The sequence below is a fragment of the Pocillopora damicornis genome, chromosome 1 (genome assembly GCF_964200805.1).
Source record: "Pocillopora damicornis chromosome 1, jaPocDami1.2, whole genome shotgun sequence".
Classification (NCBI taxonomy): Eukaryota; Metazoa; Cnidaria; class Anthozoa; order Scleractinia; family Pocilloporidae; genus Pocillopora; species Pocillopora damicornis.
In genome coordinates, this window is record NC_142670.1 from 19,850,303 (window position 1) to 19,954,603 (window position 104,301).

A 104,301-nucleotide genomic window follows, 5' to 3' on the forward strand; every position below is an offset into this window, starting at 1 on the left:
CTAATCATTAATATGAACTTTTCATGGTACTCCTGCTTCATGGTCATAAACTAAATTAAAACAGGTTTAAAGAGAAAAGTGAATATCATGTTAATGTTAATTGGTTACTCCACCTAAGTTTGTTTTAAAATGTGTCCAAATACTTTTCGTCTCCTTTCTCTATGGATTGTACAAAAATTAATCTTCACCTTTCGATTCCATGTTGCAAAATTCATGAACAGGAGTTTCTGGGATACCGGACTTCAGCCAGTACACTCCGATGATCGCTTGTCTTCCTTCATTCGCTTTGATCTCTTCGTAGGATTTTCTGGGTAGTTCAAAAAGAAAACCGAGAGGAACTGAAAGGAAGAAGAGGACATTGATCTTACAATTATTTCAAATTACGGAAAGAAAATAAAAAATATGTTTAATTTAAGGGTAAAAATGATGAAAAGGGGAAATTGAGCGAGTCTATAGAGAAAAATGATATATGCATTCTATAATCAATTGAAGCATTTCTTCTTTTTCACTCTTTGCCGTTAATTACTTTCTTTGCAAAAAAGAGTTCGATGTTAGCCTTGAAGGCCAGAAATTTGTTTTAAAAGTACGCTAAGACTTCCAACGGGAGAGGAAGGGAAGTTGATTTGTTCAAGTTTCTCTAAACCGGAAAAAAAGAACTTGGTGTCAGACAGTGAAATATTTCGCAAATCTTCAAATTTTGCGAGAATGCGGGCCTTGGCAGACACTTCTTTAGGAATACAGACACCTTTTCAGTTTGAAAGATTTCATAAAAGTAGCGAGATTAAAACATGAGGTTTCGGCGACGACATGTCTTCATCATCAAATGTAAAAATTATTATAAGTTTGGTGACGCTCTATAAAGAAAGGAAAGTGTGAAACTAAATTAGAATAAAATGAGATGGAGTAACACAAAAGAATGCACATGATTGAATATGTATTTTCCGCTGGTATGACGTTGATGCAGTTCGTTAGCACTTTATGTTTTTTCGTTTTTGTTGGAACACGCCGTTAGGGCGTGTCTCCAGGGGTTTTTGTGATTGGTTGATGTGTAGTATTTTAGGCTTCAAAGAGTTGACAGATTCCTCTCGCTCACGCTCTCCATCCTGGCTTTTACTTCTTTTCCCACCCACCCACCCCCCCGCTCTGTAGCGGAGTGGATTTTTTTCGCACAAAACTTGGAGGGCGAAAATTGCCTGGTTGTTCCCCCTGTGAGCCTTATTGCTAGAGCTATTCATTACCTGCACGTTTCCAGGGCTGTTGCCACTTTAGTTGTGCCCTTTTGGCCGTCTTCATATTTCTGGCCTATTATTTCTAGAAAATTGTCTAGATTTGTTGTGGATTATAAGTGTTTTGAGGCTGCTGCTTTAGGGCAAGGGCGGAATATAAATTCGTTTTTGGGTAGTGACAGGTTCACTGGTTTCATCCTAGCCGTTCGTATGAAGTTTTCTTAAGTTTCTATGGCTTTATTTACATGGGATCTTTAACCATTAAAATTTCAGTGGATAAAAGGGCAGGCCTGGGCCGATATTATTACCATGTTTTGTAGTTAAGAGGCACTGGCCTTGGTTGATATTGTTCCAATATCTTTGTAGATAAGAGGCACTGGCCTGGGTCGATATTATTACCATGTTTTGTAGTTAAGAGGCACTGGCCCGAGTTGGTATTATTACAATGTTCTTGTGGATAACAGGCACTGGCCTGGGGTTGGTATTGTTACTATGTTTTTGCGGAGGCGCTTGTCGTTATTCTCTGTTGTTGTGGAAGTGTCTTTGCAGCATGCGACTGTTTTGGCGGTTTCATAATTTGCATTATTTCTTTTGTTTTCTCGTTACAGATGTTTGCTTCAGACGATGTTTGGAGTTGCATCCCGGTTGGTGTAAAGCCTAACCTAGAGAGTTTATCTCGACATTATTGAAGTCTAAAGCGGATTCTACATCGAGGAGATATAAGAAAGAGATTTCTTTATTGAATTTTGTAATTCCTCCAACGTTCAGCCAGTGCCTCCTTTTCCTGCTACGTTTAAAGTCGTTTATCTATTTAAGGTTTATCAGAGTTCTAACTCTTATGCTTCTCTAGTTATGGCTCACGCAGCTCTTAAGTGGTTTCACTCGTTCGGTTTAAGTAACGGCGCTAATCCATTGGATAGTTCGATCTTTCATAATTTACTGGAGGCTGCTAGGCGTAATAAGCTAGTTACTGTTAAAAAGGCCCCTATCTCCGCTGAAATTAGTAAGGATATTATTGATAAGTTCGCTGGATCTTCTGCTAATCTTAAGGACATACGAGTTGCTTGTATCTGCTCTTTAGGCTTTGCGGGTTTTTTTTCGTTATGATGAGCTTAGTAACATTGCGCCCATGCATCTTGAATTTTTTCCTGATCATCTTAGAGTGTTTGTTCCCAGGGCTAAAAATGACATTTATCGTGAAGGTAATTATGTCTATATTAAGAGGTTAGCTAACAAGTATTGCCCTGTTGCACTTTTAGAAAGGTACATTTCCATGTGTAACATTGAACTTTCAAGTTCAGTTGCTCTCTTCCGTCCAGTAAGGTTATTTAAGTCTACCAACACTTACAAGTTATACGGAGTTAAATTATCATATACCAGATGTAGGGAAATCTTTAAAGAATGCCTTAAAGAAATAGGGGTGGATCATAAGTTGTACGGGCTTCATAGTTTAAGGACTGGTGGAGCTGCCTCTGCTGTTAGTTATAACCCTAGTCTTTCGGAGAGGGTACTTAAACTGCATGGTCGGTGGAAGTCCGATACTGCGAAGGATATGTACATTCAAGAAGATATTTCTAAGCGTTTACATCTAACTTCTCAGCTTGGTTTGTAAATTTACATTTATTTAGCGATATTCAGTTTAGTTACACTGCTATGACTGCTTGTGTGAAGCTTGAATAAACGTCAGTTGTTGGACTGCCTGAGCATCCAACCATCAATTTGTTGTATTTGTTCATCTATTTATTTAAGAGGAAAATAATTTCCGTTCGTTTGAGCGTAGCGAATTAGAACAGTTTCGCTGGAATTGATTGTTCAGAGTCGGTCTCTTTTTCCTTATTAAAAGCATCTTGAGAATAAAGCACTCAAACTTTCGGCGGAATTTCTCTAGGATGGCAAATCCCTCGCCAAGATTTTTCGGTCTTTGATTTTTTCGTCCTTGAGATGTTTACCGATGACGGAATATTTGTGTTCCTCAATGTCAAGGTGAAGGCAATGGTTCGTGTAGCCTATATAACTCGCACCACGCAAACTACTTTTAAATCCATACTCAACGCGTTGTAAGTTTACCAAGAAGGGTTTGTTTCCGTGACTTTTAAATCTTCCGACATTTTCCTGCTTGTGAAAACTGGTTGTTGTACACTGTCGATTTTCTTTCGAACGTCGCTTAGGTGTCGGCGTATTTCTGGTCTTTGAAAGGCAACGTGATTCGTACAGGGTTGTCGACTAGCTCAATTAGGTTGTGGAAACGTGGAAACTCTGGAAAATAGAATCAATGAGTTTTTTTTTAGGATATTTCAGTTTCAGAAATATTGTTCTCAGATCCTGAAACTCTTTTCAAAAAAGATCCGGTGAGGATGACAAACGGTTGGCGTGATCAAGGATAGTTTTTATCAGGTATCGTTTATATCTATTGTCAATATGGCTCTGATAATGGAGTAGAAGCCCTTTGTTGGTCTTTTTTCTGTAGACACAGGTGTTGAGGCGGTTACCGGTCTTGCTTATTGTCATGTCCACGAAGAGTTAATTGTTGTTGGCTACTGTTTCCATTGTAAATTGGATTGCTGAGTGTGCATCATTTAGAACTGAAAGGAAATCGGTAGCAGCGGCAAGGTCGGGTACTAGAGCAAAGATACCATCGATTTATCCTTTGTAGAAATCGGGAAGCTTGTTTTCATGTGCAAGTTCCTCCTCAATGGAGCACATAAAGGTGTTAGCCAATAGTGGTCCTAATGGTGAGCACTTGGCAACGCCGTCTATTTTCTTGTTCAAATCACCGTTAAACTGGAAGAGTTTGTCTTTAGTTGCCATCATAAGCATCTCGACTAGGTCGCCTTCACAGATGTTAAGTTTGTGTGTGTTGTTAAACCAGTTTCACTCAAATGCTTTTTCTGCTAAAATCTGAGTAGTTTCTTCCTAAAGGTACGTGAGTAAAAAGGGCTGTGACGTCATACGTCATGGTCAATAATGGTTTTAACTTCTTGTCTAGCCACTTCACTACGGCCCATCTTGTCTGCAATAAATAAGTACAACTACGCTGTGGCAAAGTGGCTAGACGAGAGGTTAAAACCATTATCGCGCAATGAGTACACGATATCCGACAACTTTCAATTTCTATAAATCGGTGAGAATGATTCCCTGTCGTAGGTGTAAAGCCAGTTTGGATCAAGGGTGAAAAGCAGGAAAAAAAAGGAACTAGTTGATAATAGTTAATCAAGTTGTTTTTTAGTTTATATTTTTGAAGGACGCAAGAGATGGAGCGTTTTTTATTTCGAAACTAAGGATATTGAAAACTTAGTACCTCAAAAGGAGATGGAAAACTGCTCCTTGCAACCATCATCAAATTTAATAAAGTATTCCCAATTAAAAAGGCACCCAAACCACTCCTTCCTGTCCATAAAGAAAAATAGTACAATAAAGGGTGCAATCCTGCCAAAGCCCTTGTGTCTTTCATGCATTTCCGGTATGTCATGACGTCCAAATACATTTTATTACGTTTATCTGCTCATATATTTTATTGTTGTAGCTTATACTTCTTTTCTATTTTTGTCTCTTCTGAAATAGAATCTGTCAGTGTCTGGGGCGAAAGTTTCAGATCTCGCCTCTTTTGTCCGATTATTCAACTCACACATGTTGCGCGAAGTAACGTAATTGATGCTTTGACATCTGACGTCGGTATTGCAAGCCAGGCCTGAATACACTCTAATAAAGATAAAGTCTTCACATTTTTGAAGACATGTCCCTTGAGCATCATTCCATATATGGAGTGTTCGCGTTCACACTGACGAGAAGAAAGTTTTCCAAAAACCCAGCACACGACAAATACGATGATACCACGATGATGAAAAAAAAAAAAACAGCAACAACAAAAAACATGTGCGATGATTTGCCTCATATCATCTCATTTATCTCTTTCCGATTAAGGAATTTGACCCTAGCTAGTTGTTAAATTTGGATGTAAGAAAAGTATTTAAAAATATCACGAACGTTTTCAGTAATTCGCCTTGACAGACAAAAATCGCGGAAATACAGGGAGAGGATCATACCTCGAACGTAAGGGATGAAACGTGTCGGAAACCTCAAACGTGTTGGATGAAGAATCTTGATAATTCTCGATTTCAAATTCCACGTCACAATTTTGGGAAACACTGTGATTTGCTTTCTACTCATTCCTTCACATCTTGACAGAACTTGATCTCGCGCAATGAATGATTTCCATGTAACCCGTGAATATGGAGACCGTGTTGTTTGGCATTCGAGTTTTTCTTAACGCGGTCTATAACTTGCATTGCACGCGGTTGGATTCATGAAATGATTATGAGCAATCTTTTGTAAATTTAATTCTCTTTTTCTCGTTCTCTACGGAGGTCAGTGCACACAATCAGGCTGTGCCCATTGGAAAGCGTCCTAAACTGACTTGTTTGCTTTGCAACCTTATTTGAAAACCAGCATGCGTTTTTTCATATTAAAATAGAGAAGATTGGTGTTCATTAGTTTGTAAAACAATAAGTAATAAGTTTTTAACGTAAAGTAATAGCAAGCAGGAAATAATGCCCTACAGCACACCAAAAACCCCAAAAAGTACAGAAAACTGAACTTGAAAGCAGAAAGTTCAACTGGTGTACGCAGCAAAATTCACCCATGAAAATTATGTTAACAACAGGCATGAAGCAAATAAACGGATTAGCACCAGTAAATTCTTGAAAATCTTTGTTGTCAATATTTACATGCACTTGTATTCTAAATTTCATTCTGAATCATTTGACTATCGTAAGAATCTGGTTGTATTTAACCTGTGATTGCTCGAGAAAGATAAATAACTCTAGCCATGACGAATATGAGAAGTTGGCTGACCTTTGGAGCATTTTCCGAATAGAAGGATGGATTATGCGTTACGACTGCTTTTCAGGCTTGTTACGACAAATCCGCTAGTTTTCGCTGTAAACAAAAACATATCGCGACTACATGTTAGTACAACTAACTGGAGAGGAAAGTCCTGAAAGAAATTAAAACCACAAAAAGGAAATTTATCAGAGGGCTATGAACTTCTTTGTAACCTCGCAAATACTAAAGCCATTATTTTAAAAATATTGATAATTATAAATTTAGAAAAAAAATAAAAGCGTATCTTTAAACTGTCCCACGACCATCCTGCAAGTCTCTTTTCCACACGTGAGAAACAAATTTGTGTCGTACTCTTAGATAATCGTCAAACTTTGTAATAAAATAAGAATGGATAATCGAAAGAAACACATTTCAAAGCGACGGCAGGTGTGCTTTGTCATAAACTGTCCCACGACCATCCTGCAAATTTCTTTTCCACACGTGACAAACAAATTTGTGTCGTACTCTTAGATAACCGTCAAACTTTGTAATAAAATAAGAATGGATAATCGAAAGAAACACATTTCAAAGCGACAGCAGGTGTGCTTTGTCAGAATGCACGTGAGCGCCATTGTCAGCAAAGGGTTTTTAAAAGATTGATTCTTTTCTAAGCAGCCCTAAGCGTATTTGAGTTTTGGGAAATTCATCGTAATAGACTAGAAGCAGTATCAGTTCGTGGGAAGAGAAAAAATTAAAATAATAAAGATGAAAAAAGAATTGAACCATTACGCATATTTACAGTGGGCAAGACCACCAGCTTTTCTGCTCTTCCCTAATTTATGCATGGTTATTCACCAGAGCTCTTTCTCCCTGCCTGATTTTTATGTGTAAGTTCCGTGTCGTACTAGAGTTCTTTTTGTTTGTTTAAATGGAAATTCTGTCAACATGTAGCGTAAAATAAGTGCGACCACAATTTAAAAAAACTTGCCAAATTTTTGCAAATCGCCAAAATTTCGCCGATCTTCAAAGAACCTGTCCTGTCTCGGAGGCTTCCAAATTTTGGCGAGACAAACATTTATGTTTTTTCAAGCATTTAGCTGTCATGCTATCCAAGATATGTCTGGATAAAATTCAATCGAAAAAAGAATACAAGTCCGTTAGTCTAGTAGTTTGGCGTCCGATGGCAGGATCCGACTCTTTCTCTATCGAGGGAGACTAATTTGAGCGCCGATTGTATTCGGATATCTGTTTCTCGTATCCTAGACAATGTTATACTGGCGGCAATTTGGCGGAAATATGGCTTCAACGAGAAATTCTCCTTCCGTTGCAAGTATTGAAGGCAGTACAGGTAGCGCAAGTGTCAACCAAAACGCAAAAGATCGGCCGGAAAAAAGGATCAGTTCGTCCGCAATTCGCGCGAGATTTTTTACATCTCTTCTTAAAGCAAGATGGATTTGTCACTGACGTATGAATCAATCAGTGAGGATTTGGTCAAGAGATATTAGTTTGATGAGACCGCTGCCAACCATTTGGAAAGGGCGGGAAAAATTTTGCCATTTTTTGGTTTTAGAAAAACTGGATAATATTGGAATTCGCTTTAATGCGACCCGTTCCTGAGTTATGATTCACGCAGATTTAAAAGAAAAGAGATTAAATTTCACAGTGGGAAATCAATAATTCTGAGTTAAAAATCTATTTCCAGCTGTAACAAATGGAGCAAAAGACGCCTGTGATTTTGTGTGAAGGAGCTTTGTCGAACTGAAGTAATCTGATTAAAGATGGTAAGCTTTGGCAGTGGGTGATTTATTGAATTACGCCTGTGTTTTTCTTATTAGTATCATGGAAATAACACAAATAAAAATCATTTCCTCTACTGCGCGCAAAACACATAATCAGGCGAATAAGCGCGCACGCATCCCAAAAATACAGTATTGTTTTTCAATTGATGCACCAGCTAAAGAGGAACGGCTGTCTTTAGCTCTTTAATGAGCACGGTAAGCTAAATTTTTTGCATAATTTTAGTGAACAATTTATCCCATTTAAATTGAAGAAATTGAAAAAAAGATTCTCTGAAGGAAATAAAAGATAAAGCTGAGAGCGTGCAAAAAGCCCGTCACTCCAGGATGCAAAATATGAGGGGAACGACTCGAGGAACATTTCGAGTCGATTTCGTTTAAATTTGCGTGATTTTCGCACAAATTATATATCAAATTGTCCCATAAACTCGAGAATTGCTGCCTATCAAGCTTTTTTTGAAATGTTACTTTAAAACCTCTTGCTTCCAGCCGCAGCAAAATGTACCGCGAAACGATGAAATGACTCGCGTGATTCGTGCCATGGGATAAGTTTGCCCCATTATATGTCCCATTCTATCTCCCAGACAAGCGCGGTGACCTATCTTCTTTTATTGTATTTTTCGAAACAGAGATTGGTAAGGAACATTCGAGGAAAGATTTGAAAAAATTGTTCGATAACTTTTTTTTTCTGGAATCACCTTAAGATTTTAACTCACCGAACAATCAGTTTCTGGTATTTTTTAACTCTCTATAAACTGATATTCTCTTTGTTAAATTATCCCTAGCCAAAGGGAAATTGGAACTTAAATTGCAAGTTTAGCTTGAGAACCTTTAACGCGCACGCCAATTCTCAATTCTCCTTCCGACAGAATATATAGTATTTTAGGCCATTTTAACCGCTTGGATAAATTTCAACTCATCGTTAACACATTTTCTTTTCCTTTGAAAGTTGGCAAACAGAGTAAAACTGCCGAAGCATCGATTCTAGGCAAAGCTCTTATGGGCTACACGTTTAAACTTGGGTTGTCCGGGTACCGTTTGAGAACTCACTCATTTGTCAGGGCTACCACTTTTCCTTACCGAGAAAAATATGTGAATTAAGCAACAGAACTAAGGAAGCAAGACCACGAAATTTTGTCACAAATGAAAATCAATTTTACGGCGGGGAGCTGGCCTAATAGAGGTAACTAAGGAAATATTGATTTCTTAGTAGACAACACATGAGATGAAAGCATAATGAAGTCGAAATTTTTTGAACATTGTAATTTTATGGTGTGACATCCTCGGAAAAATTGCCTTATGTTATTGCTCTCATCACATTCACATTAGGTTTTCTACGGGAATTTAGTATTTCAGACTCTCAGTTTCGAGAACATAGTTTCTTGCAATCTCTCTTTCTGATATTTCTTTAAGCACAGATCTGTAGAACATGGGAAGACGTTTTGGAATCGCCTGTTACTTTTCAGAGGTTTAAAGGAAGTTTTTTCAACCGCGGAACATATGGCCGCATCGTATTTTTGTTCGCTTGTTATTTCCAATTTGGTTTGTTCCCTTTTTCCTTTGTCGTATTTGCGCCTTTCGCTAGCAACTTTATTACAAATAGGAGCATCCTCAAACGAACTAAAGCCAAGATTTCATGGACTGAACGAGTGCACAACTATATCTTATTTAAAGACGCTGTTATGGTGATGAACTAACAATGGAACTTATTGAGATAGTTTTCATTTTGCGATAGTTTTACAGTTCCTCTGGGCGCCATTCCTGAATTATCAGCCAGGTCCTATTTGAAGATCTTCTTCAGCAAAGAAGAAATGGCTGCCAGCGGTATATACTGGCTCAATGTCAGAGGGCTGGGAATATTACAGGTAATCGCTCACTTTTCCTGCAAAGGTATCGCATTGACTGACTATTATTTGCCTGAATTACCTTTATTGTACTTGTCTGTTGAGGCAAAAAAGTAAGATGATCAAGCTGCTGTTGGTACTGCAGTTTCCTCTTTTGCCGTTATGTGTCTTAGTTACAAAAAACTCCTTATGCTGATAACTCCGCATGCTGAGAAAACTTGGTTTTGGTTTCCTGACGAGTGCGCATCTGTCCGTCCGTCCGTCCGTCCGTTCGTAAGTTCGCCGGTACGCATTCACTTCAATGACTGCATCGCAAAGGTAAGCCCATCCAGCAAACAAAGTATTGACTTTATTCTGAAATAAGAAGCCTACTCCGAATGCTGCTTTCATAAGTCACGCTTGCAGATTTTACCCGCTTTACAACGCAAGAAAATATCGTAGAGTTTACACATATTCAAAATTAACGATTTTGAGTTATGTCTACTGTTTGTACTAACTTGAAAGACATTAAAAGGTGTGAGTGGAGCATGAAAACAGTTTTATTGCTTTAGTCAAAAGCTCGATAATAGTGTCAATGGTAAAGTAAACATTATTAATCTAGCAGTCATAATCGGCACTGCTTTTATTTACAATACGGTATTTTGAGACACCTTTAAATGCTTCCAATTCTCTTCCAATGTTGATTTAAAAAGTTCGATTTTTTCTGCCGTTTAAATTACGTCATTACCATTGTCATTATCATTATCATTTCGTCAGGTATATTGTGGTTTTACAGATGGCAGGCATTAGTGGAATTTTGTTGCTCGGTTCTCAAACACTGATACCAAGCACTGGATGGATGAGTCTACTCGTTGGTGGTATGATAGAAAAGAGGCTTTCGGAGAAACCGCTGGTCCGTCTGACAAGACTGACATGATATCACCCTTATATTGGTTGCTGGACGGAGGTGACTTCAATATTACCCTTGGCGATGACTCTATGCATACTCCACTATTGAAGACGATAGATATCTTTCTAGGAGGTCAGAAATTCCGTTTCAAAATCAAAAATTACTTTGATTTCTCAAATGGCAAAAGTTTGACCACGGGATTGGAGTTACAGCGGTAAAGGAAGCTTCATTTAAAAAAAGAACGTAGACGACCTAAGCGCGATTTTGGAAATAGTGCATGGGGCTCACACAGGAAGAGTTACTCATTAAACTTGTGGATAAGATAAAAAAAATGAAATAATAAATTGGCTGTAATCCAAACAAAAACATTAGAACATACTAGGTACATATCCTATCATGGGTGTTCTAAAAAATCGACCTTGTCCCTTCCCTTTCCTGCTTCAATCGAAATGTGTCAGTAATAAATGACTTCTAAGATGGGTAAGATTGCTCTCATAAAAATTTTTTTGGAAAATCTCCTTTCTAGGGGACATTACCAAACGATCATGTGACTCGCCCAAGTTCCCGGCGATGCAACAAACAAGCTATTTATAAGATCAACTTTTGCTGTTACTGGGGCTGGTAATGCTTTGAGAGCGAGCAGACTGCTCTCTAGCTCACCACGGAATAGGAATTACAGTCGCAAAGTAAGGTTTGCTTAAAAAAGAGCATGGATGAACTAATTATTTTTAAAGTTTTGAATGCATTAAAAAACTCCGATTAAACGGAATCGTCTATTTTAGCTATTTTATTCCCATACGTGTCCATATTTTTGCAGCGAATGTGTTCTGTCTGACACGCATTACTGTCGGGCATAATGGTGTTGGGAGTTATCAAATGTAAGAAAAGGCACGGCAACAACATAAATAGCCTTACACAAAACAGAAATTCTTGCAACATGCCTTGTCACAGAATTCTCCGAGAGGCTTAATGGCCCTGTCGACAAAGGATAATCCGTTACTTCAGTTATTCTTCGGTTTTGGCTTTCGATAAAGTAAAAAAGCACTGTTTCCGGTTCCAGACTACTCCATTATGTTTGAATGAACGAGCAGAGAGCTAACGGCAAATTGTAAAAAATATCACGCCACCATCGCACGATCGGCATCACCAACGTTCTGTTCACATGCAAAGACTTGAAAACGATACTTTTGTAGCTAATCCAGCTATCATGCAGGGCTTATCATCATTAAGAAGTGGGAATCTACACCAAAATACAAATGAGTTGGTGAGGAAGAATGGTGGTAGGGATTAAGGAGTGGAAATTCCCCTCCTCTTACCTACTTTCTCCTGTTCGAATTGGAATTTGGAATGTTGGTCTTTGTGGAGGGAAGAAAACCGGAGGACCAGGGAAAAGACCCTCGGAGCAAGGACTAATAACAAACCAATAACAAACCCGAGCTATGTGAAATATCAGCCGTTGGAGCCTGTTTCTTTAAGGCCCGGTAACTTAAGAGACCCCAAAAGCTGTTTTGTTTTCTATCCAGATGGGTTTTCAAAAGGTTTGAATATTATGCAACGAAGTTGTCAGGTAAAGAAGAAAACATGAGACTGCTTAGGGTGCCAGAACCTGCTTATCATTTTAATGAAGTCTACTTAATTCAGTGGAACCCTCGAGAAACGAGTCTCGGGTCACAACGGTGGGAGGCGAGTGCTCTCACCACAGTGCCATCCTACTCCAGAAATCAATCTTAAACAGTCTTAGATCTTATTCAAATTTAGTTGATATGTGTGCAATAGGAAAACTGCGGAAGGAGCGTTTGTGATTTTAAACCATTACACCCATTCGGTTGTTTTTTAGTTTTTCAGTTCAGAATCAACCATTGTGGCTGTCGGTTTGGCACATTGAAGCTATCGTCGCATGGTTTGGATAAAAATGTATTGGGGTTTCTTGTTAATACATTCTAGAATTCGTCGTTTCCATAGTTTCAATATTTTAGGCGTTTTATTTGCATGAAGCTTGTTTTTAACGAAAATTTCACATCTGTTTCTTTGCTCAGGAGGTTATCTCTTAATTAGCTGTCAGTGCTTCGTATTGTATAGAGCACAGTTGTAATTTCAGCTCCCAAGACTAAGAAAACACAACCAAAGGAGAATTTAAGCACGAAGCTTTTTGGTTATAGAAGATGGAAACATTTGCTCAAGTTATTTTTCCCCAAACGTTCCAACACTGTTTTTTCAAACATCCCTTTACTTTCAAGGAGAGGGTTACTTTTAATCTTTGAAACAACTAAGACTTTGGGTCTTTCCATCATATAATTCCATTTTCACTGAGTTTTAGGAATATTCGCTTCCCTTTATATGTTGTCAATTATTTCAGAAAAGGATAAAAGAAATGCCGAGAAAGCGTGCTGTTGAAAGGAGGTTATATGTGCCTGTAGAGAAAAAGAAAACATAATCGACTATTTTTGCATACATTAAACAATCTAACTGTGTCCTTATGGCGGGCGGTAAAATATATCTAAGACTTCCAAACATGATTGGTTAGCATGTTGCTACAAAGAGCCTTAAAATTGACGGTTCTTTGCAATCAAGTTGCCGTCAAGTTCTTCGATTGGCCAACAGCACTGTAGAATCAAGAGAGATTTCTTTTCATCTGGTTTTTGAGGACATGGAAGTTTCACTCCATTTGTTTTTTGTCGCTTTGGCGTTCCCGCTCGAACTAGTTTTATCTCGTCTAGATGGCAGGTGTTTCCTTCGGGAAAAGTGTTTACTTTATTTCTGTCCTCTAATTTATTCAGTCATGTCGTTTATTAGAGGGTAAGTACGAAAAGCTTTGTCCATTTCAAACATTATAATGTCTTATCTACTCTAGGGTATCCTTGATTTTTTTTCACATTCTGTACGTATATTTGAATGGTTTATCGTCACTATCGAAGTTATAATCCAAAAATATTAACTATTTCTCGGCTCACCTTATATTTTCACTCCTCTTTTTTCTGGACTCTTAAATAATTCCTTTGCAATTTATCGTGAAAAAGTAATACGCTTTGCTAAAAGTTTCTGGCATCTCGCTTCACAAGGGCTCCGCTTTCTCTGATTGCAATTTTGTCTTGGATGTGGAAGTTGGTATTTTAGATAACAATTTTAAACCCTTTTCATTACATTTGATGTTTCCATAATCATTTGACCACGAGGAATAACTAATTAGCAGACAAATAAATAGTCTCTTATTTATAATCGAAGGCACGCTTTACATTCGGAGCTTCAAGTTGCCTTTCTACAGAATTATCACCAGGGTTAACCACGAAAATGAAATGAGAAAATTACTGAGACAAAGATACGTTATCGTTTTGTCGCTTATTCAGTTATCCTGCGGAGCCTAATCTCATACAGAACTCAAGATCCACACACAAAATGTAGATGAGTTAAGATTTGGTAACAATAACAACGGGTTTTCCTCTGGCGGAGAGACAGTGTTAGGCTTCTAAAAGCAAAAATGTAAATCCCAAAAATGGAAAGGATATGCAAAATATAAGAGGGTATATTGCATCATTATACTTCAATTCTTAAGGCTCATGCTTAAGGCAAACAGAAAAGATTGGTCCTTTATCCTTAGTTTTTAAGAGTGAGGTTTTCAATCTTTTTTTCGTGCTTTTTGAATGGATTGTAGATGACAAAGTGAAAAATCCTCCTGGTAAGAGAGAGTTCATAAGTCTACGCATTAGTGCCTTATATTTCAATGAATAAATGAGAGTTTATAAACAGATTGGTTACTTACGCTACTGACTCAAGACAGCTTGTTTATGAAATAGAACAATAACATCTTTGGAAGAAAGAAACAAATTACAAAGCGAAAGCTGGCGTATTTTGTTAAAATGTTCATTCGGGGTTTTTAAAACAAACCTATGCTATTTCTAAGCAGCCACGGGTATATTTGGGTTTTGATTGATTGAACACAAAATAATGCAAGTGGTCAGTTTTTTCTTTTTTCAATAATAGCAAAATTCACACCGAGTAAGAACGTCAGCCTTTTGTTCCTTCTTATTTTGTTTATCCTATACGTAAAAGCTCTTTCTCTGCAATTCTTGTTATAAGTTAGAATTCGCTCAAATTGAAGAATAAAAGACGACCTGTTTTTTCTCAGTGTCCGAAATCAAGGATAGATAAGTAAACCATTTCCGAATTGCTTTTGACCTCTTTTCGAAACAAGGCCTGGTGCTGAGTCATTCGTACGAAAATGAGTTTTTAAACCAAAATTTGCATGGGAATGATAACGAATAAACCTTTGAAAGAATGTGCACCAGGATGTGCTTTGAAAAAGAGGCTAAAGGTAATTCAGAGATGGCTCATTGTCTCATCAAATGCAGTCAAGGTCCAATATGACTCTTAGCGCGCTTTGTGAAAACTGTTCTGCTTTGATTGAAGAACGTGAGCTTTGGCAGTGGGTGATCTATTTACGTACGCTCGTGTTGTTTTTTTTTTTATTAGTACCTTGGAAATAACAAGAAAATTTAACGCAAAAATTGTTTCAAAGGTTAGTGGTAGGCTATGGCAGATGTCGATCGATGGCGTTTTACGCGTGACCGAGAATCTTTAAGGAAGCCTGAAAAGTTATTTGTTTTTGGTTCGAATGAAATTTTCACACAGGTTTGTTAATTGATATCAGAGCAAATTAAGTCTATAAGTAATCGAAGAGTCACTTACTGGGACTTTTCCCTGCTTTCCGAATTTTCTAGGCTATGCATTGATGCATTTCTTACTCTAAACTGTCTCTCTTGAATTATCTCCAGATGAAAAGTTTGGGAAATTTTAGCATGCAAGGCCGCTTCTCGTTTACTTTCCTGAGTATGCGGAATTTTCTTCTTGGCTTAATTTTAATTTATCTTGAGCAACTGTCTTTCTTTGAGAGCTTCTTCCAGGGTGCTGAAAGTTTTCCATGAAAAAGTTTCAGTAAAAACAGATTTATTTATATAAATGTCGACATAGGGATAGCTTTATACCTGGTAAAAATTGGCAAAGAGAGTCAAATATATTGTATCCTTCGAAACTTCTCGGAATTCTCTTCAGAAACTGAACTTTGCAGACGTCATCCTTTAGAAAGAAAGAAGTCGATATAAAAGACCTTTAATTAGAGCTTGAACAGGTGTACCATGCATGACGTTTCTTTTTCATTCTAATTAGCTGTATTCAATTTGTTCTAAAAGTTTGTGCTACTTTTTCGTTTTTAATTTTGTTTCTTTCAAGGCTCTAACATACGCACAAGGGATTTTTCTCAGGCTAATACGCAAATTAAGCTGTAAGCAAAAACAAAACAAAGAAAATCAAGTTATGAGGGCTCTTACAACTTTAAGTTCTCATTGATAGCCTTGTTGCGATACAAGGGTTTTAGCTATGTTGTATGATTGGCTGCCAAGCTTAGTAGGAGGCCAAGTCCGTGTAGTTTGGGGGCAGTGAACCAGGAACGTACAAATATATAATTCAGCTGAAAAATGACTTTGGTATTGGCGTGGGAATGTTTTATTTTTTATTTTTCATTTTAACATGGTGAGGTGTACATTAGTTTGTATGTCTGAGGGATTAATGTTGCCTTTCATTTACAGAAATCAAATCAAAGCTGCATCAAGATAGACAAGATGAAGCAAACGTTTCACTTACTCTTCCTGATATCGCTGATATACTCAAATGTCTCAGTTGGGAAATAATGCAAAACAGCTGGAGTATCGATTCCGTGCAAAGCTCTTATGGGTTACACGTTTAAATCTTTGGTTGTGCGGGAGCCGTTTGAATGTCAAGTACTTTGTGAGAACACATTTCATTGTCAGAGCTACAACCTTTTGTTACTGGGAAAAATTTGTGAATTGAACAACAGAACAAAGGAGGCAAGACCTCGAAACTTTGTCATGGATGAAAATCGATTTTACGTGAGGAGCTGGCCTAATAGAGGTATAGTTTTGATAAAAGTGGAGTATAGTTTCGTTTGTGCAGGACGTTGTCCCAGGACTTTTAATAAATGAAATTAGAAAAAAGCCAAATAGGTATTCAAATCAAAATTACGCTGCGGTTGTGGGAAAGTCTCACAGAACTTCTACTGAATTATTCTTACAATCTCCTTGGGATTATCGTTTTTGTAAAAAGAAAGTCGTTTTTTTTCAAGTTGACGAAATATATGCATGTAAGCATTGCATGAAATTATTATGAGCTCGAAAATTTTGTTATTTCTTGGTGGGCATATTTAGCTCAGAAAATGCGTCTCCTTCACTGAAAAAAAAAATTAAACGAGCGGTTTAACATTTTAAAGCAAACATCAAATCTTGTTATTGGGTGTTCCATTGGATTTTCTGTTGGAATCCAGTGAATCATTTATATTTTTAAAAAGAAAACAAAGCAGTTTTCTTGTATGGCCAAGTTCAGATAATCTTTAGCTAGAACATAAGGATAGGTTTGTAATCGCTTTCCATTGTTGCACAAACATCTGACGCTCTCAAGAAGTGTGAAAGCAGCTTTTAATCGAAATAATAATGAGTGCCTCTTTTTAGTTTACTATTTCCTTTCTCTTGGTCGCATTTGCCTTTCACTACGAGCACGTTCTTGCAAATATGAACATGCCAAAAAATAAAACATAAACAAAGATTTACACGACTAAAGCTGATTTAAAGATATTTGTTTGACGCGTTTCCATTTCGCCATTATTTCAAAGTTCCTCTTGGCACCCTTCCTGAATTGTCTGCTGAGTCCTGTATGGAGATCGTCTCCAGCGAAGAAGACAAGGTTGTCAGCGGTTTGTACTGGCTTAATTTCAGAGAGCTGGGAATAATACAGGTAAATTCTCTCTCCGTCTGCAGAGAAATCACAGCGATTGTTTAAATTGGTTAAGCATTTTTCTTTTTTGAGAAACTTCAACAAGGTTAACTTGTGAGTGTTGTAAGTTAGGCGATAAACAAGAGTTTGCTAATAAATTTGAAGGAAAGACTCCCCAGTTCATTACAAGTAGTGGGAGATCAGCGTGTAATGAAATATTTGCTAACAGCACGGCAGGTGTTGGTGGCATTTGTATAGATCACCTCAGGGCTCAAGCTAACCGGATGAGGTTGCTCTCCGAAGCAAATTGCGCTCTCCGAAGCGCATATTCAAAAGCCAGGTTTCTAGTTCAAGTTTTTAAAATGAAATATTTATGAAGCATTTTCCTCCCAAGAGTGCAAGGCGCAAAGAGAATGTCTAGACAAGGTATTTCAGATCATATTTAAAACACGATACAAAATACTCAGAAGATGACTAAATGGAACGGAACTGAAAATGTTCTACATCGATGTTTCTTTGTTTCGGCTCAGTATCGCCAGTATTAGCTTCCAGTTGGACTCCGAGCAGAACTTCGGGGTGAACTTCGAGCTTTAACTTCCGGTTCTGTTTCGAGTTTTATCTAGACAATTCCATCTAAATGCAAGTGCGAAAGGATTGCAATCAGTAGGAGCAAATTGATATGATTCTATTATTCTGGTTGATATTTGGTAATTTTTCCTTATATGTTATAGAGTAGCACGTACCACCGACTTTGGATTAAGTTTGAGCTCGAGTTGGACTTCGAGTTGGACTTCGAGTTGGACTTCGAGTTGGACTTCGAGTTGGACTTCGAGTTTTAATTCACATTCGCTAATTTGTCTGTTCGTCTGTATGTGGTCTACAACTGCAGAAATGGATAGTTTCTTAGTATTCATTCGCAGTGAAAAATTGCGACACACTTTGTAGAGAACCAATATCGTTGCTCTAAAAATTTACGGCTTAAATCAGGAAAGAAAAAAAATATTCCCCATGTTACCTCGAATTCACCTGGCTATTTGTAAATATGAATTCATAACGTGGCGTTAAAAATGTATGACAAATGAGATAATCCAAGCTTTTCCCTGTTTCGCTTCACGGTAAAATTCACACTGCTAATATGTCTGCTTTTCTGTGGACAGTTTTCCTCTTTTTCAAAGGTGTATACGGCTATTATTTCATCGCCTAAATCAGAATTTACTTATTTGGCGTGGGATACTAGATTTATGTCAATTTGCTCTCTACGGATGGCAATCCTTCAGTACTTGCATTTAGATGGAATCAGTTACCTAGGTGAAACACTAAACATAACCAGGCGTTCAACTCAAAGTTCACCTCGAAGTTCCTCTCGGAGTCCAACTCGAAGAACATAATAAAACCTTAACCTGCCGTGTTCAATTTTTACGAGCTTTATGAGCCCCACGGACTATTTCCAAAATCATCCTCAGCCTGTCCATTTTCTGCACTGAATGAAGCCTCTTTTGCCGTTGTAATGCCTATCCCGTGATGCGTTCTACCACATGCACCTCCGGCTCCTCCAATCATAATCACGGAGCCGCTCCAACCAATCTAACACCAAAAGCCAACCTTATCAGCAGCTTGCAGGCTGCCGTTACATGAAGCCCGCACGAAGCCGTCAGTAATTTGGTACTGTCCATCATATTGCACTTTGCATGTTCCTGAGCACCTTTTCGCGGGCCAAGCTGTGCCATTTCTGAAATCATCGTAGTTTGTGACTTTAGAGCGGAATGTCTGTCCTCCTAGACAGTTATCAGTGGTTTGCAGTAGAGCAGTATGCTCTGAGTCATCGCTGCGTGTGATCTTGAAATCACTTCCGTTAAGCAGCCAAAATAACGGTGATATCATGTCAGTGTTGCCAGATGGATCAGTAGTTTCTCCGAAGGCCTCCCTTCTATCATACCACCAATGACCAGAATCAAGCATCCAGTGCCTTGTATCAGTGTTTGAGAATCGAGCTATGAGGTTCCACCCATGTCTAGCATGTGTAAAGTCGCAATATACCTGAAGAATCAAAATTATACAAAATATTGGCACGATAACTTAAATTTTAAAACCAACAGTTGACGAGGATTGGCTGTATTTAAAACTCTGACAAAAAAGTGTCTAGGGAGAGAAAGTAACACCGTTTATGATGGTGAGAAAGATATCGTTAGTTTTAACGAATGTTTTAGTCAAGTTCTTATGATCAATGTTCTCTCTTAAATATTTGTAAACTCCTCAGAATATACTGGCAAATCTTAATATGTCGAGTAGCTCATCCGTAAAAGTTGAAGTCGAGTACGTGTATATTTCACAAAAAATCTTCCGCGCTCTAAAGCGGGGAATACTTAATGAAAATAAAACTTGGAATCGACATAGCATTTTCAAATAAGACCATCATTCTGTTTCTTCAGTTTGCCCATCCGTGTAGACATGCGTTAAATGCGCATACACTGATAAACTTACGAATGAATGGATATGGATGAGCGTAATGTCAAGACGCCAAGATCAAATTGTCTCGGCGTAGTAGTTAATGATATTTTCTGAATTACGAAGTGCCACGAAAATGCATGATGAACAGGATCTCAGAAAAAAAAAAAATGCTCGACCAATTTAAGCAATCACTGCGATTTCTCTGCAGACGGGGAGAGCAATTACCTTTATCATTCCCAGCTCTCTGAAATTAAGCCAGTACAAACCGCTGACAACCTTTTCATCTTCGCTGGAGACGATCTCCATACAGGACTCAGCTGACAACTCAGGAATGGTGCCTAGGGAAACTGAAAAATGATGGCGAAATGGAAACGCGTCAAAGAAATATTTTAAATCAGCTGCAGTCATGTAAATCTTTGTTTATTTTTTTCTGATATGCTCATATTTGCAAAAACGTAGTTGTAATGAAAGGCAAATGCGACCAAGAGATAGGAAAGAGATAACTTAAAGGAGGTAGTTTTTAATATTTTCACAGAATTTCGATTAAAAGCTGCTTTCGCACTTCTTGAGAGTGTCAGATGTATACGCAACAATGGAAAGCGATTCCAAAACCCATACTTATGTTCTCGCTGAAGGTATCTGAACTTGGTCAGACAAGAAAGCCGCTACGTTCTCTTTTCTAAAAATACAAAAGTTTTACTTGATTCCAACAGAAAATCCCATGGAACATTCAGCTACAAGATTTGATGTTTGTTTTGAAATGCCAAGCTGTTCGATTAATTATTCTTTTTCAGTTAAGGAGACGAATTTTCTGAGCTAAATGTGCATACTAAGAAATAAAATTTTCGAGATGATTTTCCTAATTTCGTTTACTATAAGTCCTGGGACAACTTCCTGCAGAAGCAAAGCTATACTCCAATTTTATCAACACTTTACCTCTGTTAGGCCAGCTCCTCAGGTAAAATCGATCTTCATCCGTGACAAAGTTTCGTGGTCTTGCTTCCTTAGTTTTGCATCACAACTAAAACCCCTGTATTGCAACTAGGCTATCAATGTGAACGTAAAGTTGTAAGAACCCTCAAAACTCGTGTTTCTTTGTTTTGTTTTTGCTTACAGCTCAGTTTGCGCATCAGCCTGGGAAAAATCCCTTATGCATATCTATTGAAATTAACCCGAGAAGTGAAAATTCTGCATACTCGATCAAGAAAGTAAACGAGAAGCGGCCTTGTTCGCTAAAATTTCCCAAACTTTACATCTAGAGATAATTCAGGAGAGACAATATAAAAATACGAGGTAAGAAATGCATCAATGCATAGCCCAGAAAATTCGGAAAAGCAGGGAAAAATTCAGCAAGTGACTCTTCGGTTAGTTAAAAACTTAATCTGCTCTGATTTTAATTAGCAGACCTGTGTTGCATGTGAAAATTTAGTTTGAACCACAAAGAAATAACTTTTTAGGCTTCCTGTTTGAAAGATTTTCGGTCAGACGTAAAACATCATCGATCGACATCGAATCTACGCGCGCCCCTGCATTATTCTCTAAACATCTTATATGATACAAATAACTCAAAATATCATAAAATCTGCTACGCATTCTCTACTATTCTCGAGAAAATAACAAACGAGTTTAGTTCATATTCCATTGAAACGTATATATCACTCATTCAATTTACTTTGCCAAGACCTCAATCTTAATCTATAGGACTTCCAAAATGGGAATTAATTTTTTTCTTATAGTAGTTTTACTTACCGCAAAATGAGGGTATTTTAAATTACATTCGGGATAATTCTTTCGACTAATTCCACTTGTTAAATTGAGTAACTGGCATCCAAGCTTTAGCAAGGCCAACGAAACTCTCAGAACATTTGGCCTCTTTTGTAAAAATGAAAGAAATAAAATATTTATTAGCGACGAGACAGGCGCCAATGGACAAGCTTCTTTTGTACTGTTAGTTAATGAATAGAACCTCTTGTCTGTGAGGTTTAACTAATTGTATCTTTGCCAGTTTGCGGAGCCCTCGAAGAAAGATGCCAGAAATTTTTGGGAAAGCATACTTTTTTTACGATAAATTTCAAAGGAACCAAAGCTTTTGCAAGTTTCTCAATCCCTTCTACTTTTTTGCATTCCCATAGTTAATCCAAAACAAAATTTAATTGAAGCTTTCCATCGTGAATTTGTTTACAAGAGTTATTGACGTCAAAAGAAGAGTTTAACCAAGAGAAATAAGCACTTTCGGTTTTGCCTCTTCCTTACTGAATTCGCATACTCGGCATTTTTAAAGAGAGAATCATAGATCTACTGTGGCGTATGGTATGGTATGATATATACATATATAGGAAGTTTATGTTTCGGTTTCCCCGTATCACAGTGCTGGAGACATAGAAGTAGAGCGTATGAACTGGCTAAGGAAAAAACAAAGAGATTACGCTTTATCCCGAAAAGCCTGTTTCGTGATAGAATCACTCTTCAAGGGATTTTAATGGCAAGAATGTTTGTAACCATCGTTTAAAGACAATAAAATTTGCATAATAAATGTGGCGGTAAATTTAGATGCTTTGTTCAGCTGTTACGCAGCAACGCTTTGTCTCTGTGACATCATGAAGACACGAGTTCATTACGTTTGTCAAGTGATGACAAATCAGGTCGGCAGATGATTAGGAATTTTTCTTTAAGGCAGAGGTTGTATCTTTTATTTGTGCTATTGTGGGGTGAGCTTAACAAAAGGATACGCTATGATGGGACAACAACTGCAACTACCAATTCGACGGAAACTGCCTTCAATTATCAGTTACCTATCAAGCCACCGTCACACGTAAGGACAATAGCAGGTACATAGGACTTACAGAAAACGACCATAAGACAAGATCTAGAAAACAAACACCATCATTGTTACACGCAAAACACAGAAACTCTACCGAACTCAGCAGACGTAAAGAGGGAAAACAAAAGTAGGCTGAACAGTCCAAAACCAAGAGTTCCCATCCTCGGCCTTGCACAAACAGTTTCCAGTGATTCACCCTTAAATGGACCGATCCCTGGGCTGCATCGCATTGCTCGTCTTAAGGTTTATTAAACCTCTTTCATCTTCATCGGCCAGGCTGGCTTGAAGGCCGGCCACAATCACCATAATAAAAAGCTGGCAGGTAACCCCTCCCAAGTCTCTTGCTTTGGATTCTCGACCACTCTCCTATCACCGGATGTCACCCGCTAACTGAGTTGTGGCTGGGCATGAAGCTGGCCGTCAGTCTTACGAGACAGTACGTATGTTTGACAAGTCCGAGCAAATGTATTGTGGTCTGATGAGTGTGAGTCTAATTTTGAAATAAAAGTTCTTTTCGGAAATAAGAACTAAGTACTAATGTTCCTTATCTCAAGTTGTCATATCACCTCGACAGAGTTCAGAAGTTCAGTTTGCCACAAAACTGCTGCTGCAGCAACTATTACCACTACTGCGCAAATACAACTTCCGTTTTTAATACTACCAGTATCTCCATTATTACTACTACTAACACTAGCAAAACTTCTACTTTTACTACTACTACGAACAACACAGCCATTATCAATGCATTTCTTACTACTAACGGCCGTTTATAATCTACACTCTCATACACAACAGTGTTGGGGTTGTACTTGTCACTTCAGATTTCGAATGTTCTTTGTTTAGAGTGTGATATTGTTACTTTTGTTGTTGCCAGCTGCAAGTACAAGGTAGTAACATCAACCTTGTGCCGTTACCTAATTAGTGCCGCAATACCTTAGATAACAATCTGGTGTTAAGTGAAGATTATAAAGAAAATAAGAGCCACAATTCCTTACTTCAATGTTGATGCTCCAGAGACAACAAATTGAATTCCAGTAAAAGCAGACCTGTCTTGTAACTTTTCCGTCAGCTGTAGTAGGATAGACTCCGTTTAGCCAACCAGTTGAGTGTGCACCACACCTGTAAACAGGTGTGCAAGCGGTACGCATACGCGTACCTGCGGCATCCTTGAATCGATACCAGCTATAGAGGACACATTCTAGAATAATAAATTTAAAGGTATGGTTACAGGTATATTTACCCATTTGTGTTAATTAATATTTGATTAAAATAAGATGTGCGATTATGTCAACTAACAAGATTTTAATGATACTTCCACGACGCCCGCCGGTCTAATGCTGACTTTAGGGTCTTTGATCATGTTTGAGTAAGACGTCACGAAGAAGCAAGAGGAGAGGAAGCAGACTTAAATGCCAGATGGAATTCTTGGCACGACATTTCGTAATGGTTTTCAATTTCCCGCCCAAAGAACGTACAGAGAAGTAACACTGCCTCTTGCACTTGGCAGTAGCCTTCATCCACTTAGAATGGGTCAGACCCTTGACCGTATTTAGCACAACAACTAGCCTTGGTTGCACCGAAAAAGCAAGCAAGGTTTGCCCCTTGGAAATCCCAGAAACCTTTGAGCAAACACGAGAATCCGATTACTAGCAACTCACTCATAAATCCTTACTCCAATTCGATAGGGAAGTATAACATGGTAATTTGGTATAATCAACGGAGTTGATAACGTAAATTGGCCACCATAAAGAGTTTCAAAGTGGATCAGCCACAAAACGATTGCGCATCAAAATTTTACTCAATATTTCATTGTTTCACTTCGGAAATTTGCATGCATTTGCTTCTATTTTCAACAATTAAAATAGGAACTAAAAGTACCCAAAAAGCAATAAAGCATGTATCACTTAAAAGTAAAGTACAGGTTGTTATTGGCCAGTCAAAAATTTGTTAAACGTAATCACAAACAAATGCTAGCTTAATTCAGTTATTAAAAAAAACATGAATCTGTTGGTCGACATAAAAAGTTAGACCAGGGAACTCTTATCTATTTGCGTTAGTATTATCCAGATGATTGGAACTTTTTCTTTTTTTTTTTTTTTCCAGTTGTAACTATTTTGAAATACGTCTGTTCCCACCGGAAAGTATGCATTACTTCATACCTCAAAAGACATAAATAAAGCAATCATTTTTGTCTCTAGAAATTTCAATGCTTTACTTTAGTAATCATGGTAAACTGAGGCGAATTTTTCCAAAATCGTCACACGATAAAGTTAACACGAGTCCTTGGGTGATGTACTCTAAGAGGAACAAGTGGATACGGAATATTCTTTTGGACCAATACAATGTAGCTGCTACAGGAAGCATACATGACTTTCGTAGTGCTTCAATATTTTGAACAGCGTGTTACCATCAATGGATATACTGTTATGCCTATTTCAGTTTATGCATTACAAAGGGATGCTGAGTTAGATAAGTGATTATTTGTATCTACCTAAAGCGTAACTGTATTTACAAAATCATATTTAGGTCGTCCATCCTCCTTTTAAAGGAAGCCCCTATTGTCTCTATATCTCCCAGTCTGTAGCGAGCTTAATCGTTTAACCAATTCGGTTTATCTCATCATTGTCTTGCTTATGGCCCCGGCATGGAACTGTTGCAAAAGCATCCTGCGTTTGATAATGTCTACTATACTGTGCTTTGTATCTTCCTAAGGAAGCCCAGCCGCTCCTGAAGTCAATTGTTGCTTGACGTATTTCAATTGCAACGAGAAAGGGAAAGTAAGAATTGATTTTTGTTAAGAGCTACTGTTAGCGATAAAGGCATTCTTCACGTTTGCCTGAGATCAAAGCAAATTTACCAATTCAAAACCCCGCGATAGCTGAAAAAATGGACTCTAAATAGATTAAGCTACGATTACATAGCCATTTGAACGATACCTAATCTCCCTGCAGCTTTTTTTAAAGTGATACATGCTTTATAGCGGAGTCTAAATAAATTTGTTGGGTACTCTTAGTTCCTATTGTAATTGTTGAAAATAGAAAAAAGTGCAGGCGAATTTTCGAAGTAAAACAAAATATTGAGTAAAATTTTGATACGCAATCGTTTGGTGGCTGATCCACTTTGAAACTCTTTATGTTGGCCAATTTACGTTATCAACTCCGTTGATCATACCAAATTACCATGTTATACTTTCCTATCGAAGTGGAGTGAGGTGTTATGAATGATTTGCAAGTAATCAGATTCTCGTGTTTTCTCAGAGGTTTCTGGGATTTCCAAGGGGCAAACCTTACTAGTTGTCTTTTTGGTGCAACCAAGGCTAGTTATTGTGCTAAATACGGTCACGTATCAAGAAATGGCTGATTGTTCCAGGTCAACTTTCCAAACAAAAGTCCTGAGTAATTGGTAGTCCTGAGGGACTTTGGCTGAAGGGAGGCGGAAAAGCTCGTAACTGATCGAGAAAATTATCGGAGCGACAATTTTGCTGCACTGGGGGAGTGCGTAGGGGTCTGACCCATTCTATGTGGATGAAGACTACTGCCAAGCGGGAGATGCAATATTATTTCTCTGTACGTTCTTTGGGCGGGAAATCGAAAACCGTCAACATACTGAGAATGCTGGGGTGGTTTGTAACAATAAGATTTGTCACAAACAAAAACCTGATATGCAAGAAACAAGCAGTTTTTTTTTCCACAAGTCATTTTGTGGTATTGCAATGCACGACCTTTTTTTCCAGCATGCTCCTATTGACGTGGAAGCGACTTTTTGTCTCTGGGTTAAGGTTGTTGGTGGCTGTGATCACACTTCAGTGGGCTACAGTGAGGAATTGGAAATAATAGTTCAAAAGTCGAATTACTTAAGTACCTGTAAAGGTAATCTTCAAGATTTAGGTATGCAAACATTGTTTCAATACATGTCTCAGCTGCCTCTGAACGAAGCAGCCTGGATAGTCTTAAACTAATGCAAGCTTGTATCCTAATGGGTACTAACTGATTCTTTACTGACAGAAACGAAAAGATTACATTCTCCTCATGAGGAAAGTGAAAGAATCCACTCTTTTAAAAATCAGACTTATGGACGAGGAAGTTATGTATCTATTTTCATTTTCTCTTCATTACCTTCTCCTTAAAGGTTGTGCTATAGGGTACGAGTTACAAAAAAGGATTTCTCGCGCTACACCGCTGTACCTAAAATCAAACCCCACGTAACATTGTACCGGTAGCTAGTTAACTTTTGATTTGGTAACACGTTGTTAAGTTTCATATCGTTTCAAATACACTTTATACATAAGCCAAAATGAAGAATATCTGCAAGATCAACTTTTACGAAATGCCTGCTAAGAATTCCGATCACCTCTTATATTAAACAAGCAGTAGCCTTGACTTAGATTTCATGGAGAGTCTTAAGTTGAAAATGGTCTCGTGCAACATGCCCTTGTTAATGTCGTCGTGGCAAAGTTGCCATGAAAGTTGTCTCGTGTAACACAAACGATAGCAAAACATCGATAACGATGACAAAAAATATGTCAGGTCCGACATTGTTTCATCTTTCAAAACGATACCTTATTTAATCTCTTTTCTTTTCTTTTTGTTTTCGTTCTTTTTTGATTGTAATTAGCAATTTGGCACCATTAAATTTTGTTTTTTCCTAAGCTTACGATAACGTCGAATGTGGAATAAATAATTAGACGACCAGTACGAGGGATAGTTTTTGAGCCAAAGAATGCTTTACATTGAAAGTTTAAGACAACCTTGTTTTAATTTTTACCATTATCAACATTTTTTCAAGGTTAAGACTTAAAAATTCTCACTAAAAGTTTTCGATTAGAAAAGCAATGAAAAAATTAGTACTTTACGTGACTGTTTTGTAGCTAATCCATATATCCCGCGGTGTCTATTCTCATAGAGAACCAAAGATCTACGACAACATACTGATGAGTTAAAAATTGATGACAATATCAACAGGAAGACATTCGGCACATAATGCTCTCAAAATGTATTTTACCATCTTCATCATTTATAATTCGCTATTTTGTTTGAGGGAGCAGATTCATTTAGTGTGGTCATGTATAGAAAGAGAATTTAGCATTTTGAACATGTACGTGTTGCAAATAACTTTACTTTAAGACGTGAAATTTTTTTCAGAGCTAGGCGATAAACAGGAAATTGTCAGTAATAATTAAGCAGGAGACCAGTGCATAAAAAATATTTGCAAACAACAGCAGGAGTAGGTTTTACGGCAATCTTCCACAGCTCAAGCTAACGAGAGATTGCTTTCTGATTTGCAGTTTTAAAGGACAGATTTCCAATCTTTTTTTCAAATGAAATGTTGATGAAGCGTTTTCAACGGGAGAGAGCGGAAAAGGTGAGACTAAGGTCTGTTTTTTTAGACAAAGTTTGACGGTTTTTTAACAAAACCACGTCGTAAACAATTCTTAATGTAGCCTAACCTTACATCTGAATACTTATTTTTGTGAACGGTGTTAAAATGACCGTGAGCTAAGAGTGGAAAGACAAGGACATTTACTCAATCAGGCCCACTGATTACATAAAATCATTGTCTGGGATTAGACTTCGTGTAAATATTTGGCCTAAAAAGTTTACCTTGTAATTCCGCTTTTTCAATCAGTAACTGCGTTTTGATAAATAGGAAGCATTAATGCGAGTGAATCTATTGGAAAATGTAAATATTTGCAAGCGATACGGCAAGGATAAATTTTGCGATGATAAATTTTGCTTACCTAGATATCACTTCCTTTTACGAGTCAAGCTAAACAGACAAGAGATTGCTTACTGACGCGCTGTTTTAGAAGTCAGGTGTCCAATCTTTCAAAAGCAATGTCGATTAAGAGTTTTACTTTGGAGAAAGCAGAGTAAAAAAGTTACTCAACAAAATTTTACTTTATTCCAGCTCAGTACTTCTATCGTTATTGAAACGTAAATATTTCTTGCCCTAAAAAAGCTCGCATTAAATATTCCAATGTAAAATGTTTAATGTCTCAGGACAGTCTTCCCTTCCTGTAGTTTTTAACTCGTGGATACGCGGTAGCCTAGAAACGAGTTGTTGTGGGCGCTATGGGATATGCAAATTGGCTTGGACTCTTTGTAATTAGTCGTAATTAGTCGTCTTCGAACTCATGATCTATCCTTCCGAAGAAGTCTGAAGTCATGGCGCCATTGTGATTGCATCGATCGTTACGATGGTTATTATCTTTACTCGGCTGTTTCGACATTTACTAAATTGAAATGGACTTCGAATGTCTCAGATTAGTGCTATGATTAAAGACCAAATTTGAAGGGTCTTCAAATTTTCCATGCGCTAAACATAATAAGGAGCAACGAGAATCACGAGGAGTTTGTGAGTAACAGAGCAAACTGTTGAGATGGAAATTCCCACGGAAACATGTACCTATGACATACAAAACATGTTAATTTATATAATTACTTCTTTCGTTTGGGGGGTTTTTTAATGGGACGTTTCGGCAGCTACGCCAATTTCAGTCTTTTCGTTTATGTTGTTTCGTTTTGTTTTTCGATGCAAACGTGACTGTTTTGATGGTAAGAATAAAATGTGATCGGTTTCTACAAATCGTTGCCGGGCACGTGACCATACTTTGGCCGGTGTTGTTTTGATCACTTGACGATCTTTTTCGCTCAGAACACACGACGACTTCCTATTTAAAGGAATGCTTTTCCAATCAATTCCATCGTACCCGTGTAAAAAAATACAAGCATATGCGTGTAATTGAAAACAAAAGGGAAATTCAAAACTAGGAGAAATTGCGAGTGATCGGCCTCTTCTGCTACACGCGGGTTTTTTTTGGTGTAACAAGCGTGCGTTTCCCCTAAGTTACAATCACTTTACGCACGTGGGAATGCTGCAATCACGGTATAAGCAGTACAAGGTAGAATGTTTATTATCAACCTGGAGTGATTAAGTATGCACATACTCAGCAAGTATCCGTCACATACTCAAGTACTATAATTTGTATTCTTGCAATGGTTTTACTTTCTATCTTAACACCTTAGTTTAGTGATAGCGACTTTACAAGTATATATCTCTTTAATATTTTATCCACGAGTTGGCCACGGGCGCCCTTTGATTCTGTTACGCTTTGATAAGTAATCGCACTTGAAACGTCGCTTTGCAGGAAAGATACACTGTTTATCGTATTTTCTCCTTACTCTGGGTGTGGGTAGGTTTACTGGCCTACATCACCACAATTTGAAAAAAAGAATCTAACATAACGCTGTTACCTTGTTTATTTATGATTTTATTAGCTGTTTAGATGATTGCGTTTTGCTCTACCATCTTTTAACCAGATTTGAGTTCCAGTTTATATACCTTCTCCATCTTATTACATCATTTACATAACAAGCGTGACATATAGAAATTCAAAGTTGAATCAACCTCCGAAATTTCAAGAGATGGGTTTTTTCCCTCTTTGCATGATATCTTGAAAAACCTTCTAGGAATTACTGCATTCAGAAAACTTAAGTGTTCAGATCCATCAATGATTTCCTTTCCGGCGGAAATCAAATAATGTTTACAAAAGTCAATTTGATTGACAAGCTACAGATTTATTTAGCTAATTGATTTGTTGTATAAGCGTCTCACTTTTATGCTAACATGGAGATTTGCTGTTTACTTAAATCAATCGCTGGTGGAACTTGTGGGTTTAGTTATCGAGGAGACTGAAGTTGCCTATCTCAAGTCGTTCCCTTGCTTAGTTGTAAAAAAGATAAGTCAGTAGCGGAGTTGCAAGTTTTCAGACCCAGAAAATGAAGTTGATCTTATTTTTCCGGCATCTTCGAGACGCTAAAAATAAAACAATGAATTAGATCAGATCTCGGTGTTGGGTGGAGTCGTGGTTCTAATAGTAAATGTAGGTGCTTAAAGAAGTGTTTGGCCAAGGTGAAGGTAGGGTTTTAACTTAAAAGTCGATTCCAAAAGCCATAAGGGAATTGGCAAGTGTGTATCACAGATAGAAGTTAAGATGTCTGGAAAATTCATAAAACCTGGCTCCGGCAAGAAGGCTACTTACCGCCTTGTGCAAAATTACGCGTCCCGTCAGACTTGGGTCTCGATTGGGAATTGGTCAAGAGGCTAGCAAAAATCCAGACAGAGGCGGGGTTTTCTATACTAATGTCTGAACACTTTGTTGACTTCCCGCCGTTTGGCGGGACGCGAAATTTTGCACACTGTGGTAAAGGGCCCTTACGCATTAGCTACTAGACGCTGACAAAACTTGTTTCTCTTCCCCAAAAATCACATCAAACTTTTTCCATGCTAAATTTCAAGTGTGCAGCACGTATCAGCATCTCCCGGGGGACCCCTATACATACCTATACATACATTTAAATTGTCATGACAACAACGTATTTCTGACCATCAATCAGATTATTTGCTTCCTACGCATTGAAAGACGATCTCACTCAACTCGGCAAAAACTCTTCTCATTTCACATTACAAATGAGATTTTTGGTCTCTCTGCTGTGAAAACCACTCCATCGCTTGCTTGTGTCCCTTTAGTTCGGGACACTTGGGAGTGAAACGGCCCATTTTTGCACGTTTTGCAAACATCTTAAGCTTGCCAGAAAGAATAGTCGTCTGGTCTCTTCTCCAGCGTCGCACCATGGACTCGCTAAGTCCATAATCTCGAGTGATTTCCGAGCTGTTTTTTACAGCTTCAGCTTCCGCGCTAACTTTGATCTTGAAAGCCATAGTACACAAAGAGCGGCATGCTTTTGACATAATGAGAAAAATAACAGTGACGAAAGAGATACTCGATTGAAACGTTTGTCAGGTTCTAGTAACTGAGGGCATTGTTGTGTTTCTTCAGTCGCGTAATAGTATTTAAATCTTCACTGATTCCCCTTTTTTTCTTTTGTATTTATTCTCATTCATTAGGTTTTGTGTTCGGTGAGCCATTTCCCAATTTTTTCCGTGAGGTTCGCTCACTCAAATGGCCGGTTACCATGAAGAATTTCGCTCTTTGGACAACACAAGTCTTTTGGAAGGTCTCTAACTTTTAGGGCCTCGGCTTATAGGTGAAGAAATACGGTAAGAGGGTGGGGATGCGCGCCGGGAATTTCGAAAACGACGCCTATAAAATTATTAAAGCTACCTGAGTCTTATCCGTATGGGAGTAGTAACAATTTATGTCTACCCTTAAAATGTACCAATTCAAACACAAAAACTGAAAAAATCCTAAAAATAAAAACTCTTTTATCGACGTACTCTAGAGGCGGAAGTCAGATCATAAAATGGTCCTGTTAATGCTTATTTCAGTTAATTTTTCGAATGAAAAACACTCTAAAAGCTATCAGTTAGGTCTCTGGAAGTTCACTTAAGTTTGAGAGACCATGAAAGTTACCAGATCGCTGATTTTGACCCCTTAAAGGTACGACAAGCATCTTTACCCATTTCCGATCGCCTCCCCCTTCCCCTCCCCCGTCAGCACCTAAAAACAAAAAATGTGGTTTGTCAATGTTACTTCGTAAAATTTACGCGAACTGATTCATTAATTATAAAAACTTTTAGGCACTGATCTGTCAGATTTTTATGCTTGAAAAAATCTGTCCTGCTTCGAGGGAGGACGGCTATACTTTTAAAGTTTTGTTCGTCTTGACATCATTAAGTAGGGATTAAAATAACTGTACGTTTGTATTTGTTGAACAGACTATTTAAGTGCATCCAGAACTTGAGCCAAAGATCTTGCGATATCTGCTGTTCAAGCTTTTCTTTCTTTTCAAAGAGGCTATAGCGACGCTTGATCGCCACTAGCTGGACCGTACGAATTTCACTGATCGACACAACAAATATCGCCCCAATTTCTTTCATGGAACGCCTCCTTTATTAAATGTCGTATTTGACCGTGAAGCTAAAAATAATTGATTCACAAAATTAGGGACAAGAAATTAGCTATAGAAACACTCGAGGTAAATTAAACTTACATTGTTGCCGGATCTGGCGAGAGTTGACACAAAAAGACCTTTCCTTCCTTCGATAAAAACGACAGACAATTTCTTTCTATTAAACCACGAGTGCTTGCGAAATCGATCGAATTATTGAATTACACAATAGATCCGTTCTGTTTGGAAATGCGATACCACTTACGGAACGCGTGACGAGGCACCTAGTGTGACTTTTACAGATTATTAATTAAACGATTACTAAATCAAAACAAGGGATAAACTGGTGCCTTAGGGGCACTTACATGGCTCCCCTTGAAATCACCGTATTTCAAACAAAACGAAACATAATTAAAGTAACAAGTTCAGAGTTCACCGACATGTCCGTGTCTAGTCCTCCTTTTGAATGTGTTCGTTGAATGGCTCCCCATGCGGGAATCCCAGTCTTTCCTCTCTTGGCAGCAGCAGGACAAGCTTTTGAATGGGTCTTTCCAAAACTGATGGGGGGTGCACTCTCTTTCCAGTGCTGGAGATATCAGGGTCTCCAATCGCTACCTTGACATTACGCACCAGACCATCGGCCTTTTTGGGGTACGTTTCTATCACACGAGCAAGGCTCCACCGATTCCTCGCCTTGTTGTCGTCTTTAACGATAACTACGTCGCCAACTTGCATGTTACGGCGTGGTCTCGTCCACTTGGACCTCTCTTGTAAGCTATGAAGGAATTCCTTCCTCCAACGGCCCCAGAATTCGCATGATAAATGCTGGACTCGTCGCCAACGTTTCCTTGAGTACAGGTCTTCTCTTTGAAACACGCCAGGCGGAGGTAGAACTGGCTTTGCTTTCATTGTCAGGATATGATTTGGCGTCAGTGGAGATAGTGACCCTGGATCGCTTAGATTATCCACTGTCAGGGGACGGCTGTTCACGATCGCTTCGGTTTCACAAATCAGCGTGTGAAAGGACTCTCCGTCCAGGCAACTTGCACTCTTCTCCAGGAGGGCTGATAGTACACTGCGAATGGTCCTGATTTGGCGCTCCCATACTCCTCCTGCATGGCTGGCTGATGGGAAATTCATCTTAAAGGTTATCCAATCACAATTCTCTTTCAACATCTCAGTGCTGATCTTGCCTTGATCCATAGACTGCAACGCTTCGCGGAGCTCTTGTTTTGCTCCGATGAAATTCGTTCCTTGATCACTGCGCAGCTGACGTACAGGACCCCTTCTGCAGATGAAACGACGCAGGGCGTTGAGGAACGAGTCAGTCTCCAAGGAGTTCGAGACTTCAAGATGTACGGCTCTTGATGCCATGCTCGTGAAGAGGGCAACATACTTCTTTACCTCCTTGCGCCCCTCCTTAATATACCATGGTCCACAGTAGTCGACAGCGCAGTAGGTGAAGGGGGGTGCCGGTTCCAGATGATCCTCCGGAAGGTCGGACATTTTCTGCTCCTGGACTGCACCTCGTAACTTCCGGCAGGTGACACAATTTGCAATTTTGGAGGCTACAGCTGATGTTCCGCCGATAACCCAGAATCCATTGGCTCGGATCTCGTTTAAGGACATTCCACGACCTTGATGTTGAACCTTCTCATGGTAGTGCTTAATGATCAGACCTGTAACGTGGCCCTTTCTCGGAAGGATGACTGGGAACTTTGTTTCATCTGTAAAATTGCCTCGTTGGATCCGACCACCAACTCGTAGCACTCCAACAAGCTTGTTGGTAAGATCTGGGCCTTGGAGAAGATGCTTGTTAAGAGCCTCCCCTTTGTACTCTGCGGAGCAATCGAAGATTACGCGGATCTTGTCCGGCTTCTGAGGGTGGAAGACACCATGGTGAGGAAGGTACCATGTCTTTCCATCTTTCCTAACTTCGTCCTTTGGTATCTTCTCAGCATATCCCTTCTTAATCATGTCATTCATAAATGCCGTGTAGTCTTCTTTGTATTTCTCATCTCTTCGAAATCTCAGTTTCAACTGCTGGAGGCGATGGACTGCAAGCTTCTCGTTATTCGGCAGGGCTAACGATTCATTTCGTAGTGGCAATGGCAGTTCATAGTGTCCATCTGAACGATGGGTAATTCCTTCTTTAACCTTTGCCATGAATCTTCGATCATCCATGGAAAGGGTTTGTTGAGCCGCGTGCTTCCCTTCATTGAAATCTCGCTCGAACATTCTCTTAACTGCTTCTGGAGAGATGATCTCTGTTACGTGTGTCTCAACAACAAAACTATGGGAAGGTAATTCTTCGCTACCGATCTCCTTCACTGCAACTCTGTGACATAAGACATCCGAATCTTCTGTGGTTGTACTTCCTGTCACTGGACCAATGATGCCCCAACCAAGGAGGGTACGGATGGCATAAGGATCGCTGCTTCTACCAGGAATGACCTGCTTCGGCTTTATGGCGTTTGGACAGTTTGAGCCGATCAAAAGTCCCACTTGCAGATCGTTTTGGTACGGGTAAATCTTGTTGGCTAAATGACTTAGGTGTGGCCATTTTGCTGCCGACTCTGGCCTTGGGATCTCGTTTCTTCTTGATGGTATTTCGTTCCTTGAGTACGTCTTGGGAAGCTTGATGTAGACCGCTCTATCCATTCTTTCCACGATAAGACCGCTCACTCTACGAGTAGGAACTACTTCTGAACCATGCATTGTGTTTAGCTTCAATTGAGTCTCGACTCCATTAACTTGCAGTTCTTCGAGTATGCTTTCCTTAACGAAAGTTCCGTTACTAGCTGGGTCGAGCAGCGCATAAATTACAACTTGTCTTTTGAGGTTGTCTTGGTGGTACATTCGAACCGGAACAATCATAGAGTTTGTGATGGCATCGGTGACTCCAGTAGCATTACAGGTACTTGTACAGCTGCTAGTTGCTTCAGCTGCCTGAACTACTCTTGCTTGGTCTTCACTACCTTGCTTGGGAGAAATTTTGCTTTCATCATGAAGGATGGTCGGGTGGGGCATACTACATGTCTTACATACCTTCCGGTTTCGACATCTTCTTGACATGTGGCCGTAGCAGAGACAACCGAAACATATTCTAGCTTCTTGGATAAATGCTCTTCTTTCTTTAACAGTCTTCTTCTTGAAACTTGAGCACTTCTCCAGATCGTGATGCTGACTGTTGCAGAATGGACATGAAGAACCTGGTGGCGGTTGATCATCGTGAGGTGTGGCACTTGTCAAGAAGCTACTTGTACTCTTGCCTTTTCTTCCATTGTTTCGCCAGGTTGTGTTCCTGTTGGTGTTGTTGTCACTGCTGCTACTGCTAGTGAACTCATCTTTCCTTGCTTCCTTGAGGGCTTCAGGTGAGAATACTGGGTCGGTTGCCAAGGCTGCTTCTTGTGTTACAAATTTGACAACGTCATGAAACGTAGAAAGTCTTTCTTCTGATTTTAACATCTTATTGGCAAAACGGCACCATTTCACTCCCATGTTACTTGGCAGCTTTGCAGTTATCCTTCTAAGAGTGTCCTCGGAGTTAAGGCCTTCCATGTACTTTAACGTATTCATGGCTTGTTCGCAAAGCACCAGGAAATCAGCAAACTGTTGGAAACGCGCGCCGTCCCCTTCTTTCATAGGAGGCCAAGCATTCAGCTTATCCTTGTAGGCCTGTGCAACGCGATAAGGATGGCCGAATCTTTCCTTTAATACCTTTCTAGCCTTATCATAGGAATCTGGAGAGTCGAGGTTAATGAAGCTTTGAATTGATTCCTTTGCGTCCCCAGATGTGAACTGGTTTAAATAATAGAGCCTCTGCTTTGGATCGCTCACTCGGCACTCTATTAAACTTTCGAAGGCACTGATGAATGCTGCGTAATCGAAGTGGTTTCCAGAGAAAACCGGGGGCTGCTGTGCTGGGAGCAGACTCATTCTTTGTTGTTCGGCGACAAGCTTCACCACAGAGGTTAACTCGTCTGTTCTGTCGAAAATCTCCGGCTTTGATTCACGTGATGGTGATTCACCAGCTTGCGTGCCTTGGCGTACAACTGGGCCATTTGGGGGTTCAAAGGGCGGAGCCTTTGGGTTTAAGATCCCGTTATCTTGCAAAGGTTTCGTTTCACTAGGTTCCTCTTTGGGCGATAGCTTGGGTTTGACGTCTAGAATTGGTGTTTCATGCTTCGGGATCTGGGGGAAATCCTCCTGCCTTTCTTCTTCTTCGATTTTGCGCATGGTTTCTTCCTCAGCCTTTGCCTTAGCTAACTCCTTTTGCATTACTAGCTTCTTATACTCTGCTTCCCTTTCTAGAAAGTCCATTTCTACTTGAAGACACGCTGCCTTGGCCGCTGCCTTTGCTCTTCTAGATCTTACTGAAGAGGAGGAAGAACGCTTGGATAATTTTGACGAAACCAGAGACATTTTATCGCTTGTTTGTCTTTCCACACTAAGTAAGGCTTCGTTAATTCTAATGCGACATTGGAAATGTTCGCGATCCCGAATATCAAACCACTCGCACGCTTTATCTGCTTCCTTAGTGTCATGCAATTCCTTGTAATAATTGTGATGAGCGTCATTCATCCTATCCCTACACAAGTCTAGACTGTCACACTCTTGCTCTAGGACTCTTGCGTCTAATTCTTTTATCGATTCGAGTAAAGAGTTTACTTTCGTTATCTGCCTCCTCAGAGCGACTCCTGCGGCCTTTCGCTCCTCAACAAGCCTTTCCAGGCGAAGTGACTCGCCCTTTTCGGTAGGGATTCTTTCTCTTCTGTCCCTTTCAGTCGTTTCAACGCCGACTTGATGGTCTTCGTTCTGTTCGCTCGTGACTTCTTCCATCGTAGGATTTGCCTGCGCCATGGCTATTGTATGCATTCGACAAACTCCCGCTAATATCTTGAATTCCTCCAATCTTCACTATAGCGACGCTTGATCGCCGCTAGGTGGACCGTACGAATCTCACTGATCGACACAACAAATATCGCCCCAATTTCTTTCATGGAACGCCTCCTTTATTAAATGTCGTATTTGACCGTGAAGCTAAAAATAATTGATTCACAAAATTAGGGACAAGAAATTAGCTATAGAAACACTCGAGGTAAATTAAACTTACATTGTTGCCGGATCTGGCGAGAGTTGACACAAAAAGACCTTTCCTTCCTTCGATAAAAACGACAGACAATTTCTTTCTATTAAACCACGAGTGCTTGCGAAATCGATCGAATTATTGAATTACACAATAGATCCGTTCTGTTTGGAAATGCGATACCACTTACGGAACGCGTGACGAGGCACCTAGTGTGACTTTTACAGATTATTAATTAAACGATTACTAAATCAAAACAAGGGATAAACCCGTGCCTTAGGGGCACTTACAGAGGCATCAAAATTATTTTATGTCAAAGCTGCAGGAAACTGCTTGCGTGTCACCCTTTATTCAAGGTGTCCGACATGGTAGGACTGAAAATGGCACCTCGCTTTGATAGAAATCCTTTTGTTGTTGCTTTTTACTCCCTGAAATTATTACTTGAAATTTGCTCGGTAATTAATGTAAAAAAAATGTGAGTAATACCAGGAGCCCATCATTCGGGGCCTCCATACGAATTGCACCCTTGGGTCAACCCTGACCCGTATGTTTTTATTTTTAGAACTAAGATATGTGGGGGGAATTCTTTAATTTCCCGCGAAAACACGCTGACGTTTGCATAACACCTTTAAAAAAATGGCGGGAGGTTGCCTGATAGATATCAGAACTTTCGTCGGATAAACTTTCCGCACATTTCGCCGTTATTGAGATCCTTTGGTGCGGCCTGCATGTGACGTAAACAATAGACGACCACAGCTCTCTTATGATTGGCTATCATGGAATCACTCGCGAAAAACCTCGTGGGAGGTGCATCTAAAAATAAAAAGATACGCGACAAGGTTGACTCAGAGGGTGAGAAATGACAAATATTTACCTCCTTTTCTGTACCTTTCTATGCTTCCCCCCCTCTTAAAGAGGATTCAAACAGATATGAGTGTCGTACCGCGTTCACATTATCCAGGTACAAAAGGTCGTCCAGAATGAGTGTTTCGTTCTGGAATGAAAATTCCCATAAACTAATTCAGAAATGACTCGTTTCGTATAAATTCGGTGGCGGCAAGTAAGCAGACCGTGTATATTTCATAGTCGCTAGCAAGTAAATTTTGCCGGACTTTGAGTTCGTCTCAGGATAGAAATATATAAATACACAAGGAAATTTTTTTACTTTGTAACCGTCCTTTTGTCTTTTAAAAGCTAGAAATTCAGTAGACTCTGTCATATCGGTCATCGTTAAAACAGTCTTTTTTTATGCTACTTTTCGACACAGGAAAAGTATTTCGGCCAAAAATATTCACCAAAAAATAGATGTTCCTTTGCCAGCTTCAATAACGACAGGGGATTAAGTTTAGATGATAAAACAACGGATTATGTTGACATAATTACCAGAGGTCAAGTATATTCGTTATAGGGGGTCACACAACTCGGGTAATATTCACGGTTAAAATGTGCATATTTGAGTGGTCGAACGAAAATAATTAATTCTCGAAAACTAAAATATATTTTCACAAAAAAACTACACTAAAATTATTAGGACATATTGGGCTACAAAACATGAATGTAGTAGTGAAAACGAATTTTGGGTGACTTGCCAAAATATTACAGATTTGTTCGATGGATGCTGACATCCTCTCTTAAATTAAACATTTTACGCGACAAACATTGCAATAATTATTGCGACATATACATTCAAACGGAGTGCGCCTAACGAAAAATATTTTGCTATCTAAGGACAGTATTCCATCTTCCTGTAGTTCGTCTGTTACTGTTTGACAGGTAATGGAACCTGCGGGAAAGATTTTTTTAATCTTCTCCTTACAGGTGGTGTTTAGGTGTAATGAAAACAAAAGCAGAAAAATTTTGATCAACGTTAAAACGACAGGCTTTCAACTTCTCTTATTTCCCTACTTTAAAGGCAATAATTGGAAAGGAAATGTAAAATGTTCAAATGTAAGCTGAACTCAGCAAAATTGTAAAAGATTATATTCACATTAATGATGGAACACAACCAAAGAATTGTTGCTATTTATCTAAATATATTTCTTTTTGTCATCGGATTTTCGGTTTTTGCTGTTAAAACATTGAAAGCGGTTCTTAAGCTAGAGATTGGTGTTTTAAGATATTGAATTACAGTCACCATTTGAGCAGCATATTTATTTCAATTTGCGGTTAGGTGGAAGAAATACTTAGAAAAACAAATTTTAGTAGCAATGAAATGCTCGAATGTCAGCTTTAAAACTCTTTATGAAGACCAATCTACATTAACAACTCAGAGAATGAAACCAAATTATCTTAATGAAAAAATAAGTCATGTGCTGTTGTTTCATCTTTTAAAAAGGTGTTGTAAATAACGTTAATTTAAGATGTGGACTTTTCCTCATAACCTTAGGCAATAAACAGGAAGTTGTCAGTAATTCTGAAAGAAAGACTCCCCCATTCATTTTAAGTAGCAGGAGACCAGTGCAGGATAAATATCGGAAAAGAACACGGCAGGTTCAAATTTTTCTTGCATGCCCATATATCACTTGCTTTCACGGCTCAAACTTTCAAAAATAGATTGCTTTCTGACGTGAAGTTTTGAAAGACAGGTTTCCCAATGTTTCAAATAAAATGTTAAGGAAGCGTTTTCCTGGCGAGAGAGCAGAATGAAACATTATGATCAACGTTTAAGTAATAGTTTCTGGTGTTCAACTTTTAAACATCTGTTATTTCCTTAACTTGTAGAAAAAAAATGTAATATGAAATGTTTAAATGTATGCTAAGCTCCGCGGAATTTTCACCGAAGATGGACGACAGCCCAAAAATTGTACCTATTTACCTATATAATGGTCTTCATGTATTTATTTTGATTACCGTATTTGTGGTTAATTGCTGTCAAAGCATGGAAAAGAAAGGTGGTTCTTAATTTGGAGATTCGTGTCTTAAGATATTGAATAAGCAAACAAGTTAATTCAATTTGGTTGCTTAGTATAATCAATGAGATAAACTGATTTTCATTTTATCAACTTGGAGAAGGAACCAGAGCATTCCTATCTGTGTTCTTACTTATACGTGTACTATTATAACTTCCTTCGTACTTATGCCTATACAACTAAGAAGTTTTGATGTTCTTATCCAACTTTACTCAACAAAAAAAATTATGTAATGTGATATATTTTCTGTTTGTCTACGCAACAACGTCAAAAGCAGCGCAATTAGCTTAAACAACGCTTGTTTACTTAAACCCGTTCGAAATACATCTTTTCGGCCATGTTTTAAACACCAGCTTGTCGATACTCAAGACCTAATTCATATCTGATAACCAGAAAGAGCGCATAGCAAAAGAAAGAAGCACTTCTTCTGGGGAGAAGACATTTATTACTGGTAAGCCTGTTTTTTTTAGTAGTTCGTCGGTAAAACCTTTTGGCTTTAACGAAATGTAAATTCATGTTATTTAAAGCAGCAGCTTCAAGTGTTTGTCAAATTCTACTCACACTCCATTTAATTTATCTTATTTATAAAGGGTTAAGCTCTAAAGAATTGTTTTTTTTTGGCATCGGCGGGAGTAAGCTAGAATAAGGATTATGTATGTATATTGTTACGCTTACGTCGACAAGCGTGGTCTTGATAATTCCCTGGATTTAGAGGACGATAACTCTTTTGGTTTTTATGTTAGTTTTTGTTTCCTTCTTTAAGTACCTTTCATGAACGGTTAGTTTCGTCTAGAGGGACCTTACCTTGTGAGTACCTCTGATCGTAGAATTGATTTTATACTTTTAGCGAGTGGTTGGACGCGTCACCTGTCTCTCCAGGCGGTAAACCTCAACCTCAACCAAGCCAACCCCCTTTTAAATAGAAACTAAAATAATTCACCTTCTGTGTTTAGGTTCTCAGACCACGCAAATGTTGTCATTTCATGTTGTTCTTTTTCAAAGGGTAAGAAATAAACAACGCACGAGCTGGGGTATTGTTCTGTGAAGTAGATCTTTTATTTGGGCAGGTCAACGTTGCGATCTCCTGAAGGTCTTTTATTAGTCTCAACTTGGAAAAGGATTGTTTTATATGGCTTTAAGCAACTGTTGGAGCTCGCTGGATTTTTCGCAAACAATAAATAATCCTTGAATGATTTTGTCGCCTCCTTCCACAAAGTCTCAGCGACTTAGCAAAATTTTCCATCCGTCCAATCAACTAGTACTCTTATCGCCACTAGGTGTCCTCGAGCCAATGAGTGGAGTAAGATGGCCCTTACTCTGCTGGTGCTGATCGTTGTAAGTCCAACATTCTTAGATGCAAGTTCTCAACATAGCAGCGCAAAAGGAGAGGTGTCGATCTTGGGTATGATGCTGCAAGGACACATCTTCAAGAATATCACAAAAGCGGCTTTCGGTGATGTGTGTTTACGGGAATGTTACCAAGACATCAGATGCCAGAGTTTTAACTACGTCTTTACCGAAGACATTTGCGAATTGAGCAACCGTACCAAGGAAGCCAGACCAGAAGATTTTGTACCAAACTTTGAACGGTATTATTTCAGAAAAGACATGAAGAGAGGTGAGACCTTAATGTTAAACTTAGAAAAAAGAAAATAAAGAATTAAGCATGTATTATGGAATGATAAATGATATATGTAAACAAGAAACAATCCGTTGTTTTTCAGTGCCTCTCGGGTCCGTTCCAGAACTTCCGGCTGAAACGTGTAAAGAGATTAAAACAAGTGAAGGAGGGCAAGCGGTCAGTGCGAGATACTGGATTTACTCCATCATACCTGAAAAGATTGTATTCGCTTACTGCGACATGAAAACAGAAGGTACCTTAATTCATCATGAAAATCGATGTTTAAGTTTTTCGCCTTTATCCTCTCAGAGCAAACTCCACATTAAAAAACGTAGACAATCATTACTGGCCCTGAGATCATTTCAGTTTGAAATATAAAATGTGATTGAGTTAAAAATATTTACTCAAACAATTGCCTGTTGTGCAACATTTGCATTGTTTGTCATCAATACTTCTGCCGTATCGTTGCCAAGGCCTTTGTGCACTGATTTGTGTAGTTTTGAATTATGTTGTTCCAACAAATTTGAACATCCTTCCACGAATCGTGTTACGATATAACCAAGGACGCCTAGGTGTTGAAAACTAATGCCACCGATACTGAACAGGTCTCATGTCACTTCTTCCTGTTTCCTTTTGGAGTTACAAGCAGTAATAATCATCATTCGGAACTCTAATACTGACTATTTAATGTTTTTTCAGATGTTGACGAATGCAGCTCTTCCATCCCCATTTGTGATCCAAAGGCCAACTTTCAGAATACGGAAGGCTCATTTCATTGTCAGTGTGTGACTGGATTCTCTGGTGATGGGAGATCTTGCACCGGTAAAGTTATTTTTCAAGGCAGACTTGGTGGTTGCATTGTAAACACAGAGGTTTGGGCCCTAATCGTGTAAGCTTGTTATGTTCTTGAAGAAGGTTCTTTACTTTCCATTACTTTTCAGCAAGAAAGGGGCAGTAAATAGGTAGTAGAAAAATTTCAGAAAATCGAATCAACAAAAGATTTGAGGATGTGAGGATGTGTAGGAGGGAGAGTGGGGGGGGGGGAGGGGGGATATTTAAATTGTGTTATTCCAGGTGTTAAAAAATAGTACTAGCGATAGTGAACAGGTCTCTCATCACTTCTCCCTGTGTTTCCTTTTAGAGTTACAAGCAGTAAAAGTCATCAGTCGGAGCTGCACTACTGACTTTTTTATTTCTTTGAAGATGTTGACGAATGCAGCTCTTCCACACCCGTCTGTGATCCAAATGCCAATTGTCAGAACACTGAAGGCTCATTTCACTGTCAGTGTGTGAGTGGATTCTCTGGTGATGGGAAATCTTGCACAGGTAAGTTTATTTTTAACATCTTAATATCAACATCCATCCTAGAAAGAGTGGTTTGATATAACCATATGTGTCCTAATTTATTTTTTGTTGGTTAACATGTAATACTAACCAGCATGACCAGGTAGTCTGCCACTCATAGGCCTTAAGCTTAGCTTCAAAGAGTAATTTGCTAGTGGAGTTCTCGCTCTGTTTCCTTTTAAAATTATGGGCGGAAGGAATCATCAATCAGAGCTCCACTTCTGACTATTTGATTTATTTGCAGATGTTGACGAATGCAGTTCTTCCATCCCTGACTGTGATCCAAAGGCCAATTGTCAGAACACAGTAGGCTCGTATCGTTGTCAGTGTTTGACTGGATTCTTTGGTGACGGGAAATCTTGCTCCGGTAAGGATATTGTTGAGAGTTAGGGTGATAACTTAATGAACGCCGAGGTTTTGGCCTTAGTCTTATAAGTGTGTTATGTTTTGGGGCTAGACAATTTAATCTTTGGTCCCTTTCTTGAGATAAGGGGACCAAATAGTTACCAGCACACTGTTAGGAAATATAATTAAAAAGAGATTGACGGAGGGTGGAAATAAAACAAAATAATAGCCAGCGAAAGTGAGACTTTTCTCCCTTTGTTATAAACGGTTGTAAATTCGTTTATTTCTGTTTATTCTTATCATTTAACATATTAACATGAACAATCTACTTGATTAGTTTGGGTACAAAGCAAGTCAACCAACTGGGTGCGAATCGACTAAGTCGGGTACAAAGCGACTGGGCACGAAACGCCCCTGATACCAGAAGGCTGGTAACGGGTTTAAAATATAACACAAACCAGCATAACCAGGTCATTTGTCAGTTATCCCTCTCAACCTTGCCCTTAAGAAGAGATTAATTTAGTATCAGAAAACTTGCAGTTTCAAGAAAGTATGTTTTGTTTTTAGTATGCTGTTGGCTATTAGCTGTAGCTGAAGTATTTCAGACATGCATTTTACTTTGGCATTAAAAAACTTATCTTAGTTGTTAAGTTTTGAATGGTGTTGTTCTAAATAATTCCAAAATTCCTTTTACGAAATGTGTTTCGATGTCACAAGGTGCACCCAGGTGTTGAAAAATAACACTACCAATATTGAACAGGAGTCTTCTCACTTCTCCCTGTGTTTCCTTTTTGAGTTACGAACAGTAATAATCATCAGTCGGGGCTCCACTACTGACTATTTAATCTCTTTGCAGATGTTGACGAATGCAGCTCTTCCATCCCCGTCTGTGATCCAAAGGCCAATTGCCAGAATACGAAAGGCACATTTTATTGTCAGTGTGTGAGTGGATTCTCTGGTGATGGGAAATCTTGCACCGGTAAGTTTATTTTTCAAGGGAGACTTGGTGGTTACATGGTAAACGCAGATCTTTGGGCCTTTGTCATGTAAGAGTGTTATGTTTTTGAAGTAGATTCTTTACCCTCCGATCCCTTTATACAGGAAGCAATAAATAGGTAGTGGTGCAGTTTTAGAAAATTGAATCATGAAGAGACTTAAGGAGGATGTGTAGGATGGAGGAAGGGGGGAATTTGGAACTTTGTTATGCAAGGAATATTAACATCCATCCAGAAAGAGTGATTTGATATAACCATATGTGTTCTAATTTCTTTTTTGTTGGTTAACATATAAGTTCCAACAAATTTGAGCATCCTTTCACGAAAGGCGTTTCGATGAAACAAAGTGCGCCCAGGTGTTAAAAAATAACACCACCGATATTGAACGGGAGTCTTGTCACTTCTCCCTGTGTTTCCTTTTGGAGTTACGAACAGTAAAAATAAAATACGTTCTAATTTCTTTGTAGTTGGTTAACACATATCGCCAACCAGCATGACTAGGTAGTCTGTCACTCATTACCTCTAGGCTTAGCTTCAAATAGTAATGTTCTTGCGGAGTTCTCGCTCTGTTTCCGTTTAGAGTTAAGGGCGGAAAAAATCAATTTTCAGAAAATAGAATTAACAAAAGTTTGAGGATGTGTAGGAGGGAGAATTGATGGGGGGAGGGGGATTTTATATTGTGTTATTCCAGGTGTTGAAATATACTACTAAGTATACCACTAGAGTTACAAGCAGTAAAAGTCATCAATCTGAGTTCTACTACTGACTATTTGGTTTCTTTGTAGATGTTGACGAATGCAGCTCTTCCATACCAGTCTGTGATCCAAATGCCAATTGTCAGAATACTGAAGGCTCATTTCACTGTCAGTGTTTTAGTGGATTCTCTGGTGATGGGAAATCTTGCATAGGTAAGGTTATTTAAGGCACATTTGGTGGCTAGGTAGATGATGCAATGGTTTAGATCTTAGCCCAGTTAATCTATTGTGTTATGGTGGCACTTTTTAGCTAAGAAGAAGAAATAGGTGGAGTTGAAAGAAAAATTCTAAGGAAATTTGCTGAATTGCTCAGAGGTTATTTCTGATTGACTGACAACCCATCTAAGAGGGCTCATAATCCTATTATTGCACAACTGTTTCGTTATTGCTTTGATTTTTTAGTATCCACTTGATGGATCCTTCTTCCTTTATATCCTTACACTTCCTCTTCTTATCTTTTTTATTCTTTGTGGGTAGGAAAGACCTATTACCGCGACAATCTGCTTCTCAGTATATTTTAATCGGTACAATATCTGAACACTGTAAGCTACCTCAGCTTGTCTTATAAAATTATTAAAAACTACGTAAGTGCAGTTAAAAACGGCAGCAACAACAACAGCAAAAATACTCTAAACCGCTAAAGGGGTTCGTTTTTGCTAAATGTCCCTATTTCTGTCATTCTGTATGTATTTTGAAATTTTGACATCTTGATATATTTGCAGCCAGGTCTTCTCCACGGTTACTTCTTTCATGGCTTCTCGGTGATAACTTTTTTTGCCCACGAAATTTGCTATTGTTCTCACCGCTTTAGGAGGAAGGTTGCTCCTTTATCTAATACTGAATTTAATTATTTTTGAGAATATAACTTTTAATCTAATGGGTTCCCATACTGCTTTAACAGAAATGGACAAGTGTCAGACGGGATCGCACTCCTGCCCCTCGAACGGCCAGTGTTTCAAGACGAGAGGCTCATATATTTGTACATGCAAGCCTGGATATTATGGAGAGGTTACTAAATCGTGTACAGGTAAGTATAAAAAAATGAATAATTAAAGAAACGCATATATGTATATATATATATATATATATATATATATATATATATATAACTAACTGCAGACAGTACTGTTTCGGCCTTCTGGGCCTCATCAGTGCAGTGCTGATGCTAGGATGGAGGAAAGACTATATAGCCACCTCAAGTGATCTCACATGTGTGGGATCATCTAAGCCATGCCAGAGTGCTCAAACTGCATTTCCACAGCTTTCCCGAGTCCCGTTCCTGGGATGATTTAAAGCCTAATTTAAATGAATCAAGCACAATTGAGGTCAGTTTGATCTCAGAGACCTCCAGCACTTAGTCATTTGTATGTTGATTACACAGCCGTTAATGAGGACGCTCCTATCCGTTTAATGGGCGGTGGAGCAAACTACGGCCGCGTAGAGGTTTATCACAACGGGCAGTGGGGCACAGTGTGTGATGATCACTGGACAATCAACGAAGCCAATGTGGTGTGTCGTCAGCTTGGCTTCTCTGGTGCATCTCGGGCTATTTGTTGCGCTGAATACGGTCAGGGTTCTGACCCAGTCTGGATGGATCAGGTCTACTGCCAAGGGGGAGAGGCAATGTTATCTCGATGTACGTTCCTTGGCTGGGAAAAACATGACTGTGGACATGGTGAGGATGCCAGTGTGGAGTGCAATAATTAGACTGGTCGCAAAGAAAAAAAATATTTTCCACGAAACAATTTTTTTTGCAACAAGTAATTTCGTGGCATTGATCTACACGACCTTATTGTAGCATTCTCATACTGACACGTTGCTAGTTTTTGATATCGGTTAAAAAATTAGCAACGCAAGATTACTAATATTTGCAAGAGCAACAAGTATGCTCGGAGGCAAACAGTACTTGCTAATTACTTCCGAACCAGCCAATTATCGCGCGCGAGAGGCACTGTTTACGTATTTGGTACACTCCGCCAAAATGAGATAACTACCGAATATAACATATTCAAGTATTTTACGGCAGTTAAGGTGTACCAACAATTTCGGTAAATCATTATCCGTGGGGTATTTTGAACAATGACTACATTTTTCTATAGGTGTTCAAGCACATTAGCGACACCGCTGTAGACGTACATCTCTTTTTTTCCGTATTTTATGGAATTTTGTTTCTTTTTTGGCACAAGCACCCAAAAGAAAAATAGAAACAAAGCCATTCCAGTTATTTTGTGGAGTATATTTCGTATAAGACCTAAAGATCGAAAGCAAAAGGAACAGATAATATGAAAGATAGAAATGATGGTGATAATAATTATCATAATATTTAACAAGCAAGAGTTTGTTGAACAGGAGCTACGAGAGCTTTAGGAGACTTAAACTTTGTTAAGACTGTCTCTTTAAAAATAGTCTCATGTAACATACCGTTATCAGTAGTTTCCGCAACAAATTTGCGATAAAAGGTGTATCGTGTAAAAGGAGTACTGTTTGAAGGTTCAGTACGGGCAACGCTATTATTTAATTTACGTAATGATAAGTAAGTCTCCAAGAGGACTCAGTGCGGGAAATAGCGAGATAATACATGTAGATAGACGAATTTAATAAGCAACAAGGAGGGGTTGCCATAGACCTCCTAATAATAAGCATGATTAGCAATCTTTTGTGTTCATAGAAATTAGCCTTGTTATTCTTATCTTTGAATGGAAACTTAATAATTTGTAAACATGTAACTAGAGCCAGAAAGGTTAATTCACATTAATGTGAGTGAATGACAGTTAGTTTTGCCATCTATGGAAGGCAAATGTATTTGGTAGCAGTAAAACTAAGTCTTGTCTTGCCGTTAAGGTACATTTTTCAGATCGTGTATTCAATCATGACTAATTTGTATACCTTTGATAGTAATATAATATAGTTGCTGTACATGTTAGTGTTACTATGAAAAAAAATTAAATGTGACTTTGGACCATTTTTTGCGTAATTCTACATTTGAAATACATAGCTTTTACTTGGCAGACACCTTTATGCGGTGATGCACGAGAAGCTTAACATGCCGTGTGCTTATATGGCGATACTACTGTAAAACGTAATACTATCGAAGCATTTGAAAATATATAGTAAAGGTTATGAAATGCGCAGGCTTTGAAATGACAAGTTTTTATTGTTCGTCTAGGCGGGCGTATTCAATCATACCCAAATTACATATGACTGGTAGTAATAAGACATTGCTGCCAGACAAGTGTTATTTTACAAAGTATAAAAAATTTTTTGTCTTTACAGATGATCTCCGGAATTTCAGTAATTAGCTGACCAACGAGAAGAATTAAAGCACAGACTTGTCTAAGGATACGATACGTTGCGGCGTAACATACGTAATAATGGGGTTTTGCACCTAATGAGCCAGTCCTAACCAGAAATTCCTAATTGCGCGTGTATAGAATGTTTTCCACTGTCTCATGCAAAAGTCATATAGTCTTTATTTAATCTGAAAAGAGCATATCAGGATAGTATTTCCTTTATTTTGAAATCGCGTGTATGATTACAGACCCAATTGCACTCTGCTCAGTTCAATGGCCATAATTAATTTTTATAAAGTAGCTCTTCATAATTCAATCATTTAGAACCACTTTAGTGACATCAAAAGAAATGTTCTCCTGATATGCTGTTGGTAACAAAGTAGAAATCCCACCCATACCCATTTCATACTTCTTTGGGGACCAAGAAATAAACATTCTAACCGTCATAAGGTAAAAAAATGTCCATTCCTTGGCCATGAGAATTCACCCAGGAATCCCAGCTAAGAGGAAAATAAGCAGCATTGAAATCATCTTCTTCAAAAAATGTCCATCCCTCCCTAGACACTCCCTTACCAGCAAACAAGAAACGAAAAATGTTTCCCCCAAAAAAACAACCTTACAGGCCAACGTGACCGCGATTTCAAGTGCCGTTCGACGGCCACCTTAAAAGGGCACACATTTTCATGAATTATTGCAACGTCCGGGCTTGGCCTGTTGAATAACTCCACGCATCGCGGTAAGATACCCTCCTCTGCCTCCCACGAGGCTTCGTAAAGCGAGAAGCCCTTCCAAGTCAACCAAGTATTCTATCTAATTAAATAAAAGGCAAAAAAAGCCTGCGCTGATTTCGACTGAATTCATTAAAAAATATATAAACACAAGCGCGCACGTGCGAAGACAGGAACTACGACTAAACCACAGTCTTCTTAAGGAGATAACTGTACGAGATGGCATTAAAAGCGAAAATCGCTCGCTTGACGAGCCTTGTGATGTGACATTGACGACTGAGAGAGCCCCTGTTAGTGTTTCTCACTCTACTCCACCCGGAGAAAGCTTAAAGAAGATGAGTGACATTATCATTGCTCCTATAGCTGATCGGTTTCATGGAAATGACCTCATACTCGTTCCTGAAGGTCCATTTTGTTTGGTACTCTATGTAGCATTGGTGAACCCAACCCTGAAATATCTGTCTGAGCTTTATAAGATCCGTATGATGCCATCTCTGAGCACTTTGAAATTGGTCACCAATTGTCCAACAGAGTCCCACAATAAAACCGGCGCACTACTTGTTGGAGATCCGTGCTTAGAGGAAGTTCTTTATGATGGTAAAAGATTGTGTGAGCTGCCATTTGCGAAGAAGGAAGTAGAGATGATTGGAAGAATTCTCTGCACGGCCCCCCTCATCGGAAAAAAGGCTACTAAAGGTGAAGTTTTGAAGCGACTCTCGACGGTTGCCTTGATACATATCGCAGCACATGGCAGCATGGAAACGGGAGAAATTGCCTTGGCACCAAACCCTATTCGAGAATCCCATCGTCCCAGAGAGAAAGACTTTCTACTGACAATGGCGGATGTTTTACAGGCTCAGCTGCGGGCAAGATTGGTTGTGTTGAGTTGTTGTCATAGCGCTCGTGGAGAAATAAAGGCTGAGGGGTTAGTTGGCATTGCTCGAGCATTTTTAGGTGCCGGGGCTCGTTCCGTTTTGGTGTCCCTGTGGGCAATTGATGACGAAGCCACTTTCCAGTTCATGAAACATTTCTATAAAGAACTAGTTAGAGGAAGAAGGGTCTGTGAAGCTCTGGACCAAGCCATGAAATGTATGAGAGAGTCTGGAGATTTCAGGGAAGTGAAACATTGGGCACCATTTGCTCTCATCAGGGATGATGTCACTCTTGAGCTGAATGGAACCGATGCAATCTAGTTGCTGCTCAATGTAATTATTACTTGTTTTGGGATTTTTTTAACAGACTTTCTCTAGGATGCTTAAACTGCCTTTTAACATCAAATCTTACAAATATTATGCTTTTGTATTTTTGTTTGCGATATGAATCTCTCACCCACCCTCTAAAATCTCAATTACAAGCGGCAGAAGTTATTTTTTAACCATTTTATTCGAGATTTCGCAGCTGCCATAGCTGGGCCTTGGTCAGGGGCTTTTAAACATTGGATAAGGTCACATTTCGCAGTCTGGAAGAATTTGTAGATTAGTGGAGGAAAAAGGTGACTTTTCTAGACATTGTATCAGCTGTGAATTGTACTTGCCCCGAAAAAAGGAGAAGAGGGCCGAGGTTTTCAAAAAACTACACCATGATTTTATTTCTCAAAATACATGATTTTTTGTTGTTGCTGACTCTTTTTTTCTCCCCTTAGATGGTTGCTGAACAAATAAGGTGGATTCAAACTAGAATTATCGTTGTTCTTTAACCTAGACTAATACTGGAATGGACCTTGTTGTGATAAATCCATGTAATGCGATGGACAGTGTTGTTTCACCTTTGAAATAGTTAAGAGACTGAACAAAATACTTCATCATAATTTAGGAGTTTACAAGCAAAATGGTCCGTTTAGCACGGTGAAAGTGAACTCTTAACTCGAAAAGGTATACGCTTATTTTATGGTAATTCGTAAAGAGTCATAGTCACTGATATTATTTGATATATTTTAGCTTATCTGATTTTAAAATCGGCTTTATAGCATAAGTATGCATAATTTTAATGTATGAATGCTTTTAATTTAGGAGTTAGTAAGACAAGAGGTTGGGTCTCAAAACATACGAACAATATATTTTATTAATGAGATATCGGTTCTTGATTTTCAAAAGGTACAATAGCTACCAAGCAATTTTTATTCAGAACTCTTATCAAATATTTTAAGTCATGGATCATCCAAATACTGCCGATGGACGTTGTGATAATGTGGTTTTGATCCTAATTTGCGGTAATAGTCTTGAAGCAATTTCATTAACCAAGTTTATTAAAGTGACTGGTTCTTTGTAAAATAGGAATTGCATTTAAACTCAAGTCTAAGTACGAAAATAGTTTGGAGATGTTGTCACATTTTCAATAAGAAAATCAGTGAAACCACTGGAGGTCTTGAGCGCAGTTTGCTTTAGGGGATGGTTCAATACTTTAAGCTGTTATTTCTAAGAGACCAATCCTAAATAAGAGTAGCGAAATATTAGTTCAAATTTTTCAGTTAGAAGTCAATAAGTAACTTCTAAAGTTTCTCCTTCCGCACAGAACTTGCAGCTAGATTTAAAAGAAAGGAAGAGGAGTCCAACTATGCACAGTGTTAAATAATGAGATTGCGGGATCTGTTGAACTAATTTGAACTTATAAACAATCAACTGGGATTGGTATTTTGTTTTTGAATTTGTTTTAAGTTACCTTGAATATTGTCTACACCTTTTTAGTGGGCAGGTGTTGCATTAATTGACTGTTGACATCAGTCAAATAGTTGAACGATTACTCATGTTTATTTTAGAATGAAAGTGTAGAGGTATTATGTCAAAGGAAGTGCTTAGCATTCGGGATTGGCTTCTAAGTATACACGCGTGGAACAACTTATTCAATTGCAGTAATTTAGAGAATACTTTCTGGTACGGTTTTAACCCAAAGGGATATAGCTAACTTCGAACTTTTATATATGCTAAATCTGATTTTCTTTTAAAGTACAATATTCCTTTTTTCGGATGTTCTTTTGACTACTAGCCTTTAACTGGCCATTTCTTCCTGGAATTTTTAGAATCACTGATTTAGTACCATGATCTAATGTTGCGCTTTTTTTGCTACTTGAACTGAAGCCATGCCAAACCAATGTTTTACAGCTACCGGTAATTATAGTTTTGGCTATCGTTTCACAACTTGTAATTAGTTTTTACTGGCTATCTCTTTCTGAAATTTCCAGAGTCACTTGACCTGAGCTATGTCAAACGAATATTTTACAGCTAATGAGAAATAATCTTTTCTATTGTTTCACAGCCTGCGAAATGATTTCCATTAGTGTGACTGGAATCACTATTTTCTAGTTAATATATAGAAAGTTGGCGTTATTGTTGTTAGGCCCTTCTACAAATTTGAACTGTTTACTTTTGTTAACGCAATTACCTTTGAAGTGTTTTTCTGTAAACGTATTTATCTTGCACTTAAATGAATTCCATCATAGTTGTACCTCGTAATTTTTAACGAAGCCATGAAACGTATGAGGGAATCCGAAATGCTCAGCGAAGTGAAGTAATGGGTCTCATTTGTTCTCAGTAGGGTGGCGTCATACTGGAGTTCAAACAAAGAGTGGAAATCTAGATTCTGTCCATTGTTAGTAGACTCTGTTTAACAGTAAAGCAGTTCGATAGAATTGGCGTAAGAGTTGTTATGCTCCTTGGCTGTCGTTACTGGCATCTACCTGATAAATTATTCAGGACTTTTTTACAGCTGTTTTTGCTATTTTCGTAGCAACTGCTCCGGCTGTATTTATGATCTGTCTTTCGGTGACGGATGTAATCTTTACCTCCTGACGGACCTTTAAGCACGCATCACTTGTATCAACTGGAGTATAATGTACACTGTTGGGGGATTGAACTTAAAGAAATTCTTATCAATTTCAAGTTAGAATCTTAAGTGAGAAGCAATCAAAGTATAATTCAGCTTATAATGTAGCTTAGACTTTTTATATTCAATGCTAAATGTCTCTAAACAATCGAAAACATTTATATCGAGAACTTAAACAAGAATGGAAAAACATTTGTGGATTGGAAATATAGTTTTTAAATTTACACAGACCTTTTTTTAGTAATAAGCAAATATTTCAATCCTTACACAAGGATAGCTATAGAAAGTTAATGGCTGAAAACGAACGTATCTTGCTTGTACCGGGTTTTTCAGAATGTTCTTCACCACCGTTGTCAAATCCTTGTTGGCTTGAAAGACCTGCAAACAAATATGAATAATCAGTGATATTTTGGCACCATGAAAAAGAAGATGGAAAAAAAATCTCCTCTAGAACTATTTGGAAAAAAAAAAACCAAAGTAAGATAGGGCTCTCCTGGGCAGCATAAGATCTGAACAGCTTAATGGAAATAGACTGCTGCAGCGTCAGCCGTAAGCAACTGCAGGCGGCCGTAAGCTCCAGTCAGTAGTGGCACTAAGGGCAGTGGACCGAAGTCGTAACAATCGCAAGCTTCGTTTATCCGAAATAATCTTTGCTTCCCTAGGAAAGTTGTTTGAAACAGCGCAAATTTGATTTCCTCGTGTTCAAATTTGGCACGAACGTTGAGTGAGCGAAAAGGAACAAAGGCATCTGTAATTTTTTCAGGTGCCTTTAATCCAGAGTGTTCACTTAAAAACACCTTGTCAACTTGTTGTTCTTGATATGTCATCCACTCAAGTCCATTTGCCGAAAAGATAATCTTGTAGCTCTTCTTAAGTGCTCCGTTTTTCTTCCCCTGGGTGGCTACCGCACACACCCAGCGTAGTACTCCCATATCCACTTGTATGAAGTCATTGGTGATTTTAGAGGTCTTTTGACACCAACCCGTATTTCCATTGAGACGTCCTTTGTGTGCATGATAATACATGTAATGAGAGCTTGCAGTTATTTGGGCGTCGGGAATTAGGGTCTCACTTTCAACTCCCATCGGTTTGCAAACTAAACGAGAAAAAAAAGAAAGAAAAAAAAAACGAACTGTGCTTACATTTATTACTATATAATATTTAAATCATCTAATCATTAATATGAACTTTTCATGGTACTCCTGCTTCATGGTCATAAACTAAATTAAAACAGGTTTAAAGAGAAAAGTGAATATCATGTTAATGTTAATTGGTTACTCCACCTAAGTTTGTTTTAAAATGTGTCCAAATACTTTTCGTCTCCTTTCTCTATGGATTGTACAAAAATTAATCTTCACCTTTCGATTCCATGTTGCAAAATTCATGAACAGGAGTTTCTGGGATACCGGACTTCAGCCAGTACATTCCGATGATCGCTTGTCTTCCTTCATTCGCTTTGATCTCTTCGTAGGATTTTCTGGGTAGTTCAAAAAGAAAACCGAGAGGAACTGAAAGGAAGAAGAGGACATTGATCTTACAATTATTTCAAATTACGGAAAGAAAATTTAATTTAAGGGTAAAAATGATGAAAAGGGGAAATTGAGCGAGTCGATAGAGAAAAATGATATATGCATTATATAATCAATTGAAGCATTTCTTCTTTTTCACTCTTTGCCGTTAATTACTTTCTTTGCAAAAAAGAGTTCGATGTTAGCCTTGAAGGCCAGAAATTTGTTTTGAAAGTACGCTGGTATGATGTTGATGCAGTTCGTTAGCACTTTATGTTTTTTCGTTTTTATTGGAACACGCCGTTAGGGCGTGTGTCCAGGGGTTTTTGTGATTGGTTGATGTGTAGTATTTTAGGCTTCAAAGAGTTGACAGATTCCTCTCGCTCGCGCTCTCCATCCTGGCGTTTACTTCTTTTCCCACCCACCCACCCCCCACGCTCTGTAGCGGAGTGGATTTTTTCGTACAAAACTTGGAGGGCGAAAATTGCCTGGTTGTTCCCCCTGTGAGCCTTATTGCTAAAGCTATTCATTACCTGCACGTTTCCAGGGCTGTTGCCACTTTAGTTGTGCCCTTTTGGCCGTCTTCATATTTCTGGCCTATTACTTCTAGAAAATTGTCTAGATTTGTTGTGGATTATAAGTGTTTTGAGGCTGCTGCTTTGGGGCAAGGGCGGAATATAAATTCGTTTTTGGGTAGTGACAGGTTCACTGGTTTCATCCTAGCCGTTTGTATGAAGTTTTCTTAAGTTTCTATGGCTTTATTTACATGGGATGTTTAACCATTAAAATTTCAGTGGATAAAAGGGCAGGCCTGGGCCGATATTATTACCATGTTTTGAAGTTAAGAGGCACTGGCCTTGGTTGATATTGTTCCAATATCTTTGTAGATAAGAGGCACTGGCCTGGGTCGATATTATTACCATGTTTTGTAGTTAAGAGGCACTGGCCCGAGTTGGTATTATTACAATGTTCTTGCGGATAACAGGCACTGGCCTGGGGTTTGTATTGTTACTATGTTTTTGCGGAGGTGCTTGTCGTTATTCTCTGTTGTTATGGAAGTGTCTTTGCAGCATGCGACTGTTTTGGCGGTTTCATAATTTGCGTTATTTCTTTTGTTTTCTCGTTACAGATGTTTGCTTCAGACGATGTTTGGAGTTGCATCCCGGTTGGTGTAAAGCCTAACCTAGAGAGTTTATCTCGACATTATTGAAGTCTAAAGCGGGTTCTACATCGAGGAGATATAAGAAAGAGATTTCGAAGTTTATTGAATTTTGTAATTCCTCCAACGTTCAGCCAGTGCCTCCTTTTCCTGTTACGTTTAAATTCGTTTATCTATTTAAGGTTTATCAGAGTTCTAACTCTTATGCTTCTCTAGTTATGGCTCACGCAGCTCTTAAGTGGTTTCACTCGTTCGGTTTAAGTAACGGCGCTAATCCACTGGATAGTTCGATCTGTCATAATTTACTGGAGGCTGCTAGGCGTAATAAGCTAGTTACTGTTAAAAAGGCGACTATCTCCACTGAAATTATTAAGGATATTATTGATAAGTTCGCTGGATCTTCTGCTAATCTTAAGGACATACGAGTTGCTTGTATCTGTTCTTTAGGCTTTGCGGGGTTTTTTGGTTATGATGAGCTTAGTAACATTGCGCCCATGTATCTTGAATTTTTTCCTGATCATCTTAGAGTGTTTGTTCCCAGAGCTAAAAATGACATTTATCGTGAAGGTAATTATGTCTATATTAAGAGGTTAGCTAACAAGTATTGCCCTGTTGCACTTTTAGAAAGGTATATTTCCATGTGTAACATTGAACTTTCAAGTTCAGTTGCTCCCTTCCGTCCAGTAAGGTTATTTAAGTCTACCAACACTTACAAGTTATACGGAGTTAAATTATCATATACCAAATGTAGGGAAATCTTTAAAGAATGCCTTAAAGAAATAGGGGTGGATCATAAGTTGTACGGGCTTCATAGTTTAAGGGCTGGTGGAGCTGCCTCTACTGTTAGTTATAACTCTAGTCTTTCGGAGAGGGTACTTAAACGGCATGGTCGGTGGAAGTCCGATACTGCGAAGGATATGTACATTCAAGAAGATATTTCTAAGCGTTTACATCTAACTTCTCAGCTTGGTTTGTAAATTTACATTTATTTAGTGATATTCAGTTTAGCTACACTGTTATGACTGCTTATGTGAAGCTTGAATAAACGTCAGTTGTTGGACTGCCTGAGCATCCAACCATCAATTTGTTGTATTTGTTCATCTATTTATTTAAGAGGAAAATAATTTACGTTCGTTTGAGCGTAGCGAATTAGAACGTAAGAACAGTTTCGCTGGAATTGAGTGTTCAGAGTCGGTCTCTTTTTCCTTATGAAAAGCATCTCGAGAATAAAGCACTCAAACTTTCGGCGGAATTTCTCTAGGATGGCAAATCCCTCGCCAAGATTTTTCGGTCTTTGATTTTTTCGTCCTTGAGATGTTTACCGATGACGGAATATTTGTGTTACTCAATGTCAAGGTGGAGGTGATGGTTCGTGTAGCCTATATAATTCGCACCACACAAACTACATTTAAATTCATACTCAACGCGTTGTAAGCTTACCAAGAAGGGTTTGTTTCCATGACTTTTAAATCTTCCGACATTTTCCTGCTTGTGAAAGCTGGTTGTTGTACACTGTCGATTTTCTTTCGAACGTCGCTTAGGTGTCGGCGGATTTCTGGTCTTTCAAAGGCAACGTGATTCGTACAGAGTTGTCGACTAACTCAATTAGGTTTTGGAAACGTGGAAACTCTGGAAAATAGAATCAATGAGTTTTTCAGGATATTTCAGTTTCAGAAATATTGTTCTCAGATCCTGAAATTCTTTTCAAAAAAGATCCGGTGAGGATGACAAACGGTTGGCACGATCAAGCATAGTTTTTATCAGGTATCGTTTATATCTATTGTCAATATGGCTCTGATAATGGAGTAGAAGCCTTTTGTTGTTAAGTTTGTGTGTGTTGTTAAACCAGTTTCAGTCAAATGCTTTCTCTGCTAAAATCTGAGTAGTTTCTTCCTAGAGGTACGTGAGTAAAAAGGGCTGTGACGTCATACGTCATGGTCAATAATGGTTTTAACTTCTTGTCTAGCCACTTCACTACGGCCCATCTTGTCTGCAATAAATAAGTACAACTATGCTGTGGCAAAGTGGCTAGACGAGAGGTTAAAACCATTATCGCGCAATGAGTACACGATATCCGACAACTTTCAATTTCTATAAATGGGTGAGAATGATTCCCTGTCGTAGGTGTAAAGCCAGTTTGGATCAAGGGTGAAAAGCAGGAAAAAAAAAGGAACTAGTTGATAATAGTTAATCAAGTTGTTTTTTAGTTTATTTTTTTGAAGGACGCAAGAGATGGAGCGTTTTTGATTTCGAAACTAAGGATATTGAAAACTTAGTACCTTAAAAGGAGATGGAAAACTGCTCCATGCAACCATCATCAAATTTAATAAAGTATTCCCAATTAAAAAGGCACCCAAACCACTTCTTCCTGTCCATAAAGAAAAATAGTACAATAAAGGGTGCAATCCTGTCAAAGCCTTTGTGTCTTTCATGTATTTCCGGTACGTCATAACGTCCAAATACATTTTATTACTTTTATCTGCTCATATATTTTATTGTTGTAGCTTATACTTCTTTTCTATTTTTGTCTCTGAAATAGAGTCTGTCAGTGTCTGGGGCGAAAGTTTCAGATCTCGCCTCTTTTGTCCAATTATTCAACTCACACATGTTGCGCGAAGTAACGTAATTGATGCTTTGACATCTGACGTCGGTATTGCAAGCCAGGCCTGAATACACTCTAATAAAGATAAAGAAGTACAGAGAGAGGATCATACCTCGAACGTAAGGGATGAAAGGTGTCGGAAACCTCAAATGTGTTGGATGAAGAATCTTGATAATTCTCGATTTCAAATTCCACGTTACAATTTTGGGAAACACTGTGATTTGCTTTCTACTCATTCCTTCACATCTTGACAGAACTTGATCTCGCGCAATGAATGATTTCCATGTAACCCGTGAATATAGAGACCGTGTTTTTTGGCATTCGAGTTTTTCTTAACGCGGTCTATATTTGCATTGCACCCGGTTGGATTCATGAAATGATTATGAGCAATCTTTTGTAAATTTAATTCTCTTTTTCTCGTTCTCTACGGAGGTCAGTGCACACAATCAGGCTGTGCCCATTGGAAAGCGTCCTAAACTGACTTGTTTGCTTTGCAACCTTATTTGGAAACCAGCATGCGTTTTTTCATATTAAAATAGAGAATATTGGTGTTCATTAGTTTGTAAAACAATAAGTAATAAGTTTTTAACGTAAAGTAATAGCAAGCAGGAAATAATGCCCTACAGCACACCAAATAACCCCAAAAAGTACAGAAAACTGAACTTGAAAGCAGAAAGTTCAATTGGTGTACGCAGCAAAATTCACACATGAAAATTATGTTAACAACAGGCATCAAGCAAATAAACGGATTAGCACTCGTAATTCTTGAAAATCTTTGTTGTCAATATTTACATGCACTTGTATTTTAAATTTCATTCTGAATCGTAAGAATCTGGTTGTATTTAACCTGTGATTGCTCGAGAAAGATAAATAACTCTAGCCATGACGAATATGAGAAGTTGGCTGACCTTTGAAGCATTTTCCGAATAGAAGGATGGATTATGCTTTACGACTGCTTTTCAGGCTTGTTACGAAAAATCCGCTAGTTTTCGCTGTAAACAAAACATATCGCGACTACATGTTAGTACAACTAACTGGAGAGGAAAGTCCTGAAAGAAGTTAAAACCACAGAAAGGAAATTTATCAGAGAGCTTTGAACGTCTTTGTAACCTCGCTAATACTAAAGCCATTATTTTAAAAATATTGATAATTAGAAATTTAGAAAAAAATAAAAGCGTATCTTTAAACTGTCCCACGACCATCCTGCAAGTTTCTTTTCCACACGTGACAAACAAATTTGTGTCGTACTCTTAGATAATCGTCAAACTTTGCAATAAAATAAAAATGGATAATCGAAAGAAACACATTTCAAAGCGACGGCTGGTGTGCTTTGTCAGAATGCACGTGAGCGCCATTATGAGCAAAGGGTTTTTAAAAAATTGATTCTTTTCTAGGCAGCCCTAAGCGTATTTGAGTTTTGGGAAATTCATCGTAATAGACTAGAGGCAGTATCAGTTCGTGGGAAGAGAAGAATTTAAAATAATAAAGATGAAAAAAGAATTGAACCATTACGCATATTTACAGTAGGCAAGACCACCAGCTTTTCTGCTCTTCCCTAATTTATGCATGGTTATTCACCAGAGCTCTTTCTCCCTGCCTGATTTTTATGTGTAAGTTCCGGGTCGTACTAGAGTTCTTTTTGTTTGTTTAAATGAAAATTCTGTCAACATGTATAAATAGCTTGACACAAAACAGAAATTCTGGCAACATGCTATGTCACAGTATGTTTGTTGAAAATATTGAAGCAAAAAGAAATCAGCGAGGTTCAATGTTATAGATGTCTGCCCAAAAGAGACAAATTTACTGACTCTCCTTAGAACGAATCAAACAAGTACTCCTTTCGAATGTATCATTAGAAAGATGACGAGAATTCTCCGAGAGGCTCAATGGCCCTGTCGACAAAGGATAATCCGTTACTTCAGTTATTTTTCGGTTTTGTCTTTCGATAAAGTAAAAAAGCACTGTTTCCGGTTCCAGACTACTCCATTATGTTTGAATGAACGAGCGGAGAGCTAGCGGCAAATTGTAAAAAATATCACGCCGCCATCGCACCATCGGCATCACCAACGTTCTGTTTACATGCAAAGATTTGAAAACGACACTTTTGTAGTAATCCAGCTATCATGCAGAGCTTATCATCATTAAGAAGTGGAAATCTACACCAAAATACAAATTAGTTGGTGAGGAAGAATGGTAGTAGGGATTAAGGAGTGGAAATTCCCCTCCTCTTACCTACTTTCTCCTGTTCGAATTGGAATTTGGAATATTGGTCTTTGTGGAGGGAAGAAAACCGGAGGACCAGGGGAAAGACCCTTGGAGCAAGGACTAATAACAAACCAATAACAAACCCGAGCTATGTGAAATATCAGCCGTTGGTGCCTGTTTCTTGAAGGCCCAGTAACTTAAGAGACCCCAAAAACTGTTTTGTTTTCGATCCAGATGGGTTTTCAAAAGGTTTGAATATTATGCAACGAAGTTGTCAGGTAAAAAAGAAAACATCGGACTGCCTAGGGTGCCAGAACCTGCTTATCATTTTAATGAAGTCTACTTTATTCAGTGGAACCCCTTGAGAAACGAGTCTCGGGTCACAACAGTGGGAGGCGAGCGCTCTCACCATAGTGCCATCTTACTCCAGAAATCTTAATCTTAAACAGTCTCAGATCTTATTAAAATTTAGTTGATATGGGTGCAATAGGAAAACTGCGGAAGGAGCGTTTGTGCTTTTAAACTATTACACCCATTCGGTTGTTTTTTAGTTTTTCAGTTCAGAATCAACCAATGTGGCTGTCGGTTTGGCATATTGAAGCTATCGTCGTATGGTTTGGATAAAAATGTTTTGGGGTTTCTTGTTAATACATTCTAGAATTCGTCGTTTCCATAGTTTCAATATTTTAGGCGTTTTATTTGCATGAAGCTTGTTTTTAGCGAAAAGTTCACATCTGTTTCTTTGCTCAGGAGGTTATCTCTTAATTAGCTGTCAGTGCTTCGTATTGTATAGAGCACAGTTGTAATTTCAATTCCCAAGACTAAGAAAATACAACCAAAGGAGAATTTACGTGCTAAGCTTTTTGGTTATAGAAGATGGAAACATTTGCTCAAGTTATCTTTCCCCAAACGTTCCAACACTGTGTTTTCAAATATCCCTTTACTTTCAAGGAGAGGGTTACTTTTAATCTTTGAAATAACTAAGACTTTGGGTCTTTTCATCATATAATTCCATTTTCACTGAGTTTTATGAATATTTGCTTCTCTTTATATGCTGTCAATTATTTCAGAAAAGGATAAAAGAAATGCCGAGAAAGCGTGCGGTTGAAAGAAGGTTAAATGTGCCAGTAGAGAAAAAGAAAACATAATCGACTATTTTTGCATACATCAAGCAATCTAACTGTGTCCTTATGGCGGGCGGTAAAATATATCTAAGACTTCCAAATATGATTGGTTAGCATGTTGCTACAAAGAGCCTTAAAATTGACGGTTCTTTGCAATCAAGTTGCCGTCAAGTTCTTCGATTGGCCAACAGCCCTCTAGAATCAAGAGAGATTTCTTTTCATCTGGTCTTTGAGGACATGGAAATTTCACTCCATTTGTTTTTTGACGCTTTGGCGTTCCCGCCCGAAGTAGTTTTATCCCGTCTAGATGGCAGGTGTTTCCCTTAGAAAAAGTATTTACTTTATTTCTGTCCTCTAATTTATTCAGTCATGTCGTTTATTAGAGGGTTAGTACGAAAAGCTTTGTCCATTTCAAACATTATAATCTCTTATTTATTCTAGGGTATTCTTGATTTTTTTTACATTCTGTACCTATATTTGTATGGTTTATCGTCACTATCGAAGTTATAATCCAAAAATATTAACTATTTCTCAGCTCACCTTATATTTTCACTCCTTTTTTTTCTGGACTCTTTAAACATTGAACAAGAGTTTCATAAAGCATTGATATGTCTGATCCTCGTACTCACCCAAGAAGGAACCTAAGGTTATGGAAAGTCTCGGAAGCGGGTAAAAAATCTGATGAATTCACCACCTGGATAAGGAAGAGTTTTGAAAAATTTGGACATTAATGGTGATTGTGTTGGTTGTAGTATTAGTAGAATCAGAAGTTTTCTTAGTATTAGTAGTACCAGTAGCAGTAATAGTAGAGGTAACGGTAATAGTTGCTCCAGCAGCAGTTGTGTCGTAAACTGAAGTTCTGAGTTATGTCGAGATGATATGATAACTTAGGATAACAACATTTGTACTTACCCCTAATTTCTGAGAAGAAATGTTATTTCTATTTCATCCGGTGATTGGAGGGTGGTTGAGAATCCAAAGCAGCAGTCTTGGGAGGGGTTACTTTCCTGGTTTTGGCGTGAAGGCGATTATCGCCAGCCTTCAAGCTAGCCCGGCCGGTAAAAATGGAGGAGGTTTAAAAACGTTAAGGCGAGCAATGCGATGCAGGCCAGGGATCGGCCCATTGGAGGGTGAGTCACCGGAAATTGTTTGTCCAAGGCCGGGGAAGTGGGGAGGATAGGTTTTGGACTCTTCAGCCCATTTTAGTTTTCCCTTTAAACACACAGCTGTTGCTTTCCAGTTTTTCGATTTTGTCTTTTCATAAAGTATAAAAGCACTTTTTTTAAGCCTCAGGCTGATCCAGTGAAATTTTCAAGGGCTAAAGGAGATCTAGCGACAGATTGTCTGGGATCGTCGGAAAAATTGAGAAAAGAGAGCTTCAATGTTATGCAAAAGACCTTGCTATAACCACGTCTTGATCACGTGCAAAACAGTAGATCTATGCTTTTTTCTTCACAAAAGAAAGTCTCAATTAAATTTGTTTTGAATTAAATATGGGAATGGAAAAAGTCAAAGGCATTAAGAAACTTACAAAAGCTTTTTTTCCTTTGCAATTTATCGTGAAAAAGTAATACGCTTTGCTAAAAGTTTCTGGCATCTCGCTTCACAAGGGCTCCGCTTTCTCTGATTGCAATTTTGTCTTGGATGCGGAAGTTGGTATTTTAGATAACGATTTTAAACCGTTTTCATTACGTTTCCATAATCATTTGACCACGAGGAATAACTAATTAGCAGACAAATAAATAGTCTCTTATTTATAATCGAAGGCACGCTTTACATTCGGAGCTTCACATTGCCTTTCTACAGAATTATCACCAGGGTTAACCACGAAAATGAAATGAGAAAATTACTGAGACAAAGATACGTTATCGTTTTGTCGCTTATTCAGTTATCCTGCGGAGCCTAATCTCATACAGAACTCAAGATCCACACACAAAATGTAGATGAGTTAAGATTTGGTAACAATAACAACGGGTTTTCCTCTGGCGGAGAGACAGTAAAAGTCTAAAAGCAAAAATGTAAATCCCAAAAATGGAAAGGATATGAAAAATATAAGAGGGCATATTGCATCATTATACCTCAATTCTTACGGCTCATGCTTAAGGCAAACAGAAAAGATTGGTCCTTTATCCGTAGTTTTTAAGAGTGAGGTTTTCAATCTTTTTTTCGTGCTTTTTGAATAGATTGTAGATGACAAAATGAAAAATCTTCCTGTTAAGAGAGAGTTCATAAGTCCACGCAATAGTGCCTTATATTTCAATGAATAAATGAGAGTTTATAAACAGATTGGTTACTTACGCTACTGACTCAAGACAGCTTGTTTATGAGATAGAACAATAACATCTTTGGAAGAAAGAAACAAATTACAAAGCGAAAGCTGGCGTATTTTGTTAAAATGTTCATGCGGGGTTTTTAAAACAAACCTATTCTATTTCTAAGCAGCCACGGATATATTTGGGTTTTGATTGATTGAACACAAAATACTGCAAGTGGTCAGTTTTTTCTTTTTTCAATAATAGCAAAATTCACACCGAGTAAGAACGTCAGCCTTTTGTTCCTTCTTATTTTGTTTATCCTATACGTAAAAGCTCTTTCTCTGCAATTCTTGTTATAAGTTAGAATTCGCTCAAATTGAAGAATAAAAGACGACCTGTTTTTTCTCAGAGTCCGAAATCAAGGATAGATAAGTGAGCCATTTCCGAATTGCTTTTGGCCTCTTTTCGAAACAAGGCCTGGTGCTGAGTCATTCGTATGAAAATGAGTTTTTAAACCAAAATTTGCATGGGAATGATAACGAATAAACCTTTCAAAGGATGTGCACAAGGATGTGCTTTGAAAAAGAGGCTGAAGGTAATTCAGAGATGGCTTATTGTCTCATCAAATGCAGTCAAGGTCCAATATGACTTTTGACTTAGCGCGCTTTGTGAAAACTGTTCTGCTTTGATTGAAGAACGTGAGCTTTGGCAGTGGGTGATCTATTTATATACGCTCGTGTTTTTTTTTTTTATTAGTACCTTGGAAATAACAAGAAAATTTAACGCAAAAATTGTTTCAAAGGTTAGTGGTAGATTATGGCAGGTGTCGATTGATGGCGTTTTACGCGTGACCGAAAATCTTTCAATCAGGAAGCCTGAAAAGTTATTTGTTTCTGGTTCGAACGAAATTTTCACACAGGTTTGTTAATTGATATCAGAGCAAATTAAGTCTATAAGTAATCGAAGAGTCACTTACTGGGATTTTCCCCTGCTTTCCGAATTTTCTAGGCTATGCATTGATGCATTTCTTACTCTAAACTGTCTCTCTTGAATTATCTCCTAATGAAAAGTTGGGGAAATTTTAGCGTGCAAGGCCGCTTCTCGTTTACTCTCCTGAGTATGCGGAATTTTCTTCTCGGCTTAATTTCAATTTATCTTGAGCAACTGTCTTTCTTTGAGAGCTTCTTCCAGGGTGCTGAAAGTTTTCCATGAAAAAGTTTCAGTAAAAACAGATTTATTTATATAAATGTCGACATAGGGATAGCTTTTTACCTGGTAAAAATTGGCAAAGAGGGTCAAATATATTGTATCCTTCGAAACTTCTCGGAATTCTCTTCAGAAACTGAACTTTCCAGACGTCATTCTTTAGAAAGAAAGAAAGAAGTCGATATAATGGACCTTTAATTAGAGCTTGAACAGGTGTACCATGCATGACGTTTCTTTTTCATTCTAATTAGCTGTATTCAATTTGTTCTAAAAGTTTGTGCTACTTTTTCGTTTTTAATTTTGTTTCTTTCAAGGCTCTAACATACGCACAAGTGATTTTTCTCAGGCTTATACGCAAATTAAGCTGTAAGCAAAAACAAAACAAAGAAAATAAAGTTATGAGGGCTCTTACAGCTTTAAGTTCTCATTGATAGCCTTGTTGCGATAAAGGGGTTTTAGCTCTGTTGTATGATTGGCTGCCAAGCTTAGTAGGAGGCCAAGTCCGTGTAGTTTGGGGGCAGTGAATCAGGAACGCACAAATATATAATTCAGCTGAAAAATGACTTTGGTATTGGCGTGGGAATGTTTTACTTTTTATTTTTCATTTTACCATGGTGAGGTGTACATTAGCTTGCATGTCTCAGGGATTAATGTTGCCTTTCATTTAAAGAAATCAAAGCTGCATCAAGATGGACAAGATGAAGCAAACGTTTCACTTACTCTTCCTGATATCGCTGATATACTTATTAAATGTCTCAGTTGGGAAACAATGCAAAACAGCTGAAGTATCGATTCCGGGCAGAGCTCTCATGGGTTACACGTTTAAATCTTTGGTTGTGCGGGCGCCGTTTGAATGACAAGTACTTTGTGAGAACACATTTCATTGTCAGAGCTACAACCTTTTGTTACCGGGAAAAATTTGTGAATTGAACAACAGAACTAAGGAGGCAAGACCTCGAAACTTTGTCACGGATGGAAATCGATTTTACGTGAGGAGCTGGCCTAATAGATTTATAGTTTTGATAAAAGTGGAGTATAGTTTTGTTTGTGCAGGACGTTGTCCCAGGAATTTTAATAAATGAAATTAGAAAAAAGCCAAATAGGTATTCAAATCAAAATTACGCTGTGGTTGTGGGAAAGTCTCACAGAACTTCTACTGAATAATTCTTACAATCTCCTTGAGATTATTGTTTTTGTAAAAAGAAAGTCGTTTTTTTTCAAGTTGACGAAATATAAAACAAAGATTTACACGACTAAAGCTGATTTAAAGATATTTGTTTGACGCGTTTCCATTTCGCCATTATTTCAAAGTTCCTCTTTGCACCATTCCTGAATTGTCTGCTGAGTCCTGAATGGAGATCGTCTCCAGCGAAGAAGACAAGGTTGTCAGCGGTTTGTACTGGCTTAATTTCAGAGAGCTGGGAATAATACAGGTAAATTCTCTCTCCGTCTGCAGAGAAATCGCAGTGATTTTTTAAATTGGTTGAGCATTTTTCTTTTTTGAGAAACTTCAACATTGATGCCTGCAAGTAAAATAATGGAGATCCTGTTCATAATGCATTTTCGTGGCACTTCGTAGACAGACATCATCGTAACCCACTACGCCGAAACAATTTAATCTTAGTGTCGCGACAATACGCTCATCCATATCGTTCGTCCGCACGTGCGCATTTGAGCGACTGCTTCGCAACGCTTATCTACATGGGTAGGCAAACTGAAGAAACAGAATAATGGTTTTATTTGAAAATGCTTTGTCAATTCCGGGTTTTGTTTTCATTAAGTCGTCATCAAAGATTTCATTTAGTGGCTTGCAGTTCTTCCCCACTTTACAATGCTAAAGATATTCTGTGAAGTATAAGCGTATTGGACTTCAACTTTTATGACTGAACTATTTTTTTTATATATGAAGATCTGCCCGTATATTCTGATAAATTGGTACTGTCGGGCTTCATGTAACGGCAGCCTGCAGGCTGCTGATGAGGTTCCGGCTCCGTGATCATGATTGGAGGAGGCGGAAATGGATGTGGCAAAAGTGGTTACGGCATAGGAATTGCAACGGCAAAAGAGGCTTCATTAGCAAAAAATGGACGGGCAGAAGATGATTTTGGAAATACCGCATGGGGCTTATCAGAACGGAGTTATTCATTAAACTTGTGGATAAGATGAAGAGAGGAAAAGTATATTTAATTGTATTTTAGAAAGAGATTATTAACTGTTTACAATCTCTCGATTGGAGTCATCATTCAAGGAGCTAATAATGATGTATTCTATTTATTCAGGGCTTTATTCTTTTCATAGTCTATTTTCGTTGACTATCCCCAGGTTTCGAACTGGAAAACTAGCATATATATCACCTTTTTTTTTAACAGTAACTCTTTGCCAAAATAACTCTTATTTCCCTTTCTTGCTGCAATTGAAATAAATCAAGCAAAAGGTTACTCCAGGAGCGGCTGGGCTTGCTCAGGAAAATGCAAAGTACAGTATAATAGACATTGCTGAACGACGGATGGTTTTGCAATAGTTCAATGCAGTGGCCATATGCAAACCACGGATGAGATCAACGCATGTTGTCAGCCTGTGACCGGAGTGGTTAAGAGATAAACTGCTGAGAGGGAGGGTGACTGTTCTAAAGCTTACTATGGAGTAGGATTTTACAACATCAGCAAGCTTTGTTTGAAAAAGGAGATGGACGAACTAAATATGATTTTGTAAATACAGTAATGCTCTACACGCACGGACAAATTATTACACATTTACTCAGCGACTATTCGACATGCGTAACCTGAAACAAAAAAAAAAACAAAATATCTTTTGCTGGGAACACTATGTCCAAAATCATGATTGAAGCCCAACGAAAATCTTGGAGGTTTCCTGCTATGGCTTATACTGTATTAGTTCAAGAGAGAGAAGTAAGCTCGTTGAGTATTCCTTCGCAAATAGCAAGTGTGAAATTGTGATTTCTTGTATCAATCCAGATTTAGAGCTTTCTCTGATTTTTTTTCTTTGATTTAAATATTCGTTGTTTAAAGAAGAATTTGAAAACCATTCCCATTGCGTTTAATGTTTCCCTTACCCTACGGGTTCGTGAAATAAATAATGAGTTGATTAATTTGTAATTTTAGACCCGAAGCATGCTTTTCATAGGAAATTTTTTTTGTACTATTATTACCAAAATGTTTTCTCAAGGTTATGGCTGAAGAATCCTTTTTAAGAGTTTTCGAGGAAAAACACAAATCGATCAGAGGTAGAATTTAATGTTTTGTAGGAGACTTTTTTTTTTTAGAAAACGTGGGCTACCCATTTATTGCATGTAGTGGGAAACCAAGAGTATGGAGCTTGCTAAGTATACCGCAAGTTTAGGTTCTATTGCGTTCTCGTTCATCACTTCCCTTTACGGCTCAAAGTAATCAGACGAGATTGCTCTCAGAAGCGCAGTTTTACAAGTCAGACTCTCATTTTTTCAAATGCATTGTTGACGAAGCCTTTCCTTGGAGAGAGTGCATGAGTAAAAAAATATTATCTGAAAAAGTCTACGTGATAATTTCACGTAGACTTAAGACGTAGAGTTAAGTCAGTTTTGATAAACGAGGATTATTTATGCGAATGAGTGTATTGAGGAAGGAAACAGAAGTGCAGATCAGTTTGACTCAAAACAGCGTACTCCAGAGAGAGATCAATGATATTCCATGATTAATTATTCCAGAAGATATTTAAAACAAAATGCAGAGTACTCGAAGAAAACGAGATGAGACAACACTGAAATTTTCTCAACATAATGTTTCTTTATTTCGGCTCAGTACTGCTATCTTTTTGTAGCTAGTCCATTCAACCTGCGGAGCCTATTCTTATGGAGAAGTAGAGAGCTTCGCAAAATATAGAGATGAGTTAAAATTTGGTGAAAGTAATAACAGGTAGTCCTTCGGCACACAATCTGAGCCCTGTGAAAGCAATTATGTAAATACCGGGGGTAGAAAAACTTGTCAAAATAAAAGAGGGTGTTATTAGTACTCATTCGTTATTTTCTTGGAGCGACTTGACCAACTTGAGCGAGCAGATAGTGTGGGAAATGAAGTATTTTGAAGGGAGGTTAACTTGTGAGTGTTGTAAGTTAGGCGATAAACAAGAGTTTGTCAGTAAATTTGAAGGAAAGACTCCCCAGTTCATTACAAGTAGCGGGAGATTAGCGTGTAATGAAATATTTGCTAACAGCACGGCAGGTGTTGGTGGCATTTGTACAGATCACTTCAGGGCTCAAGCTAACCGGATGAGGTTGCTCTCCGAAGCAAATTGCGCTCTCCGAAGCGCATATTCAAAAGCCAGGTTTCTAGTTCAAGTTTTTAAAATGAAATATTTATGAAGCATTTTCCTCCCAAGAGGTATCTCAGATCATATTAAAAACACGATACAAAATACTCAGAAGATGACTAAATGGAACGGAACTGAAAATGTTCTACATCGATGTTTCTTTGTTTCGGCTCAGTATCGCCAGTATTAGCTTCCAGTTGGACTCCGAGCAGAACTTAGGGGTGAATTTCGAGTTTAACTTCCGGTTCTGTTTCGAGTTTTATCTAGACAATTCCATCTAAATGTAAGTGCGAAAGGATTGCAATCAGTAGGAGCAAATTGATATGATTCTATTATTCTGGTTGATATTTGGTAATTTTTCCTTATATGTTATAGAGTAACACGTACCACCGACTTTGGATTAAGTTTGAGCTCGAGTTGGACTTCGAGTTGGAATTCGAGTTGGACTTCGAGTTTTAATTCACATTCGCTAATTTGTCTGTTCGTCTGTATGTGGTCTACAACTGTAGAAATGGACAGTTTCTTAGTATTCATTCGCAGTGAGAAATTGCGACACACTTTGTAGAGAACCAATATCGTTGCTCTAAAAATTTACGGCTTAAACCAGGAAAGAAAAAAATATTCCCCATGTTACCTCGAATTCACCTGGCTATTTGTAAATATGAACTCATAACGTGGCGTTAAAAATGTATGACAAATGAGATAATCCAAGCTTTTCCCTGTTTCGCGTCACGGTAAAATTCACACTGCTAATATGTCTGCTTTTCTGTGGACAGTTTTCCTCTTTTTCAAAGGTGTATAAGGCTTTATTTCATCGCCTAAATCAGAATTTACTTATTTGGCGTGGGATACTAGATTTATGTCAATTTGCTCTCTACTGATGGCAATCCTTCAGTACTTGCACTTAGATGGAATCAGTTACCTAGGTAAAACACCAAACATAACCAGGAGTTCAATTCGAAGTTCACCTCGAAGTTCCTCTCGGAGTCCAACTCGAAGAACATAATAAAACCTTAACCTGCCGTGTTCAATTTTTACGAGCTTTCCAGTGATTAATAAACCAGTCGAGATTGATAGACGCTTGAAAGTTCCGTTGATATAAGACATTTCCCGACACAGCGTTGTTCAAGTTTGATTTGATTTATGTCAGCGTCCGCCACATCACAAGTACTTTGCATCTTCCTGAGCAAGCCCAGCCCGGCTGCTGAAGGAATCTTTTTCTTAATGTATTTCAATTGCAGCAAGAAAAGGAAAGTAAGGAGTTATTTTTGCAAAAAGTAACTTTTAAGAAAAAAGGTAATATACATGTTTTCCATGTTTGCCAACAGTCAATTTTTGAGTTAGAAACCTGTCGATAATCAACGAAAATAGACTATGAATAGAGTAAAGCCTAGAATAAGTAGAATAGAGCCATTCTTAGCCCCACTCCAGAAGCATTAATTATCATAAAGAATTAATAATCTCTTTCTAAAATACAATTAAATACATTTTTCCTTTCTTCATCTTATCCACAAGTTTAATGAGTAACTCCGTTCAGATGAGCCCCACGGACTATTTCCAAAATCATCTTCAGCCCGTCCATTTTCTGCACTGAATGAAGTCTCTTTTGCCGTTGTAATGCCTTTCCCGTGATGCGTTGTACCACACGCACCTCCGGCTCCTCCAATCATAATCACGGAGCCGCTCCAACCAATCTGACACCAAAAGCCAACCTTATCAGCAGCTTGCAGGCTGCTGTTACATGAAGCCCGCACGAAGCCGTCAGTAATTTGGTACTGTCCATCATATTGCACTTTGCATGTTCCCAAGCACCTTGCATTAGGCCAAATTGTGCCATTTCTGAAATCACCGTAGTTTGTGACTTTAGAACGGAATGAATTAAAAAACCTGATATGCAAGAAACAAACAGTTTTTTTGCCACAAGTCATTTTGTGGTATTGCAATTCACGACCTTTTTTTTCAGTATGCTCCTATTGACGTAGAAGCGACTTTTTGTCTCTGGGTTAATGTTGTTGGTGGCTGTGATCACACTTCAGTGGGCTACGGTGAGGAATTGGAAATAATAGTTAAAAAGTCGAATTACTTAAGTACCTGTAAAGGTAATCTTCAAGATTTATGTATGCAAACATTGTTTCTATACATGTCTCAGCTGCCTCTGAACGAAGCAGCCTGGATAGTCTTAAACTAATGCAAGCTTGTATCCTAATGGGCACTAACTGATTCTTTACTGGCAGAAACGAAAAGATTACATTCTCCTCACGAGGAAAATGAAAGAATCCATTCTTTTAAAAATCAGACTTATGGAAGAGGAAGTTATGAATCTATTTTCATTTTCTCTTCATTACCTTCTCCTTAAAGGTTGTGCTATACGGTACGAGTTACAAAATTGATTTCTCGCGCAACACCGCTCTACCTAAAATCAAACCCCACGTAACATTGTACCGGTAACTAGTTAACTTTTGATTTGGTAACACGTTGTTAAGTTTTTAATCGTTTCAAATACACTTTATACATAAGCCAAAATGAAGAATATCTGCAAGATCAACTTTTACGAAATGCCTGCCAAGAATTCCGATCACCTCTTATATTAAACAAGCAGTAGCCTTGACTTATATTTCATTTAGAGTCTTAAGTTAAAAATGGTCTCGTGCAACATGCCCTTGTTAATGTTGTCGTGGCAAAGTTGTCATGAAAGTTTTCTCGTGTAACACAAACGATAGCAAAACATCGATGATGATGACAAAAAATATGTCAGGTCCGACCTTGTTTCATTTTTCAAAACGATACCTTATTTCATCTCTTTTTTTTTCTTTTTGTTTTCGTTCTTTTTTTATTGTAATTAGCAATTTGGCACCATTAAATTTTGTTTTTTCCTAAGCTTACGACAACGTCGAATGTGGAATAAATAATTAGACGACCAATACAAAGGATAGTTTTTGAGCCGAAGAATGCTTTACATTGGAAGTTTAAGACAACCTCGTTTTAATTTTTACCATTATCAACATTTTTTCACGGTTAAGACAAAAATTCTCACTAAACGTTTTCGATTAGAAAAGCAATGAGAAAATTAGTACTTTACGTGACTGTTTTGTAGCTAATCCATATATCCCGCGGTGTCTATTCTCATAGAGAACCAAAGATCTACGAAAACATACTGATGAGTTAAAAATTGATGATAATATCAACAGGAAGACATTCGGCACACAATGCTCTCAAAATGTATTTTACCATCTTCATCATTTATAATTCGCTATTTTGTTTGAGGGAGCAGATTCATTTAGTGTGGTCATTTATAGAAAGAGAATTTAGCATTTTGAACATGTACGTGTTGTAAGTAACTTTACTTTAAGACGTGGAATTTTTTTCAGAGTCAGGCGATAAACAGGAAATTGTCAGTAATTATTAAGCAGGAGACCAGTGCATAAAAAATATTTGCAAGCAACAGCAGGAGTAGGTTTTACTGCAATCTTCCACAGCTCAAGCTAACGAGAGATTGCTTTCTGATTTGCAGTTTTAAAGGACAGATTTCCAATCTTTTTTTCAAATGAAATGTTGATGAAGCGTTTTCAACGCGAGAGAGCGGAAAAGGTGAGACTAAGGTCTGTTTTTTTAAACAAAGTTTGACCGTTTTTTAACAAAACCACGTCGTAAACAATTCTTAATGTAGCCTAACCTTACATCTGAATATTTATTTTTGTGAACGGTGTTAAAATGACCGTGAGCTAAGAGTGGAAGGACAAGGACATTTACTTAATCAGGCCCACTTATTACATAAAATCATTGTCTGGGGTTAGACTTCGTGTATTTGGCCTGAAAAGTTTACCTTGTAATTCCGCTTTTTTCAATCAGTAACTGCGTTTTGATAAATAGGAAGCATTAATGCGAGTGAATCTATTGGAAAATGTAAATATTTGCAAGCGATACGGCGAGGATAAATGTTTTTGCTTACCTAGATATCACTTCCTTTTACGAGTCAAGCTAAACAGACAAGAGATTGCTTACTGACGCGCAGTTTTAGAAGTCAGGTGTCCAATCTTTCAAAAGCAATGTCGATTAAGAGTTTTACTTCGGAGAAAGCAGAGTAAAAAAGTTACTTAACAAAATTCTACTTTATTCCGGCTAAGTATTTCTATCGTTATTGAAACGTAAATATTTCTTGCCTAAAAAAGCTCACATTAAATATTCCAATGTAAAATGTTTAATGTCTCAGGACAGTCTTCCCTTCCTGTAGTTTTTAACTCGTGGATACGCGGTAGCCTATAAACGAGTTGTTGTGGGCGCTATGGGATATGCAAATTGGCTTGGACTCTTTGTAATTAGTCGTCTTCGAACTCGTGATCTATCCTTCTGAAGAAGTCTGAAGTCATGGCGCCATTGTGATTGCATCGATCGTTACGATGGTTATTGTCTTTACTCGGCTGTTTCGACATTTACTAAATTGAAATGGACTTCGAATGTCTCAGATTAGTGCTATGATTAAAGATCAAATTTGAAGGGTCTTCAAATTTTCCATGCGCTAAACATAATAAGGAGCAATGAGAATCACGAGGAGTTTGTGAGTGACAGAGCAAACTGTTGAGATGGAAATTCCCACGGAAACATGTACCTATGACATATAAAAAATGTTAATTTATATAAATACTACCTTCGTTTCGGGGGTTTTTTTATGGGACGTTTCGCCAGTTACGCCAATTTCAGTCTTTTCGTTAGTGTTGTTTCGTTTTGTTTTTCTATGCAAACGTGACTGTTTTGATGGTAAGAATAAAATATGATCGGTTTCTACAAATCGTTGCCGGGCACGTGACCATCCTTTAGCCGGTGTTGTTTTGATCACTTGACGATCTTTTTCGCTCAGAACACACGACCACTTCCTATTTAAAGGAATGCTTTTCCAATCAATTCCATCCTACCCGTGTAAAAAAATACAAGCACGTGCGTGTAATTTAAAACAAAAGGGAAATTCAAAACTAGGAGAAATTGCGAGTGATCGGCCATTCCTGCTACACGCGGGTTTTTTTGGTGTAACAAGCGTGCGTTTCTCCTAAGTTACAATCACCTTACGCACGTGGGAATGCTGCAATCACGGTATAAGCAGTACAAGGTAGAATGTTTATTATCAACCTAGAGTGATTATGTACGATATTTTGCTTCATCACTCTTAGCCATTACTACTACTTAGATATTAATTCAGAGAAGGGGGGGGGAGGGGGGGTTTAGGGCAGAGGTCCAGCTGCACATACTCAAGTATGCACATACTCAGCAAGTATCCATCACATACTCAAGTACTATAATTTCTATTCTTGCAATGGTTTTACTTTCTATCTTAACACCTTAGTTTAGTGATAGCGACTTTACAAGTATATATCTCTGTAATATTTTATCCACGAGTTGGCCACGGGCGCCCTTTGATTCTGTTACGCTTTGATAAGTAATCGCACTTGAAACGTCGCTTTGCAGGAAAGATACACTGTTTATCGTATTTTCTCTTTACTCTCGGTGTGGGTAGGTTTACTGGCATACATCACCACAATTTGAAAAAAAGAATCTAACATAACGCTGTTACCTTGTTTATTTATGATTTTATTAGCTGTTTAGATGATTGCGTTTTGCTCTACCATCTTTTAACCAGATTTGAGTTCCAGTTTATATACCTTCTCCATCTTATTACATTATTTACATAACAAGCGTGACATATAGAAATTCAAAGTTGAATCAACCTCCGAAATTTCAAGAGATGGGTTTTTTTCCTCTTTGCATGATATCTTGAAAAACCTTCTAGGAATTACTGCATTCAGAAAACTTAAGTGTTCAGATCCATCAATGATTTCTTTTCCGGCGGAAATCAAATAATGTTTGCAAAAGTCAATTTGATTGACAAGCTATAGATTGATTTAGCTAATTGATTTGTTGTATAAGCGTCTCACTTACATGCTAACATGGAGATTTGCTGTTTACTTAAATCAATCGCTGGTGGAACTTGTGGGTTTAGTTATCGAGAAGACCGAAGTTGCCTATCTCAAGTCATTCCCTTGCTTAGTTGTAAAAAAGACAAGTCAGTAGCGGAGTTGCAAGTTTTCAGACCCAGAAAATGAAGTTGATCTTATTTTTCCGGCATCTTCGAGACGCTAAAAAATAACGATGAATTAGATCAGATCTCGGTGTTGGGTGGAGTCGTGTTCTAATAGTAGATGTAGAGTGCTTAAAGAAGTGTTTGGCCAAGGTGAAGGTAGGGTTTTAACTTAAAAGTCGATTCCAAAAGCCATAAGGGAATTGGCAAGTGTGTATCACAGATAGAAGTTAAGACGTGTGGAAAATTCATAAAACCTGGCTCCGGTAAGTAGGCTACTTACCGCCTTGTGCAAAATTACGCGTCCCGTCAGACTTGGGTCTCAATTGGGAATTGGTCAAGAGGCTAGGAAAAATCCAGACAGAGGCGGGGTTTTCTATACTAATGTCTGAACACTTTGTTGACTTCCCGCCGTTTGGCGGGACGCGTAATTATGCACACTGTGGTAAAGGGCCCTTCCGCATTAGCTACTAGACGCTGACAAAACTTGTTTCTCTTCACCAAAAATCACATCAAAATTTTTCCTTGCTAAATTTCAAGTGTGCTGCACGTATCAGCATCTCCCGGGGGACCCCTATACATACCTATACAACATTTAAATTGTCATGACAACAACGTATTTCTGACCACCAATCAGATTATTTGCTTCCCACGCATTGAAAGACGATCTCACTCAACTCGGCAAAAACTCTTCTCATTTCACATTACAAATGAGATTTTTGGTCTCTCTGCTGTGAAAACCACTCCATCGCTTGCTCGTCTAGTTCGGGACACTTGGGAGTGAAACGGCCCATTTTTGCACGTTTTGCAAACATCTTAAGCTTGCCAGAAAGAATAGTCGTCTGGTCTCTTCTCCAGCGTCGCACCATGGACTCGCTAATTCCATAATCTCAAGTGATTTCCGAGCTGTTTTCTACAGCTTCAGCTTCCGCGCTAACTTTGATCTTGAAAGCCATACTACACAAAGAGCGGCGTGCTTTTGGCATAATGAGAAAAATAACAGTGACGAAAGAGATACTCGATTGAAACGTTTGTCAGGTTATAGTAACTGAGGGCATTGTTGTGTTTCTTCAGTCGCGTAATAGTATTTAAATCTTCACTGATTCCCTTTTTTTCTTTTGTATTTATTCTCATTCATTAGGTTTTGTGTTCGGTGAGCCATTTCCCAATTTTTTCCGTGAGGTTCGCTCACTCAAATGGCCGGTTACAATGAAGAATTTCGCTCTTTGGACAACACGAGTCTTTTGGAAGGTCTCTAGCTTTTAGGGCCTCGGCTTATAGGTGAAGAAATACGGTAAGAGGGCGGGGATGCGCGCCGGGAATTTCGAAAACGACGCCTATAAAATTATTAAAGCTACCTGAGTCTTATCCGTATGGGAGTAGTAACAATTTATGTCTACCCTTAAAATGTACCAATTCAAACACAAAAACTTAAAAAATCCTAAAAATAAAAACTCTTTTATCGACGTACTCTAGAGCCGGAAGTCAGATCATAAAATGGTCCTTTTAATGCTTATTTCAGTTAATTTTTCGAATGAAAAACACTCTAAAAGGTATCAGCTAGGTCTCTGGAAGTTCACTTAAGTTTGAGAGACCATGAAAGTTACCAGATCGCTGATTTTGACCCCTTAAAGGTACGACAAGCATCCTTACCCATTTCCGATCGCCTCCCCCTTCCCCTCCCCCGTCAGCACCTAAAAACAAAAAATGTGATTTGTCAATGTTACTTCGTCAAATTTACGCGAACTGATTCATTAATTATAAAAACTTTTAGGCACTGATCTGTCAGATTTTTATGCTTGACAAAATCTGTCCTGCTTCGAGGGAGGACGGCTATACTTTTAAAGTTTTGTTCGTCTGTCGGAAATGAGACTAAAGAATCTGCTATGTTCCGAAACTTCACGTTTTATTTTATAAAATCAACTTAATCTCCCGCTCTCTCTCACCGTTCTCTTTCCCACGCTCTGGTCTCTCTCATTTAAATATATAATATGATCCTATTGTTCAATCATCTGTCACTTATCGCAAAAAATCAACCGGAAATCAATTAACGCTGAATAATCTCTCACAGTCTTGACATTATTTAGTAGATTAAAATAACTGTACGTTTGTATTTGTTAAACAGACTATTTAAGTGCATCCAGAACTCGAGCCAAAGATCTTGCGATATCTGCTGTTCAAGCTTTTCTTTATTTTCAAAGAGGCATCAAAATTATTTTATGTCAAAGCTGCAGGAAACTGCTTGCGTGTCACCCTTTATTCAAGGTGTCCGACATGGTAGGACTGAAGATGGCACCTCGCTTTGATAGAAATCCTTTTGTTGTTGCTTTTTACTCCCTGAAATTATTACTTGAAATTTGCTCGGTAATTAATTAAAAAAAAATGTGAGTAATACCAGGAGCCCATCATTCGGAGCCTCCATACGAATTGTACCCTTGGGTCAACCCTGACCCGTATGTTTTTATTTTTAGAACTAAGATATGTGGGGGGAGTTCTTTAATTTCCCGCGAAAACACGCTGACGTTTGCATAACACCTTAAAAAATGGCGGGAGGTTGCCTGATAGATATCAGAACTTTCGTCGGATAAACTTTCCGCTCATTTCGCCGTTATTGAGATCCTTTCGTGCGGCCTGCATGTGACGTAAACAATAGACGACCACAGCTCTCTTATGATTGGCTATCATGGAATCACCCGCGAAAAACCTCGTGGGAGGTGCATCTAAAAATAAAAAGATACGCGACAAGGTTGACTCAGAGGGTGAGAAATGACAAATATTTACCTCCTTTTCTGTACCTTTCTATGCTTCCCCCCCTCTTAAAGAGGATTCAAACAGATATGAGTGTGGTACCGCGTTCACATTATACAGGTACAAAAGGTCGTCCAGAATGAGTGTTTCGTTCTGCAATGAAAATTCCCATAAACTAATTCAGAAATGACTCGTTTCGTATAAATTCGGTGGCGGCAAGTAAGCAGACCGTGTATATTTTATAGTCACTAGCAAGTAAATTTTGCCGGACTTTGAGTTCGTCTCAGGATAGAAATATATAAATACACAAGGAAATTTTTTTACTTTGTAACCGTCCTTTTGTCTTTTAAAAGCTAGAAATTCAGTAGACTCTGTCATATCGGTCATCGTTAAAACTGTCTTCTTTTATGCTACTTTTCGACACAGGAAAAGTATTTCGGCCAAAAATACTCACCAAAAAATAAATAATCCTTTGCCAGCTTCAATAACGACAGGGGATTAAGTTTAGATGATAAAACAACGGATTATGTTGATATAATTACCGGAGGTCAAGTATATTCGTTATAGGAGGTCACACAACTCGGGTAATATTCACGGTTAAAATTTGCATATTTGAGTGGTCGAACGAAAATAATTAATTCTCGAAAACTAAAATATATTTTCACAAAAAAACTACACTAAAATTATTAGGACATATTGGGCTACAAAACATGAATGTAGGAGTGAAAACGAATTTTGGGTGACTTGCCAAAATATTACAGATTTGTTCGATGGATGCCGACATCCTCTCTTAAATTAAACATTTTACGCGACAAACATTGCAATAATTATTGCGACATATACTTTCAAACGGAGTGCGCCTGACGAAAAATATTTTGCTATCTAAGGACAGTATTCCCTCTTCCTGTAGTTCTTCTGTTACTGTTTGACAGGTAATGGAACCTGCGGGAAAGATTTCTTTAATCTTCTCCTTACAGGTGGTGTTTAGGTGTAATGAAAACAAAAGCAGAAAAATTTTGATCAACGTTAAAACGACAGGCTTTTAACTTCTCTTATTTCCCTACTTTAAAGGCAATAATTGCAAATGAAATGTAAAATGTTCAAATGTAAGCTGAACTCAGCAAAATTGTAAAAGATTATATTCACATTAATGATGGAACACAACCAAAGAATTGTTGCTATTTATCTACATATATTTCTTTTTGTTATCGGATTTTCGGTTTTTGCTGTTAAAACATGAAAGCGGTTCTTAAGCTAGAGATTGGTGTTTTAAGATATTGAATTACAGTCACCATTTGAGCAGCATATTTATTTCAATTTGCGGTTAGGTGGAAGAAATACTTAGAAAAACAAATTTTAGAAGCAATGAAATGCTCGAATGTCAGCTTTAAAACTCTTTATGGAGACCAATCTACATTAACAACTCAGAGAATGAAACCAAATTATCTTAATGAAAAAATAAGTCATGTGCTGTTGTTTCATCTGTTAAAAAGGTGTTGTAAATAACGTTAATTTAAGATGTGGACTTTTCCTCATAACCTTAGGCAATAAACAGGAAGTTGTTAGTAATTCTGAAAGAAAGACTCCCCCATTCATTTTAAGAAGCAGGAGACCAGTGCAGGATAAATATCGGAAAAGAACACGGCAGGTTAATATTTTTATTGCATGCTTATATATCACTTGCTTTCACGGCTCAAACTTACAAAAATAGATTGCTTTCTGACGTGAAGTTTTGAAAGACAGGTTTCCAAATGTTTCAAATAAAATGTTGAGGAAGCGTTTTCCTGGCGAGAGAGCAGAATGAAACATTATGATCAACGTTTAAGTAATAGTTTCTGGTGTCCAACTTTTAAACATCTGTTATTTCCTTAACTTGTAGAAAAAAAATGTAATATGAAATGCTTAAATGTATGCTAAGCTCCGCGGAATTCTCACTGAAGATGGACGACAGCCCAAAAATTGTTCCTATTTACCTATATAATGGTTTTCATGTATTTATTTTTATTACCGTATTTGTGGTTAATTGCTGTCAAAGCATGGAAAAGAAAGAAGGTGGTTCTTAATTTGGAGATTCGTGTCTTAAGATATTGAATAACAGTAAAATTAGGCAAACAAGTTAATTCAATTTGGTTGCTTAGTATAATGAATGAGATAAACTGATTTTCATTTTATCAACTTGGAGAAGGAACCAGAGCATTCCTTTCTGTATTCTTACTTTTATAAGTGTACTATTATAACTTCCTTCGTACTTATGCCTATACAACTAAGAAGTTTTGATGTTCTTGTCCAACTTTACTCAACAAAAAAAATTATGTAATGTGATATATTTTCTGTTTGTCTACGCAACAACGTCAAAAGCAGCGCAATTAGCTTAAACAACGCTTGTCTACTTAAACCTGTTCGAAATACATCTTTTCAGCCATGTTTTAAACACCAGCTTGTCGATACTCAAGACCTAATTCATATCTGATAACCAAAGAGCGCGCATAGCAAAAGAAAGAAGCAGTTCTTCTGGGGAGAAGACATTTATTACTGGTAAGCCTGTTTTTTTTAGTAGTTCGTCGGTAAAACCTTTTGGCTTTAACGAAATGTAAATTCATGTTATTTAAAGCAGCAGATTCAAGTGTTTGTCAAATTCTACTCACACTCCATTTAATTTATCTTATTTATGAAGGGTTAAGCTCTAAGAAATTGTTTTTTGGCATTGACGGGAGTAAGCTAGAATTAGGATTATGTATGTATATTGTTACGCTTACGTCGACAAGCGTGCTCTTGATAATTCCCTGGATTTAGAGGACGATAACTCTTTTGGTTTTTATGTTAGTTTTTGTTTCCTTCTTTAAGTACCTTTCATGGACGGTTAGTTTCGTCTAGAGGGACCTTACCTTGTGAGTACCTTTGATCGTAGAATTGATTTCATACTTTTAGCGAGTGGCTGGATGCGTCACCTGTCTCTCAAGGCGGCAAACCTCAACCTCAACCGAGCCAACCCCCTTTTAAATAGAAACTAAAATAATTCACCTTCTGTGTTTTGGTTCTCAGACCACGCAAATGTCATAATTTCATGTTGTTCTTTTTCAAAGGGTAAGAAATAACAACGCAGGAGCTGGGGTATTGTTCTGTGAAGTAGATCTTTTATTTGGTTAGGTCAACGGTGCGATCTCCCGAAGGTCTTTTATTAGTCTCAACTTGGAAAAGGATTGTTTTATATGGCTTTAAGCAACTGTTGGCGCCCGCCGGATTTTTCGCAAACAATAAATAATCTTTGAAAAGTCTCAGCGACTTAGCAAAATTTTCCATCCGTCCAATCTACTAGTACTCTTATCGCCATTAGGTGTCGTCGAGCCAATGAGTGGAGCAAGATGGCCCTTACTCTGCTAGTGCTGATTGTTGTAAGTCCAACATTCTTAGATGCAAGTTCTCAACATAGCAGCGCAAAAGGAGAGGTGTCGATCTTGGGTATGATGCTGCAAGGACACATCTTCAAGAATATCACAAAAGCGGCTTTCGGTGATGTGTGTTTACGGGAATGTTACCAAGACATCAGATGCCAGAGTTTTAACTACGTCTTTACCGAAGACATTTGCGAATTGAGCAACCGTACTAAGGAAGCCAGACCAGAAGATTTTGTACCAAACTTTGAGCGATATTATTTCAGAAAAGACATGAAGAGAGGTGAGACCTTAATGTTAAGTTAGAAAAAAGAGAATAAAGAACTTAGAATGTATTATGGAATGATAAGTGATATATGTAAACAAGAAACAATCCGTTGTTTTCCAGTGCCTCTCGGGTCCGTTCCAGAACTTCCGGCTGAAACGTGTAAAGAGATTAAAACAAGTGAAGGAGGGCAAGCGGTCAGTGCGAGATACTGGATTTTCTCCATCATACCTGAAAAGATTGTATTCGCTTACTGCGACATGAAAACAGAAGGTACCTTAATTCATCACGAAAATCGATGTTTAAGTTTTTTGCCTTTATCCTCTCAGAGAAAACTCCACATTAAAAAATGTAGACAATCATTACTGGCCCTAAGATCATTTCAGTTTGGAATGTAAAATGCGATTGAGCTATAAATATTTACACAAACAATTGCCTGTTGTGCAGCATTTGCATGGTTTGTCATCAATACTTCTGCCGTATCGTTGCCAAGGCCTTTGTACACTGATATGTGTAGTTTTGAATTGTGTTGTTCCAACAAATTTGAACATCCTTCCACGAATCGTGTTACGATATAACCAAGGACGCCTAGGTGTTGAAAAATAATGCCAGCGATACTGAACAGGTCTCATGTTACTTCTTCCTATGTTTCCTTTTGGAGTTACAAGCAGCAATAATCATCATTCGGAACTCTACTACTGACTATTTAATGTTTTTTCAGATGTTGACGAATGCAGTTCTTCCATCCCCATTTGTGATCCAAAGGCCAACTGTCAGAATACGGAAGGCTCATTTCATTGTCAGTGTGTGACTGGATTCTCTGGTGATGGGAGATCTTGCACCGGTAAAGTTATTTTTCAAGGCAGACTTGGTGGTTGCATGGTAAACACAGAGGTTTGGGCCCTAATCGTGTAAGCTTGTTATGTTCTTGAAAAAGGTTCTTTACTTTCCGTTACTTTCCGTTACTTTTCAACAAGAAAGGGGCAGTAAATAGGTAGTAGAAAATTTTCAGAGAATCGAATCGACAAAAGATTTGAGGATGTGTAGGAGGGAGAGTGGGGGGGGGATATTTAAATTGTGTTATTCCAGGTGTTAAAAAATAGTACTACCGATAGTGAACAGGTCTCTCACATAACTTCTCCCTGTGTTTCCTTTTAGAGTTACAAGCAGTAAAAGTCATCAGTCGGAGCTGCACTACTGACTTTTTGATTTCTTTGTAGATGTTGACGAATGCAGCTCTTCCATACCCGTCTGTGATCCAAATGCCAATTGTCAGAACACTGAAGGCTCATTTCACTGTCAGTGTGTGAGTGGATTCTCTGGTGATGGGAAATCTTGCACAGGTAAGTTTATTTTTAGCATCTTAATAGCAACATCCATCCTAAAAAGAGTGGTTTGATATAACCATATGTGTCCTAATTTCTTTTTTGTTGGTTAACATGTAATACCAAGCAGCATGACCAGGTAGTCTGCCACTCATAGCCCTTAAGCTTAGCTTCAAAGAGTAATTTGCTTGTGGAGTTCTCGCTCTGTTTCCTTTTAGAATTATGGGCGGAAAGAATCATCAATCAGAGCTCCACTTCTGACTATTTGGTTTATTTGCAGATGTTGACGAATGCAGTTCTTCCATCTTTGACTGTGATCCAAAGGCCAATTGTCAGAACACAGAAGGCTCATATCTTTGTCAGTGTTTGACTGGATTCTTTGGTGACGGGAAATCTTGCTCCGGTAAGGATATTGTTGAGAGTTAGGGTGATAACTTGATGAACGCCGAGGTTTTGGCCTTAGTCTTATAAGTGTGTTATGTTTTGGATATAGACACTTTAATTTTTGGTCCCTTTCTTGAGATAAGGGGACACAAATAGTTACCAGTACACTGTTAGGAAATAAAATTAAAAAGAGATTGACGGAGGGTGGAAATAAAACAAAATAAGAGTCAGCGAAAGTGAGACTTTTCTCCCTTTGTTATAAACGGTTGTAAATACGTTTTTTTCTGTTTATTCTTATCATTTAACATATTAACATGAACAATCTACTTGATTAGTTTGGGCACAAAGCAACTCAACCAACTGGGTGCGAATCAACTAAGCCGGGTACAAAGCGACTGGGCTTTGAATGAAACGTCCCTGGTATAAGAAGGCTGGTAACGGGTTAAAATATAACACAAACCAGCAGAATCAGGTCATTTGTCAGTTATCCCTCTCAACCTTGCCCTTAAGGAGTGATTAATTTATTATCAGAAAACTTAAAGTTTCATGAAAGTATGTATTGTTTTTAGTATGCTGTCGACTATTAGCTATTGCTGAAGTGTTTTAGAGATGCATTTTACTTTGGCATTAAAAACTTATCTTAGTTGTTAAGTTTTGAATGATGTTGTTCCAAAAAATTTGAACATCTTTTTACGAAAGGTGTTTCGATGTCACAAAGTGTACGCAGGTGTTGAAAAATAACACCATCGATATTGAACAGGAGTCTTGTCACTTCTCCCTGTTTCCTTTTTTTTTAGTTACAAACAGTAATAAACATCAATAGGAGCTCCACTACTGACTATTTAATCTCTTTACAGATGTTGACGAATGCAGTTCTTCCACCCCCGTCTGTGATCCAAAGGCCAATTGTCAGAATACGGAAGGCACATTTTATTGTCAGTGTGTGAGTGGATTCTCTGGTGATGGGAAATCTTGCACCGGTAAGTTTATTTTTTAAGGCAGACTTGGTGGTTACATGGTAAACACAGATGTTTGGGCCTTACTCATGTAAGTGTGTTATGTTTTTGAAGTAGATTCTTTACCCTCCGATCCCTCTATACAGGAAGCAATAAATAGGTAGTGGTGTAGTTTTAGAAAATTGAATCATGAAGAGACTTAAGGAGGATGTGTAGGATGGAGGAAGGAGGGGATTTGGAACTTTGTTATTCAAGGAATATACATATCCATCTTAGTAAGAGTGGTTTAATATAACCATATGTGTTCTAGTTTCTTTTTTGCCGATTAACATATAAGCTCCAACAAATTTAAGCATCCTTTCACGAAAAGCACCAATAACACCACCAAAACGCAAAATAACACCACCGATATTGAACAGGTCTCATGTCACTTCTCCCTACGTTTCCTTTTAATGTTACAAGCAGTAAAAATCATCAACCGGAGTTCCACCACTGACTACTTGTCTTCTTTGTAGATGTTGACGAATGCAGCTCTTCCATACCCGTCTGTGATCCAAATGCCAATTGTCAGAATACTGAAGGCTCATTTCACTGTCAGTGTGTGAGTGGATTCTCTGGTGATGGGAAATCTTGCACAGGTAAGGTTATTTAAGGAACATTTGGTGGCCAAGTATATGATGCAATGGTTTCGATCCTAGCCCAGTTAATCTATTGTGTTATGGTGGCACTCTAGCCAAGATGAAGAAATAAGTAGAGTTGAAAAAAACTTGTAAGGAAATGAGATGAGACTGGATTTTCTGCTGACGGGAAATCTTGCTCCGGTAAGGATATTCTTGAGAGATAGGGTGGTAACTTGATGAACGCCGAGGTTTTGGCCTTAGTCTTGTGAGTGTGCTGTATTTTGGGGCTAGACACTTTACTCTTTGGTCCCTCTCTTGAGATAATGAGAACACAAATAGTTACCAGCGCACTCTTAGAAAATAGAATAAAAAAGAGACTGAAGGAAGGTAGAAATAAAACAAAATAAGAGCCAGCGAAAGTGACACTTTTATCCCTTCGTTATAAACGGTTGTAAATTCGTTTATTTAAAAAAATATATAAAAACAATAAAATAAAAGTAATACTTCATAAGTAATAAAATATAAAACAAAAAAAGAGCCAGCGAAAGTGAGACTTTTATCTCTTTGTTATAGACGGTTGTAAATTCGTTTATTTCTGTTTATTCTTATCGTTTAACATATAAGCATGAACAATCTACTTGATTAGTTTGGGTACAAAGTGACTCAACCAACTGAGTGCGAATCGACAAAGCCAGGTACAAAGTGACTGGGTACGAAACGCCCCAACCAGCATAACCAGGTCACTTGTCACATATCCCTTTCAGCCCTACCTTCAAGAAGTGACTTATTTGTTATCAGAAAACTTGCAGTTTAATGAAAGTATATATTGTTTTTAGTATGCTGTCGGTTATTAGGTATAGACGAAGTATTTCAGACATGCACTTTACTTTGGCATTGAAAGTTTTGAATGGTGTTGTTCCAACAAATTTGAACACCCTTTCACGAAATGTGTTGCGATGTAACAAAGTGCGCCCATATGTTGAAAAAGAACATCGCCGATATTGAACAGGTCTCTTGTCACTTCTACCTGTGTTTCCTTTTAGAGTTACAAGCAGTAAAAGTCATCAATCGGAGCTCCACTACTGACTGTTTAATTTCTTTGCAGATGTTGACGAATGCAGCTCTTCCGCCCCCGTCTGTGATCCAAAGGCCAATTGTCAGAATGCGAAAGGCACATTTCATTGTCAGTGTGTGACTGGATTCTCTGGTGATGGGAAATCTTGTATCGGTAAGGCTATTTTTTAAGGCAGTTTTGGTGGTTGCATGGTACGTAATGCATGTAAGTGTGTTATGTTTTTGAAGTAGATTCCTTACTCTCCGATTCCTCTCTAAGGGAACCAATAAATAGGTAGAAGTGCAGTTTTAGAAAATCGAATCATTAAGAGACTTAAGGAGGATGTGTAGGATGGAGATTTCGAACTTTGTTATTCAAGGAATATTAACATCCATCCAAGAAAGAGTGGTTGGATATAACCATATGCGTCCGTATTTCTTTGTAGTTGGTTAACATATAACACCAACCAGCATGAACAGGTAGTCTGTTACTCAAATCCCTTAAGCTTAGCTTCAAAGAGTAATTTTCTTGCGGAGTTCTCGCTCTGTTTCCTTTTAGAGTTAAGGGCGGAAAGAATCAATTTCAGAAAATCGAATTAACAAGAGATTTAAGGGTGTATAGGAGGGAGAGTTGAGGGGGGAAAATTTTAAATTGTGTTATTCCAGGTGTTGAAAAATAGTACCACCGATATTTAACAGGTCTCTTGTCACTTCTTCCTATGCTTCCTTTTAGAGTTACAAGCAGTAAAAGTCATTAATCGGAGTTCCACTACTGTCCATTTGATTTTTGTAGATGTTGACGAATGCAGCTCTTCCATACCCGTCTGTGATCCAAATGCCAATTGTCAGAATACTGAAGGCTCATTTCACTGTCAGTGTGTGAGTGGATTCTCTGGTGATGGGAAATCTTGCACAGGTAAGGCTATTTAAGGCACATTTGGTTGCCAGGTAGATGATGCAATGGTCTCAATCCTAGGCCAGTTAATATATTGTGTTATAGTGGCACTCTTTAGCTAAGAAGAAGAAATAGGTATAGTTGAAGAAAACTTCTAAGGAAATTAGATGAATTGCTAGGAGGTTATTTCTGATTGACTAAAAACCCATCTAAGAGGGCTTATAATCCTATTATAGCACACCTGTTCGTTATTGCTTTGATTTTTTAGTATCCAGTTGAAGGATCCTTCTTCCTTTATATCCTTACGCTTCCTCCTCTTGTCTTCTACATTATTTTTGGGTAGGGAAGACCTATTGCCGCGACATTCTGCTTCTCAGTTTATTTTAATCGGTACAATCTCTGAACACTGTAAGCGACCTCAGCTCGTGTTATAAAATTATTGAAAACGACGTAAGTGCAGTTAAAAACAGCAGCAACTACAAAAACAACAGCAAGAAAACTTCTAAACTGCTAAAGGGGCTCGTTTTGGCGAAATGTCCTTATTTCTCTCACACTGTATGTATTTTGGAATTTTGATATTTTAATATATTTTCAACCAAGTCTTCTCCATGGTTACTTCTTTCATTGCTTCTCGGTGATAAATTTTACTTTTTGCCAATGTTATTTGTTATTGCTCTCCTCGAACGTAGCAGGCAGGTTTTTTCTCATCTACCACCAGGGGAGAATTGACAATAAGATCTTGGGAGTTAAAGGGTTAAGCATGATTTCCACAGCACTCCCGAGACCGTTCCTCGGATGATTTAAAGCCTAATTTAAATGATTCAAGCACAGCTGAGGCCAGTTTGATCTCAGGTACCTCCAATACTTAGTCAGTACTATGTTGATCACACAGCCACTAATGAGGACGCTCCTATCCGTTTAATGGGCGGTGGAGCAAACTACGGCCGTGTAGAGGTTTATCACAACGGGAAGTGGGGCACAGTGTGTGATGATCACTGGACAATTAACGAAGCCAATGTGGTTTGTCGTCAGCTCGGCTTCTCTAGTGCATCTCAGGCTAGTTGTTGCGCTAAATATGGTCAGGGTTCTGACCCAGTCTGGATGGATGATGTCTACTGCCAAGGGGGAGAGGCAATGTTATCTCGATGTAGGTTCCCTGGCTGGGAAAAACATAACTGTGCACATAGTGAGGATGCCAGTGTGGCGTGCAATAACTAGACTGGTCGCAAAGAAAAAAAAATTTCCACAAAACAATTTTTTTTGTAACAAGTTATTTCGTGGCATTGATCTCACGACCTGATTGTAGCATTGTCATATTGACACGTTGCTAGTTTTTGATCTCGGTTCAAAAATTAGCAACGCAAGATGACGAATATTTGCAAGATCAACAATCATGCTTGGAGGCAAACAGTACTTGTCAATTACTTCCGAACCAGCCAATTAGCACGTGCGAGAGGCACTGTTTACGTATTTGGTACACTCGTCACAATGAGATAATTACCGAATACAACATATTAAAATATTTTAGGGCAATTAAGGTTTACCAATAATTTCGGTAATCATTATCCGTGGCGTATTTTGAACAATCATCTCATTTTTCTATAGGTGTTTAAACACATTAGCGACACCGCTGTAGACGTACATCTTTTTTTTCCGCCTTTTATGGAATTTTTTTGGCACGTGCACCCGAAAAAAAAATGGAAAAACAAAGCCATTCTAGTTATTCTGCGGAGCATATTTCGTATAAGACCTAAGGATCGAAAGCAAAAAAAAAAAAAGATGATATGAAAGATAGAAATGATGATGATAATAATTATCATAGTGTTTAACAAACAAGAGCTTGTTAAACATGAGAGCCTTAGGAGGCTTAAATTTGGCAAGACTGTCTCTAAAAATAATCTCGTGTAACGTAGCGTTAGTAGTAGTTTTCGCAGCAAATTTGCGATAAAAGGTGTATTGTGTAAGAGCAGTATTGGTAGAAGGTTCGGTACAGGCAACGCTATTATTTGATTTACGTAATGATAAGTAAGTCTCCAAGAGGACTCAGCGCTGGAAATAGCGAGATGATACATTTAGATAGACGAATTTAATAAGCAACAAGGAGGGGTTGCCATAGACCTCCTAATGGTAACATGATCAGCAATCTTTTGTGTTCATGAAAATTAGCCTTATTATTCTTGCCTTTGAATGAAAACTTAATAATTTGTACACATGTAACTGGAGCTAGAATGGTTAATTCACATTAATGTAAGTGAATGACAGTTAGTTTTGCCATCTATGGAAGTCAAATGTATTTGATAGCAGCAAGTCTAAGGCCTTGTGCCGTTAGGGGACTTTTTTCAGAGCGTGTATTCAATCATGACCAATTTGTATACCTTTGATAGTAATAGAATATAATTGCTGTACATGTTGGTGTTACAATGAAAAAAAAATTAAATATGACTTTGGACCATTTTTTGCGTAATTCCATATTTGAAATACATAGCTTTTTCTTGGCAGACACGTTTATGCGGGGTGATGCACGAGAAACTTAACAAGCCTTGTGCTTATAAGGCGATACTACTGTAAAACGTAATACTATCGAAGCATTTGAAAATATATAGTACAAGTTATTAAACGTGTAGGTTTTGAAATGAAAAATTTTTTTATTTTTCGTCTAGGTGGGCCTATTCAATCATACTCAAATTGCATATCACTGGTAGTAATAAGGCATTGCTATTAGGCAAGAGTTATTTTTGACACTATAATAAAAATACCGTCTTCACAGACCTCTGGAATTATAGTAATTAGCTGACCAACGAGAAGAATTAAATCACAGACTTGTCTAAGGATATGATACGTTGCGGCGTAGCATACGTAACAACGGGGTTTTCCACGTAATGAGCCAATCATGGCCAGAAATTCCGAATCGCGCATGCGCAATAGACCGCAAGACTTAGAGTCTTAGAAGAGTCTAAAAACTCGCTGAAGAATACAAAGCTTAGTATGGGATTCATTTAAAACCAGTTAATAAAATTCGTATCATGGACGTAACCCCGCCATCCCAATGTCAGTTTGAATGATACTCATCAGTACTTTCATTACAGAATTACAGTGTTTTGGTAAATGAAACAGTCGTTGCGGTTTTTTCCGTTATAACTTACAACGTTTTATTCCCATTACAATACGGAAAATGGCGTCTATCTTAGTAAATATCATTTCCCGAATCTTAACTCAGCCGAAATCCCTTACTGGTATCGATCCATCCCAATCAAATTGTTTAAGTTCAAAGATGTCATTCCACGTTTACGGCAAAAAGAACTTTGCAAACCCTAAAAATATTGCTGCTTTTTTTTTTGCCTACTTTCAGCAAAAATGAACGCATCTACGAACAGTAATCTTCCTTCGATCGCGCTGAAATAACAGTATTGAACGTCTCTCTTCCTCGCACTAAATGCTGTGCAAAAACGATCGCTATTTTAATACCTACGGCTCAATGACAGATAAAAGACTGGTAACTACAGGGGGTGATCACGAGGCTGGGGGCTCGGTATAAGATGCCCTTTTGGAGAAATTTAAGAATTTTTTGTTTTGGTTTCGCGCGGGAAAAAAAATCAAAACAATAATGAAAAATGTCTGATCGTCACCCGGTCCGTGACCCCCTCATATATATTTGCGGTCCACCAGAAGCTCAGTTAAAATATGTGACAAAACAAAGTGAAGGTGGTAATGAAGTCCTATTCTGGCTGGCGGTCAAGAATGCCGCACTAATGCAATGGCACAAATTGAAAAAAGACACCCCAGGCCTTGCATACATTGACATGCTAAATGGAATCATCCCTGGCCATGCGTTTAAGATCAGTTGAGAGAGTGATCGAATTGAAGGCCGACTTTCAAACCGCTTCAATCACAAATCAGACTCTGAACAGAAAAGGAAATTGTAAAAACAGAAAGGGGCATGAGGAAAAATTGCGTAAGCTGGTTATTTTGAAAAATGATGTGACCTCGGTAGAGAAGTAGGGAGCAGATCTGCATGCCATTCAGTCAAAACTTGAAAAAGCAGAGAAAGAAATATGTATCTGGAGAGCAAAATATCAAAATCTTGAGGAATGAAAAGGAGAAACTGGTTAAAGATTTCAGAGATTAGAATAGAATATGTCAGAGAAAAGGAAAGTTTAAGAAAACTGAACGGTGAAAATCAACAACTTACTAAGTACATTGACAGGTAACAGAATTAAAAGCCTGGGGATTCACAGAGGAACTGAAATTCGAGACCTCAAAACCAAAAAATCACACACAGAAAATTAAAAGAACTAAAGACTCGAGCACAGAAGGCACTTAATCTTGTTGAAATATTTGGACTGGATTTATAGCTTTTGAAACTGAACACACATACACACTTTATTGATTTCCAATTAAATTTTACAGAAAAGGGCATGCCCGCAACTAGCAAAGACTAATCTAGGCGGGCCATGCCTCAATAGCCGAATTGCAAAAAAAGACCCCAGAAATTAACTGATAAAAGAGAAGGGAAAGAGACAGTATTGAATAACAACAAGAAAAACCGTTACATTGACCTAATTTAAAATATAAAAGGTACAGCTACTGTTTATAAAAATAGTCAGGATAGATCAGGAGAATTATTACCAGGAATTTACATTTTGTATAATCTCAGATAAATCTATATTAGAGTCTTGTGAACCTAATATTGCATTCCACACTTTTAATCCTATTCGAGAGTAGGAATTCGCTTGAACGGATAGCCTAGAAGGTTTGGTATAGAAGTTATTAGAGGCAGAAGAACGTGTACTGTAAGAATGAACATTAGATATATCTTGAAATAGATCTTGAATATTGGATGAAGCTGTTCTGTTTCGAACGTCAAACATCAAATTAGCAATAGATTCATAATAAACTAATTTTAGCGGTAAGATATGAACGTCAACAAATAAAGGAATTGCATGCTCATTATGATCAGAAAAGTAGATAAAGCGAAGAGCTCATTTCTGCAACTTTAGGAGCTTTTCAAGGTAAGATTTACAAGCCTGACCCCATGCTGTCAGACCGTATGTTAAGTAAGGAGCTATAAGAGCTTGGTATATATTTAAGAGGGTATGCGTTGGCGGAAAGTGTCGTAATTTTGCGATTGATCGTACGGTTCTGCTTACTTTAATGATTATATGGTCAATATGGTGTTTCCAAGACAAATTTTTATCAATTAAAATCCCGAGATATATGACATAACCTCTATGCTTTAGAGCCACCTTCTTGTTTTGTTTGTTATCAAATATCACGATTTTAGGTTGATAGGAAAGTTTCCTTTGGGCAGGGCAAAACATGACGAAGTTACTTTTTTTAATATTCAAGGTCAATTTGTTTGCAGTTCACCAATCATATGCTTTGTTAAGCTCTTGATTTACGCAGAGTTCCAACGATTTCAGATTTTTATCAGCAAAGGATATTTGTGTCATCCGCAAAAAGGTAAAACTAAGCTTATCTGATGATTCCTGTATGTCATTGATATATTAAAAAAAAAGCAGTGGGCCTAGAACAGAACCCTGAGGCACTCCACAGGTAGAATCTAACCTTTCAGAAATATGAGGACCCATTTTAGTTGTTTGAGTTCGCCCCTGCAAGTAGGAAGAAAACCAGATGTTTAAAACTTAAAGACCCTAACAGTACTGATAGCTTTTCTATAGACTTCTCAACTACAAATCCTCCCAATCCACAGCAAGAACATGGTAGTGTGGCATCCCCGAAATCAAAATATGGCAAAAAAAGCCTGTGCTGATTTCGACTGAATTCATCAAAAAATATATATCACAAGCGATCACGTGCGAAGACAGGAACTACGACTAAACACTTATCGTTTCATTTCTTTCACGTCTTTCGACGAGCCTTTCGACAAACCTTTCGACTTCCGTACTTGATTACTTTCTTTGGCTGGTCAAAGTCGGCATCCGCGAATGAGATGCCATTTAACATAGAGAGGTACTCTTTCGAAGGTTTCTCGCGCGACGCTATGGACTAATCACACGCTAGCTTTCTGGAGAGGCTGTCATATGCACTGGCGCATAACAGAAATAAGCACCACCCACTTTGGTTCGGAGCTTCTGGCTATGGGTGGAATAAACGCTCTCTGTTTCGTTTTAATAACAAGAACTCCGCTCACCTTTGTATCGCGCTGAGCTCAAGGAAAGAGTAAAAGATGTATTTACATTGATGATGGAACACGGCCAAGAAATTATTGCTATTTATCTCTATAAGGATTTACATATATCTCTTTTTGTTATCGTATTTTCGGTTTATTGCTGTTAAAACTAAGGGTGGTTCTTAAGTTGGAGATTGATGTTTTAAGTTTTATTACAGTCACCATCTGAGCAGCACATTTATTTTAATTTGCGGTTAGGTGGAAGAAATGATTAAAAAACAAATTGTAGAAGGAATGATAAGGAAGAAGAGGTAACGCTCGAAACGTCAGCTTTAAAACTCTTTATGGAGACCAATTTATATTAAAAAACCAATAAATAAAACCAGACTATCTTAACGACAAAAATAAGTCAAGTTTGCTTTTGTTTCATCTTATAAAAAAGTGTTGTAAATAACGTTATTTAAGAAGTGGACTTTGCCTCATAACCTCAGGCTTCAAATTTTGAAGAAGTGTTTTCCTCGCGAGAGAGCAGAAAGAAAAGTTATTATCAATGTTAAAGTGATAGTTCCTGGTGTCCAACTTTTAAACATCTCTTATTTCCTTAACTTACACAAAACAAATGCAATATGAGAAGTTTAAATGTATGCTAAGCTCAGCAAAACACTAAAGGTGATATTCTCCCGAAAGATGGACCACAGCTCAAAAGTTTTCCTATTTATCGATATACTGGTCTTCACGTATTTACTTTTATTATAGTATTTGTGGTTCATATATCCACATGGAGAAGGAACCAGAGCATTCCTCTTCGGATTCATACTATTATATTTACTGTTTGGCTGCGCAACATCGTCAAAAACTGCATAAATAGCTTAAGCAACGCTTGTTTACCCAAACCCGTTTGAAATACAACTTTTAGACTAGCTTGTCGGTGCTCAAGACATAATTCATATCTGGTAAGAGCGCGTAGCAAAAGAAAGAAGCAGTTCTTCTGTTGAGAAGACATTTGTCTCTGGTGAGCCTGTTTTTGCAGTAGTTCGTTAGTAAAACCTTTCGGCTTAAACGGAATGTAAATTCATGCTATTTAAAGAAATCGCTTTAGATGTTTGTCAAATTTTACTCACACTCTATTTAATTTATCTTATTTAAAATCAATGTTTTGAAAGAGGGTTACTGAGCTCTGGGTGAACTTTTTTTTTTGGCATCGACGGGAGTAAGCTAGAATAAGGATGTTATATGCATATTGTTCCACTTACGTCGACATTGGAAACGATAATTGTTTTGGTTTTTTTTTTTTTTATTTTTTGTTTCCTTCTTTAAGTACCCTTCGGGGAGGGTTAAATTCGTTTAGAGGGACCTTACGGTGTGAGTACCGTAACGCCGAGAAAGATGTGGTTTAATCTTAGAATTAATTTTATACTTTTAGCGAATGGCTAGATCCGTCAACCGTCTATCAAGATGGCAAATCTCAACTTCAGCATAATGCATGGAAATATTGTTCACTATCAAAATAATAGTGGAAATTATATTAATTCACCCTCGGTGTTTTGTTTCTCAGACCACGCAAATGTCGTAATTTCACATAGTTGTTTTTCAGAGGGCTAAGAAATGTACAAAGCTAAAAACACACATGCAGAGATATTGTTCTGTGAAGTAGATCTTTTGTTTGGCCACGTCATCGTTGCGGTTTCCTGAGGGTCGTTTATTCATCTCAACATGGGAGAGGATTGTTTCATATGGCTGTAGACAACTATTGACGCCCCCTAAATTTTTCGCAAACAATGAATAATGTCTTCTCTCAGTAAGTCTTAGCTACCTGGCAAATTTTTCCATTAGCCGAATCTACTGATACTTTTATCGCCATCAGGGGTCATCAAGCTGCTGAGTGAAGCAAGATGGCCCTCACTCTGCTACTGCTACTGGTTGTAAGTCCAACATTCTTAGATGCAAATTCTCAACACAGCAACGCCAAAGGAGAGGTGTCGATCCTGGGTATGATGCTGCAAGGACACATCTTAAATGATCTCGGTGATGTGTGTTTACGGGAATGTTTCCAAGATATCATATGCCAAAGTTGCAACTACGTCTTCACCGAAGACATTTGCGAGTTGAGCAACCGTTCTAAGGAAGCCAGAGAAGAGGATTTTGTACTAAAAAAGACACGAAGAGAGGTAATATCTTAATGCTAAAAGAAGAAAAGAGAAAATGAAGAATTAAGAATAATTATATTATGGAATGATAAGTGATATAATTGAACAAGAAACAATCGGTTGTATTTCAGTGCCTCTCGGGTCCGTTTCAGAACCTCCGGCTGAAACGTGTAAAGAGATTAAGACAAGTGAAGGAGGGTAAGCCGACAGTGCCAGATTCTGGGTTTACTCCATTATACCTGAAAGGTTGTATTCGCTTACTGAAATAATTTCACTTTTGAATGTAAAACGTGATTGAGTGAAAAACATTTACATAAACAATTGCTTGAAAAATAGCATTTGCATTATTTGTCCTTAAGTACTTTTCCCGTATTGTCGCCAAGGCCTTTATGCACTGAAGTGTGTAGTTTTGAATTGTGCTGTTCCAACAAATTTGAACATCCTTCCACGAAATTGTTTCGATATAACCAAGTGCGCCCAAGTGTTGAAAAATAACACCACAGATATTGGACAGGTCTCTTGTCACTTCTCCCTTTTAACCTCTTCTGTAAAGAGTATTTGGTGTTAAAGATTTTGGTATGTTTCCTTTTAGAGTTACAGGCAGCAAAAATTATCAATCGGAGTTCCATTACTGACTATTTGATTTATTTGCAGACGTTGACGAATGCAGTTCTTCCGTCCACGTCTGTGATCCAAATGCCAATGGGAAACCTTGGGCGAGTCAGATTTTTTTGTAAGGCAGACTTGGTGGTTACCTAGTGAACGCACAGGTTCGAGCCTTGTTCATGTAAGTATGATATGTTTTTGAAGTAGATTTTTTTACTTTCCGTTAGCTTTCTGCAGGAAAAGGGCAATAATTAGCTAGAGGTACTTCTTTAGAAAATCGAATTAACAAAAGATTCAAGGAGAATTTGTGGAATGGAAGGGAAGGGGGATTTTGAATTTCGTTATTTAAGAAATATTAACATTCATTTTAGAAAGAATTCTTCGATATAACCATATGCGTCCTAATTTGTTTGTGATTGGTTAACATAAAACACCAACCAGCATGACCAGGTCATCTGTCACTTATCCCTCTTAACCTTAGCTTTCAAGAATAAAATTGATTGGCAATTCGCTTCTAATGAATGGTGATAGGTCAGTCGAGTTTTCAGAGCCTTTTCAAAACAGGTCACTTCAGCAATTTTTAGCGACCTTTTGGCCTTACATATCGATGGAAAATACAAACACTAGCTATTTAACTCAAACTCTCCTTCACTTGATGACGCCTTGTTTGAGTCTGCTGGCATATTTTGTAAACTCCGTCCGTATTAAAAAAAAAAAAGGCGACATTACCACTGCACCACACGGATTGTCGTGCTTGTCGGTTTACAAATTTAACAATATAAATAAATAATGCCTCGAATACTAGCAGAACAGACAGACACGGTGAGAACACAGTTTACCCTCAATGAAGTAGCCATTTGCTTTGCAACGTACAGGTTCGCTCTTACTATTTTAAAAGGTTGTGCTTGCTACCTTCAAAAATTAATGCCCGATTTCAAGAGCAGAGGACTTTGCTCGTTCGGCTCGTGTTTTGCAAGCTGTTTTACGAAAATGAGGAATTTAAAAATGAAGCAAAAAATTCAAGTAACTATAGTTTTAAATGATGGACAACAAGTCGAGATATTCCTTTACGTTTGGTGAATTAGTTGCACTGAATACTAAGTATCGTATATCGGCCGGGCGTATCGGTGAGCTAAAAAGCCTTTAATCTTAGGACGTTCTTCTTGTACAAATCGAAAGCGAATTTAACTTTAAGAGCGTGTTGTAAAATTGGCACGGTCACTATGTTCTAATTATAGTGCAAAGTTGCGAGCAAGATCCTAACACGTTCCTTTGTTTCTACCGTGCGACGCAAGACAATGGCTGCGAAGTTAATGAGGCAAGTAACTTACACGCAGCTAACGTGTTAAAAGCTCGTTCTTTTGTTTTAACGTGCTAGTGTACCGTCTGCGTGCGTTCACCTTATTCCCTGAAATCCCATGGAGGGTCACATTTACAATGAGGCTTTTGAAAACAAAACTAAAAACATAGATTTGCCAAGATACTTTAACAAAATTTGAATCATGTTGAATGAAAGAATGCGAGAACAAAGGTGATAATATTTATTCAAAACAGAAAATATTACTGTGAATGTAGGAAATAACGAATGTAGGAAATTGGAAGCAACAGATAAAGAATAACAGATGGGAAAAAAAAACCGAAAAGAAAAATTACATTGAAGCTTTTTAAAACAAGAAAAAACAATTCTGCGGAAAAAATCTAATAGAATTTGAATTATGGTAAATGAAAAGAGTACGAGAACAAAAGTGATAACGTTTGTTCAAAACAAAAATATAACTGAGAATGTAGGAAATAATGTATGTGGGAAAGCGGAGGCAATAGAAAGAGATAGCAGATGGAAAAAGACAGGAAAAAAACACCATAACCTACTGTAAGTTTTCAGCAAAACAATATACTATGAGTTTCCCTGAGACGGAAAGTAAACATATCCCTCTTTTACCTACGCAGCGCGATTTTAATCAGCGGATTGTTATCAAATATTACTCTAGCATTTGGCCGGGTTTTGAAGACATGGACCTTTGGCTCTATATGTTTTTCATCCCTCTGGTTTTTAACCTTGAACTAAATTTATCCTGCATGGATGGTAAGATTACTTTCTTGCTTTAAGAAAGTAGATTTATCTTGTTTCTGTCTCTATTAGCAAATCATCCTCAACAGTTCACTAAAACCAAAATATAACATTTCAAAGGCTAAAAATTGAAGGCTAAATTAATGAAGAAGCTTCAAACTACTCGCAAAATTTACATGCTTTGTCATCTTTTCGCCTTTTTTGTTGTTTTTAAGGGAAAATTCTGCTTTTGATCATTTAATTTGTCCTTCTAAGAAATTTCTGGCGATGAGAGTACTACACTCGTCACTGCGGTAACTCGGTTTACCAAATTTTCGTTACAAGAAAATGTCCAACAGACTTCTTGCAATGTCTTTCAAAAGACATGAGTTTCGCAGTATAAAAAGTAGGCTAAACATAATCAAGGAATAACAAAATCTTACATAACCAGCTGAAATAACTTAATTGCATTAGTTATTTAACCGAACTTCCATCGCAATAATTTTTTTCGCGTCATCAGTCGTCTTGATTAAAACTCGGCATTTGAATAATTTCTTCCGTATTTGTAGGACTTCGCTTTGTTCTGAGGTATGCACAAAATGGAGCTAACGAGTCAATTTTTCAGATTAGAGAAATAAACCCCAAAATATTTTTACAGTATAGATAAAGAAAAAACTTCAAGTATGAAATAAATATAATATTGAATAAGCAGGACAGGACAGGAAATCTTCGTAGTCGAAAAGTAGGTAGGATGTTTCGCGATTATTATTGTAAAATTACTGATCATTGAGTTTAAATTCAATTTCATTTTTCAATTTTTAAGAAAGGTCTTAAACTTTCAGAGAGTTTTCTGGCACTTTCTGTAAAATTGTTATTGAAACTCTATGTTCCTAACAAACAAATTATAATTGAAAATTGAGCATAAATATAATTTGAAGGCGGCAATGCGACGCGACCACAGAAGCCATATGGAGAGTCTGTGTCGGTCTGTCTTTACCTTTATTCTCATGTTGATATTTTCCAGACAGACCCCTTGCTTTATTTGCAACCGCGCTAGCGTGCACGGTCAGTTTATATACAAATGCACAAAACACAAAATCTAGCCTTAAAAATAGCATTTTAAGCTCTTCCTTTTTGATGAGGATGAAAACAAACACTATGGTAAAACCGTAACAAATTTTAATTATGCGTTTTAGTTACTTTTCAAGCGAACCATGCGGTAGAAAAGCTCAAGCTCAAAGAGACTCGTGAAGAGTCGGAACTGTCGGTACTATTGTAACCACCATTTAACCGTTGAAAATTTGAACACGTTATAAGGAATAGTATGGGGAACGAAATATGGTCGATTTACAACGATAAATATTTCGAAATATGAATATTTTACATGTAAAATCAATAAAATTTACTCATGCCCCGTGTATCCGTTATAGTTTCTGGCGATTTCTACTGTTTTAAAACGGTTTTTGGAGGTAAAATATTCCAACGAGCTAACTAAATCGAAAAAGCGATTGATATCACATGATGCAAACACTTTTTCCAATACCTGTTACACCTCGGTATGTAGTTATTGCCATAGATAATCCAGACAAATATCGGAATCATCCATATGCGTATTCTCATACTTAGCAACGTCTAAAACTCTCAAAGGGATAGAACTAAAGCAATTTTATGTTTTATTGGTTTTTCTTTTTAGATCAATGCCGTATCTTAGCATTTCCATCGACTCTGTTCTTCGTAGGAGAACGTCTAATTAACCACACCATGGCAAACATCAGTGTGATTGACAGGGAACTGTGTGAATATCATTGCTACCTGCTCCATAACTGTGTTAGTGTTAACTTTTATTTTGGACAAAATGGAGGAGAAGCACACAACTGTGAACTAAATAACTCAACGAGTAAAGAACACGAGAAGGATCTGGTGAAAGCAGCGAGCTACGTATACCACGGGACGAATGTACGAGCTATTGTCAATGTCAATTCTTTGGCGTTTAGCATTGGATTAGAGCTGAAGGCATATTTTTTATAATTGGATTATGTCCAAACCATGTATTATTTCTACCAAGTGCTATAAAGGACGGTGCCATTTAAGTATCTCTTATAGACTTAATCCGAAACAATACTTAATAACTACTCACTTGAGTGGAAATGGCTGGTGGTGGCGGAGTGGCAAAGTAAATATCCAACTCTAGCCACCGACACGGAGGTGAATAGCTGTTTTAGTGCATGCTAAAACAGCGGGATAATAGACAGAAATATGGTTTCAGCTTATTTATTCCTGCATGATTACTACTTTCGGGCGCAAATCCCACGCAAATTGCTAAGAGGTGAATAGCAAAGGATATTTGGAGTTTGAATAACCAATCCGAGTGCACCTTAAACACCATCTACTTATATAGTGAAGTTTGTTGTGGTTCCTGAAGGACGCTCGAGGCCATTCAGAAGAGCACTTCATTTTCCACGATCTTTTGCATATGTTGTCACCCAAGAGAAAATAGAAATCCCATGCTAATTCATTTTGTTTGATTCATGCTAGAGAAACCTCATGAAATTAGTCCTCGAAGTTTATCTCTAATACGGGCCCTCATTTCGATTACAGTAACAGGCTATTTTTTCCGTTTTTCTTGAAGAATTTTTGTGCGCAATCACCATGCAAGAACTACGGAACCTGTCAGTCGGGTTTTACAAAACAACGGTATCGATGTTTATGTCCTAAAGGATACATCGGCCACGATTGTGAAACAGGTAAGTCCAAAAAATAAAAGATAATTTGATTTTATCAATGGAGTTGATAATGTAAATTGGTTGCCTTCTTCTTATTAAACATATTAACATGAATAATCAACTTTATTAGTATGGGTACAAAACGACTCAACAAATTTGGTGCGAATCGACCAAGCCGGGTACAAAGCGACTGGGTACGAAACGCCCTTGGTATAAAAAGACTGGTAACGGTTAAAATATAACACCACCCATATAACCAGGTCATCTTTCCCTTATCCCTGTTGACCTAAGTTTCAAAGAGTAATTTGCTTGCGTTGTTTTTGCCATCTTTCCTTTGAGAGTTATGGGAAATGAGAATTGTCGATCGTTGTTCCACTGTTGACTAGTTGGTTTCGGCCCTAGTCTTATCAGTGTGTTAAGCTTTTGGGCCGGACATTTTTCTCTTCGGTACCCTTCTCTGTCAGGAAATAGAATTTTAAACAAGATATAAAACATGTCTAATTTCTTGAACGGAGGGAGACTTCAGGGACCTTCAGGGTGTTGCTGGTGAAAAAGTTAGTTGGCTTTACAGTGCTGTGCAAAAGTAATGCAAACGGTTATCGTCGTTTATCGCGCTTGGTTCTTCCGATGTACCGCCGATATATCGGCGATATATCGTTCATTCTCTTGACACCTTAAGAACGATAAATCGACGAGATATCGGAGCTTTCCTGCAATATCTCGTTCCGACGATAAATCGTTGCAACGATACATCGTTCCGGCGATATATCGCTAAAACGATATCGTGCAGAACATCATTACAATATATCGCTTCAGTGAAATATCGTACCAGCGATTTATCGCTTAATCAGGAATGACTCATTGCGATATATCGTTCTAGCGATATATCGCCTTAGGGAGTTTTCTCATGGCGTGAAATGCTTGTCTACCATATCTCGTTCAAGCGAAATAATTATAAGTTATTTCAGATTCCTCCCCCATTTTTTTTGGTACATGTAAGTTTTTAATGTTATTTTAGTGCGTCAGCAAAGCTAACATTCAATGACAGCGTAGTCAATAGGTACATGTAATTATACTGAATGCAGCCAGTTTAAAATGGGGCTTTATTTGAAGCTCGTTGCAGCATTGTGAAAGGGGGTAGGCCATGAGGGAAATATTTAGATTTAATATTCGAAAAAAGAATTGTCGTTATTTTATAAAACAAATTATTTTATTAAAGTATTGTTCACTACGCCTTTGGATGAATTTTGTAAATCAAGATCAGTTTAGTTTGGGCGCTTTTCTTTTTCATTTTTTCGCAAATGCTAGCAGCGTTTTCCGATGCTAACTTTGCACGTATCCCACATGCGGCTCATTTCATCAGTGCTGCGGCACTGGTAAGAGTAGGCCTTGATCCCCTCAGCTGAAAAAAAGAAAAGAAAAAACAAAGCATTAATTGTCGCAGCGTAAGGGGGGAGGGTTTCTTACTAGTACAACATACAAATCATAAAAGCAAAACAAAACAAAACAACATGAAAACAATTTGGTCGGAGAACATTATACATTTCATCGAAGTAAGATAACAAACTTTCATGAGTATACCTTTTTATAGCTATGTCCGATCGAGACACTTCAGAATACTGACTTCGGCTTCACTTTACTTGAACGAATTTTTCTTTCAATGATTTTTTTTCCATTTTGGTTCTATGTGCGATCATGAAAACTGTTTATGTTAAATGAATTAAGCTTTCTTCTCTTATATAACAATCGAAGCCCATAGATGAATCGAGATTTTTATCAGATGATTGGTTCCTAATTGGTGTTTTGTTCTCCATAACAATAGAGGCGTAGGCTTCATGAGGGCTTTTGATGTTTAAATTAACTACACGCGAAAGGATTTGAACAAAAGGCGTGATAAAGCGACTTTGATGGAGTTAATGGAACCGCGGGCTAATTTCAGTCCTTTGATTGTTATGTGAGTAGTCGGGTAATTTGAAAGTGTTAAAATTCTTGTTTTTGAGTTTAATGAAATATGCACACACGCTTTATTTTTTGTGGCACTTGCTAAGAATAAGCAAGGAAACAAGGAATATCAATGCCTGATTCTGTTAGCCGTTAGTTAACCATAATGTTTTCTGTGGAAGTGTGAGGTTCAACTAAAACAAAGTTTTTGTCTCAGTTTTGGTCTCACGCACGCAAAAAAAGTAAACGTATTGATGGTATGAAGGCTATGCATGAGTAGTCTATTGTTTATTGTTTAAGAGAGTGGGTCATAAAAGTGCCAATATTATTGTTTGTCTGTTTGTTAAATTTATCAACAATCCTAAGGTTTTGTAAGCGTCAAATAATAGGGTACATAAAAGGCAAATCTTACGGTGTATGTCGTGCAAAGATTGTTTCATTCATAAGATATCAAGATTATTGTTTCTTTTTAGTGTAAAAAAGGCATGTAGTTACACTTTAGTCATTTTAATAACCACTGTTAATTTTTTATTGGTCAATGACTTTTGTGAAATTTGTGGCTCCTAAAGGAGCCGTTTGAGTTTGAGTTGTGAAATCGATCTTTAAAATTGCGTTGCTGCTCCTTTTGCCTCCACTACCGCCGGGATGAGTTTCTTAAGCACATGGTCGATGTACTTAGCGCATTTCGCTTCCGTCACCCTCTCAGCCCAAAACGCCTTTATTCCGTCAACCAGTTCTTTTTAAAAAAGAGGATCTCCTAATTTCATCTTTCCACCGCAGTGCAAATATGTGAATTTTCATATATCTAAAATCTTCTTTCACTTGGATGTTTATTTGGACCCAATTCATTGACCAGCTACCAGTTGGCTTGTTAGCTCAATTGGTAGAGCGCTGCACCGGTATCGCAGAGGTCATGGGTTCAAATCCCGTACGGGCCTGAAATTTTTTTCAGGTCCTATTTACAACTACTCGTTTCAGTAGTGTTCTTAGCTGCGAGGATCTCCTAATTTCATCTTTCCACCGCAGTGCAAATACGTGAATTTTCATATATCTAAAATCTTCAGTTATTTTTTGTTTTGCGGCTTCACTTTCGATTCTAAGTAAAATTTCAGTTCGTGCCATAAGTTCCTAGTCTTGACGTATGTTTGAGACCATCATCCTGCATAAATATGTGGTCTGGTAGCGTCTAATTGTTGAATTGTAGAAGGGTTGTCTCCAGAATACGGCAGTACAGTTCTGCATCCATTATACCGACGAATATGCACACTTT

At 38.0% G+C, this 104,301-nt stretch overlaps 7 protein-coding genes and 1 pseudogene across 7 annotated transcripts in view; 4 read left to right on the forward strand and 4 right to left on the reverse strand.

The window, feature by feature from the left end:
* Positions 1–641, reverse strand: part of LOC149052621 (lactadherin-like) — a 1,596-nt gene extending 955 nt beyond the window's left edge. The window contains exon 1 of the mRNA XM_089204735.1: positions 189–641. Within this exon, the coding sequence (XP_089060861.1) occupies positions 189–201 (13 nt within the window). The 5' untranslated portion in view covers positions 202–641. The remainder of the gene's footprint in view (positions 1–188) is intronic.
* LOC113666927 (uncharacterized) overlaps positions 1–2,969 on the forward strand; it is a 16,713-nt gene extending 13,744 nt beyond the window's left edge. The window contains exon 11 of the mRNA XM_089181291.1: positions 1,835–2,969. The gene's annotated coding sequence lies outside the window, so the exon portion shown is untranslated. The remainder of the gene's footprint in view (positions 1–1,834) is intronic.
* A 12,755-nt stretch (positions 2,970–15,724) lies between these two features.
* On the reverse strand, positions 15,725–20,382 carry LOC113666923 (uncharacterized). The gene is made up of 2 exons (XM_089204715.1): positions 20,027–20,382; positions 15,725–19,390 (listed from the first exon to the last, which is right to left on the reverse strand). Exons 1-2 carry the CDS (start codon positions 20,207–20,209, stop codon positions 18,938–18,940), a joined length of 636 nt encoding a protein of 211 aa, XP_089060841.1. The 5' UTR covers positions 20,210–20,382; the 3' UTR covers positions 15,725–18,937.
* A 7,255-nt stretch (positions 20,383–27,637) lies between these two features.
* LOC149052622 (uncharacterized) lies at positions 27,638–47,238 on the forward strand. The gene is made up of 11 exons (XM_089203940.1): positions 27,638–27,716; positions 27,907–27,983; positions 41,749–42,089; positions 42,196–42,345; positions 42,792–42,914; positions 43,296–43,418; positions 43,681–43,803; positions 44,638–44,760; positions 45,562–45,684; positions 46,433–46,558; positions 46,913–47,238. The coding sequence occupies exons 3-11, from the start codon at positions 41,777–41,779 to the stop codon at positions 47,236–47,238; spliced, it is 1,530 nt and encodes a 509-aa protein (XP_089060066.1). The 5' UTR covers positions 27,638–27,716; positions 27,907–27,983; positions 41,749–41,776.
* LOC149052623 (uncharacterized) lies at positions 32,924–37,849 on the reverse strand. The gene has a single exon (XM_089181296.1). The coding sequence runs from the start codon at positions 37,349–37,351 to the stop codon at positions 32,924–32,926; it is 4,428 nt and encodes a 1,475-aa protein (XP_089037422.1). The 5' UTR covers positions 37,352–37,849.
* Positions 47,239–49,257: 2,019 nt separating the features above from the next.
* Positions 49,258–94,382, reverse strand: LOC149052624 (uncharacterized; annotated as a pseudogene).
* LOC149052625 (tetratricopeptide repeat protein 28-like) lies at positions 49,708–53,845 on the forward strand (the record flags this gene model as incomplete). Its single annotated transcript, XM_089201072.1, has 2 exons — positions 49,708–50,754; positions 51,192–53,845. A coding segment is annotated over one exon (1,035 nt), but the record flags the coding sequence as incomplete, so codon positions are not given.
* Positions 79,405–89,889, forward strand: LOC149052626 (uncharacterized). The gene is made up of 11 exons (XM_089203860.1): positions 79,405–81,082; positions 81,882–82,222; positions 82,328–82,477; positions 82,926–83,048; positions 83,425–83,547; positions 83,810–83,932; positions 84,771–84,893; positions 85,385–85,507; positions 86,595–86,717; positions 87,336–87,458; positions 88,330–89,889. Exons 2-11 carry the CDS (start codon positions 81,910–81,912, stop codon positions 88,653–88,655), a joined length of 1,650 nt encoding a protein of 549 aa, XP_089059986.1. The 5' UTR covers positions 79,405–81,082; positions 81,882–81,909; the 3' UTR covers positions 88,656–89,889.
* Positions 94,383–104,301: the final 9,919 nt, after the last annotated feature.

What these genes read in the sequence shown, in the direction of transcription:
- LOC113666923 (XM_089204715.1), bottom strand. Translation starts at nt 20,209, where the DNA reads ATGACTGCAGCTGATTTAAAATATTTCTTTGACGCGTTTCCATTTCGC. An exon ending in GAGAGCTGGGAATGATAAAG is followed by an intron (nt 19,391 to 20,026) that starts GTAATTGCTCTC and finishes TTGATTCTTCAG; the next exon opens with GTATATTGCGACTTTACACA.
- LOC149052623 (XM_089181296.1), bottom strand. Translation starts at nt 37,351, where the DNA reads ATGCATACAATAGCCATGGCGCAGGCAAATCCTACGATGGAAGAAGTC.
- LOC149052622 (XM_089203940.1), top strand. Translation starts at nt 41,777, where the DNA reads ATGGCCCTTACTCTGCTGGTGCTGATCGTTGTAAGTCCAACATTCTTA. An exon ending in CAGAAAAGACATGAAGAGAG is followed by an intron (nt 42,090 to 42,195) that starts GTGAGACCTTAA and finishes GTTGTTTTTCAG; the next exon opens with TGCCTCTCGGGTCCGTTCCA. An exon ending in TGATGGGAAATCTTGCACAG is followed by an intron (nt 43,419 to 43,680) that starts GTAAGTTTATTT and finishes ATTTATTTGCAG; the next exon opens with ATGTTGACGAATGCAGTTCT.
- LOC149052626 (XM_089203860.1), top strand. Translation starts at nt 81,910, where the DNA reads ATGGCCCTTACTCTGCTAGTGCTGATTGTTGTAAGTCCAACATTCTTA. An exon ending in TGATGGGAGATCTTGCACCG is followed by an intron (nt 83,049 to 83,424) that starts GTAAAGTTATTT and finishes ATTTCTTTGTAG; the next exon opens with ATGTTGACGAATGCAGCTCT. An exon ending in TGACGGGAAATCTTGCTCCG is followed by an intron (nt 83,933 to 84,770) that starts GTAAGGATATTG and finishes ATCTCTTTACAG; the next exon opens with ATGTTGACGAATGCAGTTCT.